The sequence below is a fragment of the Bos mutus genome, chromosome 16 (assembly GCF_027580195.1).
Source record: "Bos mutus isolate GX-2022 chromosome 16, NWIPB_WYAK_1.1, whole genome shotgun sequence".
Taxonomy (NCBI): domain Eukaryota; kingdom Metazoa; phylum Chordata; class Mammalia; order Artiodactyla; family Bovidae; genus Bos; species Bos mutus.
Window position 1 is genome coordinate 14,828,646 of NC_091632.1, and position 143,541 is coordinate 14,972,186.

Consider the following 143,541-nt stretch of genomic DNA (forward strand, 5'->3'; position numbering starts at 1 on the left):
AAAATAATGAAAGAATGAATGCATGCTACTGGTACTGCTAAGTCGCTTCAGTCGTGTCCGACTCTGTGCGACCCCATAGACGGCAGCCCACCAGGCTCTGCGGTCCCTGGGACTCTCCAGGCAAGAACACTGGAGTAGGTTGCCATTTCCTTCTTCAATGCATGAAAGGGAAAAGTGAAAGTGAAGTCGCTCAGTCGTGTCTGACTCTTAGCGACCCCATGGACTGCAGCCTACCAGGCTCCTCTGTCCATGGGATTTTCCAGGCAAGAGTACTGGAGTGGGTTGCCATTGCCTTCTCCGAATGAATGCATAGATATGAATAAATCTGTATGAACTTTGGAAGCTTCACTGATGTATAGAGCAGTGGTTTTCAAACTTCTTCAGTGATGTGTGCTCAGTTGCTCAGTCGTGTCCAACTCTGCAATTCCATGAACTGTAGCCCGCCAGGCTCCGCTGTCCATGGAATTTTCCTGGCAAGAATATTGGAGCAGATTGCCATTTCCTACTCCATCTTCAGTGTTGAAATACCTGTAACTCATGTAGCTTTTGGTAGAGCCTCTAAAAATGTTAATTTATTAAATCTTAAGAGAGTAAACTGATTCTATCTCTAGAAGCACATAAAAGAATCTGATAGCATTGATCGCCTCCCAGGAAGAGAATTTTACATAATTTAAATGTACTTAAATAAGAAGGAATGGCATATTAAAATTAATGTTTTATGATGCTATCTTGACTTAGATTCAAGTACAGTAGTGCAGTTGTAAGAATCAAAATTCTAAGAAAGATACAAGGGAAAAATCTTAATTTATTTTGTTTCTGTAAATTGGGAAAAGATCACTACTATTTGATTTTCAGATAAAGCATATTTGTTTGGTGTTCTATAGGAGTACCATTTGGGAATCATGGTTCTTAAGGAAAGAGAAATGTTGGCAGCCAAAACTTTGCTTGGACATGCTGTAGAGAATTTCACAGTGATGTGAACATAATACTGTCTCTGATGCACTCTTTAAAAAAATTTCTTCTAGTATTCTTGAAATTTAAAGCATAAATAATATGCTTAGCCATCAGAGTTGCTGGAATGTTTTTTCCTCTGATGCACACCTTAAACCATTAAAAGACCATGATTTTGCTATTGTAGGTATTGTCATCTTACTCAGTTCAGTCGCTCAGTCATGTCCGACTGTTTGCAACCCCATGGACTGCAGCACAGCAAGTTTTCCTGTCCATCACCAACTCCCAGAGCTTGCTCAAACTCATGTCCATCGAGTCGGTGCTGCCATCCAACCATCTCATCCTCTGTCATCCCCTTCTCCTCCTGCCTTCAATCTTCCACCATCAAGGTCTTTTCCAGTGAGTCAGTTCTTTGCATCAGGTAACCAAAGTATTGGAGCTTCAGCTTCAGCCTCAGTCCTTCCAATGAATATTCAGGACTGATTTCCTTTAGGATTGACTGGTTTGATCTCCTTGCTAATTTTCCCCAGCAAGCTAGTCATTGTGAATAAAATAATGAAATCAGTAAAGAAATCAAGTCATGTGAGGATAAAGTAAAGAGAAGAATTTGACAGGGATGAAGTCTTGGCCTCTGACTTTTATATGGGTCTTCACATCTGGGAAAAAACAGGAATTCTACAGCATGGAATCATCACTGACACTCATCCTTCTCAGGGGTACAAACAGTTCAGCACTGAGATTGTGGTTTTCTGTTAGATGATTCTTAGTGATCAAATCTGTTTATGACTCAGATACCTTATTCACTTAAAACAGTCCATGGAAAAGAAATGATTAATATCATGCACGTGATAATTTTTTGGACATACATATATTCATAAAATTATCAAGTGCATGATATTCACTTTTCCAAGTGTTTGTTTTATGTATCATATTTAAAACTCATGCCAATATTGTAAAGAAGTCTGGTTATTTTTTTTTTTTTTCTGATATACAAATGTGGAAACCAAGCCTCTGAGAGGGTAAGTGACTTGATGGGACCTACTATAATTAATAAAGTCAGGCCTTTTGAGTCTTTGGCTATAGCCCTTTCCATCCCACCCAAAATGTTTGGTAACTTGAATCTAGAATGCCATCTTGCTCTCTTCTTCGATTTTGACTCACACTTTCTTTAAAATATTTCTCAAAATTCTTCTCCAAGAGGCTGTTTCAGAAAACCCAGACAGTTTTGCTGGTTCCAAGCCTCCCGAGAATTTGTTTCCAGTATCTATTTTCTATCTGTTCTATTCAGCCTCTATTTTCCATTATTTATTACGTCATATTCCAGTATGAATTTTACCTTTGTTGGTGTGCTTTCTGCTATTTATTTCCCCTTCTTAGCCTATGCAAATTCTCTTTATTACAAATTCTGGACATTTAAGATCTATTTTAAACAACATCCAGGTGACTGGAGAATAAAGTTTCAAATATTCATGTGCATAAGAATGACCTAGGGAACTTATTAAAAAATATATTTCTCAGGGGACTTCCTTGGCAGTCCAGTAGTTAAGACTCTGTGCTTCCAATGCAGGGCGCGCAGGTTCAATCTCTGCTTGGGGAACTAAGATCCCACATGCTATGCCATGTGGCAAAAAAAGATATTTTAGTGCTTTTGCCATTGGTTCTGATTCTGTGTGTCTGGGAGAATTCTGTGTGTCAGGCCCAGCAATCTGCATTTTACACAAACACCCCAGAGGATTCTTATGCAGGTAATCCAATGACTATACTTTTAGAAACCCTGTTCTTGAGAATTAAAAATTAGATTGGTACATACTGCATATTTATACTTTGTTCAGTAAGAGATACAAAGGTATAACTGAGTCCTTACTCTTTTTTTATTAATTTCTTTTTGGCTGTGCTGGGTCTTCATTGCTGCACGCAGGCTTCCGCTAGCTACAGAAAGTGGGGCTACTCTCTAGTTGCAGTGCTTGGGCTTCTTACTGAGGTGGCTTCTCTTGTGGCAGAGCACAGGCTCTAGGCTCGTGGTCTCAGTTATAGTGGTATCCAGGCTTAGTTGCTGTAGGATCTTCCTGGACCAGGGGTCGAACCTATGTCCCCTGCACTGGCAGGCAGATTGTTTACCAGTGGACCACCAGCAGGTCCCTTACTCTTTCGATGTTTACAAACAGCCGGAGAAGAAAGAGCATAGCACCTGCAATCTCTGACCTTATATGAGGGCAGACTCTGTGAGTGGTGTAGGTGATAAATGCTCTGTGCTTAGTTGCTCAGTCACGTTCGACTCTTTGCGACCCCATGGACTGTAGCCCACCAGGCTCCTCTGTTCATGGGGATTCTCCAAGCATGACTACTGGAGTGGGTGGCCATGTTCTCCTCCAGGGCATCTTCCTAACCCAGGGATCGAACCCAGGTCCATCGAAGGCTGTTCTTTACCATCTGAGTCACCAGGGAAGCCCCAATAAATGCTTTACGAATTCAAAGAAGAAAGGCATCACTTTGAGCCAGATTATCATGAAAGGCTTCAGGAAAGATAGGGGTTGAGCTGATTTGAAGAAAAGATGGGCCTAAAAAATATGGGAGGTGGGGAGGGGATTATTTCAAGATGTTAGAGCTAGTGATGGTCAAGGAAGCTGCTTCTAGGATATCAGTATGTGGAATGAGGCGTCTAAATTGAAAAAAGAATTTGTGTAGAGACATGGCACAATTTATGCCTGGAAAGACATCCACAAGTTAGAATGAAGAGAACCTAGAATTGGGACTTTATTCCATAGGTACTGAATGGTTCTTCACACATGCCAATAAATTAAATGCGGCATTTAAAAAGACTTATCTGGCAGTGAGTTTGAAAGCCCTGAACTACATTTGGGGATCGGTTAAGCAAATTGTAAGGAAAGCTTGGTTTGAACGTTTGTTAATGTAGATTCAACACAGTCTGGAGATTGATTGGATGAGAAAGAGAAAGATGTCTAAGATACTGCTGAAGTTTGAACCTCCTTGACTAGGACGCTTGTGTACAATTTCACTACTCAGTGAATATAAGGAGGGAAATATTTTAAGGTAGCATTTGATTCTAGATCTAGAATTCAACTTCCTACCACCTTCTTTACCTATGGATCAGGTAATGTTGCTTAAATATATGGCAGCTATTTTTAGCATGTCAAAAAGAAAAGATCTGGGGCTCCTCGAAGAGAAACAGAGATTGGGGTCCACTAAGCCAAAGACGGTTACTCTTTGGAAGAAAAGTTATGACCAACCTAGACAGTATATTGAAAAGCAGAGACATTTCTTTGCCAACAAAGGTCCGCCTAGTCAAGGCTATGGTTTTTCCAGTGGTCATGTATGGATGTGAGAGTTGGACTGTGAAGAAAGCTGAGCGCTGTAGAATTGATGCTTTTGAACTGTGGTGTTGGAGAAGACTCTTGAGAGTCCCTTAGACTGCAAGGAGATCCAACCAGTCCATTCTGAAGGAGATCAGTCCTGGGATTTCTTTGGAAGGAATGATGCTAAAGCTGAAACTCCAGTACTTTGGCCACCTCATGCGAAGAGCTGACTCATTGGAAAAGACTCTGATGCTGGGAGGGATTGGGGGCAGGAAGAGAAGGGGACAACAGAAGATGAGATGGCTGGATGGCATCACTGACTCGATGGACATGAGTCTGAGTGAACTCCGGGAGTTGGTGATGGACAGGGAGGCCTGGCGTGCTGCGATTCATGGGGTCGCAAAGAGTCGGACACGACTGAGCGACCGAACTGACTGACTGACTGAAGCCAAAGACAAGACAAGCTGTGCAGTTTACTTATTTTTATTAGGCATCATTATACAGAAAGCACCGGACAAAAAACTAAGATGACCAGCATTTCCGGTCTTTAAGAAGTTTAAAATCTGAATGGAACCTGTAAGAGATCCTAGTAAGAGTAAACGGCCAGTCCTCAAATCTACAAACTTCTGATCAGCGAATTCATACCCGTCCTGTGGAAGCAGTTCAAGGTCTCCAGCTGAAAAAGGGAAAATTAATAGGATGTTAAATTGGGAATGAGAAACCTCTTCTTGGAGGATGTGGATTTGGGAAAGGCTTTCAAGTAGTAGGCACCAGACAGTCCGAACTCGCGGTAAAACAGCTCTCAGGAACGCGTTGCCAGAACCTTCAGAGAACTGTAAATTTATCCGGTAACTTCCAGTTCAGTTCAGTTCAGTCGCTCAGTCGTGTCCAAGTCCTTGCGACCCCATAAATCGCAGCACGCCAGGCCTCCCTGTCCATCACCAACTCCCGGAGTAACTTCCAAGTGCGCGGCTTAGGGCCAGAGAGGCTCCAAAGCCCGCCCAAGAGTCCAGCATCTCGCTCCCATTGGACAAGCTCATTTCCTCGCCTTCCTCCGCGGGGCGACTTCAGCCATCAATCACACGGCTTGTTGCTCCACCCCTTTCCAGTGACGTAACACTTGGCACGCCTTCTCGCTCCAGCCCTCCAGTTGCTGAAGCGACTCCCCACCAGTCGCTTCAGCTCCTTATTGGCTAGCTGAGAGAGGAGGAAAGGGTACGGGTCTTCTCTTTTGCTCTCTAAACTCCCTCGTCTAGTTTCCCGGTCTCCTCATAGGCTGTCCACGAACCCATAGTCTTGAGCTGTCGCGCAGGCGTGCACATACGCTCACTGCCCCTCAAGCCTTCGAGAGTTACGCGGTTGTGACGTGAGAGGGGCACTCCGTTAAAGACTTACGATTGGCTGTGGCCGAGGTCCGTCACGTAACCACGCCCCCTCCCTCCGCCCAACCTCCCAATTTGATAAGACCTTGCAGGAGGCCACGCCTCAGCCCGTTGGACCGCTTCGCCCTGCGATTGGCTGAGGGAGCTGGCATGCTTTCCCACCCCCCACCCCGCAACTCCTTACCGAGCTTCCGAGAGGCTGGCCGGACCCCGCGGAAGTTGTCAGTCAATCTCCTCCCTCCCCATCCCCCGCGAGGCCCCGCCCCCGGGCCGCGCGCTCCCAACGCGCGCGCACACGCACTTGGACTCCCCTTGCCGCTGCCCGCCCCTCGCCTCTCCCAGCACCTTCTCAAGTTGTAGCGGCCGCTCGCCAGGGGTTCTCTGTGGGCGGCGGAAGGGCGCGTGGGGGAGGGGGTCCGGACCGCTGGGCGCTTCGAGGAGCGAGTTTGTGTGTGTGTGTGTGTATGCGCGCGCGCGCGCGCGTGCCCAGGGCCGGGGCGGCGGGTCACCGCCCCGGGAGATGAGGGGTCGGCGCTGACAGGGAAGAGCGCCGGCGGTGGAGACAGCGGCTCGGAGGGGCCCAGCGATGGCAGCGCCTCGGGAGGAGGCTCGAGACAGGGCGGGCTGCCCTGGCAGTGGCCACTGAGGTGCTGGCGGGCCGGCCGCCCGGGGACCCGGGCCGTCAGGGACGAGAGGCGCGTTCGACGTCCGCACCATCGCGCCCTCGCCTCAGTTGTCTGAACTTCGGGCTCCTGTCCACCCGCCCTCGGAACTCGGGAGTCAACAACTTCTTCACACACCACCCCCTCTCCGCCCCCGCCAGCCCCGGGGAGCTCGCCGAGCGGCGGGGACCGGGAACCTCCGGCCCTGAGATGTGGCCGTGAGGCGTCGGCGGGCGGCGAGAAGAGAGCTCGGCGGGCGCCCGGGAGCAGGAGGGCGGTGCGGCTGGGGGGCACGGGGCGGAGGGGCGCGAGCTCCTCGGCGCCTCTCCCCCGCCTCCTCCTCCTGGCGCTGCCCGTTCCGTGCAAGCCGCAGCGGGAGCTGCCAAGCGCCAGGGCCGCGGAGATGTCGTCGTCGTCGCCGCCGCCGCCGCCGGCGGGGGCTGCCAGCGCCGCCATCTCGGCCGCCGAGAAGGTGGACGGCTTCACCCGGAAATCGGTGCGCAAGGCGCAGAGGCAGAAGCGCTCGCAGGGCTCGTCGCAGTTCCGCAGCCAGTGCAGCCAGCCAGAGCTGCACCCCTTGCCCCAACTCAAAGGTAGGTAACCTCCGAGGGCGCAGCCCGGGGAAGAACGCGCGGGTTCTCCTCGGCGTCGCCGGAGCCTTTGCTTTCTCGGGCGCGGGGGTGGGGGGTTCCTTCTGCCCACCTGGGGCTCGCGTTCCCCAACTTTCCTTGGCGTCCTCCCACCGTCTTTATGATTCAGACAGGTTTGATGTTAAAAGAGTCTTGCTTTTTCTCCCCCTTCACTTATCTGGGTTCACTTTAGCTCTTCCCTTCTTGGAGGAGGCCAGCACCCCTCCCTCCCCACCTGCGCGCTCGGGTTCCTGCCCTTGGGATTGCAACTCTCCTCCTGAGTCTGGAGGGGTAGACTTTTTCTTATTTCAGTCTTCTTCTTCGAGTCTTGCCCTTCCCCATCTTGTTGTAACAACCTGTCTTACGTTCCGACCTTCACTTTTCTGAGACCTGCCTCCTCTTTTCGGCCTCTCTTAGTTAATCTTTTGCTTTTCCAATTATAAAGCGTCTTTGAGCACATTATAACTTTTACTTCCCTTTGATCTTTCCAAAGAGTCTTAGGACCAGAAATCCTAATGCGTACACCGGTTAAGAGTTACCTGCCTTTACCTGCCTTTAGATTGATTTATAAAGAAAAAGCCTAAAAATCTGACCAGGGTAGTGTCTTACTTACTGGGTCATTAGATTTAAATGTTACTCTTTAGCCCAGAGAATGGAAAGATTTAAAATATTGTCTGAATATTTGCAATGAAACGGGAACTTAGTTCGCCAAGCAGTGATTCCAGGGACTCTGTAGGTTTGTACAGTAATTCAAATTGGTGTCCGTGCCTAACGCCTTACAAGAGAACTTGGCACTCCTTCTGGCTCACTTACTTTTCCCACTAGGTTTAGAGGATTGAAAAAAAAAAAAAAAAGAAATTGGTTCCTGACGTTCTAGTTTATTTTTTGTGTGTGGATTACTACCTTTTAATTTTATAATTTTAATGTCTTTGCTTTTTATGAGATAAGCATTGTCATGGAACAAGATGATAATGGTCCTAAACATTTGATTTTTTTTTTTCTACAAAAGAAACCTGATAGAAATCTAGATCATCTGTTTTGCAAGATCAGGAAATGAAAGTTTCTGTACCGAAATAGATAATGTTCAGGAGGTTTTTCGATCAATTTCAAAGAGCTCCAGCATCCGGTTCAAGGCCAGCCTGGTTCTGATTTGTCTTTAGGCCTAGGAATCCAGTCTTAGTTTGGCCAGGAGTCTAAAGAAAACCCCAGATCAAATCACAGTTGACCTGCAGTAACTTTGGAGCCCCATTCACATCCTACACTACTATCCTGCTTCTTGGGGTTCTTCTAAGCATCCCACCACCAGAATCACACTGGCTTTTGAAAGAAAGTTTTATTTAAGATGAGTAGCCTGTAGTACTGCGTTTTTCATTTGCTCTTTAGTATACAAAAATTGTTCAGACATAGGCATCATAGCCTACAGTAGACCACGAATGGTAGATGTTGCCAAGACTTTAATTCTTGAGTGATGTCATAGCTATAAAACAATATTATCTTACTTGTTAGGACATTGAACTGCTATTCATGAATTTAAAATTTTAAATTTAACTAAAACATTGTAGTTATTTTTACATTATTGGGTTTTTTCCCCATTAAATTGGCAAATTATTTTTGCAGTTTGAAGGTTTGGTGCTAGTGTTAGTGTCTTTCTTTCATATGTCTTTACTTTGCTTTTCAATGAGATATTGTGGTTCTTTATATTGTCTTTTTCATTTTTTATCAATTTTTATTAGAGTATAGTTGCTTTACAATATTGTGTTAGTTTCTACTGTACAATAAAGTGAATCAATTCTACATATATCGTCTGTTTTTTAGATTTCCTTCCCATTTAGATCACCACAAAGTACTAAGTAGAATTCCCTGTGGGTTCTCATTATCTATTTATTTTATACATAGTAGTGCACATATGTCATTCCCAATCTCCCAGTTCATCCCACCACCCTCTTCCCTGCTTGGTGTCCATACGTTTGTTCTCTACATCTGTATCTCTATTTCTGCTTTGCACATAAGTTTATCTTATATTGTCCTTTTATATATAATATTTATTTATATTTAATAAAAGTAATTGAATATTAAACATACATTGATAGTTACTTCAAGCCAGGAGATGCAACTTTAATATATTTTGCTTTTAAAAGCCTAGCAAAAATATACAGTCAGTAATCATCTAAGTTGTATGGTGTATATAGTTCAACAAGTTGAAGGTGCCATTAAATGTTTTGTTTATAATATTTTGCTCACTAGTAGAGAAAAAAAATCTAAATTTTAGATTTAATCTATGTTTTTCACATGAAAATATAGTACTCTTTATAAGGAAGTTTATGTATTCAGGATAAATTTATGTAAATTTAATTGAGGAATAAGATTCTTACTTAGATTACCCACTATTAGGAAAAATGACTTTTACTCCCGATGCCAAAATGCTTGAAAAGTGGCTTTTTAAAAATTCAGTTGCTTCACTTAGAACTCTGGCAGTGTCCTTGATACCACATGTTGTGTGCTTTTTCTGTCAGTAGTAGTTTTTTCCATTTGTGGCCTTAACAAAAACCAGTGGAAAGCCCTGTAATATGTGTATGAAAGAGAATTTTTCTTCCTGCTCTGAAATGCCATCTTACAGTGGAGTGATTCAGATATCTGTGGGCATCCAAGATCTTTTCAGTGTTTATACCAACCTGCTTATGTTACACTTTGTCCACATGGATCTGAGCTGGAAAGGTGCCAGCTGTTTTCCTCAAAGCATACTGTGGGTAAAGATTAACAAAATAATCCCACTTTTTCATCTAAAGAAGTTTATTTGTGCAGAATAAGTAAGTGGGTTGCAGAATTTTAATGGTAAAAATGTTCAGAGAAAATAATGTTTTATTGGAGAAAGTATTTTAAAAACAAGCCTTGTTAAAAGGAGTTTTTAAAAATGAGAAACTGTTATATAGGCCCTCAATCTGCCTTGTATAGCTTAAAAACAATTTTTTTTCCAAAACGCTTGAAATTTGTTACGTTAGTTCTGTACGGTCTTCTGACTAAGTATGAGAAAATAAAAGTAGGGACAGTCTATCAATCATTTCTCTGTATTTATATTTACATTAGTATTGTACTTAATTTTTCTACTTTAAACTTTTCTTCTAGTAACCAACAGTTAGGAAACTTATAACTTAAAAAAAAAATAACCTGTTAATGGGAAGTTTTTCTGTCTGTTTGACCTGTTTTGTGTCTCTGAAAGAATTGGTTTGGTAGAATAATAGATGTTATACAGTTATATAACGGCATTTATAAATTATTTTATACTTTTCTTTACATTTTAAAATTATAAGAACAATATCGATCATAATTGAAATAAGTGAAACAGCCCAGAAAGTTGTGTAATACCTAATCCCGGGTATCTGTTTCTTTTTCGCACCTACTGAGGTAATGTTGTGTGAGAATCCACTACCCTGTATTTTTACAAAAATTGCATATCATTGTGTCATCCCAGCAACTCTGTGCAAGACCAATATTATTCCCAGATGTGACGTTGAGACTTAGAGAGCTTAGTTTCAGGCCTGTGATTATTTCTCTGGGTGGCAGTTGACACTGGTACCCAGGTTAAATGATTAGCGTATATTTGCTGTTAACCTGCTTTATGAACATTTGAGCAGGATGATAATCGAGTTGGGTCATTGGGGTCAGCCCTGGGTCAAAGGTAAAAGTTTAATCTTTCTGAGTTGCTATCCTTATCTGTAAAATGGGGATAAAACCTTCTATCTCCCTAGGATTGTGGGGCTTATGTGAAATAATGTAATTGGTGCCTAAAAATAGACAAAGAATATTAGTTCCCATTCTCTTTGATATTTGAAAATCCAAATTAAAAGTATTTTTTAAATGAAGGGTTCACATAAATAGTAAAACTTTGCTAGTGTAAAGTATAAATTATTTGTAATCAGATCTCAGATATGATCTATGTGCACTGAGGTGAAACATCAGCATAAGTGTGGATATGGAAATAGGGTAGAGTGACTTTTTAAATGTTGAATGCTATAGTTAGAAGTTTTTTTTTATCAAGCAAAGAAATTGAATTAACTAGTAGAATTATATAGGTGTGCGTCTCTCATAGGAGACAGACCGTAAATGGCAAAGAACAGAATGAAACTGGCGTTGAGATTAAAGTCCCCTTCAGATGAGGTAAAGAATTTCCCAAATTTCCTCAGTTTCTTGGTTGTTATATTCTTAGAAGTTGGGTCCTCCTGGAGGTATTGAGGCTTGTAATAGTGGTGTTCATTTGAAGTGTTCCCTTGTCTTTAGGGAACACTTTTTGTTTGTTTGTTTTTCGTGATATATGTAGTCACAAAGAGTCGGACATGACTGAGCAACTGAACTGATGTGGTCTTTTGGGTATCTGGTACAAGAATACTGACGTGATTTGAAATTTCCTAACCAGTGACTTTTTTTGTCCTGGTGAGGAACACTACTCACTCAGCTTTTAAGGTTTATAGATTTTTTTCCCCAAAGTTAATTTCATTCATCTAAACCCAAAACCCATTTTAGTAATTGGGATAGCATTAAAGGAGAGTTGAAATTCCCCTGAATATGTTAAAAGTGTGTTTACAAAGGAATATATAACGTTTTAGTCATTTTACAGCTATCTTCTGGCAGTATTAATAATACCATATTTCTTCTAGTCAACTTATATTTTAATTTTTAAAAACTTTCAGGATATACCTCTAGAGAAATTAATATAGTGTCATTGTTGGCCTTCACATGAAGGAAAAACTTTTCCATTTAAGTCTTAATTTAACATTTTCAGAATTCCTGTTTAGGGTCAGACTTCTTTTTCCCCCAGTTTTATTACCTCCTCTGATTCTTAATTGAACTTTGGATCCTTTTATGAAGTGCCTGTAAAGTAAGACTCAAGTTAAATGTGTTTCAGTAAAATAGTATGATCACTGGGACAGAGTACTGTCCTGTAAATAGACTGAAATTGTCTTCCTGCATTATTGATGAGTCACAATCACTTTGGGCTAGTTGGTTAACCCTTCTAAACTTCAGTTAATCATTTTTACTTGTAAGAATAGTATTTTCCCTTGATACAGTCTTAAAGATGAATTAGTCTTTAGTGAGTTAAAGACTTTGGATGACAAAGACAGGTTTATCAACAAAAATGATACATTTGGAAAATAATAGATTTTTGAATATTCTTTGAATTTTAACTTTTTAAAAATTGTAAAAAGTCGGGGATGGAGACTAGCTTATTTTTATTTGTATGTGTTTAGCAGGGTTGTCAACCCTGGCTGTGCCCTTAGTTTTAAAAAACATCAGTGCCTGGGTCTTACCCTCAAGTGACTCTAAATAAATTGGTCTAATGTAGGTTGCAGGCATTTGTATTTTTGAAAGCTCCCAGAATGATTCTAATGTGCAGCCAGGGTTGAGAATCACTGGTTTGACATTATCTATTGATTTAATTCATTAATTGAGACTTTGTCCTTTTCTCTAGATTCTCATGGCTCATTACCCAGCCTGTTAACATTTCCTGCCCTTACTTCACCTGCTGCTATTTACTTTTCACTCTTAACTTTGCTGCCCCCTATGGCTAATCAGGTACTTTCCTGAAGAGCGAGAATGCTGTTGGATTCTGGAGTTTTAGGCGTGATCTTTTGTATTTTGTTGTAGTTCGCGTAATTAAAACTCCACTGTTATCCTTTGATACAAGGTGATCCGGTTTGTTTTTTTTCTGTAATTTTTGGAGCTGTGGCTGAGCTGTCAAGCAGAAGTGAGAACATAAGAAAGCAGTTTGCCTAGTTTTAATCCCATTATCCAGGGTAACATAATCCCAACCAATCTGGAATGTAAAACTATTTGCTGTATGTTCACAGCATTGTTCCACCTCTTGAAGATTTAGAACTAATATAACTACTGTATAAATTGACTATTAGGTGTTGAACAAATGAGATATTGTTGATCATAACTGTGTTTTTGGTAACGCCTTATATTTATTTAGCATCAAGTAATGTTTTTCTTGTGGTTGCCTTGGCAGCACATATACTAAAATTGGAACTATAGAAGATTAGCATGGCTTCTGCACAAGGATGACACATATTTGTGAAGCATTTCAGAATTTTGCAGAATAAACAGAGCATTTGGGGCTGGGGGAGAGAGAAAGAAAATTTTTCTTCAGAGGGTTTTCACATCTATCCTCTAAATCTTGACCATAGTCTTTAACTGAAGGTAGGGCAGCAATGACCTGGGGCCATTTACATTTTATAACCGTCTCTTGTCGTTGGCCTTTCTGCCAGCCAGTTTGAACAACACCCGTATTTGTTGATTTGTTGTTTTGAGTCAGTTTCAGTCGTTATGTACTCCTCTTTGCAGAATGAGATGGTAAGATTTTTGTGAAAGCAGAAGTCACCTGTGTTTTCATATCCTGTTATAGGACCAAAATACAGTGTTATGTGCATAACAAGTGTGATCATGTAGACAGTCACTGTTTTGATTAAGAAATTACCTGTTAGCCCTCCCTTTACACCTTTATTCAGGGTTTTTTAAAGTAAATTAATTTTGGGTTTTTAATAACATGGTAAATAGGAGATATAGTTTTGAGACAGATGATTGTTTGCTCCTGTATTTGGGGCTTTGCCAGTGACTGGTGTGACATGTAACATTATTGCTAGGGAAGGTATTGTGTAAGATCTGTATGGAAAAGTAATACTGTGTTGACGTCCAGATGTGGACAGCTGTATTTCAGATAAACTGAAATAACTAATTTCCAGTAATTTCTAAATTTAAGGTTCAGTCTTTATTTATAAGGACCTTGAAGGAGATGAAAGGAACAGATTTTAAATATATAATTACTTGTAGTGCATTATTATGTAACAGGTAACCCACGTGATGTACCAAAAGAGTTTTACACGACAGGCTACGTTTACGTGAAATAAGCTGTACTTGTCTGAGCAGGATATTCACTAATAAGCAGTTTCAGACCACTTTTTATGTATATGTTTTTGAACTCTTCCTGAAGAAATTTATTATTATTTTTTTAATTTTAAAATTGTTTATTTTCCAGTTTTTTTTTTTTTTTAATTAAAAAATTTCAGGTATACACGTGCTCCCCATCCTGAACCCTCCTCCCTCCCCCCCCTCCCCATACCATCCCCTGGGCCACAGCAGGATCCTCTATGACCCACCTCCCAGAATATTGGAAATAAAAGCAAAAATAAACAAATGGGACCTAATTAAACTTAAAAGCTTCTGCACATCAAAGGAAACTATTAGCAAGGTGAAAAGACAGCCTTCAGAATGGGAGAAAATAATAGCAAATGAAGCAACCGACAAACAACTAATCTCAAAAATATACAAGCAACTCCTACAGCTCAACTCCAGAAAAATAAATGACCCAATCAAAAAATGGGCCAAAGATCTAAATAGACATTTCTCCAAAGAAGACATACAGATGGCTAACAAACACATGAAAAGATGCTCAACATCACTCCTTATCAGAGAAATGCAAATCAAAACCACTATGAGGTACCATTTCACGCCAGTCAGAATGGCTGCGATCCAAAAGTCTACAAATAATAAATGCTGGAGAGGGTGTGGAGAAAAGGGAACCCTCTTACACTGTTGGTGGGAATGCAAACTAGTACAGCCACTATGGAGAACAGTGTGGAGATTCCTTAAAAACTGGAAATAGAACTGCCTTATGATCCAGCAATCCCACTGCTGGGCATACACACTGAGGAAACCAGAAGGGAAAGAGACACGTGTACCCCAATGTTCATCGCAGCACTGTTTATAATAGCCAGGACATGGAAGCTACCTAGATGTCCATCAGCAGATGAATGGATAAGAAAGCTGTGGTACATATACACAATGGAGTATTACTCAGCCATTAAAAAGAATACATTTGAATCAGTTCTAATGAGGTGGATGAAACTGGAGCCTATTATACAGAGTGAAGTAAGCCAGAAGGAAAAACATAAATACAGTATACTAACGCATATATATGGAATTTAGAAAGATGGTAATGATAACCCTGTATACGAGACAGCAAAAGAGACACTGATGTATGGAGCAGTCTTATGGACTCTGTGGGAGAGGGAAAGGGTGGGAAGATTTGGGAGAATGGCATTGAAACACGTGAAATGTCATGTATGAAACAAGATGCCAGTCCAGGTTCAGTGCACGATGCTGGAAGAAATTTATTCATGTGGGTTTTTGTGTGAGTAATCGTGGATTTTAGAAATCCTGCAGTTTTGATCCATATTTCTTAAAGAAACCTATTAGGATTTTCTGGTAGTTTGCTGAGTATCATAGGTTCACATTATAAAATCCAGAGAACCTATTTCTAACTTGGATACTGAAGGCAAGGGATTCCTTGGGAACTCACTCCTCCTACTGGAATGCTGATGCTAATTGCATTTATCCCTTACTGCGCTGTTGTATCTAGTTGAGCCTTCCAGTGCTGAATGGGACCTCAGGAGTCATTCTGGTTTAGCTTTCATTGGGAAAGAGTTTCACTGTTCTTAAAAAAAAAAAAAAAAAAAAACCTATGCAGGAGACCTGGGTTCGATCCCTGGGTTGGGAAGATCTCCTGGAGGAGGGCATGTCAACCCCCTCCAATATTCTTGCCTGGAGAATTCCCCATGGACAGAGGAGCCTGGTGAGCGACAGTGCATGGGGGTCACAAGACTTGGACACGACTGAGTGACTAAAAACACACGCACACACACAAAATAAATATCTTATTTTCTCACCAGAAAAACCTTCTTTAAGGTAGGGAGAAAAAGTATAGGGTTTTTAAGCTCTTAGGTGCTCCCTCAGAATCTGCTTAGTTAGTGAGTAAACTGCATAGACAATAACTAAAAAAATGTTAGCTGTATGAAACCAGAATTTTTTAAAGACTGGACTTAACTTGTAGTAAAGGAGTATAAAATATTAACTCTAGCTTCAGAAATGATACATTTTCTCTGTTTGATTGGTCTTTGCCTTTGATTCACACTCACTGATAAAGGATGTTCTAGAATTATAATTATTATCAGGAGATGATTGTTTGAACTCATGGTTAATCCAGTGCCTTTAAATTTATAAAGTAAAAATGATGAGACAGTTTTTGTCACAAGCTCTGAATTTTGATTTAGCAAAGAGGGGTGTCTTTAAAACAATTTTCCAAACAGACTTTTCTAAAGATAAACATTTGTTGAAGTCATGCTGCTGCTGTTGCTAAGTCACGTCAGTCGTGTCCGACTCTGTGTGACCCCATAGACGGCAGCCACCAGGCTACCCCATCCCTAGGATTCTCCAGGCAAAAACACTGGAGTGGGTTGCCATTTCCTTCTCCAATGCATGAAAGTGAAAAGTGAAAGTGAAGTCGCTCAGTCGTGTCCGACTCTTCAAGACCCCGTGGACTGCAGCTAACCAGGCCCCTCCGTCCGTGGGATTTTCCAGGCAAAGTACTGGAGTGGGGTGCCATTGCCTTCTCTGGTTGAAGTCATGAGTAAAATAAAATATAACTTCTATAGGAATATATGCTTTTTTTTTCACTTGTAGTACCATTCTTTTAATTAGCCAGAGGAAAAATATTTTGTTTGCCTGCTGTGAAACTGGAAATATGCTTTGCTTTCAAAATCTAGTACAGAAATATTTTTGTCTTTGATGTTCATAGTGCTTAAATTTTAGGTGAACCATTGTAGAGGTTAAAATTTTACTCAGTAAAGGTAATAAAATGATAAATGCTTTTTCTTTTGAAATGTCTTTAGGAGCTTGTGGTCTGGTGGGGTACATCTAGACATGTAAACTGGTGGTTTCAATTAGTGACAAGTGTTGTGATAAGAGTAAGCAGTAAAAGCCTAGGGGAGTGTGTGAGGGACCCAACTCAATTTTGTGTGTGAGGAGAAAGATCAGGGAAATCTCCCTGGAGAAAGTGACAGGTAAGCTGAGACCTGCAAGGCTAGACATGTTAGACCAAGACAGGTGAGTTCTAAGAGGCCTGCCAAGGACAACGTGGCCATCGTTAGGGTAAATAAGTGGCTGTGATTTGCTTCATCTCTTTGCATGCCCATGGGCTGTAGCCATGGGATTCTCCAGGCAAGAATACTGAAGGGGGTTGCCATGCCCTCCTCCAGGGGATCTTCCCCACCCAGGGATTGAACCCTGGTCTCCTGCATTGCAGGTGGGTTCTTTACCATCTGAGCCACCAGGGAAGCCTGTGACTGTGATAAAGAATATTACAATAGGGAACTGGCTAGAGAAGAGATTGGAGCAACATTTAGGGTCTAGGTAACAGCTTTGACGCTATGTCCTGCAGTTATTCCTGACAGTAGTGTGAAGAATGTTTTGGGAGATGAGAATGAAGAATCCTGGTTAATGCTGGCACAGTAATACAAACAAGAGGTAATGGTCTCCTTGTCTAAGTGGGAGTGAGTGATATCACAGCAGGGACTTGGAAAGAAGGAAAAATCAATGATGATACATTGCTGACTTGGGCAACTAGATGTATGATAGCAGTTTACTGAAAGGGAAAAAGTAGATCAGATGTGGGAGAAGATAGTGGTTCTACACGTGGGATGGGTTGAACTACCTGTGGAAATAGAAGTGAAGAGTCAAGTAGGACATTAGATATTTGGGTCTGGAGCTAAGTAGAAAGAGCTGCGCTAGGAATCAGCATTTAGAAACTTTAAAGATGATTCTTGAAGAGATGCAAATAGAAGCAACTGCCTACTGGAAATGTATAGAACAAGAAAAGGGCAAAGAATATCATCATTTAGATGATGATCAGAGGAAAAGGAGCAACAGCTTGAGTGGAAGATAGGAGAGAGTAGGGACAGGAGAGAGTAGGGACAAGGTGGTCAAAGGAAGAAAATGTGTTTTTAAGTAGGGGTGAGGTGGGGCTAGTAGCAGTCAGAAGAGCTGCTGACAGGTCCAATATTTAAGAACTGAGAAGCTTCAGTTTTGGTAGTCTTCAGGCAACACTGGTGACTTCGAGATACATTTCAGAGGGTTGATGATCTTGAAACCAGAGTTCTCTAAGGTGGGGAGTGAATGGAAATGGAGAGCCAAGTCAGTAAGTATTGACATCTCTTTCAAGAAGCTTGACAATTAAAAAAAGTATCACTCGAGCTGCTGGGTGGAGAATGGATTGTAGCAGAACTAGATTTTTAGGAGGAGGACCAGTCAAGAGTTTGTTTTAAAAGGCTAGATGGGAAATGATATGGCTAGGTCTGGATGGTAGCAATAAAGATGGAGAAAAAGAGATGTGTTCACAGTACAGCTAAGCTGGGACCTGTTGATGAATTGTATGGAGGAGATGGACAGACAAAGGTGTAGGAGTCAGAGATATTTCCCAGGTGTTTTAGCTTGGACCGCTAGCTGAGTGCATAGGTCTACCACCACTGAGAAGGAATACGTTAGAAAAAGAACCAATAAAGAGGAAAAATTCAGGGTTGTAATTTAGACATTCTAAGTTTGAGATGTCTTTCGGAAACCTGGGTATAAATATCAAATAGACTTTTGGATATGTGAATCACAGAGTGCCCATTGGTAATTTCTGTAACTTCTAAACATGAATTAAAAGATGTTGAGATTGTTTATTAGAAAATGTTGGTAGTTTGAGATGCTGACCACTATATCTTTTGGCCAAAATGGGATTATCTAGCCCCATTGAGTGCAGTATCTGTATAAGACATCATATAGTGGTAAGATATCCTTGATATATGTGTGTGAGGTGATCACAAAATATGTTGGGACAGGTGCATGAATAGGGTAAGCCACTTAATTGACTGTTTTCTGCCTTTAGACTAGAAGTTAAATACTTTAGGACTTAAGATCCATAACTTCCTTCCCAGTATTCAGGCATTCAGTGCTTGGTTTTAATATTTATTAAGTAAAATAATGAAGCAAATGCTATTAAATTGATTTAAAGAAAAACACCATTTTGTGCCATGCAATAATTTACAATTTTATAATGATTTATAATTGAGTGATAGTTTACATACAGCTCCAAATTGAGCATTTTGTTGATGAAGAAACCAAAACATATAGGTTATATTCTTGTGCAAGTCATTTATAACTTCATCTTCTCAGTTAATTCCTCCTCTTTAATATGAAACTGAAGATATGTATTATCTGCAGTAAAGCAAAATTAGCACTTTATTTTTTATTTTTAGCACTTTGTGTTCTAACAGTGCAAAGGAGAAATAGTTGAGAGCCTTACAAGAAAGATACTGATTTGTTATAGGACCTGGGCAGGTAGGCCAGTACTGAACATAGGTTTTTCTAAGACCCTGTAAAGCAAAAGATCTTTACGTCTTAAAACTAATACAATTATGTAAAGTTTAAAAATAAAATAAAATTTAAAAAAAAGAAGAAAAGAAATATTTTAATGAAAAAAAAAAAAAAGATCTTTACGTCTTACATTCTCCTGGTATAAAAACGCTTTGTTGATCTTCTTTGCAGGTCTTCCTTTTGGCACAGTTCTTCCATTTTTTAAGTAACATAAAATTTTCCTGTAGAAGAAATTGAAGAAGAGTATCTGTTTTATGAATGAGTACTGAGAAGCAAGATGCAGTGAACTTTTAAATCAGTTAGCACATTTGTGTCAGCTAGATTTATAATTTGGTATCTCTACTCAGTTAAAAGTTATAATCTGTAATTAGCAGCTTTGAGGAATTATGGAATTGTTATGGGATATCACAAACTGATTAAATTCTGTCCACTTACTTTTTCCTCTCTGTTCCCCACTACACGTGCTATGTACAAATAGTTTTTGAAAAAAAATTTTTTAACTGTGACCATGTTACATTGTACTTTCTAATCATTATTTCCCAATTCAAGGAAGGAAAATAAATTGGAGCCAGATAACTGAGGCTTAAGTATAGTAAAAGTCAACTGGGCCAATTCATCTTATCACTTGACTGTTATTATTCTCCTGCTAAATTCCCCCCCAAAACTGAAATTAGACAATATGTCATCTCCTTAAGTAGTTATCTACATACATTTGTGCTCCCAGACTAAATTTGAATCAGAAGTGGAAATAAAGTAGCAAATGTAACAATGAAATATTTTTAAGGTGCATTTAATTTTCACAGTTGTATTTTCTTCATAGGAAATTTCTATGATTCATGTAAGAGAGGTTAAAAAAATAACCCAGCTTTTACATACCTACCAGATACCTAGGCACTGATTTTGGTACTTCATATAGTTTGATAATTCTGTTTTTAATTTGTACCACCTGGGTAAGCTTACACATGACGTATTTTAATATTTTGAGAACTGCTTTTAAAAAAACATCTAGAAAAGTAGTTTCTTCTGTGGAATAAGAATGACTATTTTAGGATACAATACTTGCAATGAGTCATGAGTAATCTCAGTTTTCATGGTTTTCTAAAATAAACTCATTTAAAGACTATGCAGTAAGAAATGTCATATTCTTAACTTCCCTATTTCTTGTATAATGGCTTTATTATTTTTGTATAAACTTACAGACTCACTCTTAAAAAACAAGCCAAAAGAGAATCTTAAAAGATAGAAAGTAAAAATCCCCAGCCAGAAGAAACTTCTAAAATTTTGAGCATCTTCTTAGATTTTCCCATTAGTGAGATCATATAATAATGTATGCTGTTCTATAATTCATTACTTTGACTTTAATAAAATATTATAAATAGCACATTTCTTAAACAAAAAATGAAATCTATTTAGAATTGTTTCTGACTATATTATTTTTGGAAATGCTGAGTCAAATAATTTTAAACCTTGATTATGAAAGTTCATTATGTTATCCATAAAAGGAGAGAAAATAATTTCTAAGAGTAGTGGTACTTTATTTTAGGGAGATTATACATGGATCTCTTAGAAAATCTAAAGGAATCCATCATCATCTCAGAAAATACATACAGTATTTTATATATAATTTCAAGGTCCTTGAATTGCACCACCACCACCCTGAAGCCCATCTCTGGTCAGGTAGAGGAGGGGAGTGGGTAGGGTATTTTGTGGACTATCATAGGCCTTGCTCTAGAAACTTCAACAACCTTGTTAAAGTAGGTAATCCTTTTTCTTAACACAATAGCAGGTGTTTCTTAGGGGGTGCAGGTAGGGTTAGCTAAAAGACAAAACTCATCACAGCTATCAGAACCATCTATAAAAACGCTTAATACTTCTTGTTCCCCAAAGGCCCCAAATGAAACAGTTCAGTTCAGTCAGTCGTGTCCGACTCTTTGCCACCCCATGAACCACAGCACGCCAGGCCTCCCGGTCCATCACCAACTCCTGGAGTCCACCCAAACCCATGCCAATTGAGTTGGTGATGCCATCTAACCATCTCATCCTCTGTCGTCCCCTTCTCCTCCTGCCCTCAATCTTTCCCAGCATCAGGGTCTTTTCCAATGAGTCAGCTCTTTGCATCAGGTGGCCAAAGTATTGGAGTTTCAGCTTCAATATCAGTCCTTCCAATGAACATCCAGGACTGATCTCCTTTAGGATGGACTGGTTGAATCTCCTTGCAGTCCAAGGGACTCTTCAACTTCAATTCTTCGGTGCTCAGCTTTCTTTATTTCTTTATAGTCCAACTCTCACATCCATACATGACCACTGGAAAAACCATAGCCTTGACCAGATGGACCTTTGTTGACAAAGTAATGTCTCTGCTTTTTAATACGCTGTCTAGGTTGGTCATAACTTTCCTTCCAAGGAGTAAGCGTCTTTTAATTTCACAGCTGCAGTCACCATCTGCAGTGATTTTGGAGCCCCCAAAAATAAAGTCAGCCACTGTTGCCACTGTTTCCCCATCTATTTGCCATGAAGTGATGGGACTGGATACCATAATCTTAGTTTTCTGAATGTTGAGCTTTAAGCCAACTTTTTCACTCTCCTCTTTCACTTTCATCAACAAGAGTGCTTCTAAAAACCTTTACTGTATTTAATGAACAGTAGGCTTTATAATCAAATTAAGCAGATTGATAGAGAGATTCCATTTATTCTCCTGGGAGCCTGTTTTTCAGTATTATGCTTCTCAAGGTTCTACATTCCAAGAAATCCACGTAACATGCCCCACTAGCTTATCTTCATTTCTTGTTCTTATCTACTTTAAAGTGGTTTTTTAATTAAAAAAAAAACAAAACATAGTGAATTTTTTGAGATAAAGATTGAGCAGTTACTTTAACCCTTCTTTAGTGTAGTAGTTCTGGACATACTCATATTTGAACGGTAGTTGAGTAAGACATGTTAGTATTTATGTTCTTTAAAGTTTTAGATAGTGTTCTAGGGGTTTTCTTAAAATGGTATATACAGTTGTATATTAGAATGCATTATCAGACTGGTAGGGTGCATATATTCAGATTCCTAAAATGTGATATCTACAATTTTCCCAGCATTTTCAATTTTAAGGAAATCATAGATCCTTAACTAAGTCATATTTAGTTACAATGCTATGAATCATTTGTTAATAAACATTTCCGTTGTTACTTTGTAATAGCTTGATCCTCTAAAGTTTCAAATAAAAGCTGATTTTAGACTCCTAGTTATTAATGTTCTAGGGGTATTGCCAAAAAAAGCTACATGTCCTATATTCTGTGCCAGTTTCTTAAATTAGAATCTTGGATTGCATCCTCAGCATGTCACTGTAGTGGTATTGCTGGGTTGCTATGATACGGTGCTTGTTCTATAATTTGTAGCATGAAGCTTATATGAGCGCCTACTTTAGATTTCAAATATGTGAGCAGCAGTAATTGGGAATATGTTACCTTTTTTCTTTTAAGAAAAATTATACCTATAAAACTGTTACTTCTGTTATGACTTCTGATACCTAGACCTTCAAACTGTTCTTAGATGTAAAATAATGAACAACTTGAAATAATTTAGTTATCGCTATGAAGTTTATCACATTAACTTTTATGAAAATGAACAAGAAGAGGAAGATTTTATGATAATGAATATTTTAAGATTTCAATGTTCTCAGTATTTGAGGTCTTGAAAGAAATGAATGTAGACTAGATTTTCTGATAATATTCATTTAAGACAGTACCAATAAAACCATATGACAAGGGAAAACTCCAAGTTATATTACTGTTCTGAATGTAATTATTTTATTCAGTGTACTGTTCTTAAAACCAGCCTTATTAAAACATGGCCATATTAATAAACTATTATTATCATTTCTTTTTAAAAAAATGTTATTGAAGTATAGTTTATTTGTAATGTGTTAATTTCTGCTGCGTGGCAAAGTGATTTAGTTATGTATATGTATATATTAACTTTAATATTATGGTTTAATATTATGGATAATATTATATATTATCATTAATATTATGGGCTGTGGTCAACCTAGACAGCATATTAAAAAGCAGAGATATTACTTTGCCAAAAGAGGTCCGTCTAGTCAAGGCTATGGTTTTTCCAGTAGTCATGTATAGATGTGAGAGTTGGACTATAAAGATAGCTGAGCGTTGAAGAATTGATGCTTTTGAACTGTGGTGTTGGAGAAGACTCTTGAGAATCCCTTGGACTGCAAGGAGATCCAACCAGTCTATCCTAAAGGAAATCAGTCCTGAATATTCATTGGAAGGACTGATGCTGAAGCTGAAACTGCAATACTTTGGCCACCTGATGCAAAGAACTGACTCACTAGGAAAGACTCTGACGCTGGGAAAGATTGAAGACGGGAGAAGAAGGGAATGACTGAGGATGAGATGGTTGGATGGCATCACTGACTCGATGGACATGAGTTTGAGTAAACTCTGGGAGTTGGTGAAGGACAGGGAAGCCTGGCGTGCTGCATTCCATGGAGTCGCAAAGAGTCAGACTCAGCTGAGCGGCTGAACTGAAACTGATTATGGTTTATCAGAATATTGATTATAGTTCTCTGTGCTATAAAATATGACCTTGTAGTTTATCCATCCTATATATAATAGTTTGCATCTGCTAATCTCAAACTCCCAATCCTTCCCCTCCGCACTCTCCTCTTCCCCTTGGCAACTACAAGTCTGTTCTCTATATCTGTAGCCTGTTGCATTTAATATGTCATTTGTGTCATATTCTAGATTCCACATGTGAGTGGTATCATATGATACTTGTCTTTCTCTTTCTAATGTACTTCATTTATTATAATAATCTCTAGGTACATGTTGCTTCAAATGACATTATTTCATTCTTTTTTATGGCTGAATAATAGTCCATTGTTTGTGTGTTGGTGTGTGCGTGCATGTGTGTGTATATATAAAATACTACAGTTTCTTTACCCATTCATCTGTTGATGGGCATTTTGATTGTTTCTATGTCTTGGCTATTGTAAATAATGCTGCTATGAACATAGGTGTGCACGTATCTTTTCAAATTATAGTTTTGTCTGGGTATGTACCCAACAGGGAGATTGCTGGATCATATGGCAGTTCTAGTTTTTTGAGGAAACTCCATACTGTTTTCCATAGCAGCTGCACAACTTACATTCCCATCAACAATGTAAAAGTGGAAAGTGAAGTCGCTTAGTCGTGTCCGACTCTTTGCGACCCCATAGACTGTAGCCTACCAGGCTCCTCTGTCCAAGGGGTTTTCCAGGCACTAGTACTGGAGTGTATTACCATTTCCTTCTCCAGGGGATCGTCCCAACCCAGGGCTCGAACCCGGGTCTCCCGTGTTGTAGACAGATGCTTTACCATCTGAGCCACCAGGGAAGTACTTGTAGACTTTTTGATAATGGCCATTCTGGCCTGTGTGAGGTGGTACCTCATTGTAGTTTTGATTTGCATTTCTCTAATAACTAGTGATGAGGAGCTTCTTTTCATGCGCCTTTAGGCCATCCGTATGTCTTTGGGGAAAAGTCTGTTTAGGTCTTCTGCCCATTTTCCAATTGGGTTGTTTGTTTGTTACTGAATTGTAGAAGCTGTTGGTTTAATATTTGTTTATTTTGGAAATTAAGCCTTTGTTGGTTGCATCATTTGCAAATATTTTCTCCCACTCCATGGGCAGTCTTTTCATTTTGTTTATGGTTTCCTTTGCTGTGCAAAAGCTTATAAGCTTGATTAGGTCCTGTTTGTTTTTGCTTTTATTTCGGTTGCTTTGGGAGACTGACCAATCGCTGATATTTTTTCTGTCAGAAAAGAAAAGAAAATTAGTCGCTCAGTTGTGTCTGACTCTTTGCGATCCTGTAGACTGTAGCCTGCTAGGCTCCTTTGTCCATGGAATTCTCCAGGCAAGAATACTGGAGTGGATTGCCATTTCTTTCTCCAGGGGATCTTCCCAACCCAGGGATCAAACCCCAGTCTCCTGCATTACAGGTAGATTCTTTACAGTTTGAGCCACCAGGGAAGCCCCAGTAAAATTTCTGTCAGAGAATTTTTTTAAAACTTTTTATTTTGTATTGTGGTATGTAGCTGGTTAACAAAGAGTGCTGTGATAGTTGCAAGTGAACAAGGAAGGAACTCAGCCATGCTTAGTATGTATCCATTTTCCCCCAAACTCCCCTCCCATCCAGGCTGCCGCATAATGTTGAGCAGAGTTCCATGTACTATACATAATGTAGGTCTTTGCTGATTATACATTTTAAATGTAGCAGTGTGTACTTGTCCTTCCCAAACTCCCTTACTATCCCATCCCTCCAGCAACCATAAGTTCATTCTCCAAGTCTATAGTCTCTCTCTGTTGTATAAGTTCAACTGTATCATTTCTTTTTAGATTCTACGTATAAGGAATGTCATACAGTATTTCTCTTTATCTATGTCAGAGAATGTTTTGCCTGTGTTCTTATTATTAACTCTTACATGATGGTTTTTAATTTTCATTTACATGTTCCATGAAAATTTCTAATTTAGTATGCTAGATTAGTATAGGCAACATAAAGACAAAACAGGAATATTCTAAGCATCTGTTGTAAACATATACATTTATGGTGGAATGAAGTTTATGTGGTTATTATGTGTATATGATCTTTAAACTGTAATTTATCTTTAAACTTTTACTATCTTTGAATAATATCTTAGGTATTTGACATAAAAGTATTTTAGAGATCAGGACTGGATTAAATTTTTTAAACATCTTTATTTAGATATGATTTATGTACCATAAAGTTAATCTTTTAAAGTATATAATTCAGCGGCTTTTGGTATATTCACAGATAAGTGCTACTATCACTATAGTCAATTTAGAACGTTTTCATTATCTCAAGAAGAAATGTTATACTCTTTATTACCTCCATTATCCCTTCATCCCTGCCATCCCTACACTAAGCAATCACTTATCTATGTTCTGTTTCTACAGATTTCCCTGTTCTAAACATTTTGCATGAATGGAAGCATACAATTATGGCCCCCCCTTTTTTTTGGCATGCTCAGTCGTGTCCGACTCTTTGTGACCCCATGGACCGTAGTCTGCCAGGCTCCTCTGTTCATGAAATTTCCCAAGCAAGAATACTGGAGTGGGTTGCCATTTCCTTCTCCAGGGAAATGGCAGTAGTTGTGACAGGAAAAGAAAGTGAAAGTGAAAGTTGCTCAGTCTGTTGGACTGTTTGCAACTCCGGACTATACACGAATTCTCCAGGCCAGAATACTGGAGTAGGGAACCTTTCCTTTCTCCAGGTGATCTTCCCAACCCAGGGATCCAACCCAGGTCTCCCACATTGCAGGCAGATTCTTTGCCAGCTGAGCCACAAGGGAAGCCCAATAATACTGGAGTAGGTAGTCTATCCCCCAGCAGATCTTCCTGCATTGCAGGTGGATTCTTGACCAACTGAGCGAGGACTTTTTGTCTTTTCCTGACCACAGCCTAACTTTAAATTCCAGTGACTTTCAGCTAACTGCTGTCTTGTTTTCAACAATGCAGTGGAGCATCATTGTTCAGCAATCCAATCAAATTCAGGCTCCTTTGAAGGAATAGTTCTTGATGTTAATGTTCGGTATTTGTTCTGACACCAGGAGGGCTCCTCTAAGCTGCTCCTTTATCTGGTATTGTCTTGGAAACTCTCCAGCATAGAGTTTAGCCTTATATCCTCATTGAATCTACAGATCTCTCTATTACCTTTTACCACAACTGCCACTGTCTTGAGAGATTCAGCTTAAATTTTAGCTTGAACTTTTCATGCTCTGTTGAAAATGAAGCCAGTTCCTTTGGGAAGAGACAAAACAGCCGATTTATGGCTTGTTTCTCCCCCTTCCCCAGGCAAAATCTTGTGAGCCAGAGCTCTGGAGCTGGGAGTGGGGAAAATGGCATGCTTCTCTCTGAGGAACAACCCATTTTAGGAGCTGAATATGAGGTGGAGAGGGGGCAGGCGTCTGAGAGTTTTCTTGGCTTTCATCTTCCAGTATGGAACCACAACCTTACAGTCCAGGACTAAGGTAATTGGAGCCCCAGTGTTCTCAGTGGTTCTGCACCAAGAGTAGAGTCTTTGTCCCATGGATCGAGGTTGGGTAGAAGATCGGACTTCTACTCAGGTAGGAGAAGGACTTCTACCCTTCTTGACAACACTGGCCTGGGAGTTGACCTCAGCAACAGGTAGCTGTGGGCAGAATGAGAACTGCCAGCATTCTGCTCCACACCTGAAGAAAGCTGTCTGACTGGGAGCTGGAGGTAGAGGGATCCTTGGGTGTACCTCCCTGGAGTGGAATTTCTGCCTAGCTGAGCTGATAGGAGAAAGGGAGAAAGCTGTCTTGGTTCAGATACTAAGACTGGCTTTTCGCTTCAGATATTCATAGATGCTCTTGGATAGATGATTCCTTATTTACTTTTCGCCTTAGGATCATTTCCAGAGGCTTTAAAAAGTTATTTTTAAAATGATTTTCATCAGTTTCACTGGAGAGCAGGTCTGTGGAGCTTTTAAGCTTGTCTTGCTAAAAGTTGATCTCCCTGTGGACTAAAAGATTTAGCTTCTTTTATAGTAATAATTTGTACCTTACAATTATCTAGAAATTCATAGCTTGCAGGTATATAATAATGCCAATAAATTTGAAAACTTAGAGGAGAGGAGTTGGGAAAACCCCTTGAAATAAACAAACAGCTTTCTCAAACTGACACAAGAAGAAACAAAAGTCTGAGTAAGTCTTACATCTATTTAACTGAGTTCTAATTAAAAACCCTGGCAAGGACAGTTCAAGAAAAGGTGATTACAGACCAATATCCCTTATGAACATAGATGGAAAAATCTTATACAGAAGATTAGTAAATTGAATTTAGCAGCATATAGATAATACATCATGATTATGTGGGATTTATGCCAGGAAGCTAAGGTTGGTTTACATTCAAAATGATTTGCTGAATAAATATTGATAGAATAAAAATGTCCTATTATTACTTCAGTACAAATAGAAAAGTAGAAAATTCCTTTTCTGTATAGTTAGCTTCTCTCTAGTACTTTTCCATGCAAATTCCAGCCATTCAAGAGGCTTGATCTGCAGTGTCTATTTAGCTCAGTCTATTTGGCTTTTGCTCTTTTGAACCTGTATTGTTTCTTCCTATACTGCAGTTACAGATAGAGCTGTTACAGTTGTGGAACTCACTCTCTTTTCCTTCTCTCAGGAATAGCAGTCCTGTACTACCTGTTTTCCAGCATCTGAAGACAGTTACCTCATGTATTTTGTCCAGTTTTTAGTAGTTTACTATAGGAAGATTGGTCTGCCAGAAACACAAGTCTTGCCCACACTTTTTGTCAACCTTATGCAATAAGTATGAAATGATATATGGCATTTCATACATAAACTCATATATATAGTTTATATATATTTACATTTTTCTCCTTAACTAGTGTGGTTAAAAATCTTTTCTTCTTTATTGGTGCTTTGTGTTTCACGTGCCTTTCTATAGGTTTATTTTCTTTATCTTACTGATTTATAGATTTTTTGTGTTTGTGCGTGCTGGATGCCATTCAGAGTTGGTTAGAAAACTCTAAATACTTTATAATTTTCCTATTCACATTTAGTTTTTTAGTTCTCTTGGAATTAAATGTATAAATAAGTGAGGGAATCTAACTTTTTAATATGAATAGCAAGTTGTCCTTGCATAATTTTGAAATTCCCCACTGACTTTTTAAAAAAAAAAAAAACACCAATTTTATTGTAGATTAATCTTCTGTGTATGTGCACATGTTTGTAGGTGCCTTATTTCCCTGGCCAGTGGTCTTTTTGTCTATTCCTGCACAGTACCATTTAGTTTTAATTACCTTGTGTGATAAGATCACTGTTCCTTTCTTTGTCTTGAAAATCATCTTGGCTATTCTTGGTTGTTTATTTTTCCAGATGAATTGTGAGAGCAACTCTTCAAGTTCTAGCAAAACACCCTGTTGTAATCCAAAATGTATCTCTGTTATTTATGTCTTTGATATATTTCTTCAGAGTTTTATAATTTTTCTCATAAAAGTCATGTTTTGTTCTTTGTTAGATCTATCAAATCACTTGCCCCTGGAACCAAGTCACCATATGATGAGGAAGTTTAAGCCATATGGAGAGGTCACGTATGGGAGTTCTGGCACTAGCCCTAACTAGTCGTTCAGCCAGAGGCCAGAATCAACTATAAGACATATGAGTGATTGAGCCTTCATATGATTGCAGTCCCTAGTTTTCTAGTTTTTTTAGCTTGAGGTCTTAGATATCATAACCAAAGATAAGTTGTCTGAATCTCTGACCCAGTGAAATTGTGAGAGATAATAATTATTATTGTTTTAAGCCTCTAAAGTTTGGGATAATTTGTTTATTAAGCAGTAGAAAATTGGGCTTCCCTGGTGGCTTAGAGGTAAAACGTCTGCCTGCAATGCGGGAGACCTGGGTTCAATCCCTGGTCAGGAAGATCCCCTGAAGAAGGAAATGACAGTCCACTCCAGTATTCTTGCCTGGAGAATCCCATGGATGGAGGAGCCTGGTGGGCTACAGTCCCTGGGGTTGCAAAGAGTCAGACACGACTAAGCGACTTCACTTCTTTCACTTTCAGTAGAAAATTAATACACTGGATACCATTCTGGTTATGATTTGGCTTCTCCTATAAGCAAGAGAGTTCCAGAAAAACATGTACTTCTGCTTTGTTGACTATGCCAAAGCCTTTGACTGTGTGGCTCACAACACTGGAAAATTCTTCAAGAGATGGGAATACCAGACCACCTGACCCACCTCCTGAGAAATCTATGTGCAGGTCAAGAAGCAACAGTTAGAACTGGACATAGAACAACAGACGGGTTCAAAATTGGGAAAGGAGTCCGTCAAAGCTGTATATTGTCACCCTGCTTATTTAACTTACATCAGAGTACATCATGTGAAATGCTGGGCTGGATGAAGCACAGGCTGGAATCAAGATTGCCAGGACCTTTTCATGAAGATGGCGCCGAAGGCGAAGAAGGAAGCCCCTGCTCCTCCTAAAGCTGAAGCCAAAGCAAAGGCTTTGAAGGCCAAGAAAGCAGTGTTGAAAGGTGTCCACAGCCACAAAAAAAAGAAGATCCGGACGTCGCCCACCTTCCGGCGGCCCAAAACACTGCGGCTCAGGAGGCAGCCCAAATACCCTCGGAAGAGCGCCCCTAGGAGAAACAAACTTGACCACTATGCCATCATCAAATTCCCCCTCACCACCGAGTCAGCCATGAAGAAAATAGAAGACAACAACACACTGGTATTCATTGTGGACGTCAAGGCCAACAAGCACCAAATTAAACAGGCTGTGAAGAAGCTCTATGACATTGATGTGGCTAAGGTCAATACTCTGATCAGGCCTGATGGAGAGAAGAAGGCATATGTTCGACTGGCTCCTGACTATGATGCTTTGGATGTTGCCAACAAAATTGGCATCATCTAAACTGAGTCCAGCTGGCTAATTCCAAATATAAAAGTTTTCACTATAAAAAAAAAAAAAAGATTGCCAGGAGAAATATCAATAACCTCAGATATGCAGATGACACCACCCTTACGGCAGAAAGCGAAGAGGAACTAAAGAGCCTCTTGATGAAAGTGAAAGAGGAAAGTGAAAAAGCTGGCTTAAAACTCATTCAAAAAACTAAGATTATGGCATCCAGTCCCATCACTTCATGGCAAATAGATGGGGAAACAATGGAAACAGTGACAGACTTTATTTTTTGGGGCTCCAAAATCACTGCAGACGATGACTGCAGCCATGAAATTAAAAGATGCTTGCTTCTCAGAAGAAAAGTTATGACTAACCTAGACAGCATATTCAAAAGAAGAGACATTACTTTGTCAACAAAGGTCTGCATAGTCAAAGCTATTGTTTTTCCAGTAGTCATGTATGGATGTGAGAGTTGGACCGTAAAGAAAGCTGAGCACTGAAGAATTGATGCTTTTGAAGTGTGGTCTTGAAGAAGACTCTTGAGAGTCCCTTGGACTGCAAGGAGATCCAACCAGTCAATTCTAAAGGAAATCAGTCCTGAATATTCGTTGGAAGGACTGATGCTGAAGCTGAAACTGCAATACTTTAGCCACTTGATGTGAAGAACTGACTCATTAGGAAAAACCCTGATGCTGGGAAAGATTGAAGGCAGGAGGAGAAGGGGGTGACAGAGGATGAGATGGTTGTATGGCATCCCCGACTCTATGGACATGAGTTTGAGCAAGCTCCAGGAGTTGGTGATAGACAGGGAAGCCTGGCGTGCTGCAGACCATGGGTTCGCAAAGAGTCAGACATGACTGAATAACTGAACTGAACTGAACCTGATAGGTCTGCTTAAGGTTTAACTGGGCTTCCCTGGTGCCTCAGTGGTAAAGAATCTGCCTGCCAATGCAGGAGACGTGAGTTCAATCCCTGAATTGGGAAGATCCCCTGGAGGAAGAAACTGCCACCCACTCCAGTATTCTTGGCTGGGAAATCCCATGGACAGATACAGTACTTGGAATAATTTCTCATCCTAAGTTAATAAATTAGCATTTGTTACTATGTCATGAGCTTGGCTCATTTGTATTTTATGTGATAAGAAACCATGTATCTGCATGTATAAGGCCGAGGAATAAACTCATTGAAAATTCATCATGAACACCATGTTTCTTGAGAAACTGACCTTCTTCTCTTGAGAATGAATTAACATACCAATGTGGTTGAGATTGGAAGTTTTCATGTATTCCATGATACTTATATAGTCAGATACAACTTGTACTATGTTAAAGAACCTGAACTTGTCTTAAATACCTGTTAATTTGGTGGTACGGTCTTTATAGGTTTCATAAACTGACACCAAAGAATACAGTGTAAAACTTCCTTACATTTTTCTAAAGACTGTAATTTACTTCAAAAACTCCTTAAAAGTTCACTAATATCAAATGAGTCAGGTGATCAGCTAGGTTCTGTACTTAACTACATAGGTGTTACTTTTTTCTCAAATAGTTTATTCTGTGAACCTTGAGATATCTTGTGACTCCAGCAAGAATCCACCTTGGAAGTCATGTTGCATCACTTCCGCAGTATTCACTCTGTTCCCTGGAAGCAAGTCTCTTTAGTCCAGCCCACATTGACGGCAGGAGAAGTAGACTCCACCTTCTGAAGAAAGGAGTATCAAATAATTTGTGGACAAATTTTAGAACTACTGCGCTTGATAGTTTGCAGTAGTTCTAGGCTTCCCTGGTGGCTCAGACGGTAAAGAATCTGCCTGCATTGCAGGAGACTTGAATTCTATCCTGGATCAGGAAGATCCCCTGGAGAAGGAAATGGCATCCCACTCCAGTATTCTTGCCTGGAGAATCCCATAGACAGAGAAGCCTGGTGGGCTATAGTCTGTGGGGTTGTAAGAGTCCAACACAACTGAGAGACTTAACAGTTAACAGTCCACTTGATAAGCTTGAAATTAGTACAAAGGAAGTTTTGTAAATTAATGATATTAGGCTTAACGTATCCTGATTCTCTGTCTCACAGTACAGGGTATAGTTGTGGTTAATGGTCCTGGTAGACTTAAAATCCTTTGACTAAAGTTTTTTACTGCAAGAGGAGAGAGTGGGATGAATTGAGAAAGCAGCACGGACATATATACAGTAACATGTTTAAAATAGGTAAATAGTAGGAAGCTACTGTATAGCACAGGGAGCTCAGCTCAGTGCTTTTTGATGACCTAGAGGGGTGGGAGGGAGGCTCAAGAGGAAGGGGATATATGTATACTTAGAGATGATTCATGCTGTTTGTACAGCAGAAACTAACACAGCCTTGTAAAGCAGTTATCCTCCCAATTAAAAATTTTACAAATAAAGTTTTTTACTCATTGAGTAGTGTTTGCATGGGCACTGTCTTTACTTGCTTCTAAAGAAAATGAAGAAATAATGATGGGAAAGTGCATTCCAGCCAGTACATGTGCAGACGGGCCACCTGGGGAACTTGGAACTGTCAGCATGAATGGAACTTAGGATGTAAAGGGGGAATGATGGGAAGTGAAGTTGGAAAGGTAGTGCCCCTCAGTTTCTCCTTCTCTCCTTTCACCCTCAGCTTTTGTCATCTTTACATTTTTAAGGTTAGTATTTTCTATGGCCATAATTTCTTTTGCATTTCTTTTCCGTGGGGATGGTCTTGATCCCTGTCTCCTGTACAGTGTCATGAACCTCATTCCATAGCTCATCAGGCACTCTATCTATCAGATCTAGGCCCTTAAATCTATTTCTCACTTCCACTGTATAATCATAAGGGATTTGATTTAGGTCATACCTGAATGGTCTACTGGTTTTCCCTACTTTCTTCAATTTAAGTCTGAATTTGGCAATAAGGAGTTCATGGTCTGAGCCACAGTCAGCTCCTGGTCTTGTTTTTGCTGACTGTATAGAGCTTCTCCATCTTTGGCTGCAAAGAATATAATCAATCTGATTTCAGTGTTGACCATCTGGTGATGTCCATGTATAGAGTCTTCTCTTGTGTTGGAAGAGGGTGTTTGTTATGACCAGTGCATTTTCCTGGCAAAACTCTATTAGTCTTTGCCCTGCTTGATTCCGTATTCCAAGGCCAAATCTACCTGTTACTCCAGGTGTTTCTTGACTTCCTACTTTTGCATTCCAGTCCCCTATAATGAAAAGGACATCTTTTTTGGGTGTTAGTTCTAAAAGGTCTTATAGGTCTTCATAGAACCGTTCAACTTCAGCTTCTTCAGCGTTAGTGGTTGGGGCATAGACTTGGATTACTGTGATATTGAATGGTTTGCCTTGGAAACGAACAGAGATCATTCTGTCTTTGAGATTGCATCCAAGTACTGCATTTCGGACTCTTTTGTTGACCATGATGGCTACTCCATTTCTTCTGAGGGATTCCTGCCCACAGTAGTAGATATAATGGTCATCTGAGTTAAATTCACCCATTCCAGTCCATTTTAGTTCGCTGATTCCTAGAATGTCGACATTCACTCTTGCCATCTCTTGTTTGACCGCTTCCAATTTGCCTTGATTCATGGACCTGACATTCCAGGTTCCTATGCAATATTGCTCTTTACAGCATCGGACCTTGCTTCTATCACCAGTCACATCCACAACTGGGTATTGTTTTTGCTTTGGCTCCATCCCTTCATTCTTTCTGGAGTTATTTCTCCACTGATCTCTAGTAGCATATTGGGCACCTACTGACCTGGGGAGTTTCTCTTTCAGTATCTTATCATTTTGCCTTTTCCTACTGTTCATGGGGTTCTCAAGGCAAGAATACTGAAGTGGTTTGCCATTCCCTTCTCCAGTGGACCACATTCTGTCAGATCTCTCCACCATGACCCGCCCGTCTTGGGTTGCCCCACGGGCATGGCTTAGTTTCACTGAGTTAGACAAGGCTGTGGTCCTAGTGTGATTAGATTGACTAGTTTTCTGTGAGTGTGGTTTCAGTGTGTGTGCCCTCTGATGCCCTCTTGCAACACCTACCATCATTTTTGGGTTTCTCTTACCCTGGGCGTGGGATATCTCTTCACGGCTGGTCCAGCAAAGCACAGCCATTGCTCCTTATCTTGGACGAGGGGTGTCTCCTCACCGATGGACAGGGAGGCTGGCGTGCTGCGATTCATGGGGTCGCAAAGAGTCGGACATGACTGAGCGACTGATCTGATCTGATCTGATGGCCATAATTAAGTTTTATGTGAATTGTTAATTATAAAAGTTGAAAGCCAGTGGGCAGGGTTTACGTGTGACTGCATAGGCTCCAGAGCTGCATAATATATTTCCTTTCTTGTTTAGTTTTTTTAAGTATTTCCTGGAATTTCTAATTGTCTATTTTTTTCCCACCTTTAACATACTCTCAGTTTTTTCCTCCAAATCTCCATGTGATAAGATACCCTAATTATTCTGCTTTAGAGACCAGTTTCTTAGGGCCTTCTTTCCTCCTGCTCTAAACTGATCCAGTTTTTCTCTAGGTCTGCTTTTCTTGAATTTCCATAATTCTTGGATTCCATTCCTTTCCCTTTCTCCCTATTGCTGCGTCATGTCCTCAGAATTTCCTATAAAAGGTTGTTTGAGGGTGCTAAGTTTTCCAAGTAGTTGCATGTCTGAAAGCACCGTTTTTGAACCTGTATCCTATTTCTGCTTTGTTGACTATGCTAAAGCCTTTGACTGTGTGGATCACAATAAACTGGAAAATTCTGAAAGAGATGGGAATACCAGACCACCTGACCTGCCTCTTGAGAAACCCATATGCAGGTCAGGAAGCAACAGTTAGAACTGGTCATGGGACAACAGACTGGTTCCAAATAGGAAAAGGAGTACGTCAAGACTGTGTGTTGTCACCCTGCTTATTTAACTTATGTGCAGAGTACATCATGAGAAACACTGGGCTGGAAGAAGCACAAGCTGGAATCAAGACTGCCGGGAGAAATATCAATAACCTCAGATATGCAGACGACACCACCCTTATGGCAGAAAGTGAAGAGGAACTCAAAAGCCTCTTGATGAAAGTGAAAGAGGAGAGTGAAAAAGTTAGCCTCAAGCTCAACATTCAGAAAACGAAGATCATGGCATCTGGTCCCATCCCTTCATGGGAAATAGATGGGGAAACAGTGTCAGACTTTATTTTTGGGGGCTCCAAAATCACTGCACATTTTGGAGCAGTGATTGCATCCATGGAATTAAAAGACGCTTACTCCTTGGAAGGAAAGTTATGACCAACCTAGATAGCATATTGAAAAGCAGAGACATTACTTTGCCAACAAAGGTCCATCTAGTCATATGGTTTTTCCAGTGGTCATGTATGGATGTGAGAGTTGGACTGTGAAGAAAGCTGAGCGCCGAAGAATTGATGCTTTTGAACTGTGGTGTTGGAGAAGACCCTTGAGAGTCCCTTGGACTGCAAGATCCAACCAGTCCATCCTAAAGGAGATTGGTCCTGGGTATTCATTGGAAGGACTGATGCTGAAGCTGAAACTCCAGTACTTTGGCCACCTCTTGCAAAGAGTTGACTCATAGGAAAAGACCCTGATGCTGGGAGGGATTGGGGGCAGGAGGAGAAGGAGATGACAGAGGATGAGATGGTTGGATGGCATCACTGACTTGATGGACATGAGTTTGAGTGAAGTCCAGGAGTTGGTGATGGACAGAGAGGCCTGGTGTGCTGCAATTCGTGGGGTCACAAAGAGACGGACACGACTGAGAGACTGAACTGACTGAACCTTGTTATCAATATCAGAGGTATTTTGAAGCGATGATGATAAGTATGAATATATTGGTATTTCAAGTCTGTTACATTGGCCTAGTAAAAATAGCCAAGGAAAAACAATATGTGACCTTACCACCTGAAAGTACTACATTGCCATATTGAAACACCACTGAGTATGCTTCATTTGCAAGCATGCTTGTAATGGGGAAACTGAAGTATAAAGTCGTCAGTGTAGACACTGTCAGTACTTTTTACATTTAGTGAACAAAATTATTATACATTCTTTTTCTCACAAATTACTTTTTATTCATATTTATGAAATACAGCCAAGCTATAGTCTTATTTTTTCAGCTTATTGAAATACATTTTTTGTCTCCTTTTCTTATGAGAATATTCTGAAAATTGATGTTTCAGAAAGATCCCTAAGAGTTAGGCTATATTAAACATCTATTTTATAATTTTTTAATGATGAAACCATTGATCTTTTCTTACTAGGATAACCATTATAAAAACTTGACTGATATAAAAATGTTATGTGTCTTGAACCTAGAAGTAGGCCAACCAATAGTAGATGACAGGAGCATCCTCTCTTCTCTCACTTAACCTTTTACAATCTGATCAACTCTTCCACCATTGTTTTACCTTAGCTTCTAAGAGACTCAACGCAGAGTGCTTAAATACAACAGTCAGATACCCTGTATAGCTTTCCTGCTTTTAATTAATCCTGATTTTATTTTTAATTGTTCTGTTCATATTTAATCTTGTAAGCACTCTCAAATTCTTTTTGACTCCAGGTTATATTTTTTAAGGTTTTGTATCTTGCCTTCTTCAGCGATCAATGCAAAGAAATAGAGGAAAACAACAGAATGGGAAAGACTAGAGATCTCTTCAAGAAAATCAGAGATACCAAAGGAACATTTCATACAAAGATGGGCTCGATAAAGGACAGAAATGGTATGGACCTAACAGAAGCAGAAGGTATTAAGAAGAGATGGCAAGACTACACAGAAGAACTGTACAAAAAAGATCTTCATGACCCAGATAATCACGATGGTGTGATCACTCACCTAGAGCCAGACATCCTGGAATGTGAAGTCAAGTGGGCCTTAGAAAGCATCACTACAAACAAAGCTAGTGGAGGTGATAGAATTCCAGTTGAGCTATTCCAAATCCTGAAAGACGATGGTGTGAAAGTGCTGTGCTCAATATGCCAGCAAATTTGGAAAACTCAGCAGTGGCCACAGGACTGGAAAAGGTCAGTTTTCATTCCAATCCCAAAGAAAGGCAATGCCAAAGAATGCTCAAACTACCGTACAATTGCAGTCATCTCACACGCTAGTCAAGTAATGCTCAAAATTCTCCAAGTCAGGCTTCAGCAATATGCGAACCGTGAACTTCCTGACATTCAAGCTGGTTTTAGAAAAGGCAGAGGAACCAGAGATCAAATTCCCAACATCCGCTGGATCATGGAAAAAGCAAGAGAGTTCCAGAAAAACATCTATTTCTGCTTTATTGACTATGCCAAAGCCTTTGACTGTGTGGATCACAATAAACTGTGGAAAATTCTGAAAGAGATGGGAATACCAGACCACCTGATCTGCCTCTTGAGAAATTTGTATGCAGGTCAGGAAGCAACAGTTAGAACTGGACATGGGACAACAGACTGGTTCCAAATAGGAAAAGGAGTACGTCAAGGCTGTATATTGTAACCCTGCTTATTTAACTTATATGCAGAGTACATCATGAGAAACGCTGGACTGGAAGAAGCACAAGCTGGAATCAAGACTGCCGGGAGAAAAATCAACAACCTCAGATATGCAGATGATGCCACCCTTATGGCAGAAAGTGAAGAGGAACTCAAAAGCCTCTTGATGAAAGTGAAAGAGGAGAGTGAAAAAGTTGGCTTAAAGCTCAACATTCAGAAAACGAAGATCATGGCATCTGGTCCCATCCCTTCATGGGAAATAGATGGGGAAACAGTGGAAACAGTGTCAGACTTTATTTTGGGGGCTCCAAAATCACTGCAGATGGTGATTGCAGCCATGAAATTAAAAGACGCTTACTCCTTGGAAGGAAAGTTATGACCGACCTAGATAGCATATTGAAAAGCAGAGACATTACTTTGCCAGCAAAGGTTCGTCTAGTCAAGGCTATGGTTTTTCCAGTGGTCATGTATGGATGTGAGAGTTGGACTGTGAAGAAGGCTGAGGGCCAAAGAATTGATGCTTTTGAACTGTGGTGTTGGAGAAGACTCTTGAGAGTCCCTTGGACTGCAAGGAGATCCAACCAGTCCATCCTAAAGGAGATCAGCCCTAGGATTTCTTTGGAAGGAATGATGCTAAAGCTGAAACTCCAGTACTTTGGCCATCTCATGCGAAGAGTTGACTCATTGGAAAAGACCCTGATGCTGGGAAAGATTGAGGGCAGGAGGAGAAGGGGACGACAGAGGATGAGATGGTTGGATGGGATCACTGACTCGATGGATGTGAGTCTCAGTGAACTCTAGGAGTTGGTGATGGACAGGGAGGCCTGGCGTGCTCGATTCATGGGGTGGCAAAGAGTCGGACATGACTGAGCGACTGATCTGATCTGATCTGATCTTGCCTTTTCAACTTGCTTCTAAGCTCTTGAAGACAGGAAATCATCTCTAACTTTCAAAACTAGCTTCAATGGACTGTTTTGAAGTTAAATAAATAGACATAGGAAACACTTAGAATTGTATTTGGCATGAAGGAAATGCTAATGTTAGTAGCATTATGTTTTATTATGTTCAGAGTACTTTATAGAACATGTACTTATAGGAGGTATTTAGGTAAGAAAAGATTTTTCTGTTCCTCAATACTTAACAAAAATTTGAGGACTGGACATTTGTGTTTTAACTCAGTGCCAAATGAGTTGAAATGTTAACTGCTTTCTAAATATATCTAATGTTTGGTAAAATCCAAAGGTGACCTCTTCCATCCAAATATTAGGTAATGCTGGGACATAATTCTGGAGGAGAAAGCAACTTGAAAGAAGTCTTTAGGCTAAGTAGCACATTATGGAATTGAGAAGCTATGAAAAACATTAATTTATTCTCAGAGGAGGCTGAAGAGATAGGTGCCCAGAAAAAGAAACTTACTTTTTATATGTAACATGTTCCTGAATCTACTATTTGCTAGTCTTGAAGATCATATTGTGTCTTTGAACATGTTAGCTGTAGGCTACTAGCCTGTCATGTAAGAGAACCCCATGGACTTTAGCCCACTAGGCTCCTCTGTCCATGGAATTTCCCAGGCAGGAATACTGGAGTGTGTTGCCATTTCCTTCTACAGGGGATCTTCCTGACCCAGGGATTCAACTCGAGATTCCTGCATTGGCCAGTGGATTCTTTAGCACTGGGGGAAAAAACCTGGGAAACCCCCTATATATCCCATGTTAGTAGTAAAAGAGATGAAAAGGAAAGCCTGCTCAGTGAATGATCCTTGCCCTTGAGGAACCGTCTCTGAGTTGGGAAGATCCCTTGGAGGAGGGCACTGGTAGGTGGTGGTGGTTGTTTAGTCTCTAAGTCATGTCTGACTCTCTTGCGACCCCATGGACTGTAGCCCGCCAGGCTCTTCTGTCCATGAAATTTTCCAGGCAAGAATACTGGAGTGGGTTGCCATTTCCTACTCCAGGAAATCTTCCCAACCAGGAATTGAACCCATGTCTCTTGAGTCTCCTGTGTTAGCTGGCGGATTCTTTACCACCACATCATGTGGGAAGCCCTAGGATGTCACGGCTGTAGTCTAAATGATCAATGTGTGAGTCATTAAAGTGGCAGAGGGAGTGACAAGAAGAGGATAGATTCCAGATAAAAAATGGAATCAATAATACTTAATGATTGATTATGGTAGTGAGATAGGAGGAAGGTAAAATTTCATTCCTGGCATGAATAATGGGATTATATGGTAAATTTCTCACTAGGCTTTTGAGAGAAATTTTACTTTATGTATGTGAATAGCTTCTGCAAAATAGTAAACATATGAAGGTAACTTCTGAGTAGGTCATTTCTAAGTTTCTCTCTATTTTTATTTATAGATGCCACCTCAAATGAACAGCAAGAGCTTTTCTGTCAGAAGTTGCAGCAGTGTTGCATACTGTTTGATTTCATGGACTCTGTTTCAGACTTGAAGAGCAAAGAAATTAAAAGAGCAACATTGAATGAACTGGTTGAGTATGTTTCAACTAATCGTGGTGTAATTGTTGAATCAGCGTATTCTGATATAGTAAAAATGGTAAGCTTCTAGACTTAAGTTCCTCAGATTTATATAAATTCAAGTAAGATCTGAGGTGTAATTACAATTTAATGAGATTGATTTTTAGTAAATGTACAGTAGTTGATGTACTCAAAAGAATGTTTTTTAAAATAGTCCGTTTGAAAGATTATCCATTCCAGTGATGCTGTCATTGCTTTATGATAGTTTGGGAATTCAGTAGCCACAATGACTGGTGGCTACCACATTGGAGAGTGTGGATCTAGAACTTAGGAGAAAGATGTAAGCTCAAGATTATATGGGTTGGTAGGTAATTAATGTCATGCAGCTGAATAGAGAAAGAATAGCTAAAGGGCGAAGAAAAGACTAATGAAAAAATACGGGGCTCTCCACATCTCAGAAATGGATCAGGGAGTCAAATATAGACCATTCTTATTTAGGACATTTTGATATCATATATGTAGCTTCTATGGCACTGAATTTTAATCAAAACTCAGGACCTTTAAATGATATAAACAAACATTTGAAATATCTGATGTGAAAAAAAAAAAAACTATTGAAGAAAGATTGTTCAGGGTACTGTTTATTAATTATTTAGCCATATTCTTCAAACTGTAGAAATTTGTTTAGGACGTATGATTTTTGTATTTTAGTGCATAACAAAATATAGAAAAATTCATTTGGAATAATTAGAGTCACCAGGCACACAGTTTAAACTTGTGTTGGTTGTGGAAGGTTCCACAGAGTCAGACATGACTGAGCTACTAACACACAGAAAGTTATAGCAAGTATGATCTAAACTAAGTCATACTCTTTGCATTGGTCACTTAAGGCTTTCTTATCTTGCCTTGCTATTCTCTGGAACTCTGCATTCAGTTGGGTATATCTTTCCCTTTCTCCTTTGCCTTTTGCTTCTCTTTTCTCAGCTATTTATTAGGCCTCCTCAGACAGCCACTTTGTCTTCTGGCATTTCTTTTTCTTGGGGATGGTTTTGGTCATCACCTCCTGTACAGTGTTATGAACTTTCATCCATAGTTCTTTGTGCAGTCTGTCTACCAGATCTAGTCCCTTGCATCTATTCGTTACCTCCACTGTATAATCACAAGGGATTTGATTTAGGTCATACCTGAATGGCCTAGTGGTTTTCCTTACTTTCTTCAATTTAAGCCTAAATTTTGCAATAAGGAGCTGAAGATCTGAGCCACAGTCAGCTCCAAGTCTTGTTTTTGCTGACCATATAGAACTTTTCTGTCTTTGTCTGCAAAGAATATAATCAGTCTGATTTCGATACTGGCTATCTGGTGATGTCCATGTGTAGAGTCATCTCTTATGTTGTTGGAAGAGGGTGTTTTGCCAACATATGCTGGGTCATAGAAAAAGTAAGGGAATTCCAAAGAAAAGTCTACTTCTGCTTCATTGACTATGCTGAAGCCTTTGACTATGTGGATCACAACAAACTGTGGAATATTCTTAATGACATGGGAATCCCAGACCATATTACCTGCTTCCAGAGAAACCTGTATGCAGGTCAAGAAGCAGCAGTTAGAACTGGACATGGAACAACGAACTGGTTCAAAATCGGGAAAGGCTGTATGTTGTCACTGTGCTTATTTAACTTACATGCAAAGTATTTCATGTGAAATGCTGGGCTGGATGAATCACAAGCTGGAATCAAGATTGCAGAGATAAATATATCAACAGCTTCAGATATGCAGATAATACCACTTTAATGGCAGAAAGTGAAGAGCAACTAATGAGCCTCCTGATGAAGGTGAAAGAGGAAAGTGAAAAGGCTGGCTTTAAAACTCAACATTCTGAAAACTAAGATTATGGCATCTGCTCCTATCACTTCATGGCAAATAGATGGGGAAACAATGCAAACAGTGACAGACTTTATTTTCTTGGGTTCCAAAATCACTGCAGATGGTGACTGCAGCCTGAAATTAAAGGATGCTTGCTCCTTAGAAGAAAAACTATGACCAACCTAGACAGCATATTGAAAAGCAGAGACATTACTTTGCCAACAAAGGTCCATCTAGTCAAAGCTATGGTTTTTCCAGTAGTCATGTACCGAGGTGAGAGTTGGACCATAAAGAAGGCTGAGTGTCGAAGAATTGACAGTTTTGAACTATGGTGTTGGAGGATCAAACCAGTCAATGCTATAGGAAATCAGCCCTGAATCTGCATTGGAAGGACTGATGCTGAAGTTCCAATACTTTAGCCACCTGATGCGAAGAGCTGACTCGTTGGAAAGGACCCTGATCCTGGGAAAGATTAAGGACAAGAGAAGAAGGGGGTGACAGAGGATGAGATGGTTAGAATGCATCACTAATAGCCATGAGTTTGAGCAAGCTCCAGGAGATGCTGAAGGACAGAGAAGCCTGGTGTGCTGCAGTCTATGGGGGTGCAAAGAGTCAGACATGACTTAGCTACTGGGCAACAACAAAATAAGCTATATGTATATATTTGAGTCAAATTATTCTGTAATTTGCCATATGTTAATAAATTCTGGGATTTAATTCATTTTCCCAAGCAAAAGGTATGTTTTTTGTCTTAAAAAAACTTTTTTTTTTAACTTCTGGGTACTTCATTTCTAGTTAAGAAGCCTACTCACTTAGTTCTTTAAAGCTTTTTGGTGTATTTGGGATACACAGTTAATTTTACTGGTGGCTACAAGTATACTTTTTCTTTTACTACCAACAATAATAAGTATGATTTCAAAGGCAAATTATGCCCTTCTATGGGATATATTCCCTTTTTGAGTTCTAGCTATGACTTTCGGCCACTTGTTGTGAAATTGATATCTATTAAACTATCTATTGGCTCTTCCCCATATATAGGTTTTGAGTTTTAGCAAATCAAATTTTAGATTTTTACTTTCTAAGTCTTATGGGTTGTGCGTGTGTGCATGCTAAGTCAGTTTAGTTGTGTCCAACTCTTTGCAACCTTGTGGACTGTAGCCTGCCAAGCTCCTCTATCCAAGGGATTCTCCAGGCAAGAATACTGGAATGGTTTCCATGCCCCCTCCAGGGTATCTTCCCAACCCAGAGATAGAACCCACATCCCCTGTGTCTACTGCATTGCAGGCATATTCTTTGCTGCCGAGCTACTGGGGAAGCCCCTTATAGTAATTGACAGTTAACAGTTATTTGGCATACCATAAATGCCACTTCATAAGAATGGTTGCGAATTTGCTTATACCACCAAACAACCATAGTTCATCAGATCGAGTTCCTTAAATCAAGACAATCCCCATGGAAAAGAAATGCAAAAAAGCAAAATGGCTGTCTGAGGAGGCCTTACAAATAGCTGTGAAAAGAAGAGAAGCGAAAAGCAAAGGAGAAAAGGAAAGATAAAAGCATCTGAATGCAGAGTTCCAAAGAACAGCAAAGAGAGATAAGAAAGCCTTCCTCAGCGATCAATGCAAAGAAATAGAGGAAAACAACAGAATGGGAAAGACTAAAGATCTCTTCAAGAAAATTAGAGATACCAAGGGAACATTTCATGCAAAGATGGGCACGATGAAGGACAGAAATGGTATGGACCTAACAGAAGCAGAAGATATTAAAAAGAGGTGGCAAGAATACACAGAAGAACTGTACAAAAAAGATCTTCACGACCCAGATAATCACGATGGTGTGATCACTCACCTAGAGCCAGACATCCTGGAATGTGAAGTCAAGTGGGCCTTAGAAAGCATCACTACAAACAAAGCTAGTGGAGGTGATGGAATTCCAGTTGAGCTATTTCAAATCCTGAAAGATGATGCTGTGAAAGTGCTGCACTCAATATGCCAGCAAATTTGGAAAACTCAGCAGTGGCCACAGGACTGGAAAAGGTCAGTTTTCATTCCAATCCCAAAGAAAGGCAATGCCAAAGAATGCTCAAACTACCACACAGTTGTACTCATCTCACACGTGAGTAAAGTAATGTTCAAAATTCTCCAAGCCAGGCTTCAGCAATACGTGAACTGTGAACTTCTGATGTTCAAGCTGGTTTTAGAAAAGGCAGAGGAACCAGAGATCAAATTCCCAACATCCGCTGGATCATGGAAAAAGCAAGAGAGTTCCAGAAAAACATCTATATCTGCTTTATTGACTATGCCAAAGCCTTTGACTGTGTGGATCACAGTAAACTGTGGAAAATTCTGAAAGAGATGGGAATACCAGACCACCTGACCTGCCTCTTGAGAAACCCATATGCAGGTCAGGAAGCAACAGTTAGAACTGGTCATGGGACAACAGACTGGTTCCAGATAGGAAAAGGAGTACATCAAGGCTGTATATTGTCACTCTGCTTATTTAACTTATATGCAGAGTACATCATGAGAAACGCTGGACTGGAAGAAGCACAAGCTGGAATCAAGACTGCCGGGAGAAATATCAATAACCTCAGATACGCAGATGACACCACCCTTATGGCAGAAAGTGAAGAGGAACTCAGAAGCCTCTTGATGAAAGTGAAAGAGGAGAGTGAAAAAGTTGGCTTAAAGCTCAACATTCAGAAAACGAAGATCATGGCATCTGGTCCCATCCCTTCATGGGAAATAGATGGGGAAACAGTGGAAACAGTGTCAGACTTTATTTTGGGGGGCTCCAAAATCACTGCAGATGGTGATTGCAGCCATGAAATTAAAAGACGCTTACTCCTTGGAAGGAAAGTTATGACCGACCTAGATAGCATATTCAAAAGCAGAGACATTACTTTGCCAACAAAGGCAAAGTCATATGGTTTTTCCAGTGGTCATGTATGGATGTGAGAGTTGGACTGCGAAGAAAGCTGAGCGCTGAAGAAGTGATGCTTTTGAACTATGGTGCCGGAGAAGATTCTTGAGAGTCCCTTGGACTGCAAGGAGATCCAACCAGTCCATCTTAAAGGAGATCAGTCCTGGGTATTCACTGTAAGGACTGATGCTAAAGCTCCAATGCTTTGGCCACCTCATGCGAAGAGTTGACTCATAGGAAAAGACCCTGATGCTGGGAGGGATTGGGGGCAGGAGGAGAAGGGTACGACAAAGGATGAGATGGCTGGATAGCACCACCGACTCGATGGACATGAGTTTGAGTGAAGTCTGGGAGTTGGTGATGGACAGGGAGGCCTGGCGTGCTGCGGTTCATGGGGTTGCAAAGAGTCGGACATGACTGAGCCACTAAACTGAACTGAACTAAACCAAACAACATTTGTCTCATCCTCTATTCCCCAAGTAATTTATCTTAAATGACCAATGCCTCAAGTGTTAGGGCCTTACGTTACTGAACCATTTGGTCTGTCAGTCTGTTGATCATTCTTCAAACACTTTTGAGTTGGGCTCATAATCTATTCTTTGCTAAAGAAGGACTGTAGTGTACTTTGGTACTAAGACAGTATGAAAGATGAGTTAGAATCTAAAATGAAGAGTCTCAAAGCATACCTTTATTTCAGAGAGATTAGTATTTTTTAAAAGGCTCAGGGTAAATGAAACCAAATTATCTAAATCAAATCATCATCAGTTCAGTTCAGTAGCTCAGTTGTGTCCAATTCTTTGCCACCCCATGAACCGCAGCATGCCAGTCATCCCTGTCCATCACCAACTCCTGGAGTCCACCCAAACCCATATCCATTGAGTCAGTGATGCCATCATGGTGTATTATAAACTATGTCTGTAATGGCCATATACCCCCATCCTCCTCTGCTTTATAAAATGTGGTGTGTGTATAAGACTAGAGATATTTTACCAAACTCTTTTGGGTTATAAGGTAAGTAAAAGTCTGGGTTAAAGTATGGGAGAAGTTGTGGAAAGATGAAAAGAGGAAGTTAGGGATAGGGAGAGTTAGGAACTTTATGCTCCCCTCCCCCAATTTCCTCCCCTCCACTTTTTTTTTTTTTAAGCAAAACTTTGAAAAAAAAAAAATTTGTGATTTAAAGAAGAGGAATCTGGAGGTAGTCTATATGAAATTTGATGTCTGTAGAGGTCAGAGTTATGGGATAGAGAAAATAAAGAAATAAATGGCTGCCTTCATATCTTGAAGAGGTTTATAGGTTTTGAGCTAAACTTATAGTCACAGCTTTTTTCTTAAAGTTATCTTTAAAATATTTCATTTTGCATTTTTAAATTTAACTGAACAACAGAGAAGTCTAAATTTATTTTTCTTTACAGATCAGTGCTAACATCTTCCGAACTCTTCCTCCAAGTGATAATCCAGATTTTGATCCAGAAGAGGATGAACCCACACTTGAGGCCTCTTGGCCTCACATACAAGTATGGAACATAATTTTATTTATGCTGTTCTGCTGAAATCATGGAACTCTGTTTTAGATTTGAGTGTCTATTTAAAGTACTAGATTTTTAATACATTTTCTTAACATTTCCTTTTCCCAAAATATTGCTTTTCATTTTTTTAATAGTAAATTACACTTAACATTTACCTTTTAAACTGTTTCAAAGTATATTCCTTAGCGTTAAGTACATTCGTAATGCTAAGCAGCCATCACTGTTACCTAGTGTAATAGGCACCTTTTCATTACCTTTTCATCATCTACAGTCTTTTCATCACCCCAGATGGAAACACCCTTGTCATTAACAGTCAGTTCCCATTCTTTACCTGCCCCCTACCTCCCAGCCACTGGCAGCTATTAATCTACTCTCTGTGTCTGTGGATTTGCCTTATATGCTTACCATAATATTTTCAGGGTTCATCAATATTGTAACATGTATCAATATGTCATTCCTTTTAATGGCTGAATAATATTCCATTATATGGACATACCACATTTTGTTTATCCATTAATCAGTAGATGGACAGTTAGGTGGTTTCTATTTTTTGGCCTTTGTGACTAGAAGTGGTATGAATGTGTAAGTTTTTGTTTAACATGTTTCCCATAAGTTTTGACATGTTGTGTTTTTATTTTTATTGATTTCAGAGTGTTTTCTAACTTCCTCTGTGACTTATTTGGCCCATTAGTTATTTAAGAATGTGTTTAATTTCTGGGCTTCCCTTGTGGCTCCGCTTGTAAAGAGTCTGCCTGCAAGGCAGGAGACCTGGGTTTGATCCCTTGATTGGGAAGATCTCCTGGAGAAGGGAAGGCTACCCACTCCAGTATTCTGGCCTGGAGAATGCCATGGACTATCGTCCATGGGGTCACAAAGAGTTGGGTACAACTGAGGGACTGGGCTTCCCTAGTAGCTCAGCTGGTAAAGAATCTGCCTGCAATGCAGGAGACCCTGGTTCAATTCCTGGGTCAGGAAGATCCACTGGAGAAGGGATAGGCTACCCATTCCAGTATTCTTGGGCTTCCTTGATGGCTCAGCTGGTAAAGAGTCCACCTGCAATGCCAGAGACCTGGGTTCAATCCCTGTGTTGGGAAGATCCTTTGGAGAAGGGGGGATAGGCTACCCACTCCAGTATTCTGGCCTGGAGAATTCCATGGACTATATAGTCCATGGGGTCACAAAGAGTAGGACAAGACTGAGCAACTTCCACCTGAATTTCTGGCTCCCATATTTCTTTCTGTTACTGATTTATAATTTTATTTCATTGTGGTTGGTGAATATACTTTGAAGTTTTCAATCCTTTTAAATGTATTAGGCCTAGCATATAGTTTATCATGGAGAATGTTTCATGTGTGCTTGAGAAGAATGTGAATACTGTTGTTGCTGGATGGAGTGTTGTGCTGAAATCTCTTAGATCTAGTTGGTTGTTTAAGTTTTCAGTTTCCTTGTTGACCTTCTGTCTAGTTCTCTCCACTATTGAAAATGAAATATTGAAATTTCCTACTGTTACAGTTGAATTGTCTGTTTCTCTTTTCTGTTATGTCAGTTTTTGATTCATGTATTTTGGGGTCTTATAAATCATGTTTATAATCATTTTACAGTTTTTGTGTTAAAATACATTTTGTCTGATATAGTATTCTATAACCACTATTTGAATACTATATATAAATACTAATAAATTTACATATATAAATATTACATAAATTTATAACCACTATATAAATACTATATATAGTATTTTACAGCTACTGTCTGACTCTCTTTTGGTTACTGTTTGCATGATATATCTTTTCTGTACATTGACTTCTTATCTATTTGTTTCTTTGAATCTAAATTTTATCTCTTGGGAATTCCTTGGTGGTCCAGTGGTTAGGACTTTTCAGTTTCACTGCTGAGGGCCTAAGTTCAATCCATGGTCAGGGAACAAAGATCCTGCAAGCCACACAGTGTGGCTAAATAGTGTCTCTTGTAAACAGCATGTAGTTGAAACCTGTTTTTTTTTTTTTAATCAGTTTTGACAGTCTCTGCTTTTGACTAATGTTTAATCCATTTATATTGAATGTAATTGCTGGTAAGGTAGAATTTACGTTTGCTGTTTTGGCCTTCCCTGGTAGCTCAGTGGTAAAGAATCAGCCTGCAATGCAGGAGATGTGGGTTCTATCCTTGGGTTGGGAAGAACCCCTGGAGAAGAAAATGGCAACCCATTCCATTATTCTTGCCTGGGAAATCCCATGGACAGAGGAGCCTGGCAGGCTCCATGGGGTCACAGAATCGAACACAATCTAAACTAAGCAACATTTTGCTGTTCTATGTCTTATGTCTTTCTCATTCCTCTACCCCTCCGTTATTGTGTTTTGTATTAAATACGGATTTTCTGGAGTACCATTTTAATTCTCTTGTTTCTTTAACTATACTTTTTTGAGGTATTTTCTTAGTACTTACCCTAGGGATTACATTTTAAAATGAACTAGTTTGGTTGAATAGTAGTAGTATTCAATTTTAGTAGTATTAGTAATTTTAGTAGTATACAAAACTTTGGTCCAGTATACCTCCATTCCCTCCCCCTTCTTCTGTGCTGTTATTGTCATACAGATTGGATCTTTATGCAGGCATTTTATTGCACTTTACTTCATTGCACTTTGCAGATACTGCATTTTTTTTTTTACAAATTGAAGGTTTGTGGCAACCTTGTGTGAAGCAAGTCTATCAGCACCATTTTCTTACTTCATGTCTCAGTGTCACATTTTGATAATTCTTGTAATATTTTCAACTTTTACATTGTTATATTTTTATGATGATCTGTGATCAGTGATCTTTGATGTTATTATTGCAAAAAGATTACAGCCTGCTGAAGACTCAGATGATGGTTAGCATTTTTAGCAATAAAGTATTTTTAAATTAAGGTATGTACATTGTTTTTATAAAACATAATGTGATTGCATATTTAATAGACTATAATGTAAACATAACTCGAGAAGGCAATGGCACCCCACTCCAGTACTCTTGCCTGGAAAATCCATGGACGGAGGGGCCTGGTAGGCTGCAGTCCATGGGGTCGCTAAGAGTCGGGCATGACTGAGCAACTTCACTTTGACTTTTCACTTTCATGCATTGGAGAAGGAAATGGCAGCCCATTCCAATATTCTTGCCTGGAGAATCCCAGGGACAGCGGAGCCTGATGGGTTGCTGTCTATGGGGTCGCACAGAGTCGGACACGACTGAAGCGACTTAGCAGCCGCCATAAACATAACTTTTATATACTTTGGTAAGCCAGAAAAATTCATGTGACTTGCTTTAGTGCAAAATTCACTTTATTATGGTGGCCTGGAACCAAACCTGCAATATCTCCAGTATGCCTGTACATTGTACATCCATCAACCCAGTTTTATAATTACTGCTTTATGTGGTTGACTTGTAAAACAAAATGAAAGAGTTATAAATAAAAATACATTTACACTCTTTCATATTTACCTATGTAGTTACCTTTACCCATGCTCTTCCTTTCTTCCTATGAACTCAAGTTACATACAGTGTCATTTTGTCTCAGCCTGAAGGATTCCCTTTAATATTTCTTGTAAGGCAAGTCGATTAATCTGGGAATATCTTAATTTTCCCTTCATTTTTGAAGGACAGTTTGGCTGAATATAGAATTCTTGGTTAACTGCCTTTTCCCCTCAACACTTTGAAGGTCTCCTCCCACTGATCCTCTGGTGTCCATGGTTTTCTGTCCAAGTCAGTTATTAATCTTACTAGGATCTGATGTAGGTGATACATTATCTCTTTCCGCTTGGAAAATTTTCTGTTCGTCTTTAACTTTTGTCAGTTTGATTATGTTGTCTCTAGATATGGATCTCTTTGACTTTATTCTAGTTGGAGCTCCACTGAGCTCCAGTTGAGTTCCTTGTATAAATTAATACTTTTCATCAAATTTGAATTGTTTTTAGCCATTTCTTCAACTGTTATTTCTTCCTCTTTCTCCTCTCCTTCTGAGACTCCCATTGTGTGTAGTATGTCGGTATGATTGATGGTATCCCACAAGTCTTTGAAACTCTGTTCATTTTGTGTTCAGTCTTTCTTTTGCACCTCAAAGTAGATAATCTCCACTGACCTGTCTCTCTGCCAACTCAAAGTGTTTTTCATGGTTTTTTTGTGGGAAAGCAAATTTACTGAAGTCCTCACTCTGCCATTGCAGAAGTCCTCTCTGAAGCACATCTTTTTAGTTGAGACTGAGGGAGGAATAGTCTTCCTGCCCTAATGCCACTGTGTGACAACTCACTCCTCATAATTATTGGAAAACTGGTAATAAAAACTTACTTTATGAGAAGGACCAATTCTTCCATTAAACCTTCTCCAGCCAATTCTTTCTAGCCCTAACTTCTTTATTCAAACATTCCCCTCAAATACATGGCTTTAGTATAAGGTCATCTGAGGTTCACCCAGTTAACTGAATCACATTGGTGCTACCAATACTTAAATAACTAGGGCTCTTTAGATAAAGATTCAGAGCAGAACGTATTGTAATTATTATGCTGTATTTAAAAACTGTTACAAAGGTTCCATTATAGCTATGAAATATACTTACGTGTGTTTAGGGTTTCGTCTGCATGCATGCATGGGGGTGTGTGTGTGTGCTCAGTTGCTCAGTCATGTCCAACTCTGCAATCCCATGGACTGTAGCCCCCCAGGCTTCTTTGTCCGTGGAATTTTTCAGGTAAGAACACTGGAGTGGGTTGCCATTTCCTTCTCTAGGGGATCTTCCCAACCCAGGGATCAAACTGGGAAGCCCTTACAGGGTTTCTTTGCGCATGTTTTTATATGGCTAGTCTTTATGATTGTTGGTTTTTTTATTGTATACATTAGGTTTTATTTTTGCTCTCCAGAATGTCTAATTAAAATGCTCTGAGAAGACCCATATGATGCCTTCAGTTTACAGATATTTTCTTACTTGTAAAATAAGCAAAGCTGTGAGGGAGAAAGTAAAAGGTACTCTTGCCTAATACTTCCAACTATAGTGACTTTAATATTTTTTATTGGGGTATAGTTGATTTACAATATTGTATTAGTTCCAGGTGTATAAATAGTGATTCAGTATTTTTTATAAATTGTACTCCATTTGTAGTTATAACATATTGGCTATATTTCCTGTGCTATGTAATATATTCTTGTAGCTTATTTATATTATAAATAGTTGTTTGTACCTTGTAGTCCCCTACCCCTTTCTTTTCTCTTCCTTCGTTCCTTTCCCCAGTGGTAACCACCCGTTTGTTCTTTATATCTGTGAGTCTGCTTCTTTTTTGTTATATTCACTAGTCTGCTTTATTTTTTAGATTTCATGCTTAAGTGATATCATATATTTGTCTTTCTCATTTATTTCGCTTAGCGCAATACTCTCCAGTTTCATCCATGTTTTTGCAAATGGCAAAATTTCATTCTTTTTATAACTGAGTAGTATTCCCTTGTATCTTTTTTATCTGTTCATCTGTTGATGGATACTTAAGTTGCTTCCATTCTATCTTGTATATTGTAAATACTGCTGCTGTGAACATTGGGATGCATGTATCTTTTCAAATTAGTGTTTCTGTTTTCTTGGATATACACCTACGAGTGAAATTGCTGGGTCGTATGGTAATTCTGTTTTTAGTTTTTTTCAGAACCTCCATATTATTCTGCACAGTGACTTTATCAGTTTACATTTCCACCAGTAGTGCACAAGTCTTCCTTTTTTTCCCATATCCTCACCAATATTTGTTGTTTGTGGTCTTTTTGATGATAGCCATTCTGAAAGGATGATTTGTATATTTTTAAGATAGTGTTCAGTCAGTTCAGTTCAGTCGCTCAGTCGTGTCTGACTCTTTGCGACCCCATGAATCACAGCACGCCAGGCCTCCCTGTCCATCACCAACTCCTAGAGTTCACTCAAACTCATGTCCATCGAGTTGGTGATGCCATCCAGCCATCTTATCCTCTGTCGTCCCCTTCTCCTCTTGCCCCCAATCCCTCCCAGTATCAGAGTCTTTTCCAATGAGTCGACTCTTCGCATGAGGTGGCCAAAGTACTGGAGTTTCAGCTTTAGCATCAGTCCTTCCAAAGAAACCCCAGGGCTGATCTCCTTCAGAATGGACTGGTTGGATCTCCTTGCAGTCCAAGGGACTCTCAAGAGTCTTCTCCAACACCACAGTTCAAAAGCATCAATTCTTTGGCCCTCAGCCTTCTTCACAGTCCAACTCTCACATCCATACATGACCACTGGAAAAACCATAGCCTTGACTATAGACGGACCTTTGTTGGCAAAGTAATGTCTCTGCTTTTGAATATTGTATCTAGGTTGGTCATAACTTTCCTTCAAAGGAGTAAGCGTCTTTTAATTGGATGGCTGCAGTCACCATCTGCAGTGATTTTGGAGCCCCCAAAAATAAAGTCTGACACTGTTTCCACTGTTTCCCCATCTATTTCACATGAAAGGATGGGACCAGATGGCATGATCTTTGTTTTCTGAATGTTGAGCTTTAAGCCAACTTTTTCACTCTCCACTTTCACTTTCATCAAGAGGCTTTTGAGTTCCTCTTCACTTTCTGCCATAAGGGTGGTGTCATCTGCATATCTGAGGTTGTTGATTTTTCTCCCGGCAGTCTTGATTCCAGCTTGTATTTCTTCCAGCCCAGCATTTCTCATGATGTACTCTGCATAGAAGTTAAATAAGCAGGGTGACAGTATACAGCCTTGACGTACTCCTTTTCGTATTTGGAACCAGTCTGTTGTTCCATGTCCAGTTCTAACTGTTGCTTCCTGACCTGCATATGGGTTTCTCAAGAGGCAGGTCAGGTGGTCTGGTATTCCCATCTCTTTCAGAATTTTCCACAGTTTATTGTGATCCACACAGTCAAAGGCTTTGGCATAGTCAATAAAGCAGATATAGATGTTTTTCTGGAACTCTCTTGCTTTTTCGATGATCCAGCGGATGTTGGCAATTTGATCTCCGGTTCCTCTGCCTTTTCTGAAACCAGCTAAGATAGTGTTAGTGACCTAAAATCTGCAGGCAAGCACAATGAAGTGTTTTTCTAGAGAATTGAATGTATTTGCCTACATATAACCAATAATATTAGTTTATCAGATGGCTTGCTGATTGTGTTTAGGTAATTATGTATGTCTCTGTGTGTGTGCTCAATCGTGTCCAACTCTTTGCAACCCCATGGACTGTAACCTGCCAGTCTCCTCTGTCCATGGGATTTTTCAGAAAAGAATACTGGAGCAGGTTGTGTAATAATACTATAAAAAGTAGATACTGTTCATTTTTTATGGATAAGATTAAGATTAAGCTAAAATAGATCAAGAATCCTGCCCAAGATTATACAAAAAGTAAGTGGTAGGATAAGGTTTATAGCAAAATATTGCTCCAGTGTCCTTGTTCTGCATTACTAAAAGCTTTACTGCTTCCCCTAGATACCATCTATGGTCCAAGACAGATATATACAAATTCTTATGAAGTTTTAATTCATACCTTTTTAGCTTCATTTAACACCATTAAATAAGGTCTCCCACTAGCTATCACTTTTTTTTTTAAGCCCCTCATAAGTGACTTTTTAAAGGTATAATTATACAGGTACAGATGTGCCTTGGTTAAATGGTACAGAAGTTTATATATACATATTCTAACAAGATACAAGAAAAATATTATTACAAAGTATGGTGAAGTGGAAATGATCCTGGTGACAGACCTCTACTCAAATCTCAGTTTTGTTAACTTACCTATGGAAATGACCTTAATTAAGCTGCTAAATTTCTCTGCATCCTCCTTTACAAAGCTGGCATTAAACAGGGTTGTATAAAAATTGAATGGGATAACACATGCACAAAACATGGCACAATTTTTTTTTAAAACTATAGTACCTGTTTTCTTTGCATTCCCCCTTTTTTAAAAAGATATACTTTTGATATTTAGAAAGAGGTGTATATATACATATATACACACACATATATAATATATATATATATATAATGGTTGCCTTTATGCTGATAACTTTAAGAAATACCCTTGGTGCTTTCTTTTGTAGCTAGTTTATTGATTCTCTAGAGTGAACAGTATTGAAATTAATAAGTAGTCTTTTCTTCCTCCACTTCCTGCCTCTCTAGCATCTAGTGTAAAGTAATACAGTTTTACTCTCACAGTAAATACCTATATGCCCATCACTTGTCATTAGTTCTACAGGAAATATATTTAATATTTACTGTCAGTCCTTATGAAAAATTTTTCTGATCATTTCTTGGTAATTTGAAGCTCATTCTTTAGTAGAAGGTCTCATGTGAACATTGTTTCCTGAGTTCTTGCATGTTTCATAGCAGTTTGTAGCCTTCATGTTTAAAGATCAGCTTGAATTGATATAAAATCCTTGGTTCAGCTTCTTTCCTTAATTTCCTTAAGTACCTTGAATATTCCATTGTCTTCAGTCTGATTTTTTTTTCCTTTCATATTCTTAGTGGTTTTGCTTGGATGCCCAAAAGATATTTTTCCTTTAAAATATCTTTTATTGAGCTATCTGTAAGTCTTGACTTTTCTACATCAATTTTCCCAGTTGAATGGTGTTCTTTCACTGTAAAAAGCCCACTTTTATTTCTGAAACATTTTCTTCAGTAATACTTTTTAGTATTTATTTCATTCTGTCACGTTGTTTTTCTTCTTCTTTCTGCTGTTCATGTTGATTCTGTTCTCTCTCTGTATCTTTTCCCTTGAAATCTTTTTGTTTTTCTCATCTCTTTCTTTATTTTGTTGAATTGTTTTTAATTTCTCTTTTTTCTTTACTCTTTCATGTTTCCATTACTGTAGTTGAAAGGCAGACTGACAGAATGAATATTTAGTTTTTCCTGCTTCGGTAGTAGAGACATATTGGGGGAAGGGAATGGGTGTTATATTGGCTTATCTGTAATGCCTCCCACAGGCTTGAACCATTGGAGACAAGAGTCTATCCTGAATAAAATGAAAAATGATAGCTTTGTTAATGACAATAGGATAGATAATATCAGCATTTTCTACATAGTCCCTGGGAGATAGAGAAGAACCATGCTTTATATATGGGTGCACGGTGTTGCTTCAGATTATATTGTTTGGTTTGGGGAAGGTTGGGTTTTTTCTGGCGGCATCATGTGGCTTGCATGTGGCTCTTAGTTCCTCCTAGGCCCTTGTCGTGAAAGTGCAAAGTCCTAACCACTGGACTGCCAGGGAATTCCCCCAGATTATATTGTTGATTTTTATTTTGCAAGGACTTGAATTTTTTTAGTGACATTTCATTTTATATTTTATTATAAAAGACAAGAGAAAGAAATTTATATTCTTAACTACGTGGGACATTTTAAAGCAATAGTCTGCTTCATTATTTATTTCGTCTGTCTAGCACCTATACTGGAGAAGGCAATGGCACCCTACTCCAGTACTCTTGCCTGGAAAATCCCATGGATGGAGGAGCCTGGAAGGCTGCAGTCCATGGGGTCGCTGAGGGTTGGACACGACTGAGTGACTTCACTTTCACTTTTCACTTTCATGCATTGGGGAGTGAAATGGCAACCCACTCCGGTGTTCTTGCCTGGAGAATCCCAGGGACAGGGAAGGCTGGTGGGCTGCCGTCTATGGGGTCACACAGAGTCGGACACAACTGAAGTGACTTAGCAATAGCAATAGCACCTAAACATCCAAATAGAATGAAAGAGGAATCCTAGGATTAGTGTAAATTGATAAAACTTTTAAGATTTATCAGCACATTAGAGCTTATAGAATAGAAAATCTGAAGTGGTAAACTACTTTTTAGTAGCACTGCACACAGTTCATCTGAAATTTATGCCATGGTTTTTGTAAAACTAGCAATACTGGGTTTAATAATACAGAGGTTTTAAAAGCATGAAATTCTCGTTAGCTGTTAAGTTGTACATATTTTTAATCACATGTAGTTGGATAATCTCAAAAGAATCTCTTCAGTCTTTGAATTTTGAAAAATGGTTTTTCCGTTAAGATATTTTTATATGCCCTTGAGAATTAACTGTAAAATTTCAGCCATACATACAGTGTGCTTTCTGTTTTTCACTGGTATGATTTGAGATTTCACTTAAATTTGCTGAAACTAGTGGTTCTTAAATTTTAGGGGATGGTGAGTTACTTTCAAAATATGATTTTTAAAAATGGGTGTTCTCTGAGACAAATTCACAGAGACACACAAGAAATATTATACATCCATAGTCTTCTGATTAAAAGGCTCTGGTCTGTATATATGTGTTTATAGTTTAAAATATTTCTAGTAATTAAATTTGGTATACAGTTTTTAAATCTGGCAGTCGATGGCCTGGTAAATTGAAGTGAACTGATTGGTAGGATTTGTTACTATTTAGTCATCATATTTTCTCTACAGTAAAATGTTAAAGCTGTTCTGATGAATGAAATTATAGTGTAGCACTGAGGAAATTTGCTCAATTAAAATTTCTGTCCTGTTTGTTAATATTATTTGAATCAATTCACCTGAAATTTTTTGTTTGGTACTAAGTTTGCATTTTATTAATACATTTAGCTTATTGGATCTTTGCTGCTAGAAATTAACTTGTTAGGGTGAAAAATAAAGATTAAATTTAGTCAGTGAGGGGAATAATCTCAAATAATTTCAAAACCTTTCAAAATTTTGTTTCTTCAACCTTTTCATGAGTTTTCTTAAAGTGTGCTAATTTACAATTTCTTTTTACTTTTTTTTCACACTGTAATGGAAATACTAATGAACAATGGAATAAAGAAACACAGAAGAAAAGAACAAAAGAAAGGCCATTTCAGTACTAGGGGATTGGTGGATTGGTCATATCTTTTAATTTACTAAATATTATATGATAATTATTAATATAAAACAGTTATGTTATTTAAAAATTTTTTTTGTCCTAAATATTATTGCTTTATATTTATTGAAGACCAAAAAGATAGTAATTTTCTATGTACCTAGTTTTAGATAATTAGAGAGGCATGACTGCTCTACTAGCCTGGAATACAGGCAGATTATGTAGTATTTTTGTTTTCTTTTATCAATTTTCTTTTTGGCACAGATAATTAAGATGCAGTTATGTAGGATACTGAATAGAACATAGACCTTATTAAGATAACTTGGCTTTAGGGACTAGAGGCTCTTCTTTATGATCTGTATAAGTAGAAATTTAAACTGGGGACATATATATTTTATAATGTACACCTTCGTGTTCAAATACTTCTTGACCAGATACTGTATTTTAAATATTTGCATGTTCTAAGAATCTAAAATTAAAGGGACCATAGCTTAATGCACTAACACTTATACACAGAAATAGAAAAGAAACATCTTTTATCCTTATTTAAGATTGATAAACATTTTTATTACTTTAACCTTTTTATCATAGTTGTTATTAATTATCTTTTTAATTATTATAGTTAAAAAAGAGCAGGAGGGAAAACAGGTTGATCCTATATAAGCTATTCAGGGTTCACGCAGAATATGTCTTATTTTTAAAAGGATTACAGAGGGGAGAAAAAGATTCTTACACAACTAAGATTTTGTTAGTGTTTGCTATGTCCCAGGCAGTAGGTGGCACTAGAGGTAAGGAACCTGCCTGCCAGTGCAGGAGACGTAAGAGATGTGGGTTTGATCCCTGGGTCAGGAAGATCCCCTGGGTTGCATGGCAGCCCACTCCAGTATTCTTGCCTGGAGAATCCCATGGACAGAGAAGCCTTGTGGGCTACAGTCCATAGAGTTGCACAGAATTGGACATGACTGAAGCGACTTAGCATGCATGCAGGCAATGTTCTAGGCCCTTACTATCTCTCATTTAGCTTAGTATATGTTAATTCTTATATAAATTCTTTCAAAGATTAGATGAATTTTTAAAACTCCATTTAAGTTAGCTTCCTCTTAATAGAGGTTGGAAAACATTCAGTCAACATATTCCTTGAAAAAGAGCCTTTTGTGTATTTGTAAATCATTAAAGTTGCTTTTAAATCTTTACCTTTCTAGGTCTAACATTTCTAGTTCCTTTGGCTTTTGGTATAGGTCTTATTTTCAAATACAGTAATACATTACAAATACATTAATAATCTTTGCTGTTTTATATTGTACCTTCTAAAATCTTTTATTGATAAAGACCAGAATTTTATGTATTTTACCTACCATAGGAAAGACACAGTCAGTACTGAGTAGAAAGGAAAGATTATCCTTCATTCCTTATAGTTTTTAGTTATCTTAGTTATCATTTTTAGGGTGCTTTTTGGCTTACAGGAATAGGAAGACCAGCCATAACACCACTCGTGCATGAAGTTTGCCATTTTATTAGAGAATTAAACTCACTGCTGAAAGTATCTGTTGTTCTTTGCAGCATGGTTTCTGAGGTTCTTGGGGCAAATCAATTTTTCATGTGGAAGAAGATAGAGAAACTTTAATACAGAAATACAATTTCTCAACAACTATGATATTTCATTCAGCAAATATTTATTGGGCATCTGTTGTCTTTAGGCATTATTCTAAATATTGGGGGTTAAGTATTGAACTAATAAGCAAACTGTCTTACATTCTTGGGGGAAAGAATAACACACAATAACAGGGTGTGATACATACAATGAAAAAAACAATAGCACAGGATAAAGGGTGTAGAGAGAGTGACTGGAGACAGGACGCAATTTTATAGAAATGCAGTCTTAGTTGTGCCACATTGAAGATTTTTAGCTCTGTAGATCACTCGTGTTTATTCTGCCCCTATTTGGGATTATTCAACATGTGTTTAACTTTTTGTCATCATCTCTTCAGTGGTGCTAAGTTGGTAGCATAAAAGCAATTCGCTGCTAATCCTGACTGGTCACTTAATTAATGTTCATTGTGTCAGGTAAACAGTGCTGATGAAAGCTCTGTAAGAAATAACATGTCATATCTGTGATAGGTGCAGGTGTCATCTGGCTATGTGATTTAGAGGGTGCATTTTGATCTGGAGCTTGATGTCATGTAAGTTTCCCAGAAGACATGCTATTGCTGTTAAAATTAATAAGCCTTAAGCCCTCCATTTCTGATGCACATCTCAAGAGGTAAAGTGTATAGGTTAATGCATGCCATACTTGACTCAGGGTTGACTTGGTCCCACCTTACCACGGCTTTTAACTCGGAATCTGCGTAAGGATTCTGCGTTTCTGATTCCATACCCACCAGCTTCTACCCTACGCTGTCTTCTTCTTGAGACAGTTCTACTTATCTTATAAAAGCCCTCCTCTTTCTTCTTGTCCAAAATTAAATCTAATGCAGGGCTCAAATTGTGTGTCCTCCTTAAAACTTGCCCTGTTGACCTTATCCCACAGTGATACAGCCCTTTTCTAAATGTCTCCTGCACTCATAGTTTTGTCATATGGTTCTTGTGTATATACCATTTTACATGTTTTTATTTTTGTCTTACTTCCCCAATAAGTGAATGCGCTTTACAGTGCCTACTATCTGTTCATACTAAATGTAGCTAAAGGAAGACTTGTATTTTCTACCCCCAACATTGGTGAGCTAAATCGCTTCAGTCGTGTCCGACTCTTTGTGACCACATGGACTGCAGCCTACCAGGCTTCTCCGTCCAAGGGATTCTCCAGGCGAGAACACTGGAGTGGGTTGCCATTTCCTTCTCCAGTGCATGAAAGTGGAAAGTGAAAGTGAAGTCTCTCAGTCGTGTCCGACTCTTAGCGACCCCATGGACTGCAGCCCACCAGGCTCCTCCATCCATGGGATTTTCCAGGCAGGAGTATTGGAGTGGGGTGCCATTGCCTTCTCCATACCCCCAACATTTCTGATGCCAAATACATAGATTTTCTACACCAAGAAATTCTCCAATTCTCACTGTGTGTCCTACAGTTTATTTGTTCTGACACTAACTAACTACCCACAGTTAGCAAGGACCTCTAGGGTGAAGGGCTCAGTCCATCAAAACTGTTCCTCACTGCAGATGATAGTCATAAATATGGGGTTACCATGACATACTTTTTCAGTTCAGTAATTTGTTATAAGAGCTCACAGAACTCAAGGAATCACTTTACTTACTGTTACCAGTTGATTATAAAGGATAAACTCAGAAACAGCCAAATAGAAGACAGGCATGCGGTAAGGTGCAGCAAAGGGCTTGGGTTTTGTGTGCCACCCTCTTAGCACTTTGATGTGTTCACCAGCCCAGAAGTTCTTCAAACCCCTTTGCTTAGGGTTTCTAACGGTCCCATCAGGTGGTGGTGATTGTTGTTCAGTCGCTAAGTTGTGTCCCACTCTACCTCTGTTACCAAGTTGACTGTCACGGCATTGCAGTACTGGTCTTCAAGTAACCCTGATTTGGGGCTAAAGAATGCACCTGCCAATGCAGGAGTTTGATCCCAGGCTTGGAAAGATCCCCTGGAGAAGGAAGCGGCAACCCACTCTAATATTCTTGCCTGGGAAATCCCATGGACAGAGGAGCTTGGCAGGCTACAGTCCATGGGTCGCAAAAGAGCTGGACACAACTTAGCGACTAAACAGCAACAACCTTTAGGGATGCCAGAGAGAAGCTGTGAAGTGCTTTAAGGAAAAGGTAAAAGTTTTCAACTGGATAAGGAAAGAAAAAAAGCATATGCTGACGTTGCGATCTGTGGTAATAAATCTTCTATCTGTGAAATTCTGAGGAAGGAAAAAAAAATCACGCTGGTTTTGCTGTTACACCTCAGACTACAAAAGCTGTGGCCACAGTGCGTGGTAAGTGCTCGGTTAAGCTGGAAAAGGCATTAAATTTGTGGATGGAAACCATGAACAGAAAAGGGTCCAGTGCCATTCAGTCATGGGGAGGTGGTGCTTAGAACTTAGCACTCGAGGGTAAGAGGGCAGTACTGTATTTGTAAGATGCTTAGCACTTTTTAAGTAGAGGTTTATTAGGGCTTTTAGTTTATTCACTGTGGTGCACAGACATTTATTTCTGAGCCCTGCACTTGTACGATTTGGTTAATTATTTCTAAAGTGTGGATAAGATATCCTGATTTCAATTTAGTTACTTTTTTTCCACTGTAGTTTTATAGAAGGACTTGAAGTTTTTCTCTTTTTTAAAACTGATACTGATATACTGTCCCTTACAATTCAGTTTATTCTTATCTGGAGGTTTCTGATCCTGCATTTAGGGAACTCTGGAAATTAAGATGAGGTAGTTTAGCAGACCACTGAAGAAAGGTTCCCAGTGAGTATGGAATGCAAAGTCTTGTAACTTAAATATTTTATAGGCATTGTCTTTGTTTTCTGGCTCCTGTAAGGTAATATTTTCAATGAATGATGCAAAGCAGTAAATCCAAAATGTACCAACTTGGGAGACCAAATTGTGCGTATATATTTAGTTCTGAAAAAAATGTTACCAATTCACATTTTATAATGAGATCTGAAATCTCATTACTAAGTTGTTAAGGGAGGTATGTTTTTGATATGAATTTCACATAGGGTAAAATTTTATAGGCTTCATCTTGGCTGTTATTTCATTTTGTCTTACAGTTGGTGTATGAATTCTTCTTGAGATTTTTGGAGAGCCCTGATTTCCAGCCTAGCATTGCAAAGCGATACATTGATCAGAAATTTGTACAACAGGTAAGGAATTTTTCTGTCTTAAATTTCCTTATATTCGTTTCAGCAATGATTTATTAACTTGTGATTAAAATAGTCTTTCAAAAGTTTAAGGATTTCTTTTTAACAGTACCTGATATTCTTGCCAGATGATGAGAACTAAAAGTAAAGTAGCTTTGAGAATACAGGAGTATTTTTAATCAAAGTTTGCCTTCTGTTATATCAATTAAATTATCTTGTCTAAATCCTAAGTTTTCATAGTTGTTTTATAAAGACCAGAAAAGCAAGCCTTGTTGGAATATCTAACTTAGAAAATTTGGTATAACTAAGGAGAGACCATTTTAAAAATTTTTAAGTCTTTGAGCTTGAACTTGACATATAGTTCTAAGCACTGTGACAGAGAGGGGGAAATAAATAAGGAATTATTTTTAGAAGTTTGGGCTTTATGTCACTACCTTTTCTCCCCTACTCCTTCCCACCTTATGAATTCTAGCCACCCAGTTCCTAAACCACAGATAAAATATTGAAGAAGGAAAGGAGCTAAATATATGTGATACCTTCTTTTTATAAGTTGATTGTTAGCTGGGGATTTTTTATTTTGGAATCTAATACTTAAAATTAGTTTCTTAGAATGTGTTCATTTTTATTTTCAAAATCTTTTCAATAAGTTAAAGGCATCTTTCAAATACAGAGGACTTTACTGGCCCTAGACAAGATTGTGAAGTAGACCAAACCTCTGGGTCCATTTTCTCTTTTGAAGTACTTGGCTGTGAGTTAGGTCTCATTAGGAATTTGATACTCTCCTTTTCTAAAGTAATTAGCATTTTAAAGAAAGGCAGAGGATGAGTGGAAGGGTAGTAATGAAGTGCTGAGGCCAGGATTAAAGATCATTACAAGGACCTTTGCTGCCTTCTTCCCACCATTATGTGCCCCTAGGATAAAGCTCATGATCTCCACATATTGGAGTTAATTTCTGGTCATCTGCTGTAGCTACCACGTAAAGTATTTTCACTAGTGCTGTGAAGTATTGATAAGAACATTGTCATTGTCCTTTAACCTTTCAAGTAGTTCTTCATAAACTATGACGAAATACTAGGTGTGTGTTAACTGTAAAATGTTAATTTCATTTTAATACCAAGTTAGAAGCAGTCATTAAATGGAGCTGTATTATTTTGGCATTAGAGATGAATGCATGTTTCCTTCTGTAGCTCTCGTGTGCTATAGAAGAAATACAGTGTATTAAGGAACTTTAGTAATGCTGTGTTAAATTGTATTTAAGATAATAGCAGGTTGAGTGGAACAGTTACTGTAGGGCTTCTTCACCCTGGAGTCTGAGGTATTTTGGCTGCTGGATTATTCATTGGGTTTGGGGGGAGCAGGAAGAATACTGGTAGGATAGGACCCATTTTCTGCCGTCTACTCTAAATGCCTGAACTGTCCGAGAAGCCACGGCCCCATAATTTGTTTCTAGCAGTTTACATCACTGTGCTTTCACAGATCACTACTCTGAGGTATTCTTAGTGTGTTGCTTCAATAAATACCATTGAAAAGCTGACATTTCTCAGCTTTTGTATTTTGAAATTATTTAATTAGGTGGTAAGTTTAAGACGTAGAAGTACAGGAGAATAATCTGAAGTATAAATTTGGACGTTTGTTACTGCAAGAGAAGAAAACAAGTATATAATTACAGGTTGTGCTCAAATCATTTCCTGAAGGAGGAAGCTAAGAATTATTTAGTGCTTTTTATGTGCCAGGCACTGTCCTTATCTGCTGTTACATAAAGAGCTAGATCATGTCCAAATTTACAGAGCTAGAAGATGGCACAGTCAGGATTTAATTATATAAAAATAGATTATAAATGTGATTATATAAAACAAATTATTTTATTTAGATTATAATATTTCAAAATATTTACTTAAATAGATTTTCTACTTAGCTAACAACTGTTTAATATTTCACATTGACCCCGAGGATCAACTTGTATTACATTATATTTGTTCTTGAATTAGACATAGTGACCTGAACAATTAAGGATTGCTTTTATTAATTTCAAAGCATATCTTCCAAGTAAACTCAACATCAGAAACTTGTATTTGAGTGTCTTAAGTGAATAGTTTAGCTATTTTAATTAGAATAATTTGAAGTGACTTAATTAGGTATAATAATACAAATTCTCATGCTTTATGGATATTTTTAGCTGGAGCCTCATGCAGTACTTAATAATCTGGCAAATACCAAATGCAGACAATAAGCAAGATACTTTAGGATTATAACTGAAGTCATCACTATTCTCAAAGAATACCCACTCTTGTAGAAGAGATACACAAATTAGCAATTACATATAATTCAAGACAGAATGGAAAAAAAACTTTAAGGTTCAGAGCTTGCTATCGTGACAGTAATTATTAGATTGATGAAAAAGTAATTGCAGTTTTGGACCATGAATTTTAAATCATTACAACTATGCTTAAACACATATTTATTAATAAAATAGGAACCATTACAATCAACACATTTTTGCTGAGATACATGTTTGTTTATTCCTGTAAAAATCCATGCTTCAGATTCAACCAAGTCTTGAAAAGCATTTTCTGCCTCCTGCTAGTTGTGGAAGCATTTTCCCTGAAAGAAATTGTCGAGATGCTTGAAGAAATGGTAGTGTGTTGGCAGGGGGTCAGGTGAATATGGAGGATGCGGCAAAACTTTGTAACCCAGTTCATTAAACTTTTGAAGCATTGATTTTGGGACTTGCAGTCAGGCGTTGTCGTGGAGAATTGGGCCGTTTCTGTTCCAATGCTGACTGCAGATACTGCAGTTTTTGGTGATCTCATTGATTTGCTGAGCATACTTTTCAGTGAAATGGTTTCACTGGGAATCAGAAAGCTGTGGTGGGTCAGACCAAACAGTGACCATGACCTTTTTATGGTGCAATTTTGGCTTTGGGAAATGCTTTGGAGCTTTTTTTTGGTCCACCCACTGAGCTGGTCATCAGTGGTTGTCGTTTAAATCCACTTTTCGTCACACGTCAACAATCCAATCGAGAAATGGTTCGTTGACGTATTATAGAATAAGGGAAGACAACATTTCAAAATGATGATCTTTTTGATTGTGGTCGGCTTATGAGGCACCCACTTACCGGGCTTTTTCACCTTTCCAATTTCCTTCAAATGCCAAATAACTATATGATGGTCAATGTTGAGTTCTTCAGCAGTTTCTCATGTGATTGTAAAAGGATCCATTTCAATATTGCTCTCAACTGGTCATTGTCAGTTTCCAGTGGCCAGCCACTGTCTTTGTCATCTTCAAGGCTATCATCTCCTTTGTGAAACTTCTTGAACCACCATGGCCTGTACATTTGTTAGCAGTTCCTGGGCCAAATGCATTGTTGGTGTTGTGAGTTGTCTCTGCTGCTTTACGACCCATTTTGAACTCAAGTAGAAAAATCGCTCGAGTTTGCTTTTTGTCTAACGTCATTTACATAGTCTGAAATAAATATGAAATAAACAGCAAGTAATAAGTCATTGGGCTTTTATTAGCAAAAAACGTAAAGCGAGAAACACACATTAAAATGATGTATAGCATAACCACATTTACTTAAAAATGTATTCCAATATCAAACAGCAGGTTTCAACAGTGCAAAACAACAATTACTTTTGCACCAATCTAATAACAATCCCAAAGTACAGAACGTGAAATTCCTTGATGACATCATAGGTAATTGTATTTTATAAATAGATTTATATTTTCTCCTAAGAAAATCCAACTTTTTATTTAAAACACAGTAATATAAACTTATTTATTTAACAATTTGCAATCTACAAGCTTAAGATTCTAAAAGCATTAAAAAAAATCTCAGATTTCAACAGTTTAAAATTATAAGCTATGTTTAGTAGTCAAGAGTAGGACAGAATTTTAAAATGAATGGGAAGGCAAAAAAAAAAAACACACTTTTTTTTTGAAGTGTTTATTTGATTTATTGTGCATTCTTTTTCAAAATGAAATAAAAGAAATACTCCTTAAGCTTTAGCGCCACTCTTTAGTGCCACTTCTTTAGTGCCATTATTTAGCAATAATAAAGTCAATCTGATAAGGCGCAGAGTCTTTTTTAACAATTTAAAGATTTTGTGGGTTATCTTAAAATCAAAATTAGAGTGAAGTGTTAGCTCGATTATTTTTAAAAAGTAATTTCTCAGATTTTTTTTAAAGCTCCTGGAGCTTTTTGATAGTGAAGATCCCAGAGAACGTGACTTCCTGAAGACTGTTCTGCATCGAATTTATGGGAAATTTCTTGGATTAAGAGCATTCATCAGAAAACAAATTAACAACATTTTCCTCAGGTAAATTATTTGTATATTCATGTATAGCACTTTTTTCCCTTCCATATTTTTTTATTCCAATTTCTTTAGTTTTTAATGTCTGAAACTTATGAACTTAACTGATAGTGAAGTGAAGTGAAGTGGAAGTCGCTCAGTCATGTCCGACTCTTTGCGACCCCATGGACTGTAGCCTACCAGGCTCTTCAGTCTATGGAATTTTCCAGGCAAGAGTCTTGGAGTCCTGGACTGGGTTGCCATTTCCTTCTCCAGGGGATAGAGGTTGAGTCATTTCTAGCCAATTTTGTGGATATCATTTGATTGCATCTAACTTTTTCTTGTAACTTCTCATCTAAGTGGATAGTACTAATGACAGTTTTTAATAGATAATACACATGTTATTCATAGTTAAATTTTATTGAGAGAAGAATTTGTCTGTTTGAGCACTTGTTTTAAAAAATCCTGTATAAATACTGTTTAAATCAATAGCTCTTAAAGTATTTTCAGTTGATGTTCTGACAAAGCTAATTAAATGTATGTGGGCCCTATCTTGACTACTTTATAAATGAAATCATTAAGTAGGTTTCACATTAGGGGGTTTTGCTTTAATCTTTGTACCTTCCTGCATCTTTCATTCAGTTTAGTTTTCTGATGTTTTTCCATCTTTGTTTTAAATTCAGGTTTATATATGAAACAGAACATTTCAATGGTGTTGCTGAACTCCTTGAAATTTTAGGAAGGTAAGTCAGTTTTTTGTTCTTTTTAAGAATTAAGTAACTTTGAATGTTTTATGTATTAAAATATTAGCTGGGATTAGAGAAATTATTTCATATTTTAGAATTTGAATATACAGTATAAGGCATAGTTTCTCAACTGAGTTCTTACTGTAGCTTTTTAGGGGGTCAGCATATTAAAGTAGTGCCACACAGAGCATCTGTTTCAGAGTGGACTTCCTGCTTTTGAAACTGTGGCATATTTTATGCCTAATCTTGCTAGACCGCCTCGGAAATTTACAGGATCTGACTGGTAAGGGATGAAATAAGCTATAGTGAATCTTTGATGAAGTTACAGGAGTTCTTGTTCCAGTGTTGATGGACCGTTCCCATACATCTGTTCTTTTTAGAAGAGTCTATAACCTTCGATTTTAGTTCTGTGATCTTTGTTGCCTTCTTGTTCATCACATAGCAGTATTAACCTGAGAGTTTAGACCCTGTATTTAAAGAATGGTTTTAGTCTCCTCTGTTAATATTTAGGGCATGATTATAGAGAGAACTGTTCTTAATTTCAGAACTTTCAAAGTAAGAGAAACTACCCATTTACTTCAGGATATATTGAAAATTCTAACAATATTGTGATACTGACTCTCCTGTACTTTAGAGAAGAAAAATAAAGGCATCAATAAGTGATAGGCTTTATAGAAAACGTAAAATTTCTTAGTGGGACATTGAATTGGCAGTTCTTATTTTCTTTGGGACCATTGCATGACTTAGAGGAACAGGCTTCCTAGTGACAGTCTGTCTAATTTAGGTTGCAGATAAGTAAGTCATTCAACACCAGGCCTGAAGCAGAGCAGTTCCTATGTACTTGGGGATGTAATAACTTAGAAATAAAGTAGTAACTACGTAACCCTTCCCCTGCCTTTTTTTCCCCCTCCAGTATTATCAATGGCTTTGCATTGCCACTGAAAGCAGAACATAAACAATTTCTAATGAAGGTTCTTATTCCTATGCATACTGCAAAAGGATTAGCTTTGTTTCATGCTCAGGTAAGTAGCAGATTTCAGGTGAAATGAACATTGTTTCAAAAACCAATATAAAGGCAGAGAAACTGAGAAATACTGAGGTGGCAATTTTAAGTATACTTAAGCAATTTGCTTTGTAAGTTGCCCAAAGCAAATTTTTAATTATATCATAATTTTTAAAGCATGATGATATTTAGTACTCGTAAATAAGCTCAATGCACTTTAAGTATAGATATAGGAAAAATCAGGTTCTTTTCTAGTCCAGGCCTTGACCTAATTAACTGTGTGACTTTGAATACATCCCACATATTTTCAGAATGTTCTGTCTAGCCTGCATGACCTAGTTAGACAATGATTTTGGTTTCTTCTATTAACATTCAGAGAATATCATATCAGCACAGGCATACATGTTAGAAACATGCTAAAAAACTAAAATGTTAGCGCTAGTCTTATTTCACTCAGATTTATTTATCTATCTGTTTATTTAGTGGGCTGTGGTTACATTTCTGATTTATAAGACAAAGATAGTTAATTTTAATTCCCCAAAGAACTGGTCTACCGCCTCAATGATATCGAAAGATTGATATGCCCAACTACATTTTATTTAATATTTCAGTTAACTTAATATTCAGAAGTTAATACTGAAAAAAGGACATCTTTTTTAAGTAGAAGTTATTTACATAATTATGGGTATATTTATTTTTAATATATTGCCATAAACTGAAGTTTATTAAAATGAAGTCGTTTTGTTAGCTAAATATAAAAATCCTGCATTACTAAATGTTATTTCATTCAGTAATATTTATAAACTGTCCCTTGCATTTTAGCTAGCCTACTGTGTTGTACAGTTCCTGGAGAAAGATACAACACTAACAGAACCTGTAAGTGTTTTACTTATTTTTATGTTTTTGGTCTACATCATAGCATTTTATTTTAGCTTCCTTTATACTCTTAGAGCTCTACCAAACAGTCGTAGTAATATATTTTAAATTAAAATCATTTGGAAGAAGAAAAGTGAGGTTAATCTGTATTTAAAGAATAAGAATGGGATGGCAAATTCTCATGAATTGTGTATCTTAAATAACTTAAATATAGGTTAAAATTAATATATAGTAGTTAAGATGTGTGGTGACAGGCTCAAATGACTACAGTGAAATCATTTATACATTTATTATCTTCAATGGTAGTCTTTTTCATCTTCATTCACCTTTTAAAATTAAAACATTAAAACATACTGTAAGGATTCCAAAACTATTTCCTTGAATTTTGTTTTATCTTTAGGAATAGGATTTTCCCTCTTATTTATGATAAACCATGTGATAGGGATTGAAAACATTTCCTTGTCTTTGGTGACTGAGCTATAATCTTGGAGTAAAGATAATTTACTTTATGAATCAGCATAGCAATTCAGTCTTAGAATTCTCCTGCTTACTAATTATCTATTAATACAAAGATTCGAGAGAATAAAAATATTACCATGAAAATTGACTGAAGATTGAAGAAAAACAAAAGATAAGTTTAGGGAGAAACAGAAAAGGATAAACACTTAGAAAACAATGTTTTAACCTTGGTGAAATAAGTATTCTGAGAGAGTGTTTTCTAGGTATTCTAAATCTAAATAGTTAAAGAGTTCTTGACAAATAGCACAGGGTTTGAAGGATTTAAATTATATGATTTTCTTCATATTAGAACTTTCTGAGGCTAGGGGCACTTGCAAAAATTACATACTTGGTCTTCCTTTGACTTGAGTTTTGTGTGTGTAAAGGAACAAAAGGTATTTTTCCACTCGCTGATATTTAGAGCTTTAGACTTTTTAGATTTGCTGTTCTTTCTGAAATAGCTAAAAACAGTTTTTAAAGACAAATAGAATTAGAAGCCCAGTACTTACATGAAACCACATTAACCTCTAAAGTGGATTAAAACTTAATAGAAATCCATGATAACATATTAGAATTTAGAGAAAGAAAGCCCATAATATGGTTTATGCATGGTGGCTAATAAACAGATATGCATTAAATATGGTTAAGTTAATATGGAGTGGATTTGGGAGATAGCTGATTTCTTTTTAAAGAGTGAAAGGTTAGGGAGAGGGATGAGGGCCAGGCATTTGAGTTAGGTGAGTTGAGTTAATAGCAATAGGAGCTGCATGAGGAGGTAAAATGTCCAAGTTAACAAAGGAGAATATTTTTCAATTCATTAAGATCTGCAGATAATAGAGATCTTGGAATTACTATTCTAGGCCATCCTAGCACCAAAATTATGGCCATAGTACTTGGGTTTGAGCCCTAATAATCATTTTCTAGAAGCCTGGCATTCATATCAAAGCTTCCTACAGATTGTAAATAAGTCAGAGGTTTGGCTGGTTTGTTACATTCTTCATGTTCTTAGATCTTGTATTGAAATTATTTTATTTTCCAAAATGGAAATGACTTTATTGTTATATCCATTTATCAAAGGAGTGTATTAATTTGATTCACATAAGACAAAACCATAAAGCGTAATGTGAAGGAATTCCTTGAAATTCCCCTAAAGATAACCATAAACCATACAAATTGGTGAATACATTTCTGTAAATTTTGCATGTATATTTTTGTGTAAAGTTAAACAGTGGGAAATGCTGACTGGGTTTTTTCACCTCAGTATAACATGGATATCTTGCCATATTACTCTGCTTCATATTTTCATTGGTAGCATCAAATTCCATTGTATGGATTGACATAACATATTTAACTCATCCTTAATTCATGGACACTTGAGTTATTGGAGTTTTTGTTGTTATTAACATGTTGCCGGGTTATGGGGATGTTTTAGTGTGTTGGAATTATTCTTTGTCCTGTCTATAGTGTTGCTTACCAAATATATCTTAATGTATGTATTAAATTAGCCTCAGAACTGCACACCAAAAAAAGATAAGGTTTACTGTACGTAACATTTTTAATAAGCCAAGTTACTGAAATTAAAACCTGTTTCTGGGTCAGAGTACAATGTGTCATGGTGCCTGTTTCCCCACATCAGCCGGTACTGAATATTTTAAAATTTTGCTAGTCCGATAGGTATGAAATATATTAATTGGATTTTTAAAATTATCACAGCCATTCTCTTATAAAGTTATTGGTCATTTATATTTCTGTGTCCTTTCCCTACTTTTCAGACTTTGCCTATTGTGTTTTGCAAGTATTTTTTTTAACCATTTGGAGTTTTCCTTTTAACTTTGAATATACTGTTTTTAATATTTGCCTTTTTAAAGAACTAAAAAAAAATTTTAATGTTGGGAAATCTATTCATCATTATAGCTTCTGGCTTTGGTGTCATGCTAAGTAAAATCCTTCTACCTTTTGAGATTATAAAAACACTCTCTAGTATCATGTTCTAGTTATTTAACGGATTTAGTTTTTACATGTAAAAACTTTATTCCATCTATAATGTTTTTCTAGAGCTGCCATGACAAATTACCACTATCTTGGTGGTTTAAAATGACAGAAATGTGTTCTCTCACAGTTCTGAAGGCCAGAGTCCAAAATCAAGGTGTCATCAGGGCTGCACTCCCTCTAGGTGCTCTAGGGGTGATTCGGTTCCTTGCCTCTTCCAGTTTCTGGTGTCTCCAGGCATTCCTGGTTTGTGGCTGCATCTCTCCAGTATCACATTGCTGCCCCTTCTTCTGTCTCTCCTCCAATGTTATCTCTTATAAGAATACTTGTCATTTTGGATTTAGGTCCCATCCAGATAACCCAGAATGATTTCACCTTGAGATCCTTAATTATATCTGTAAAGATCCATTTTCCAAATAAGTCACATTCATAGATTTCATAGAAATTAGGACATGAACATATCTGATTGCAGGCCACCATTCAACCCACCACACTGTTGGAAACTGAAATTTTCATGTGACAAGGGTAAGAAATTGTATTTGTCTTCTATTACTGCATAACAAATTGTCACAAAGTTTAGTGGCTTGAAACAACAAGCATTTATTATTGGATAGTATCTGTGAGTCAGGAATCCAGGCACGACTTAGCTGGATCCTCTGCCTCAGGGTCTCTCATTAAGACTGCAGTCAAGGTGTTGGCCGGGTAAAATCTCAGATGAGGGAGGAGCTGCTTCTGAGTTCACGTGATGGTTGGTGGTAGCATCCAGTTCTTCACATGCTGTTGGACTGCTGTTCCTAACTGGAAGTTGGCGAGCAGCCACCCTCCGTTCCTTGGTACTTGGGCCTGTCTGGCTTCCCAGGTGGCATTAGTGGTAAAGAACATGCCTGCCAGTGCAGCCGATGTAAGAGACATGGGTTTGATCTCTGGGTTGGGAAGATCCCCTGGAGAAGGTCAGCACAACCCACTCCAGTATCCTTGCCTGGAGAATCCCGTGGACAGAGGAGCCTGGCTGGCTACAGTCCGTGGGGTCGCACAGAGTCGGACATGACTGAAGCAACTTAGCATGATGGGCCTCTCCAGCATAGCAAACTTGCTCTATCAAAGCTGCAAGACAAGAAGGCCCAGGAGCATCTGTTCATAAAATGGAAGTCACAGTCTTTTGTAACTTTCCCATGGAAATGACATTCTGTCCCTTTTGCCACATTCTGTTGGTTAGAAGCAAGTCCCCAGGCCAGTGCACACTTAAGGGAAGGGCTCGACTACACAAGAGGGTGAGTTCAGGAAATCAGGACCATAGAAGATTCTTTCAGGCATCTGCCTCCCACAGGAGCTACATTTTTTTTCTAATTGGTGACCCACCAGTTCAATTGATTGACTACTTTAGCTGTTTTCCAGAACTGAAATGCCACCTTTGTCATATATTAAGCCTTGTTTATACTTAAGTCTGTCTAGACACTCCTCTATGTCATATCTTTTCTGTCAGTTTCCATGCTAATACCTTACTGTTTTAATTATCTGATTATTATAACTGATATTTTGTTTTAAAGGTATTGATTTTTATATATTTATTTTTTTATCTAACCACATACTGAATTTTCCTATTCATTTTAGTACTTTTTCAGTTCTTTTAATATTTATACACTTAGGCAAGTAAGTATAATTCTGGTATTCCTTTCCAACATTATTTATCAAATTCTTCTTACTGGATCGGCTCCAGAACAGTGTTCTTCCTCAGTTTTAATTTGAATGAGTGTTCATTACTGGACGAGACCAATAACTATAAACTTACTTAAAAGGCTGTCAAAGATTTACCTCTACCAAAGCACCCAAATGGTTTACTGCCTGTTTCCAGGAATCATAAGTTGATTGCTGATGGTTTCTGATAAATTCTTAGTTTAAGCTTACAAAATTGTTATCAAAATATATAGTCAATCAAACAACTGTTCAAAATCTTTTGAGATGATCGTATAGTCTTGGGGGTTTTTTTCATCCCTTTTAACCTATAATGAGTTGAATCATTCTGGAATTTCTGGAATAACTTATGGGGTAGATAGTATTATTCTGTTAATATACTGTTCAGTCACTCAGTCGTGTCTGACTCTTTGGGACCCCATGAACCGCAGCACGCCAGACCTCCCTGTCCATCACCAACTCCCGGAGTCTACCCAAACTCATGACCATTGAGTCAGTGATGCCAACCAACCAGCTCATCCTCTGTTGTCCCCTTCTCCTCCTGCCCTCAATCTTTCCCAGCATCAGGGTCTTTTCAAATGAGTCAGCTCTTCGCATCAGGTGGCCAAAATATTGGAGTTTCACCTTCAATATCAGTCCTTCCAATGAACACCCAGGACTGATTTCCTTTAGGATGGACGGGTTGGATCTCCTTGCAGTCCAAGGGACTCTCAAGAGTCTTCTCTAACACCACAGTTCAAAAGTATCAATTCTTTATAGACCAACTCTCACATCCATACACGACTACTGAAAAACCATAGCCTTGACTAGACGGACCTTTGTTGACAAATTAATGTCTCTGCTTTTTAATACGCTGTCTAGGTTGGTCATAACTTTCCTTCCAAGGAGTAAGCATCTATTAATTTAATAGCTGCAAATCACCATCTGCAGTGATTTTGGAGCCCCAAAAAATAAAGTCAGCCACTGTTTCCCCATCTATTTGCCATGAAGTGATGGGACTGGATGCCATGATCTTCGTTTTCTGAATGTTGTGCTTTAAGCCAACTTTTTCACTCTCCTCTTTCACTTTCAAGAGGCTCTTTAGTTCTTCTTCACTTTCTGCCTTAAGGGTGGTGTCATCTGCATATCTGAGGTTATTGATATTTCTCCTGGCAATCTTGATTCCAGCTTGTGCTTCTTCCAGCCCAGCATTTCTAATAATGTACTCTGCATATAGTTAAATAAGCAAGGTGACAATACTCTTTTTCCTATATACTGTTATATTCAGTTTAATACAGATTTTTACAACTGTGTTTACTTGAATTCATGACCTCTTGTCTCACTGTATTTGGCTTATCAGAACTGTGCTAGCCCTGAAATAAATTTGGAAGCTTTCTGGCTTTTGGGGGGTGCTTCATGATGGTTTAAAAAACAGGAATTATCTGTTCCTTAGTTTTTCCATAAAATAACCTCCCTTCCTCACCCCACCAAGTCATTATCTCATACTTAGTAGGAAGTAGCCCTTACTACTATTAAAATTACTTTATTTATAAGTTTAATTGCTAACTATGTCAGTCTTCCTGCTTCATGAAAATCAGGGACCATCTTCGTCTTGTTCATCAGTGTGTCCCTGATCTAGAGCAGTATCTGGTACAAAGGCACTCAACAAGTATCTGTTGAATGGGCAAAAGCCTAAATAAAGCTGAGCAGAGTAAGGGGAGATGCAGAGGTATTGAATAATACTTTCTTCTACTTCAGAATGAATATTGATATTATCACGGTTATTTAAAATTTCCTGAGGTTAGCCAGCTTCATTGCTTAATTCATGCCAAATTTTTCCCTTTTTTGCAGGTGATCAGAGGATTGCTGAAATTTTGGCCAAAAACATGCAGTCAGAAAGAGGTGAGTTTTAACAAAAACAGTGCATTTTATTAGAACTTTTCAATCTCAGGGCTATAAACCGTGCTTCCTTGGGTTGCGGGTATCACCACCACTACCTACCAAGTGGACACTGTTCTGTGGGGTTTAGAGAAACTTGGTGGAAGAGCTGTCCATTATGGTAAGTGGCATGTACTGTCAAGGTATTTTTCGTCCACTGTTAACCTTCTCATTTGTGTTTTCTGTATTAACATCATATAATTTGTCATGTTTCTTAAAAGAAAATTTTTTTAACCTAGGTGATGTTTTTAGGAGAAATTGAAGAAATCTTAGATGTCATTGAACCTACACAATTCAAAAAAATTGAAGAGCCTCTTTTTAAGCAGATATCCAAGTGTGTATCCAGTTCTCATTTTCAGGTATGGTGTTTTCAGTGAAGCCATTTTTATTTTACACTATTACTTTTCTTAGTTTTGATGTTTCTGAATGTCTTTTTTAGGTTGCAGAAAGGGCACTGTACTTCTGGAACAATGAATATATTCTTAGTTTGATTGAGGAGAATATTGATAAAATTCTGCCAATTATGTTTGGCAGTTTGTACAAAATCTCCAAAGAACACTGGAATCCGTAAGTGTCTTTTATGTTGATTGTGTCATTTTTGTTTTTCTAACATCTTTGTCATTTGATCTCATAACTCATACATAGGAAACCTATACAGATTTGGAACTCCCAAGGTTAACATCACATGGTTCTATTCCGCAGTGAGTTTTATGAAGTTGTACATATATGTGGGTCTGTATGTTTGTTTGTAGCAGAGAAAGGTTTATTGCAGGGCCAAATGAAAAGAATGGGGTGGCTTATCCTTAAAAACTCTGAACTCCTGCATGTTCTTAATTTCAGTTTAGAATTGCAAATCTAGGGACTGTTTGGTATGACATTCTGCCAGTATCCAGGCTCACATCTCAGCTGGCTTAGCCCAGGGAGAAGCGTCAGTGCTCAGGGTCACGTCAGTGATGTTTAGATTGCTTATGTTCTAAATTCTGTAACATCCTTATCCTGTTGTCTACTTTTCTTTCTTCTAACAAGTCATAGTAATTGCATCTTTTTCAGCTGCTTTTAATACTATTATTCAGGAGTTGTGATAGTAGACTCTAGAGTAGTCCCTGTGTTCCCTCATAGCTCAGTTGGTAAAGAATCTGCCTGCAGTGCAGGAGACCTGTGTTCGATTCCTGGGTTGGGAAGATACCTTGGAGAAGGAAATGGCAACCCACTCCAGTACTCTTGCCTGGAGAATCCCATGGAGAGAGGAGCCTGGCAGGCTATAGTCCATGGGGTCGCAAGAGTCGGACACGACTTGGTGACTAAATCATCAAATCAGACTCTAGAGCAGACAGGAAGCTGGCCATAACATTTTTAGGGTTTAACCCAAGCATGACACAGTGAGAAAAATGTGAATTTTGGAACCAGATAGACCATCTCTGCTACCACTGGCTTGGTGACCTTGAACAAATTACTGAACTTCTTGAGCTTCAGTTTATCCTCACTAGTGGATTGACTGAGTCAGTGTCAAAGCCATTTCAGAGATGATAGTGATACATTTCCCATCTGGTAGTAGCATCAGTAACCCAGCACTGGCTTGTTTTCCTTTTAGGACCATTGTAGCACTGGTGTACAATGTGCTGAAAACCCTCATGGAGATGAACGGCAAGCTTTTCGATGACCTTACTAGCTCATACAAAGCTGAAAGACAAAGGTATTTGACATTTTTAATTACAAAGTTAACTGTACATTTTAGGTTACTTGAATGTGATTCAGTCCAGTAAGGTATTCTAGGTTAAAATTATGTTTAAAAAGCCAATTACATCAGCCATTACAATTTGAACATCTCAGGTGGTGTTATGGTTTAGAAACTGCCCACCAATGCAGGAGACGCAAGAGACACGGGTTCAAGCCCTGGGTCAGGAAGATCCCCTGGAGGAGGAAATGGCAACCCACTCCAGTATTCTTGCCTGGAGAGAATCCCATGGACAGAGGAGCCTGGTGCACTACAGTCCGTAGGGTCACAAAGAGTCGGACATGACTGAAGCGGCTTAGCATAATAAACACTTTATGGGCTTCCCCGGTGGCTCAGGGTAAAGATTCCGCCTGCCAATGCGTATGAACAGAGGAGCCTGGCAGTCCAGGGGGTTGCAGAGTTGGACTTAGAGATTAAACAACAACAACAATAATAATAAATACTTTAAAGTCATATGCAGGTAAACTCCTAATGGTAAGATGGTTTTAATGTGGATCATAAATTCTGATCTCATTGTGAGCCTTAGACTTCATCAGTCTTGGTAACATCTACATTGTGAAATACATTTTATATTAAATTTTAAATACTGTCTTACTCAGTTTGTTTTACATTTATGAGAATTGCTTTGTCCTCGTGGGCGTCCATAGTGAGCTTATTCTTCAAGCTGCTCCTTGCACAATATTTAAACTTAAGGTGGACAATAACTGAGGTACCTGAGCCCATATATTTTTAATAATTGTATCACCTATTATGTTTGGAAAAACCGATCTACTTTGACTGTAAGTTCCTAGTCCTGGTTTTCTGGTGTCAAGTAGAGAAAGGATCTCTCTCCTTCAAGGTCATCCTAGTCCATCAATAACTAACTCAATGCGTTATTTCTTTTAAATAGCACCTTTCAGGCAGGAATACAAATTAGGAGCCCCGGAAGCAATAGGAAGAAGGAAGAGATGACTGGGATCATATGAAACTTACATTGAAAAATGCGTATTTCACATAAGACTGACCCTTGTATCTCACTATCTGCATAAATCAGCACTTTTGTCCCCTTAAAGCATATGTAACTGTGGAACTGTAAGCCTGTGGGTTTTTCACACATTTATATAGCCCTTCAGAATAGTTTGATCCACATTATTCAAAAATGTTCTCTTTAGAACTGAAATTAAGTATTAATAGTTGAAGCAACATGTTTTGAGTTTTGTGGGGTTAAGAGATTATTCAGAGTTTAAAGTTTCCATCTGACATGCAAGAGACAAGAGATTGTAAGACACAGACTGGTCGGTAACTTAGAGATGGGATTCGGAAGGATGCGGGTCCACCAGGAAACGGCCCCAGACCGACTCGCGGCCAGCCTGTCAGTCTGTTGGCAAAAGAGCAATTGTGACGATACAACCACTGCACGGGGTTTACGTGACTGAGTTCACGTTGAGTGGTTTGTCAACCATGAAGCACTAACACAGTGGCCGTGGCGATGCTGATACATTTCAGTTGGTGCAGGAGACGGACGGACTTGGTTAATTACACTGAGGACGGTAATGGCAAATAATGCAGTACCCTAGGTAAACCTGTCAAATGCTTTAGGTGGAGGGGTTTAAGTGAAATGTGAGTCAATAAGTCTATTTTCCAGGAAACTGCCAAACAGCATGTTTCTTCAAGCTATGAAACAAGTTTCTAACTACAAAATTCCTGCTCTGTTTACAGGGAGAAAAAGAAGGAATTGGAGCGAGAAGAATTATGGAAAAAATTGGAGGAGCTAAAGCTGAAGAAAGCTCTAGAAAAGCAGAACAGTGCTTACAACATGCACAGTATTCTCAGCAATACAAATGATGGATAAAAAAAAAAGCCTGCCACCTCTGTTGGCTAGGCAGTTTTGTACACTTTTTTGAAATATGTAAAAATTATGAAACAAACCTCATCAGTATAATATAATTAAAAGGCCAATTTTTTTCCTGGCAACTGTAAATGAAAAAATATATGGACTAAACATAGCCCTGTGCTGTATCATGGCCACAGTATATTGTAACCCTTGTCTAATCATTGATTTGTGTCACTTCTGAAGTTTCACAGAAATGAACGAACTTTCTCATCGATGTGATGAGTGAGATAATTACGGGAGTGGTAGGAATCGTGGCTGGAATCCTGGTTTGGGTTGTGTTGCACACAGGTGTAGCCGTCTGCTCTGTGTATTTTTCCCTTTGATAACGTGCTTTTCACATCGCTGCAGACCTTAGTTACATCCTAGGAAAAAGACTATTTCCTAAACTAAAACTAAGGTGTAATTCTTATCCTTTCCTTCATCTCTTCCAGAAGTATGATGGAGGGAACTACTTGCCCTAAGCCTTCCTTTTGATATATTACTGTACTCTGGAATTTGAGCAAAAACTTAATTTCCAGGCTTTTAAAAGCACAAATTATAAATGCTGGGAAAGTAAACCAGATTTCAGATCAATCCTTATGCACCTCCTCCTTCATCTGCAACTCCCCAGGGTGATGAGCACAGACGGGTGGAGGCAGCACGGAAAACACAGCCTGCCTCTCAGTTCATTCCTCCTCTTCCTCCCAAAGGCTGAAGGCAGGGCCTTCCCAGTCCTCACAGCCTGCCCTTCTCCGGCCCCTCCCGACAGGGATGGAGGCTTTGATTCCCACGGTGTGGTGGTGCAGAGCGCGCGTTGTCACTGCCTGGCTTTACGTAAAGGAAATGCAGTAGGCTTCCTCTGTAGGGTTCTGAAAAGGCGGCCTGTAGGAAGTCATGTATGTTTTTACTTGGTCAAGTTATTTCTCACGTTTTATTATCAGAGTACCATTCCAGTCTCTTAACTTGCAGTTGTGTGGAAAACTGTTTTGTAATGAAAGATCTTTATTGGGGGATTGAGCAGCATTTAATAAAGTCTATGTTTGTATTTTGCCTTATGTCACCTTTGCTTTTTTCAGCACTGAGTTGAGACGTCCAGAAGCCCGCCCCCTCCATTCATTCATATATATGTACATACGTGTATACAGAGAAAACCTGTAAGGCAAACTGCAGGTTGTGCGCCAGTTAAATAGGAAGACTGTGTGCCAGAGTCGAGTGTTCCAGCCATTTACCAGTGTTCTATTTTATAGAATTTGTACATAAAATTCTAAATTTGAGGACATCTCTCCATCTTCTTTCATGTCCCTTTATGTTCACAGGATGGGTTTAACTTAGCTTAAATGTGTACAAATACACAGACAGTGTTAATTAAAACAGACCCAGGAGCAAAATCTCAAAATCTGTAAGTAATGGCACTGTTTTTTATGGGGGCAGGCAGGGAGATTGTGGCAGAATCAGAAATTGTTACCAGGCTTTCAACTACTGATACCTGCTTCTGCTCTTTCACAACCATAAAAAACTCTAGCAAAAATTCTAGCACACTATTCCTAGGTCACTACGAAAGCAGCTCATTCCACTCACTGTGGCCCCAGGAGAAACTTCCTTTTGGAATACGGCTCATACTTTACAGTTTCCAAGTGGCAGCCTTACCACAACCGTCCAGACCCAGTGTTCTTGCCCAACGCTCCACGCTAACCTGAGGCCAGCTGGGATTACTGACAGCTGGGGGCAGCAAACGCAGAAGAAAAGGGATCCTACTGCTGAACACCGCAAAAGGCAAACCCAGCCCCCTAGAGGGAAGGCTGGGTCTAAATGCCTTATCTTGTCAGTCTAAACATATATCCTTTACTAAGAGCAGCTAGAGCAGGTTTTGACAGGCTGCAGTTAATAGCTAGAAACGCTCACTTCCGACCTAGGTACTCACTCTAAAGCATATTCAAGAGGCCTCTCAACTTCCTAAAATAACAGGAAGTGCAGTTGCAGTATGTTCATTGGAGCCAATTTTGTGAGATACTTGGTACGAAAATGGTGTGTCAACTTTAGAAATCCTTTAAAAACACACACACTTGTTTTTTAGTACTGTTAATGTAAGCTTCTATACCAGACTCTGCACTTGCCTTCCAGAAAGGTGCTACAAGACCTCAGTTAAAGTTTGTGTGCCTGCTTCAGTGCCACAGAAAAACAGCACAGAATATTTCCTTACACAAGTTCACTTTTAATAATTCAACCAAAAACCACAGTTTCTTGCTAAGTTAGACATGAGATTAAAATTGGCCCCCTCATACATTGGAGTTTTTCTCTTTGAATTACCTAAATCTAAATTATGAAATTGAAGTGCTACCCACAAAACTGAAGAAATGCTACCCAAGTCCTCTCTGGATGCAAAGGTCATGTAAACAGTTTAGAACTCCCCAAAATAATTTCCAAAACCTTAAGTCAGTCAATGGCTACCATGTGAAAAATGCCCAGACGGTACTCCGTTCAGGCTAGGCTGAAAGCTCTGAGGGTCCATGCTGAGGGTGCCTTTCTCAGATGGGCGGGCTGCAGGACAGAAGAGTTAACACAGCTTATTCACGGAGCTTCACCGCCACTTCCTGCCCACCCTGCCCTTCCCTGCACGTGCTTGTGACATACCTTGGGAGTCCAGGCTCACACCCCCTTTTATTTGGAGGTCACGGGATAAAAGCATACCAGTGCCTACTGATGTAGCAGATGCGCACACCAGCTCACTGATTGTTTCTATATTAACCTAACTTTTATTCACCTGTTAATGAAATCAGAACACACTGAGGAGGGACCTACTCTGCACACATATCCTAGCGCTTCTGCATGTTAATCACACCAAACTCATAACATCCATCAGTCAATATTCTAGCCAGACAGGTAGGTAGGTGGCTGCTCAGTCCACAAGCGATCTAATTACTATAGTTTCCACAGTAGTTTTAAAAAACAGTCTCATTTAATATTTAACACATGAGTGAGTGCATCAGAGACTCGCACATGGCACCAGAGATGTGATGGGTTTTGTTTCTCATGAATAACACACTGGTTCCACACTGTGACCTCCACCACCGGAGAGTCACCAGTGGGGGAGAAGAAAGTCACACACACTTTTGTTCATTTAAAAAAAATCTCAAGGAGAAAACCTACGATCAGAACCTTAATCATCCTGTTAGACCTTAACTATACACCAAACCAAGGAGAAAGGAAGACGGCTTCCACAAACCTTCAGAAAACTGGATTCTATCTGAGTCCATCTTCCATTTGACATATTCATGTCATATGTCAAAAAACGTTCATTAATAATTTAAATACTTAAATAACGTTAAGGTCATCCACTGGATCTGTTCCACCGGGCTCTAAGACAGTCTCGTTGGGGGGCCAGGTTAGAAGCTGCAGTGTGACAGGCTAGGCCCCCGGCAAAGCCCATTTTCTTCAAGTGAGGACTGGATCGTTGGCACCTTGGTTTACCAAAGTGGAAGATGAGAACTTCCATCAACTCGGGCAGTTTCTACGAAGAACACTGGCAACTTCAGCTTATGTGGTTTGTTGCCTGACCTCTTTTCTTAAGGTATCGTCTCCGAATTTTCATCATCCATTTCACACTCAGTTTGGCAAATTCTGCAGCTTTAAATAATGCCAAGAAGGCCCCACAGAGAAGAGCAATTGTGTTCCAAGGATTGGCGGTGATTATCTGTGAAATGGAAACAAACATAAGTTTCTCAGTTGGCTTCCATTTTTGATTCTCAGGATTATTGTCAAAGAGCCCCCCAGATTACTGGCACAACAAGAAAAACAACTGGATTTTAAGACCGCCATAACTTGGGGCTTTCTGGCTGTCCAGTGGTTAGGACTCCGTGCTTCCCCAGCAGGGTGCGCGGGTTCGGTCTCTGGTCAGGAAACTAAGATTCGGCATGCCACCTGGTGCAGCCAAAAAATTATTAAATTGCCATAACTCTATACTTGGTTCATAGCTCCAGTTTGAGGAGAAAAATATTAGTCCCTCTTGATAATAAAGCGATCCTGAAAGAAGAAGAAAAAAGAATTTTTCAAAAAAGCTCTGCACAAATAAGATAATCAGTGCTGAGTTTTAAATTTCTGGCCTAATTCACAATGCGACCTTGCTTCCAAACAACACTGATGGCCTGCAGGCCAGGTCCCCCGACTCACCTGCCCTGACCGCTTCCCCGAGTCACTGATCCTTCCAGGCCCTTCACAGCTCCCGCTGACCACTAAGCCAAACCCTCTCAATGTGAGCAGAGAGATTTCTTCCACAACCTCCCCTGGCAGTTCCTCACGGTCTGCAATTACTTCCTTTATGGCTTAGGCGGTCCTCTGACCCACTGAAACTCCTTCAAGGCCGAGGTCACAGCTTGTACGTCTGAGTTCCCTGCTTGGTCAACACATAGCACTTCTAAGTTCCCGGTTCAGCAGAGGGACCTCGGGCTCATCCATGAAAGGGGTTTCTCTACCACCACCATTCAGGATGGCTGTGAACGTGATGGATGACTTAAGTCAAGGGACCTTGAGCTCAGGGCTTTACGTGGCCCGGGATAGGACTTAAAACACTGAGCACAGCAGGTTAGAAAATGCCTGATCACACACTTGCCCTGTGGAACTAAAGGCGTTCATTCTTCTACGTGGCGTCTTTTATTCAGGGGGTCCGCACACACTTAATGTGTGCACGGCCCAGCCAGGCCCACAGCTAACAGGGTGGTGGGATCACGCACCACATCACAGAGACCCTCCGGGTTTGAGCCTCAGCTCTGCGATGTCTTCCCCCAGCCCACAACCGCATCAAGATACTTTATGATGATCTTAAAACAAAAATTGCTTATCAGATACGGGACTAGCTCTGGTGGATGGCGTCTCAGGAATGTTCTGGCAAAGCTGTCCCATTATTCCTCCCCTTCTGAGATGGTGAGTATAGAATCTGACATTAATTGATGCTCTCTTTAATTTCTGATTAGTACCTTTCTTTTTTCTCTTTGGCCCCACACCACAGGGCAGGTGGGATTGTAGTTCCCCGACCAGGGATCAAACCGGCGCCCCTTACATTGGAAGCATGGAGTCTTAACTACACTGGACTGCCAGGGAAGTCCCCTGAAAAGTACCTTTCTACTTCGACTTATGACAAATTAAAGATTCTTATTCTACAGAGAAGCAATTAAAAAAAAAAACAAAAAAACAACGGCTTTCAGCAGCAGTAACTAGATGATTAACTTTGTGCTTTCTACTCCACTCACTCACTACCACTGCTGAGTGGCTACTCTGGACTAAGCACCGTGCTGGACACCACTTAAACGGTAAACAAAGACGAAGCCCCCATGTTCACAGGGAAGACAGTCTAGCGCTGAAGACGAGATTAAACACAAATGAGAGAGAACAAGCATGTCATAAATACAAGCGGCAGATCAGCGCTACGGAAGGAGATGAGGGCGGCCCGCGAGGATTAAAGCCTAAATGGCTCAGGTAGGAAGCTCATGGTCAAGACCTTAGGTGATACTCACATCCTGGACTTTCTGGATGAAAGGATCTTTCCATTCAAAGACCACAAAAAACAACTGAGCACTTTTCTCGGCAGCAGGTCTCTGGTCAATGTAGTTAACCACACTGGTCTAGGTACAGAGGAGAGAGAGCAGTGTTACTGCCTGTGTGCCGCCCTGGCCAGGGCTGCAGGGGAGGAAAGGGCAGTTTAGGGGATCTGACACCCCGGCTCCCCTCGCTCCATCTTTTGGAGGCAGAGAGACAAAAACCTCCTCTACACGACGTCCTGAGATTGGTCCCAGAGCCCAGGCTTCAGCCTGGTTCCCAAAGGACCTGGAGCACACAGTGGGTGTTTTGGACTATCACCAAAACCTGTCACTAGGTACCTGTGCACGCTAAGTCACTTCCATTGTGTCCGACTCTGTGCGACCCCATGGACCATAGCCCACCCAGCCTCCTCTGTCCATGGGATTCTCCAGGTAAGAATACTGGAGTGGGTTGCCATGCCCTCCTCTAGGGGATCTTCCCAACCCAGGGATTGAACCTGTGTCTCTTATGTCTCTGGCACTGGCGCCTCTTGGGAAGCCAGATATCTGTACTCCTGATTAAATCATTTTCAAAGTAATGTTTAAGACTCAACTCACAACATAAAAATCTCACATTTCAAAATACTTGACCTGAAGAGCTGATTCTTACAACCCTTCCAGTCTTCCACGCCTGTAAACAGTTAGCAGGCGTGCTTGGAGAGGCCTGGTTACAGCTACTGCAGAGGCTGGGAGGTGAGATGGAGAGCAGACAGGTCCCAGGGGCAGAAGCCTGGCTGTGCCATCATCTGCTCTGAGCCTCTCCTTTGCACTCATCAGTTCAGTTCAGTTCAGTTGCTCAGTCGTGTCTGACTCTTTGCGACCCCATGGACTGCAGCACGCCAGGCTTCCCTGTCCATCACCAACTCCCGGAGTTTACTCAAACTCATGTCCACTGAGTTGGTGATGCTACCCAACCATCTCATCCTCTGCCGTCCCCTTCTCCTCCCGCCTTCAATCTTTTCCAGCATCAGGATCTTTTCAAATGAGTCAGCTCTCCTCTGCACTCATAAACAGGACAAAACGCCCATCTCACTGAGCTGTAGCGAGGCTCTCGTAAAACAACACAAAGGAAAAGCATTTTGAACTTTACAACATGATATAAAAACATTTAGCCCATTTTCACCCTTAAGAAAATAATTTTTAAAACATTTTTGTTCAAAGGAGTGTTCACATTCCCTGCCAAAGACTTCCCATTGTCTGACTTTCAGCAGACAATGCTGAAAGGCACGCGTGCCTTCCACAGCTCGTGGGTGAGGGGGCTGGCCCCCTGGTTCCAGATCACTGCTGGAGCTCCCAGGGGAGCCAGGGAGGCCTGTGAAGATCTAACTGTAAGGTGGACACGCCGAGTCTCCTTTCTCAGCTGATTTGGGGCCAGATAAAAAAGAACTTGTGGAGTTCTTGGCAGAAAAGCATGGTGTAAAAACCCAGGCGATGACAACTATCTTGCAAAAGAGAAATATTTTAAGGACCTAGTGCCAGGGGGTCATCACCACCTATGACAGGAAAAAAAAAAAGCCTCTCTCTTAAAGAAAACTGGCTTCACGCCTTTCCCAAAGGCCTCCCACCTGGAGAAGTCCTAGGAGCATGGTTCGGGCAGGGGCAGACCCAGAGGAGGCCCTGAGTGCCTGGCTTCCGTCAGCCCGTCTGTCAGCTGGAGTGGGTCCTCCTACTTCAACCCAGCCCCTTCCTAATGCTGCCCTTAAAGCCCAGCCCAAATGGAACTCCTTCCACGGGGGAGCAGAGGATTCGAGAACAGAGCCGCCTCCTGCACGGCCCTGCAGGCCCCCAGCCACTGACACACAGCACGTGGGTGGTCGGGGCCTGGGCGTGCGTGCCGGCGGGAGGACTGAGCCCCGCAGGCGCTGAACCGAGGCAACCCCAGGGTCCCCTCCCTCCACCCCGGCTCCACGCCTGTTTCCAAGAGCCTCTCACTCTCCTGCCTGGGTCACGGCATACTTCCTGGCCTCAGGTCCGAGGGCTGAAAGCTTTCGTATCACACTTCCCATTAGCAAAGTGTTCTGAGCATGTACCCAACACATTGATCACTCTCTTACAAGTGACATTATTTACTATTACTATCCTGACGGTACCTGCGTTTTAAAACACTCAAAAAGACAAAAAGAATGAGATTTTTTTTTTTTTGAAAACCAAACAGATTAGAATGAGATTTTAAAAATATAAAAAGATATTTTCCTCCTGTGTCCCAGTTGGTCATCATGCACCTAACACTTCAGAGGCCATCCCTGCATCTAACCTCTGCCCTGTGAATAGTCTTTTTTTTCAAATGCAGCTGCCAGCTGCGTGGGAGGGAGTGGAGCAGAGCTACAAACCAGCTCAGATCCAGCTGGACCAGGCACCGCTCTGTAAAACGCTCCACCGTGTGCGCTCTGGGAGCCGCTGGGACAAAAGCAAAGGATCTGGGGCAGGCCGGGCCTGCAGAAGAAATGCGCGCGGCGAACCCCCCAGCGGCGGGCCCACTCGCTTCCTGTCGGACATCCACTCACCCTTAAGAGCCCGGGGCGAAGCTGACCCCTCCGAGAGGCTCCCTGCACCTGGACTCGAGGGTGGACCCAGGGAAGGTGCGAGGCGAGCCCAGCGCCACCTACCTCCTGCCGGAACTCCACTGCCTCCCGCCCATCCTCCTCCTTGGTCTCCACCAGGGACATCTTGACCCAGGTGCGGAAGCCCCCGGAGAACTTCCAGCTGGAATAGGCGCTCTCACAGGCCTGCATGAAGCCAGCTCTGTCTGGGCTTGGAGGGCAGAGAAGGAAGGTCTGTGTTATCAGGCAGGGCTCGAACTTAGCCAGACTCAAACTCCAGCCCCTACGGCCAGCATTTCCTCTGCTAGTACTGGCAGGACCCAGCCCACCCCCTCCTTCCTCATGGCTGGAGGGGAAGCTGTCACCTGCCTCAAGGCCGAAGCGTGGTCCCTGGAGCTCCCAGCAGAAGCCCCCCACACCACCCCCTCCCTGTCTTCTCCACCACCTGCTCCCAGCAAAGAGGCCTGCAGACTGGGCTGGGCCCCACAGCACCCTGGAGAACTCAGCTTCAGCAGCCCTGGGGTGCCCTCACTGGCCATCAGCCTCTCTAAAGGCCCGGAGAGGGGAGGAGGGTTCCCTTGGGAGCTCTTGGCCAGAAAAGGCATCCGCAGCACGCGCCCAAGGGTCACAAAGCACCCACGGCCAAGAGGAAACCACAGTGCAGCGCTGAGAACGCTCAGAGGGGCACAGGGACGCGGCCCGTGTCTGCAGGGAAGGGAGGGGAACTCCAGCTGGAAGAAGGGGCAGAAGAGGCGGAGGCCCCGAGCCCCAGGATGGGGCCACGGGTGTGACCGGCGGAGGCGGCTCACAGCCACGTCAGCCCAGGGGTTGGGGGGGCGGCCTCCCTTCAGCCTCAGCTGCCGACCTGCTTCCTTGAAACAGAGCCACTGGACCCGGAGGACCTGAATCACCGCCCCCTCAGGCCCCCCTGCAGGACACGCTCCTGCCACCCACAACCACTCTGGGCCCCAGAGATGGTGCAACAGGGGTGTCCCAAGATGAACAGGAACTTGCACCCTCCTACTAGAAACGGGTGGCAAGCGGGCACCGGGACCTCCCTTAGGGCCACCGCAGTCCCTGGACACCGGGGGAACACAGTCCAGAGCAGAGGCTGGACGCCTGGGGCCTCACAGAACCCGGGCAGCTCCAGCCTGTCCTCCGCAGCGCCGTCAGGGAGTGGGGGACCCAAACGCCCACCCTCAGGGGCACAGCCAGCTCTGCGTGCGGGGTCAGAACACCCCCCAGGCTGCCCGGACTGTCTCAGGGGGCCCTCCGTCTGCCCGGCAGCTGCCTAGCATCCCGATTCCCCGCACCTGCCCCCGCCCCCAGCCCAGGGATGCACACGGCTAGAGTGAGATCCCGGGGTCAAGCAGGCTCTGAAGGGTACCTCTGCAGGAACTCCTGGAAGGACGAGAAGAGCAGGTAATCGATGGCGCTGAAATCCTCGCTGCTCTGGTTCAGGCGGAACTGGAGGAAGACCAGCTCCCGCTTCTGGACCTCCCGCGGCCCCCGCACAATCAGGGCGGATTTCTACGGAGACAGAGAGACCAGAGTGCCAGCCTGGGGAGCCGGGCACACGTGCCTGCCCACCGAGGTGGGCCTCCCAGTGGACCAGGCCCGGGAGACCCAGGACGCAGGAGTCTCCGCCAAGGGGCGGCCCCCACCCCACCTCGACCTTCCCCCGGGGCCGAGGCAGGACACACCTCACAGGTCCGACCCCGGGGAGCTCCACCGCGGCCTCTGCTCCTTCTGCTCTGCCTGGTGCGGGGAGGGATGCGGGGCCTGGGGACCAGGTGCCTCCTCTCTAGTCCACATCCGTGGACGGCAAGGAGCCACCTCAGGCTGAAGGCAGTAACTGCAGTCAGCTTCCGTCTGCACAGAAACTACTCTCCTTTTGAGCCCTCATTTCATCAATTTCTATGATACTCAGTTAAACTCTAACTATTATAACAAATCCAACCGGCCTGGACAGGTGTGGACCACAGTGACTCCTGGTAAGCGTCCCACTCAGAGGGGAGCCAAGAGCTCCCTGAAGGCCAGGGAGCCTGTATCTGCAGCGCCATCTAAGTAGACACGGGCTGGTACCCAGAGAACTAAGAGAGCAGGGCATCCGGACGGTGTCTGCACTGTACTATCCAGCTCCTCGTTCAAATTTCTTACGGTTCTTTTCATTTAAATTAGCTTCCATTTCCTGGAGTCAATTCTGTCAGTTCCTCTCCAGCCTTTTGTGCTGTTGGTCTCCCGGCGACCCTGAATTCTCCATTCCGAGTGTGGGGTCGGGCTGACTAGCGCGGGTCTGGGGTGTGGGCTTCCTGCTAAGCGGGGCTCTTGCAGGCTCGCCCCAGCCTGGGGCTGACGGGGAGGACGCCCCAAGGCAGTGGGCCTTGCGTGCCCGCTCCATGTCCTCATCTCCCATGAAGAGTCCTTTCCCCCAGGGCTCCCCTCCTTCCGCCGCGGATGTCCCGTCTCGAGTTCTGCTGTTCCTCTCCATTGGCCCAGTGCCCAGGCAGGGACCCCCCACCCCGAGCTTATGCAGAGAAGGGCCCCAGGGCCTTCCTCCAGAGAAAACACCGTCCCAGCAGCCCATGGGGGCTGCAAGCCAGGCCGCCAGGCCTGGAGCCAGGATCCCAACTTGCCCAACAGGCAGCCTGGCTCTTCGTGATGAAACAGAGCTAGGAGTGGGAGGAAAGCCTTCACCACAACAGCAGGGACTCTGGGGCACCTGTTTTCGGGCACAGACTTTCCCTGGCCCTGCTCCATTGATCTGATCCAACGGGCTGTTTATACTTTACACCAGTTCCTCAAAATCTCTGGTCCTCCTATCCGTTCTTGGTTGGCAGGGTTATTATCGATATTGTACCTTACTCTATCGTGTGCAGGAGTGGGAATCATTTCAGCAGGATTTCAGGAGGAGGTCTAGAATACATATTAACAAAAAGTCTCAGAGGAATTCTTTCATCTCAAGGTCCACCTGGGGCCTCCCTATCACCCAAGGGGCAGGTCCTGCTCTGTACTCGACACACGAGCTTCCTCGTCCAGCCAGCCCTTCTGTCCACAGCTTCACCATCTGCTGCCCTTTGGGGGCCCCTGGCTCTCCAGAGACACCCACCTGTGCAATTTTGCTCAGAGGCAGAAACAAGCATGCCGCTGCCTCCCTTTATGTTTTGGTGCAGAGTTCCTCTGCCTAGAAACCCTTTCCTTCCTTGTTTTGAGCTGGAAAACTTAACGCAGCCCTGTCCTTTTGGAAACAAGGATACGGGAAGCAAAGGAGAAGATGTAAATATACACAGAATTCCTTCCTTGTCTCCAGAACCCTCGTCGTCCACTCCCCTGCTGAGCAGAGCCTCCGTGACGGCCAGGGCCGGGGTCCTTGTTCCCGGACCAGCGCTCCTTCTCACACTGGCCCCCATTACTCCAGAACACGGATTCCCAGGCCCCGACCCCAGGAACCACGATTCCGGTGGGCCCAAGTGGGACCTGGAATCTGTATTAACAGAAACAATCCTGGCAGTTCTGTCGAGCACTCGGGTATGGGGCCCGCCTGGCAAATTCACACCAGCTCCACTCTGCAGCCCTGTCTCCTTCCATCCAGGACCAGGTGTCTCATCACACTGCCGGGAATCACAGAGGGTTACTCAGAGAAGGCCGAGGCCCACTGCCGCCCTGGATGCAGGCGAGCCAGCCACGGCCAGACCCCAGAGGACAGCCTCACGTTTGCTGTGGGTGAGGGCCTACACCAAGGGCAAGGGAGGCTAGCTGGCAGAAAGAAGACAGGGGCCCTCGGGTGCGCACTGCCCAGCCCCAGCCCGGGAGACGAGCGTTACCAGGGTCTGATTGGAGAAGGGGTCCGTGTAGTTGATCCTCTGGGTGGTGCAGTTCACGTCTCCGGGCTGCCCGGGGCTCCTCAGAGGCGGGATCACCTCGTAATAGTGCTTACAGCTGAGCAGCTGGGCCTGACCGGGGTACAGGGCGATGCCTGGAGGGGGAACAGAGAGAAGTGAACACACCCCTAAAACCATGTCATGAGTATTTTTTTCACACTCATCAATCACCTAAGTCCAGGACTCCCGGGGTGACTGCAGAGGAAGAAAAGGGCTGTTTACAGGGGGTGGGGAGCCCCGTGCCCTGCCCTCAGAAAGCCCCACTCTCATGGAGGCAGCCAGGGCCTTCTCATAGCCCCTCTCCTGGCCGGGGACGCAGCCTCCCCGGTGCCTACAGCAATACCCACCCCATTCAGAGCCCTGCTCCACGTGCTCCCAGGGGGTACCCGAGACCGAGCTGGGAGGCCAGGCCCCCGGGACCGCCACCCACCTGCAGGCTCACCAGGTGGCCCTTGGTGGTGGGACTCCCGGACTGGGAGCTCCACGTGTGCAAGTCACATCTCCAAAGTCCCTCCCCTTCCCCAGCCAAGGCGCCGCGCTCCAAGCTGCAAGGATGGCAGCTGTTCTAACTACACTGAAAGCTGCACGTGGACCTGGGATACTGGCAACGTCAGAGAGGCAAAGGGACCAGATACAGAGAGTAAAACCCACAGAGAGAAAGACCACAGCGGACACAGAGAGGAGGGACAATCACGAAACGGGCGAAGACACTGGGACCAGTACACGTTGTCAAGAACCCCCCGGGAGGGAGGACCCGAGACTCCGGCTCTGCGCTGTAAGGGTCACTCGGGGTGTCTTGTGGGCACAGCAGGGGGGTGCTTAGGCCGGGCGGGCAGAGCTCAAGCCCCCAGACCTCATGCCGCCCCCCAACCCCCACTGTTCACACCACGCTACCACAGCCCAGCACCAGCACAGCCACCCTGGAGCGGACAGTCCCCTCCTCGGCAGAGATGGCTCCCGGTGGGTGATGTGGCCTGGGGGTCCCCACTCCAGGCAGGCCCCAGCCACCTCTGGATGGCCACGCCTCCCCTGGCCCCCAGAACTTCCACTTCCCCTGGTCACTGGCCGCCAGCTCCAGCCAGGCCAGACTCATCTCCCCAGAGAAGCCCTGTCTCCCTAAGTTCATCTCTGCTCCTACAGACCCACCTCCCAGAGAAACTCTTCCATCTGCCAAAGCCCAGCTCAAATCCTGCTGTGAACGAAGCCTTCGGTGCCCACTCCAGCCCTGCAGCCAGCAAGCACTCCAGGCTCGGTCTGCCTCCCTCCTCGGCACACAACCCTCTGGCTGGGTACCAAGGGCAGCTTGTGGGGTGGGGCACCCCACACCCAGACTGTCTCAGATTCCCCTGCCCTGCCCGTAGTGCCTGACACCATGCCAGGAATGCAATGGTGGCTCAGGGGGTATTTAGAAGTCGCTGCCTGGGACCCAATGCTTGTCCCGGGGCAGACGCTACCTGGGGCGTCGTAGCGATCCACCTCCTTGTAAGACACCGACATGACAGGGTGCTTGAGCTTCTCGCGGAAGTCCATGATGGTCTGGTAGACCAGGAAGACGGCCACGGCCATGAGCAGCAAGTAGATGAAGATGAGCAGGACTGAGAAGACGTTCTTCAGGCAGGCCTTGCTGAAACGGATGCTGCTGGAGGCCGACTCGCTGTCCAGGGCTGAGCGACAACAACACACACATGACCCAGAGGGCGTCTCCAGGCCCTTGACCTGCTTCACCCCAGAGGCGAGGCTGTCTGCACACCTAACCCCCCAAAGCCCAACACCTGGCACCCGTCAACACACACCACACTCCTGCTCTGCCAGGACGGGGACCCAAGCTGGAGGAGACTCCCTGGGACGCTTTCAACCCAGCATGGGCGCTGCCCACCCCTGAGCAGCCCTATCAGTGCGCCCTCCTCTGCCCCGAAGCCCCTCTCACCCCAAGCCTGGCCTGAAGCACTGTTCTCCCAACGGCTGCCTCCTAACTCATCCTTCAGGTTTCAGTTTAGAAAGGCATGTCCTCAAGGAAGCCTCCCCTGACCCCATAACTTGACTGGCACCCCATCCTCAGTGCTCCCAGGACACCCTAAGGTCCTTGTCATCACTCTGCAATGTCACCGTCTACATGTCTTTTTATCCCCCAGGCTGTGAGCTCCACGTGGGTGGATACTGAGCCATTCTTGTCCACACTGCACCCCCAGCCCTTCAGGCGGTGCCTGAAATACAGTGGGCCTAAATGGTGTGTCCTGAGGCCATCCCCTCCCCAAAAGCCCTAAGGTGAAGACTTAAGACAGGATGACAGTGTCTGGAGCAGGGCAGTCAAGGAGCTAAGGAAGTTAAAGAAGGTCATAAGGATGGGCCCTAATCCAATAGCACAAATGTCTATAAAGAAGAGCAAGAGCCCAGTGGCATTTTTCACAGAAATAGAACAAAACATTTTCAATTTGTATGGACACACAAAACACCCTGAACTGTCAAAACAATCTTGAGAAAGAAGAACAGAGTTGAAGGAATCACACCCCCTGACTTGAGACTATCAGTTCAGTTCAGTATCTGACTCTTTGCGATCCCATGGACTGCGGCACGCCAGGCCTCCCTGTCCATCACCAACTCCTGGAGTTTACTCAAACTCATGCCCATCGAGTTGGCAATGCCATCCAACCATCTCATCCTCTGTCGTCCCCTTCTCCTCCCTTTTTCCACCTTTCCTAGCAACTTGAGACTATGCTACAAGGTAATCAAAACAGTATGGTATGGGCACAAATGCAGAAACACAAGGCAAAAGAACAGAATATCAAGCCCAGAAATAAATCCACATACTCGTGGCTAATTAATCCATGACGAAGGAGGCAAGAACATGCAAGAAAAAAGAAAGTCTCTCCAGTAAGCGCTGTTGGAAAACGGGACAGCTACGTGTGAAAGAATAAAATTAGAACATTCTCTAACAACATACACAAAAATAAACTCAAAATGGATAAAAGACCTAAACGTAAGACCAAATACTATAAATCTTACAGAGGAAAACATAGGCAGAACACTCTTTGATATAAATCACAGCAGTATTTTTTTAAATCCACCTTCTAAAGTAATGGAAATAAAAACAAAAGTAAACAATTGGGACTGAATTAAATTTAAGAGCTTAAAAACGAAAAGACAATCTTATGGTCTCGGAGAAAATATTTTCAAACTACAAGACTGACAAGGGATTAATTGCCAAAACATAGAAATAGCTCATATAGTTTAATATCAAAAAAAACAGAAAACAATCCAATCCAAAAACGGGCAAAAGACCTAAACAGACATTTTTCCAAAGAAGACATACAGACAGATGGCCAAAAGGCACATGGAAAGATGCTCAACATCGCTAACTATTAGAAAAACACAGATCAAACCACAACGACATCATCACCTCTCACCTGTAGAGAATGAGCATCATTTTAAGAGGTCTACAGATAATAAACGCTGGAGAGAGTGTGGAGAAAAGGGAGGGCCTACACTTCTGGTAGGAATGTAAACTGGTACAGCCACCATGGAGATCGCTACGGAGGGTCCTCAGAAAACTAAACACAGAATTCTACACGATCTGCAATCCTACTCCTGGGCCCATATCTGGAGAAAACACTGATTTGAAAAGATAACATGCACCCCAGTGCTCACTGCAGTGCTGTTTATAACAGCCAAGACATGGAAGCAACCTAAGTCTACCAACAGGTGAATGCATAAAGAAGATGTGGTACACATCCACAGTGGAACACTGCTCATCCATTAAACAGGATGAAATACTGCCATTTCCAGCAACATGGATGAACACACAGATGGTCATATTAAGTGAAATCAGTCAGAGAAAGACAATCATCATTAATACGTGGAATCTAAAAAAAATGATACAAATGAACTTATTCACAAATATTCACAATAGACTCACACACTTAGAAAACAAATTTATACCAAAGGAGATAGCAGGAGGGGGTGTGGGGAGAGAGAAATTAGGGTGTGGGATGAAATATACACGCTACTATATAAAAACAGGTAAACAGCAAGGACCTGCTGCGTAGCACACGGAACTGTACTCGGCATCACGGAATAACCTATACTGGAAAAGAACCTGAGAAAGAACATATGTGCATAACTGATGCATTTGCTGTATGCTTGAAACTAACAAAACACGGTAAATTGACCATACTTTGAAGAGGGAGAGACACAAGGGTGCAGACACTCAGAGAAAAAGTCACACATGAGAACACACGGACTGAAAGCCAAAGGAGAGGGGCCTCGGGAGACTCCAAACCTGCCGACACCGGGACCCTGAACTTACAGCCTCCGTAACTGAGAAAAACATTTCTGTTGCTTCAGCCACCAGCCTGAGGTACTTGGTTAGGACAGGCCTAGCTGAGACACTCCCACAGTGCTCTTGGAGGGTCTCTGCTCCTGAAACCATGGGCTCCCTGAGGAAAAGCCTGTCTCCTCCCCAGCAGCTGAGCACAACGCTGAGGAGGAAGCGGGGTAGGAATGGAAGCCCCAAAAGGTACGTGCTTGGCTTCTGGCTTCCAACAGTGACAAGGCTGCGTGGTCACACCACCCTTCTACAGAACACAATTACAAACTTGGATGAAATAATTTAAAATTATTTGAAGGCACTGGAAAATGATCAAAAGCAAGCTGAAACCAAAAGAGAATCTACCCCTTTTGAAAAAAAAAAACAAACTGCATCTGGTGAGATTTGTAAACTTGCAGCTTTTTGCCTGAGGGCTCTGAACAGTCTCTCTAAGGTGTGGTGCAGGGAGACAGTGGACAAAGTCCAAGGCTGGGGAAGCAGCTGGAAAGTTAGGGGGAAACTCTGAAACGGAAGGAGCCACAAGGGGGAATGAACTCGCAAATCTGCAAACAAAACATGCTCCAGTTCTTGCTGAAGACTCCAGGAGGACCAGGAAAAAACAGCAGCTGGAAACCGCAAGATTGAGAAGAGATCAGCTGCTCTTCATGCAAGGAATATAGGCGATTAGAACTTGAGTCTTGCTATTTTATCTACTTGCTAAAAAAAATTTTTCACAGGATTGTAAGAGAATTCAGAACCTCTACAATGTGTCACTAAAAATGTCTGCTGCTGCCGCTGCTAAGTCGCTTCAGTCGTGTCCGACTCTGTGCGACCCCAGAGACGGCAGCCCACCAGGCTCCCCTGTCCCTGGGATTCTCCGGGGAAGAACACTGGAGTGGGATGCCATTTCCTTCTCCAATGCATGAAAGTGAAAAGTGAAAGTGAAGTCGCTCAGTCATGTCCGACTCTTCGTGACCCCATGGAAAATGTCTAGTGTTCAATAAAATAAATCATTAGACATGCAAAGAAACATGAAAATGTGACCCACACTTGAGGAAAAAAGTAGTACATGCAAACAGCACTAAGATGACCCCAAATGTTGCAATTAGCAGACGGGAATTTTACAGCACCAAAAGGACTTACAAGAAAATGTACGGATAAGGAATGAACAGAGGAGAAATACAGAAACCAATGGGAATTCTAGAATGAACAGAGGAGAAATACAGAAACCAATGGGAATTCTAGAGCTGAAAAGAAAAATAAATAAATGAAAAACTCACTGCGAGTCTTTAACAGCAAAAGATGGCAGGAAAACAAAAAAACAGTGTAGCTGAAGTTAAATGAACAGAAATTATCCAATCTAAAAAAAGAAAGATTGAAGAAAAATCTAACAGAGCCTAGATAACTGTGGGACAATATCTAGCAGTCTAACAAAAGGTAATTGGAGAGAAAATAGATGCAAAAAATATTTGAAAAAAGAATGGCCCAAACTTCCCAAAAACTGGAGAAAAAAATATCAATTTATAGATTCAAGAAGCCCAATACATGCCAAGCAGGATAAGTAATAAACCAATTCTAGGCAAATCATCCTGAAACTGCCAATGCAAAGATAAAAAAAATCTTGAAGGCACCCAGGAAAAAAAAGGAGGGGGGAGCATATTACATACAGGAAATTAAATCTAACAACAGGTTAATGTTTGATCAGAAGTAATGAAGGCTGAAAGACAATGGGGGCTTCCTGCAGCTCAGATGGTAAAGAATCTGCCTGCAATGCAGGAGACCCGGGTTCGATCCCCAGGCTAGGAAGATCCCCTGGACAAGGAAATGGCAACCCACTCCAGTACTCTTGCCTGGAGAATCCCATGGACAGAGGAGCCTGGTGGGCTACAGTCCACAAGGTCGCAGAGTCAGACACAACTGAGCGACTAACACTACTGCTACAAGGCAACGGAACATCTTTAAAGCATTGAAAGAAAAAAAAATTCCATCAACTCAAGAATTTTTAAATTCCAGCAAACTAACCTTTAAAAATGAAGGGGACAAAAAGGCATTTTCAAACACAAAAGCAGAGAGAATTCACTACCAACAGATCTGCACTAGAATGCATGCTAAAGAAAACTCTGAAATGACACCAGATGGTAACTCTCAGATGTATACGAAGGAATAAAGATCCCTGGAAATGTTAAATATGTGGGTAAATATAAAAAGCCATTTATATAATTTTAAAAATTTAAGGCTATCTAACGCAAAAATTATACAACAATACTGCAAATTTTCTAACTTTCAGGAAAGAAGAGACAGAGAAACAACAAACATATGAGACAGAGAACAATAAAATGGTAGAACCAAATGCAACCGCATCAACACTTGCAGTAAACAGACTAAACACCAATGCAAAGGCAGAGATATCAGTCTGGATTAAACACAAGACCCAACCAAATGCTGCAATTAAGAGACGGACTTTAAATACAAAGACACAAGAGTATTTGCTCATAACTATCTCTTTTTCTTTTATTTAGAAAGCACAAAAGCAAGAGGAGCACAGAACTATAAAGGGTCCTAGGTGGTCAGAAAGAAGGAAATCATTCACTTTACATCTACAAACAAACATCGAGCACCAACTCAACATGTAACACTGTGCGACGTGCTTCAGGGAGATATCGAGAGAGGATCCCGAGAGAGGAGGACTGATGGTTTGTGCTACAAGCGCTGCAGAACTCTGAAGGCTGTGAGATGGAAACTGTGAGATTTCCTTTCCTCAGAGGGCTGGAGGGGAGTCAGGGAGCCGGGCAGAGGTCAGCAGAGGCTTTGTGGAGAAGGCTGCGTTAGCTCTGGGACTAGCGCACCGGGGGGATTCTGAGGAAGACATCATCTGGTGCTCAGTAGTCACGTGTTGGTGAACTGAAGACCAGATCTCTAGCCCAGAGGCACAGCGGGAGCATGGGCTGCACACCAGCTCTGCTGCGGACTCTGACTACTCTGTGGCCCACAGCAAGCTATCTGGCGCTCCTAGGGCCCACTTGCTGCATGTGAAAAGGAAATCATTTCAGTTTTCTAGCATTTCTGAGAGAAGCAAATGACAAATCTGCTTCAAATGCATGACAGAGTACCTGCCCAATGAATTACTGTCATTGGAGAGACAGACTGTACCCTCTAGCCCTCAAAAAATGAAGCCCTCAGCAATGAAGATAACAAAGATGAAGACCATCAAACAACCATCTCATAATTAATGAGAAAAAATACATGAAGATAAAATGGAGGTGGGACAGAACAGTCTTTCACATAGTAGGCATGTAATGTTCTCATGTCTGTTAAATGGATGAACAGCCCAAAAAACAGATGAACTAAGCTGTGCAATGCCAACTTAGCTACCTCTCAATTGGTCAGTACATTTCAGGCACATAAAACTATAAACCAATTGATGTGCCTTATTATTAATAGCAAAGTTTAAAAAATTCTTCCTTTATAGGAATGCCAATTCGCAGAAGTGTTTGTGTGGTTCCTTCAGGTCGTGAAGAGCAGGGTACGCTAGACAATGGATGTTTAACAGGAAGCAGGAAACCCCAAGGAAACCCCTTGGGTAGCTGAGAGAGAAGCCAAGGTACAGAGCAGCTCCAGTTCTGCAAAAGGAATTAACGCAACTCATGTTTTCAACTTCCGTTGTCTCTGATTCTACTTCTGCTGCTTATTGTTACGAGGGACTGTGTCAATTTCTCCTCCTTCACAGCTTTGCCACCTGCCTTCTCCCCGTGTCTCTCTCATAACTCTGCTCCATTTTACTCTCAAAGTCTTTCTCTAGTCTCGCATTCAGACTTTCTCCTGGAGAGTATCCTGTATAGGATAGGGTTCCCCATTAGGCATGTCACAGACATGGCCCTTCTGCACACTCAACTGCAGATGCCTTCCTTTCGCTCAGGTGCTGATCTCTGATCGGTCACCGAAATTACGATGGTCTGTGCACAGGGGCCTGCCCGCAGCCGTTTTGCTGGGAAGGCACTCCCAGCCCCTACGGCCCACGTGGGACCACAGGTTCACTTCAGCACGAGGCAGGCAAAAGCACGCTCACTGAGTGGCTCGGAACTGCAGTGGCAACAGGCGTCAGGGTGCTGCATCCTAAGATCCCAAGATGAGAGGGAAGGAACTCTGAATGACTGAATTGGTGCACAACATCTGAATAGAATCTTCTAAGAGTTGTTAGGGACCCAAAAGGCCATCTGGTCCAACTCCATACCTTGTGCAGCGATGCTGGCCCCACAGTCAACAATGGACATCAAATGAGGGTCCTGGAATACTGACTCCTAGACCCCAAATTTAACTTCTTTACAGGGCTTTCAGTTCAGTTCAGTTCAGTCGCTCAGTTGTGTCTGACTCTTTGCAACCCCATGAATCGCAGCACGCCAGGCCTCCCTGTCCATCACCAACTCCCGGAGTTCACTCAGATGCACGTGCATCGAGTCAGTGATGCCATCCACCCATCTCATCCTCTGTAGTCCCCTTCTCCTCCTGCCCCCAATCCCTCCCAGCATCAGAGTCTTTTCCAATGAGTCAACTCTTCGCATGAGGTGGCCAAAGTGCTGGAGTTTCAGCTTTAGCATCATTCCTTCCAAAGAAATCCCAGGGCCGATCTCCTGCAGAATGGACTGGTTGGATCTCCTTGCAGTCCAAGGGACTCTCAAGAGTCTTCTCCAACACCACAGTTCAAAAGCATCAATTCTTTGGCACTCAGCTTTCTTCACAGTCCAACTCTCACATCCATACATGACCACTGGAAAAACCACAGCCTTGACTAGATGGACCTTTGTAGGCAAAGTAATAGCTCTGCTTTTCAATATGCAATCTAGGTTGGTCATAACTTTTCTTCCAAGGAGTAAGCGTCTTTTAATTTCATGGCTGCAGTCGTGATTTTGGAGCCCAAAAAAATAAAGTCTGACACTGTTTCCACTGTTTCCCCATCTACTTCCCATGAAGTGGTGGGACCAGATGCCATGATCTTCATTATCTGAATGTTAACTTTTAAGCCAACTTTTTCACTCTCCTCTTTCACCTTCATCAAGAGGCTTCTTATTTCCTCTTCACTTTCTGCCATAAGGGTGGTATCATCTGCATATATTTCTGAGGTCATTGATATTTCTCCCAGCAATCTTGATTGCAGCTTGTGTTTCTTCCAGCCCAGCGTTTCTCATGATGTACTCTGCATAGAAGTTAAATAAACAGGGTGACAATATACAGCCTTGACGTACTCCTTTTCCTATTTGGAACCAGTCTGTTGTTCCATGTCCAGTTCTTACTGTTGCTTCCTGACCTGCATACAAATTTCTCAAGAGGCAGGTCAGGTGGTCTGGTATTCCCATCTCTTTCAGAATTTTCCACAGTTTATTGTGATCCACACAGTCAAAGGCTTTGGCATAGTCAATAAAGCAGAAATAGATGTTTTTCTGGAACTCTCTTGCTTTTTCCATGATCCAGCGGATGTTGGCAATTTGGTCTCTGGTTCCTCTGCCTTTTCTAAAACTAGCTTGAACATCTGGAAGTTCACGGTTCACATATTGCTGAAGCCTGGCTTGGAGAATTTTGAGCATTACTTTACTAGCATGTGAGATGAGTGCAATTGTGCGGTAGTTTGAGCATTCTTTGGCATTGCCTTTCTTTGGGATTGGAATGAAAACAGTCCTGTGGCCACCGTTGAGTTTTCCAAATTTGCTGGCATATTGAGTGCAGCACTTTCACACCATCATCTTTCAGGATTTGAAATAGCTCAACTGGAATTCCATCACCTCCACTAGCTTTGTTTGTAGTGATGCTTCCTAAGGCCCACTTGACTTCACATTCCGGGATGTCTGGCTCTAGGTCAGTGATCACACCATCGTGATTATCTGCATCGTGAAGATCTTTTTTGTACAGTTCTTCTATGTATTCTTGCCATCTCTTCTTAATATCTTCTGCTTCTATCAAGCCCATCTTTGCATGAAATGTTCCCTTGATATCTCTAATTTTCTTGAAGAGATCTCTAGTCTTACCCATTCTGTTGTTTTCCTCTATTTCTTTGCATTGATCACGGATGAAGGCTTTCTTATCTCTCCTTGCTATTCTTTGGAACTCTGCATTCAGATGCTTATATCTTTCCTTTTCTCCTTCGCTTTTCACTTCTCTTCTTTTCACAGCTATTTGTAAGGCCTCCCCAGACAGCCATTTTGCTTTTTTGCATTTCTTTTCCATGGGGATGGTCTTGATCCCTGTCTCCTGTACAATGTCAGGAACCTCAGTCCATAGTTCATCAGGCACTCTATCAGATCTAGGCTCTTAATAAATCTATTTCTCACTTCCACTGTATAATCATAAGGGATTTGATTTAGGTCATACCTGAATGGTCTACTGGTTTTCCCTACTTTCTTCAATTTAAGTCTGAATTTGGCAATAAGGAGTTCATGATCTGAGCCACAGTCAGCTCCTGATCTTGTTTTTGTTGACTGTATAGAGCTTCTCCATCTTTGGCTGCAAAGAATATAATCAATCTGATTTCGGTGTTGACCATCTGGTGATGTTCATGTGTAGAGTTTTCTCTTGTGTTGTTTGTTGGAAGAGGGTGTTTGCTATGACCAGTGCATTTTCTTGGCAAAACTCTATTAGTCTTTGCCCTGCTTCACTCTGTATTCCAAGGCCAAATTTGCCTGTTACCCCAGATGTTTCTTGACTTCCTACTTTTGCATTCCAGTCCCCTATAATGAAAAGGACATCTTTTTTGGGTGTTAGTTCTAAAAGGTCTTGTAGTTCTTCATAGAACCATTCAACTTCAGCTTCTTCAGCGTTACTGGTTGGGGCATAGACTTGGATTACTGTGATATTGCATGGTTTGTCTTGGAAACGAACAGAGATCATTCTGTCGTTTTTGAGACTGCATCCAAGTACTGCATTTTGAACTCCTTTGTTGACCATGATGGCCACTCCATTTCTTCTGAGGGATTCCTGCCCGCAGTAGTAGATATAATGGTCATCTGAGTTAAATTCACCCATTCCAGTCCATTTCAGTTTGCTGATTCCTAGAATGTCGACATTCACTCTTGCCATCTCTTTTTTGACCGCTTCCAATTTGCCTTGATTCATGGACCTGACATTCCAGGTTCCTATGCAATACTGCTCTTTACAGCATCGGACCTTGCTTCTATCACCAGTCACATCCACAGCTGGGTATTGTTTTTGCTTTGGCTCCATCCCTTCATTCCTTCTAGAGTTATTTCTCCACTGATCTCCAGTAGCATATTGGGCACCTACTGACCTGGGGAGTTTCTCTTTCAGTATCCTATCATTTTGCCTTTTCATACTGTTCATGGGGTTCTCAAGGCAAGAATACTGAAGTGGTTTGCCATTCCCTTCTCCAGTGGACCACATTCTGTCAGATCTCTCCACCATGACCTGCCCATCTTGGGTTGCCCCATGGGCATGGCTTAGTTTCATTGAGTTACACAAGACTGTGGTCCTAGTGTGATTAGATTAACTAGTTTTCTGTGAGTATGGTTTCAGCGTGTCTGCCCTCTGATGCCCTCTTGCAACACCTACTGTCTTACAGGGCTTTCACTGATCTACAAATTGGCGTGTAATGTAAATAAAAAAACCATAGAACTGTTTATCATCCACACATGCTATATGTGACACTCCAATGCCTCCTGAGAAATCTGTATGCTGGTCAAGAAGCAACAATTAGAACCAGTCATGAAACAAAGGACTGGTTCCAAATTGGGAAAGGAGTACGTCAAGGCTGTATACTGTCACTCTGCATATCATACGAAATGCCAGGCTGGATGAAGCACAAGCTGGAACCAAGATTGCCAGGAAAAATATCAACAACCTCAGATATGCAGATAACACTACCCTTATGGCAGAAAGCGAAGAGGAACTAAAGTTCATCCTGATGAAAGTGATAAAGTAAAAGTGATGAAGTCACTCTTGATGAAAGTGAAAGAGAAGAGTGAAAAAGCTGGCTTAAAACTCAACATTCAAAAAACTAAGATGATAGCATCCAATCTCATCACTTTATGGCAAACAGATGGGAAAACAATGCAAACAGTGACAGACTATTTTCTTGGGCTCCAAAATCACCGCAGATGGTGACTGCAGCTATGAAATTAAAAGACGTTTGCTCCTTGGAAGAAAAGTTATAACCAACCTAGACAGCATATTCAAAAGCAGAGACATTACTTTGCCAGCAAAGGTCCGCATAGTCAAAGCTATTTTCATGGATGTGAGAGTTGGACCATAAAGAAAGCTGAGAGCTGAACAACTGATGCTTCTGAACTGTGGTCTTGGAGAAGACTCTTGAGAGTCCCTTGAACTGCAAGGAGATCAAACCTGTCCATCCAAAAGGAAATCAGTCCTGAATATTCATTGGAAGGACTGATGCTGAAGCTCCAATACTTTGGCCACCTGATGCGAAGAGCTGACTCATTAGAAAAGAGCCTGATGCTGGGAAAGATTGAAGGCAGGAGAAGGGGACGACAGAGCATGAGGTGGTTGGATTGCATCACCAACTCGATGGACAAGAGTCTAAGCAAGCTCTGGGAGTTGGTGATGGACAGGGAAGCTTGGTGTGCTCCAGTCCATGGGGTTGCAAAGAGTCGGACACAACTGAGTGACTGAACTCAATGAATGCTAAAAGTAGACACTGCTACATTTTACCATTATTTTTCAAAAGGTGCTAGATATTTGATAAAATGTCCCGTGTACTTTTCAGTCAGAAAAACCAAACACTGGCTATTCTGTGGCAAGTTGGATGAATGCTTTTCAAAAGTATGTGCGCCTGTGCTAAGTCGCTTCAGTCAGGCCCAACTCTTTGTGATGCTATGGACTGTAGCCTGCCTGGCTCCTCCAGGCAAGAATACTGGAGTGGGTTGCCATGCCCTCCTCCACAGGATCTTCCTGACCCAGGGATTAAAGCCATGCCTCTTAGGTCTCCTGCACTGGCAGGTGGGTTCTTCACCACTAGCAGCACCTGGGAAGCCCGTACAGCCTTTATTTATATGCAGACTCACAGTAGTAGAAAGACAAAAAGAATGCATAAGACTTTCTTGAGAAAAGTAATTTATGAGTTTTGTAAAACCCATAACAGAACTGTTTCAAAAACCAAACGTGGCCCAGAATGTATTGGTAAGTCAGTCCATTAAGAAGATGTGTGATGAACAACTCAATTTCTGAAAACATCGTTGAGACCTTTATTCACAGGAAAGGAAACTGGCTGACTACCATAACCCTGCAAAACTCTACCTTGCAGACAGCACTGGGCTAAGATGCATTCAGATTGCAAGGAAGAAATGAATTCTTGGTTTATCCTTTTCTTCTTTTTAGTGATGTGACGGGTTTGTTGTTTTAATTTCATTTTGGGGTTTTTTAGATATAATTTATATCCATAAAATGGACCTTTATAAAGAGAATATATTTAGTAGTTTTTAAAATATTCACAAAGTGTACAGTCACAACCACTATCTAATTACAGAACATTGTCATTACCCAAAAAGAAACTCTATACCCATTAGCAGTCACTCCATCTTTATCTCAGTCCCTGGCAACCAACAGTCTACTTTCTGTTGCTATGGACTTACCTATTCCAGGCAAGTCTCATAAGTGGAATCATACTATATGTGACCTTTTGTGTGACTTCTTTCACATGACAGAACGTTTTGAAGATTTATCCATGTCGTAACATGTATCAGTTCTTCACTCCTATTTATTGCCTAATAATATTCCATTGTGTGAACACAGCATTTTATTTATCCTTCTTCAGTGAATGGACATTCGTGTTGTTTCTACTTTTTGTCTATTATGATCCTGCTATAAACATTCATTACAAGTTTTTGTGTGGACATACAGTTTTCATTTCCTTTGGATATATAGCTAAGAGTGGAACCACTGGGTCATATGCTAACTCTATATTTAAACCTTTTGAGGAACTGCTGGACTATTTTCCACAGTAGCTGCACCATTGTATTAATACATTTTCATCAGCAATGTCTGGGGTTTCTAATTTATCTACATCCTCACCAAAGCTTGCTTATCACCGTCTTTTTGATTGTAGTCATCCTGGTCGGTATGAAATTACACCTCATTGTGGTTTAGATCTGCATTTCCCTAAAGACTAACAACGCTGAGCATCTATTCATGCGTTTATCTGTCATTTGTATGCCTTCTTTAGAGAAACATTATTCACATTCTTTGTCCACTTTTAATTAGGGTGTCTTTTATTACTGAGTTATAAGAGTTCTTTATAATTGCTAAATACAAGTCCTTTATCAGATATATGATTTGAAAATTTCTCCCATCCTGTGGGCTACCTTTTCACTTTCATGATAATATCCTTTGATGTGCAAGTTTTTCATTTTGATGAGGTTCAATTTACCTTATTTTTTCTTTGGTTGCTTATCTTTGTCTGTTCTATTAATATACAGTTGTTTCCGTGGAGAACTAACTAACCAAATGTTCTCAATTTGATTACATCCCTAATACATAAACTGCTTATTCAATTAGCACGTCCCATCTCATCTTTTCCTTTGAAAAGAATAATAAGCAGTTGTGCTTCCCCTGAGAGAGAGGAAATGAACAGACTGAGGCTTTAACTACATTATGGCATGGAATTACTTCCCTCAGAGAGTAACACTGGGAATACAATCCTGAATGCCAGGTGCTTAACTCGAACCTCCGCTGCTTAACACTCAGCATCCCTGTACTGTCTTCCTGTCTTGCTACCCTGAGCTCCAGCCCACCTCCTCTTCTGGCCTCCAAGTGAGGACCCTTCCCATGCTCATGGCCCTTCCCTGCTTATTCCACATTCTGTGTCCTGGCTTTCTTCCAGGCCCCTAACCCTCCCACTCTGGGTCCAGTCCTCACCTCTCTCCTGTCAAGCCTGTAGCTCTCACTGCCTCTGGGCCAACTCCACCAGACACCACACCCACTGAAGCTCGTCTTTTCGTCCAGCCACTTGCCCCTCTGGACTGTATCTCTGTATGTTAGTCTCCTCCTCACCTGGCTTCAAACCTCAGAATCTTCTTTGATTCTTGCTTCTCCTTCCCCCACATCAAAGCAGCCTATCATATCAGCCTCCAGCCTCTGACATGGCACAGCTGCCTTCAGTTCAGTTCAGCTGCTGGGTCCTGTCTGACCCCATGGACTGCAGCACGCCAGGCTTCCCTATCCATCATCAACTCCCTCAGCTTGCTCAAACTCATGTCCATTGAGTCAGTGATGCCATCCAACCATCTCACCCTCTGTTGTCCCCTTCTCCTCCTGCCTTCAATCTTTCCCAGCATTAGGCTCTTTTCCAAGGAGTCAGTTCTTTACAACAGGTGGCCAAAGTATTGGAGCTTCAGCTTCAGCATCAGTCTTTCCAATGAATATTCAAGGACTAATTTCCTTTAGGATTGACTGGTTTGATATCCTTGAGGCCCAAGTGACTCTTAAGAGTCTTCTTCAATGCCACAGTACAAAAACATCAATTCTCTGGTGCTCAGCTTTCTTTATAGTCCAACTCTCACATCCATAGATGACTACTGGAAAAACCATAGCTTTGACTAGACGGACCTTTGTTGGCAAAGTAATGTCTTGCTTTTTAATATGCTGTCTAGGTTGGTCATAACTTTTCTTCCAAGAAGCAAGCTTTCACGGCTGCCGTCACCATCTGCAGTGATTTTGGAGCCCCCAAAAATAAAGTCTGACACTGTTTCCACTGTTTCCCCATCTATTTGCCATAAAGTGATGGGACCAGATGCCATGATCTTCATTTTCTGAATGTTGAGTTTTAAGCCAACTTTTTCACTCTCCTCTTTCACTTTCATCAAGAGGCTCTTTAGTTCCTCTTTGCTTTTTGCCATAAGGGTGGTGTCATCTGCATATCTGAGGTTATTGATATTTCTCCCAGCCATCTTGATTCCAGCTGTGCTTCGTCCAGCCCAGCATTTCACATGATATACTCTGCATACAAGTTAAATAAGGAGGGCGACAATATTCAGCCTTGTTGGACTCCTTTCCCGATCTTGAGCCAGACTGTTGTTCCATGTCCAGTTCTAACTGTTGCTTCTTGACCTGCATACAGATTTCTCAGGAGGCAGGTAATGTGGTCTGGTATTCCCATTTCCTTAAGAATTTTCCACAGTTGGCTTGCTTCAACTTAATCCAGCCCCACACCCTGCCACACTCACCTTCCTTAAATGCCCGCTTCATTCCTTACTGTTCTGTTCTAATTCCTTTAAATACTGCTGCTCCCTAGAGAAAGCCCAAACCGCCAATGCTGAAACCCCAGCCCCAGTCTGACCTAGCCAGGCTTTCCTACCTCACCTCCCTCTGCTTCTCTCATCAAGCCTGTCCAACCACTGTGCTTCCGACTGATTCTGAAATGTCCTATTTTCATTTCCACCGCTATGTGCTTGCACATGCCACCCCTCCTCCCCGCCAGCCCTTCTTTTCCACCCATACATCACCCTCGGATTAATCCCACTTCCTTCAGCAACTAGCCCTTGCTCATTCATTCCTGAAGCCCCTGTCTCTAGCATTTCTTTGGCCTTCGTTCACTCATTCATTCAAGTTGGCTTAGATACGATGCTTTCCTGCTCTAAATCCCCACCTCCCTCTCCCAGAGCACCTAGAGAGGGCCAGGCTACTAAGCACTGGAATTACAGTGAGAGTAGAGGGGACAAGCCTTCGTGCTTCCCAGAACTCCGGGGCAGGCCCAAGGGGCTGACGCAACTGAAGAATTACAGTCAGTAAATGCGCCCTCTCAGCTGTGCTACATGCTACAAAAGAAAAGTAATGAACACTAGGAAAGCAGGCGACAGGGAGAAACGGACCCCTTTCAGTTGTTCAGGGCAGGCTCTGTAGAAGGAGGGTTATGTCTTCTCGGGGTAACCTGCCTTCTCTCTCCACATGAGCTTCTCTCTCCATGAGCTCTTGGAAGCAGGCCATGTCTCACTCCCCTTCTTTGTGGTTTTGGCATTTGGCGCAAAGATGAAGGAGTCCGTGAGTGACTCTGGCGGATGTCAGGCAGGCGTTTGGGACAAGAAAGCCCCTCATCCAGGAACAACTGAGCCAGAGTCAGAATACATTCAGAGAGACAGGCCTGGGTTCATCGGGAGCCCTGCCATTATTCAGCCGGAGCACGGTACTCCTCTGTGCCCCTGGTTTGTCTATCAACTGGGACTAAACATCTCCCCTAGAAAGTGGCTAGGAGGATTATAAAGTAGTAATAGAGTCTGTAGAGAAAGCCCCACCCAGGCCTGGTACAGGAAAGCACCTAGCCAGCATGGCTGTCGTCATCAGTACCATTAGTTTTACTACCGTGAGGGGACTCAGAGGCACGCCACAAGCTCGGAAAGTTGTACCCCACATCGTCAAAGTCACTACTGAGACCTGCTGAAGGGACTTCTGAGCACCGGACTGTCTACGGTCTAAATAGGACACATATCCAGCAGAGTTCCCCAAAATCAGGGAAGGCTCTTGCTGGCCAACAAACTACCCAAAATCCGTTCTGCCTGGTGGCTGGCTTCCTGCTCTGACTCATCTCAGGCTTTGAGGCCCCAGGAATCTGAGGCAGAAAGAGAGGCTGCTAAGGTTGAAGGTCATCATGGCCATGTCTTCATTTGCCTGGCATTTATCTCTGAAAGGAAGCACAACAGGAAACTTCGTCTTTCCAAGCCTGGCCTCCATCCTCTTCCTGCTGCCTCCATCCATCCTCTTCTGCCTCGGGGCAAGAGGGCCGTTCGGGGTGCAACAGGCAAAATAATGACCCACCACAGGTGTCCACGTCCTCAAGCTTGGAGCCTATAAGTATGTCAATTACAGGGCAAAGGTGGGATTATAGTTGCTGATTATCTGACCTTAAAACGGGGAAATGGGACTCTCCATTCAGGGGCTGAGTCCACCTGCCAATGCAAGGGAAATGGGTTCAATCTCTGGTCCAGGAAGAACCCGCATGCCTTGGAGCAACTGAGCCTGTGCGCCACAACTACTGAAGCCCATGTGCTCTGGGGCCCGCGAGGCACCAACTACGAAAGCTCATGCACCTAGAGCCTGTGCTAAAAAACAGGAGAAGCCACCGCAGAGAAGCCTAAGCCTGTCAGTGCAACAAAGAGTAGCCCCTACTGCCACAATGAGACCAAGTCCACATGCAGCAACAAACACCCAGCACAACCCAAATACACAGATAACCGATTCAAAACAGACAACAACAGGGAAATGATTCTGGATTACCTGGATGGGCCCAGTATAATCACAAGGGCTCTTTAAACATGGAAGGAGGAGGCAGAAGTCAGTGTCAGAACGAGCAGATCTGAGAAAGACCTGAAGGTGGAAGAAGGGACATGAGCTGAGAAAGGCAGGCAGCCTTGAGACGCTGGAAAAGGCACTAAAATAGATTCTTCGCTGGAGCCTCCAGAAAGGAATTGAGGCCTGCTGACACGTTAACTTTAGCCCAGGGAGACTCATTTTGGACTTCTGACCTCCAGGACTGTCAGATAATAAACCTGAGCTGTTTTACATCACTAAGTTTGTGGTAATTTGTTACAGAAAAGTTAGAAACGAATACACAAGGCTTTCAAAACCTTCTCCCTAGGACCTCAGGGCATTGTCTCCCTCGGAGGCAATGTCCATAGTCAGAGTCAGCGCAGTCCTGCCACAACCTTTAGCACATTGGAATTTAATAGAAGGATGCGTAAGCTATTTTTTTAAAAAATCACAGGTGCAGTAGAAAGCATCTGGGGTCAGACAGAGCCTGATGCAGTCAGTCTGCAGGCCAGCTTCAAGATTCTCCCACAATGCACTTAATCTCCCTGAGCCTTAGGGCCTCAAGTGGAATCAAGAGGATGACCGCCTCACAGGGCTGTCATGAGAATTAGATGGGCCGTGGGGATGACAGAGCCTGGCCCAGGGGAAGCAGTCAGTAAATGTTAGCCGCCCTTCCTGCCTCCTTCCTTCTACAAAGTCTTCTCTAAGGATTAGGCACAGTCACAGAATTTCCGATCCCATCCCCACCCCTCCAAATATGGGAGTCTAGAAGAGCAGAACCCCACCTCCCTCAATCCACCCAAGAAGCTGGAGTCAGGCAGGACTCCACTCACTCACTCACTCAGGCATTCATTTGACAAATCCTTATTGCACGGCCAGGGCTGAGTGGGGAAGCAAAAGGGACTGGTCTCTACCTTGGTGGGGTTTATAGTCTAGTAGACTACCCAGACATTAACCCAACAGTCAGGCAAACTCTTACACCATTCCATCAGCGACAGTTGCAAGCCAGAGACGCGAGGCTACCAGTGACAGTGGACATGATCTAGCCAGGCAGTCAGACAAGGCTTTGCAGGAAAAAAAGAGTGAGCTGACAGCTGAAAGATGATTATGCATTAACTAAATGACAGACAGAAGAGAACTCCAGGCAGAGGAATAAAACAACAGAAAAGCCTGGAGCGAGGCCTGAAGAAAAACGCCAGCAGGGTCAAGGGGCAGTGAAAACGGGGAAGCGGGGAAGGAAGGAAAAAAGAATGACTCTCGGGTCCAACTGGGTGGTGATGGCATTGTCCCTGGAAACAGGAAACACTGGGAGAGGGTCAAGCTGGCAGTGGGGAAAACATGAGGTCAATTTTGGACATGTGGAGTTTGGGGGAACTTTAGGACATCCAGGCAGAGCCATCATCTGGGAATCAGGGTACACAGCATATGTAAAAAGGTACCTCTGGGCCAGAGATAAAACCACAGCAGACACGTGTGTGCAAACAATGACTGAAGCAGGGGAGGGGGCCTGGGCGAGGCCACCCACCAGAGACTGAGAGAAGGGGGCCTCTGACAAACAGTTAACACCCAAGAGCGGGAGGGTGACTACAAAAGAGGCTGCAAGGAGTGGTCTGAGAAGTACAGTGTCACGTTATGGAAGCTAAGGGAGCAGAGTGTAGGCAGGAGGAAGAGGTGGTGGAGGTACCAGACGTTGTCACTGCCAGGCCCTGCAGGATGCCACCTTACTGATGGGACCAGCTAGCTGGGCAACAAAACTGGAGAGGCCTCTTGTCGGAGATGTGAGCTTACCAGATAATCTCCCAGAGGGCCCTGGGAAGTGACCCAGGTATCAGAGGCTCAACTGCCGACAGCTTCCCAGGGAAAAAGAAACAGAAAAGCAGAGATGCAAAGTCCCTGCCATTGCATCCAATATGTATGGCCGCAAAATGACGGTGACACTGGAGATCCAACACCGGGCAGGACTACCCCTCTGACACAGGTGTCCGGCTGGACTGGGGCCTGCAGCCGCAGCAATGGCTCAGCACCGGTCACGTCCACCCCCAGTGCTGAATCCACTCACCTGGTAAGATCCCTGGACCATGGACCTTGACCGTCTCCTTGTCCCGCTCGTCCGCCTGCTCTGAGTTCTCAACCACCTGATCCAACTCCTCACTCAGCTAAAGGGAGGAACAAAGAGCACAAAGAAGTCAGCTACATCAGCTTTGCCTTTCTAGACTAAAATAAGAAAGCAGAGGCTGCTTCTCAATTATCACCAAAAAAAAAAAAAATCATACATCGAAGGGTATGTGCATGCGTGCACGTGAAGTCGCTTCAGTCCTGTCTGACTCTTTGCAACCCCATGGACGAGCTCCTCTGTCCATGGGATTTTCCAGGCAAGAATACTGCAGTAGGTTGCCAGGCCCTCCGCTAGGGGACCTTCCCAACCCAGGGATTGAACCGTGTCTCTTTACGTCTCCTGAATACCCAGGAATAGAACCGTGTCTCTTTAGGTCTCCTGAACGGGGCAGGTGGGTTCTTTACCACTAATGCCACCGGGGAAGCCCATGATGCAGGGTATGTTATACCAGCTCTACAGATGAACACAACCAAGTTCAGGAATTTCAAATAACTTCTTATATGTTAGTCTTCCAGGGCTACCGTAACAAAGCACCACAAACTAGCTGGCTGAAAACAACAGGAATTTATCCCCTCATAGTTATGGAGGCTAGCAAGCTGAAGTCAAGGTGACGGCAGGGCTGGTTCCTTCTGAAGGCTGTGACGGAGAACTTCTTCCATGCCTCTCTTCTAGCTCCAGGTAATGCCAGCAATTCCTCGTGCTCCTTGGCTTTTAGACACACCCACTCTCCAAACTGTCTCCATCTTTATATGGAGTCTGTGTCTCCACACAGTCATCCTTCTAATAAGAACACCAAGCAGGCTGAGTTAGGGCCTTTCTCCAGTACAACCTCGTCTTAACTAAGTACATCTGCAATAACCCTCTTTCCAAATAAGGTCATTCTCTGAGGTGCTGGGGGTGAGGACGTCAATGTATCTCTTCAGGGAACACAATTCAACTCACAAGACTTTCCATGGCCACAGAGACAGGAGCCAAATCCAAGTTAGTCTAGTTCCAAAACCCACGCTCTTAATCACTTTCCGGAAGAGGAGGAAATGCAAGCTTAGCGTCTGCTGAGGCACAGGATGGAACAGTGAAGTCGGTATCAGAGCTAAAGTTCACCAACTCAGGCTGCAAATACAGAACAATGTAGGGAGGGCAGGCCACCCCAGAGACAGGTGCTAATTAGCAGCCTAATGCAGGCAACCTCCACCTCACTTCCTCAGTGTTCTCACCTGTCAAATGGGGACAATGATACAGTGATAACCGACAAGGTTCCACAGTATTAAGGAGAAGAGCAAGAAACAGCAAGACCAGAGTGTCTCACTCCAGGTAGCAGCCAGCAATCCCCTGGACTGGAAGGGTGGGGGCAGGGATAGATTGTCGCAGTATTTTCTTAGGTTCCCAGTGTCAACACTCAAGGTCTCAAGATCTTTTCTTTTTTTTTAAAATATTTTTCTCATTTTTTCAAAAATAATTTTACTTCTTTATTTCTGGCTGTGCTGGGACTTCACTGCTGCTCAGGCTTTTTCTGTAGTTGAAACAAGTGGGGGCTACACTCTAGTGGTGCATGGGCTTCTCATCGCAGTGGCTTTTCTTGTTCCAGACCACAGGCTCCAGGCGCACTGGCTCAGCAGTTGCAGCGCGCGGGCTTAGCTGCTCCATGGCATGTGGGATCCTCCCAGACCAAGGATCGAACCTGTGTCTCCTGCATTGGCACGTGAATTCTTAACTTCTGGACCACCAGGGAAGTCCCTCAAGACATTTTCATTAAAAATTCATCTCTAGGAGACTTGAGCTAAAATACAGCTCTTACGTACCTAATACTCTTCCATCTCCTCCTCCATGCCTGCCCTTTTAGAATCAGGGAAAACTTCTAATTTAAAGCCTTCCAAGCCCAAAAGAAAAGGAAAACCAATACGTGAAAGAGGGCTAGAAGCTTAAAGAAGATACCACGAGACCCAGGCCCCCAGTGGGAACACAGACCAAGAGAGCCCCAGGGCTCTTGCTGGCCAAAGGAAAAGGGAGGTACAAGTCCTGGAAAGGCCCAGCACTCTCAGATCCAAGCTTCACAAAGGTTCAGCCTATAACCCTAGCAGGCTCCTAACCCAGCTCCCCTCCTGACTACCTGAAGCCATAATAAACCCACCTTCTTGCCTGGCCCTGGCCAAGTTCTCTAGCATGACCCCTGCAAGAAAGAGTCAGGAGGCCTCCTTCTTCTGAAGGTGAGAGACAGGACCTCCAAAACGGGCCACTGAGGAAGCCAAGGGGAGGGGTCCTTCCAGTGTCTCCCACCATGGGGAACCAGAAACTGAATCCACCCTTGGCCTTGACCCTGCAAGCAGGATAAGTGCCTATGTTTTAGCAAACGTGTCAGAAGCCCTGCTTGAGAAGAGGACGGTGGAGTTTACATGCGGATGATGAGAGACAGGGTCCTGTAAACCAAGACCCCAGTGCTTCCCAGAAGCAGGAGCTGCCCACATCCTGTTAATAAGAACTAGCATTCACTGAGGGGCCACTACTGCCAGGCACTAAGCTAAGCACCCTACATACCAACTCAGCTAATCCTCACAGCCCCATGAGATAAGGACTACCATTACCTTCATTTTACAAATGAACTGGAGGCTCAGAGAAGTGACTTGACAAAAGTCACACAAATGGCAGGAGGCAAGGCAAGGAAAGGAACTCAGACTTTTTGCCTTAAAAGTCCTAGTATTTGGGGATTCCCTGGTGGCTCAGTGGGTGGTGCCAATGCACGGGTACAACCCCTGGTTGGAGAAGATTCCACATGCCAAGGAACAACTAAGCCCGTGCACAACTGCTGAGCCTGTGCTCTAGAGCCCAGGAGCCGCAACCACTGAGCCTACACGGCCTAGAGCCTGTGCTCGGCAATGAGAGGCCCCCGCAATGAGAAGCCTGTGTACTGCAATGAACAGCAGCCCCCACTCACCGCGACTAGAGAAAGCCCGCACAGCAACGACCCGGCAGAAAAGAAATCAAAAAAAAGTTAAAGTCGTGGTATTTATCCATTATGCTCTATTCCCTATAAACCTGAAAACTTGCAGAGTCAGGAAAAGACACAACTTATTCCCCAGGATTCCTCCACTGCCGTGGGTACAGAATCTAGGGGCCACAAAATCCCAAGCACTGGCTAAAATCCAACAGGCTCTTTTGGGATAAAGGAAATGGTAGGAGAAACACAGAAATTTGTCCCCAAAGTCAGATTCTAGCTCGGATCCTGCATTAAAAAATGGCAAACCTCGGGTAAATATATCATCTCTTTTCAACTTGACTTCCCTTTCTACTATAGGGCGAAGCCATCTGCTTTACAGACTCCACACAGTATCATTTACAAAGGGTGAAATGTACATGAGTATTGATCAGTATTGCTCAAGGCAGCAGCCGCTCAAATGAGAGACTGACAGAAACTTCAGACTAGCCTGGAAAGTCAGACCGCATGGAGCACGTGAGATTTGAGATCCCTCCTTGTAAAATAAGGGAATTTTAACCAAAGGACTTGAAGAAGCAGTGTGAGCACAAGCATAGCAGGGGCACATTTTGAAATGGTGTTTCCAGTGTGGTCAGAATCTAGGTGGGTGAGGAGATGATGACAGGATTCGGCTGCAGGGCTGTCAGAGCTTGCTAGGAAGTCTGGACTGTTCTGCGCAGACCAGGGGCAGCATCAGGTGTATGTACAAAGGGATGCTCTGGAATCAGGTTAGTGAAGTGAAAGTCGCTCAGTCGTGTCCGACTCTTTGTGATCCCACGGACCATACAGTCCATGGAATTCTCCAGGCCAGAATACTGGAGTGAGTAGTCGTTCCCTCCCCCAGGGCATCTTCCCAACCCAGGGATCGAACCCAGGTCTCCCACATTGCAGGCAGATTCTTTACCAGCTGAGCCACAAGGGAAGCCCAGGATCAAGGTAGGACCCTGAACAAATGTGTACAGCATGGGAGACACCAAACAGGGAGAGGTGATCAGGGCAGAATTAGGGACTCAAACCTGAGGATGTAAGCTGTCTGAACTTGCCAAGAGATGGGGCACGGTGAGGGGCACAGGGGAGGCGAGAGCACCGGAGATGACCAGGGTTTGGGACCCTCGAGGAGGAACAGGAAAGCTGGAGGAGAAGCTGGTCTGGGGAAAGAGCTGGAACCGCTCGTCGGTAGCTCAGGACAGGCAAGAAAAGAGACAAAGAACTGGAAAGTGAGAGTTGCAGTCGTGGGAGGAGGTGAAACGGGGGAGAGAAACGGAGCGGAGCGAGAAGCAGCTCTGTGGGAGAAAGCACACTTTCAAAGCTTGCTAGCCATCCAGACGGGCTGTGATAATCGCTACCGCTAGCAGCTGAGGGGCCACGAGGCCCTGGGCGTGGAGGTGGGCTGCCGCCCAGCGCGCCTCTACTCCGGCCGGGGAGAAAGAAGGGCGCGGGTGCTTCCACTTGTTGCAAAAGCCCCACGGTCCTCGAGGCGACCCGGGGTGCTGCCCGGCGGGCCGCGCTGCCGCCCGGGTCCGGACGAGGCTTTTAATCAGTCACGGGCTGGTTACGGGTCGCGGCTCCGGAGCCCCGGGGCTCCATCCTTCGGCCCAGCCACGGCCGCGTCCGGAGGAGGCTCCGCGCCCCGCTTCCTTCCTGCTCCGCCGCAGCTCGGCACGCGGGGGGACCCCTCCCCCGACCGCTCCTCGGCGGTGCGCTCTGCCCACCCGGACGCCCCCTACCCCGGGCACCCCAGAAAACGCCCGGACCCCCGAGACCCGCTCCGCCTCGCGGCAAACTGTGCTGTAGCACCCTCCCCGCCACTGCCGTGCGTGTACCTCTTGGTAAGATGTGGAGAGCTCCTGGCGGATCATGGCCCTGACCGGAGCGAAGGCACACCTGAGCCCGCGCGAGTTCGCGAGAGGCAGCTCCCCGAGAACGGCCGCCGCAGCCCCGAGATCCGCCGGCTCTCGGCGGCAACGCGAAACCTGTTCGGAGGGAGGAGCGGCTTCGGGACCAAGGCGGGGGCCGCACTCGGCGCATGCGCCTCGCGCCCCACGGCGCCGGGGCCGCAAAAGGCCTGCTGGAAAATGTAGTTCTGGGCGCGGGACGGTTCCATTCAGTGGCTCAGTCGTGTCCGACTCTTTGCGACCCCATCGACCGCAGCACGCCAGGCCTCCCTGTCCATCACTAGCTCCCAGAGTTTACCCAAACTCATGTCCATTGAGTTGGTGATGCCATCCAACCATCTCATCCTCTGTCGTCCCTTCTCCTCCTGCCTTCAATCTCTCCCAGCTTCAGGGTCTTTTCCAATGAGTCAGCTCTTCGCATCAGGTGGCCAAAGTATTGGAGTTTCAGCTTCAGCATCAGTCCTTCCAATGAATATTCAGGACTGATTTCCTTTAGGATTGACTGGTTTGATTTCCTTGCAGTCCAAGGGACTCTCAAGAGTCTTTCTTCTCCAACACCACAGTTCAAAAGCATCAATTCTTCGGCTCTTAGCTTTCTTTATAATCCAACTCTCACATCCGTACATGACTACTGGAAAAACTATAACTTTGACTAGACGAACCTTTGTTGGCAAAGTAATGTCTCTGCTTTTTAATAAAGCAGGTTGGTCATAACTTTTTTTCCAAGGAGCAAGCGTCTTTTAATTTCCTAGCTGCAGTCACTATCTGGAATGATTTTGGAGCCCCCCAAAATAAAGTCTGTCACTGTTTCCATTGTTTCCCCATCTATTTGCCATGAAGTGATGGAACCAGATGCAGGGACCGCGCTCCACTTTCCTTGGACAGCGAAGCCTGGGGGTTACCCAGAGCCACGTGTTCACCAGGGCGTTAGATGCACGTGCTTTCCTCATCTCTTACTTCCTCTCTTTATTGGAGGGGGAAGGACGGAGAAGATGAGTGTAAAGTGGAAGGAGGGGGCCAAGTCAGAGGGGTAGGAGATCCTAATCTATAATTGCAAGAGGAAGCCTGGCCTGGTGCTTTATAACTGTTGTAAATATCTTCAGAGCAATTTGTTACCGAGCAAGTTCATGGCCATTACACCTTTTATCCCGCGAGGGACCCCATGAGGGCATTTTTCTTTCTGTTTTACAGATGAGGAAACTGAGGTACCTTGTTTCAGAAAGGACTGGGAGAAGGCCATGAACAAATGAAGATTATTTAACCCAGGAACAAGAGACAGAACCCAGTTCTTTCATTATTCCTGGGCCAAACCCTTGGAGTTAGAACCTCTAGATTCTCATCCTGGCTCTCTGCCCCTCTCCCACAGGTCTGAGCTGTCCTCAGTTCGCCTTAGAATGCAACTGCTAAATGCTACCTGCTTCCTAGATCCTTCTTTGAACCAAAGTAGGTCATGCAGCAAAACCCAAAGGTGCTGTTTGCAGCAGCAAAAGCCTCCTGCCCTGAATGTGGTGTAAAATTGGGTGTTTGCCCTGTAGCCGGGCGGACTCACATCTTTCCCTCCTCCCACTGCCAGAACAGCTGTTCTGTGTGGTGCCCTGGGCTGCTCAGTGGTGCAGCAGATAGAGGTTGCTTATGCCTTGGTGAATGCTTGCTCTGTGTTCCGAGCAGCTGCAACTCTACAGACCCCTGCACGCAGCCACTCAGGGCCTCTTCCCTCCTCAGTGGCAACCACCGTAGCACCAGCCACATCAGAGTGCCCTGAATCTCCAGAGTGTTCCTAGTGAGGCCTCCACCACCTCTTCTGACCACTCCACCCCAGGCTAGGCCCTCTCAGTTCAGTTCAGTCGCTCAGTTGTGTCTGACTCTTTGAGACCCATGGACTGCAGCACGCCAGGCTTCCCTGTCTATCACTAATTCCCCTCTCACATCATTAAATGGGACAATATATATAGCACCTAACACATAGTAAGCAATCAGCAAAAATGTGCTAAGTTTATGAATGGAACACTTATTCCAGCCATTTCATTTAACAGTTGCTTACCAAAACAAACAGACAATAATAAACAACTCATTAAATGCCCTATATTACTACAAGGGCGGTTGATAGAACAAGTCATGCAATCATAGAAATTTAGAACTAGAAGGAACCAGAGAAGTCTAGTTCAGCCTTATCATTTCTCTCTACTCTGTTGGTATGACCAAATTGGGAAATGATGGGTTCCTGCATTTGAAGGAGATACTGATTAGTACAATATTTGACATGGTTTAAATACAGTGTGGTCAGCACTGGGATATAGACATGAATAGGGTACTCCAGAGTCCTTGCTCTCCTGGCTCTTCAATGCTAGAGTCGAGAAACAGGCTGTGTGCATGTAAATGGAATTTTCTATCCTTAAATGTCCCTGAGTCCTCTCCTTCCATTTCCATATGAGCACACACCAATCAGGTTTTTATGTTCTCCACTCCGCTGAGAGGGTGCTGTTTAAGGTTTGACCTCTGAATTGTCAAATCAGATGGCCATTTTCCCATCCTCCTCTCTCTTGATCTATCGACTACATTGGCCTAGCTCTTCCTCCCTCCTCCTTGCACACTTTCTTCCTCTGGCTTCAGGACACCACGTACTCCCATTTTGCCTCCCACCTCACTTGCTGCTCCTTCTCCAGACTCCTTTTTGCTGATTTCTCCTCATCCCCTCAACTCTACAGGGTGGCCTTCCTCAAGCTAGGTCTTTGATCTTTCTTCTTACTCCCGAGGAACTAATAAAGTGGTCTCTTGTAGTCTCATGGCTTGAATTACCACCTATATCCTGCAAATTCCTCTTATGGGTTGAATAGCGTTCCCCCAGAAGGTACATGGAAGTCCTAACCCCTGGTATCCCAGAATGTAACCTTACTTGGAAAAAGGATTGTGGCAGATGTCATTAGTCAAGACGAGGTCATGCTGAGCAAGGCAATCCCTTCATCTATTATAACCTGTGACCTTACAAGAAGATGGAAGAGGATATTAAGATACACACACTAGGAGAATGCCTGATGCAGCTATAGTCCATGGTGAGCTGTAATTTACCTGCTGGTGCATGGTTCAGGAGGCCAGGCTCCATCCTTAGCCTGGCAATGGGCAATATTCTGAGGATTGCCAGCCACCACCAGAGGCTAAGAAGAGGCAATTAAGGATTCTATCTAGAGTCTTGGAGGGAGCATGACCTAGCTTACACCTTGATTTTGGACTTCTAGCCTCCAGAAGGAAAAGGCAATGGCACCCCACTCCAGTACTCTTGCCTGGAAAATCCCATGGATGGAGGAGGCTGGCAGACTGCAGTCCATGGGGTCGTGAAGCGTAGGACACGACTGATCGACTTCACTTTCACTTTTCACTTTCGTGCATTGGAGAAGGAAATGGCAACCCACTCCAGTGTTCTTGCCTGGAGAATCCCAGGGACGGGGGAGCCTGGTGGGCTGACATCTGTGGGGTCGAACAGAGTCGGACACGACTGAAGTGACTTAGCAGCAGCAGCAGCAGCCTCCAGAATCGTGATAGGATATATTTCTGTTATTTTAAGCAGCCAAGTCTGTGGCATTTTGATATAGCAGCCTTAGGAATAGAGCACAATTCTAGTGTGAATTTTGTATTCCAAATGAATTCAAATGCATATCTCCAGCTTCCAGCTCTCCCCTGAACCCAGGCTCACCCATCCGGGTGCCTAAGCAACTTCACTGGATATCCACCTGGCAACAGCAGAGGGTAGCTGTGACCAAACTGCCTGGTTCTAAGTCTTGGTTCTGCCACTTACTGAATGGGAACTTTATTTAATCTCTCTGTGCATCCATTACCTGCCATGAAAAATAGGAATATTACTACCTATCCCTACAGCTCTGAGAGGATTAACTGAGTCATCGGTTGTAAAGTGCTTGGAACGCCACCAGGCACACTGTAAGGATCCGGTGTAGTAGTATCAGTGGTTACTGCAGGCTTTAAGTGGAACTACTGGTCTTCCTATCCCAAACCCACTCCCCTCTCAGGCTTCCTCAGTGTCGTAAACTCCATCTTCCCATTTGCTTTGGTGAATTCTGGAGTCATCCTTGTTTGTTTTCTTCCTCTTACACTCCACATCTAAATCAGCAAATCCTGCTGACTCTACTGTATTCAGAATCTGGCCCCTTTTCATCACCTCTATCATCACCATCGTGGTACAAACCACCAGCATTTCTCGTAGGTTACTTTCAGTTGCCTCCTAGCTGGTCCTCTCTATTTCCACCCTGGCTACAACCATGGCCAACTCCCAACACAGCAGTCAGGGAGAGCCTGCTAGACAAAGGCAGATCATGTCACTCCTCTGCTTCGCCTCCTCCAAAGCCAGAGTCCTGACAGGGACCTATCAGGCACTATAGGATCTGTCCTGCAATGCCTACCTTGTCTGTTTTTCCTCCCCTCACTCTCTCTCTCCTTACCTTAACATGCTGAGCATAAGAGACTTGTAGTGGCTGTTCCCTGTTCTGGGACTGCTCTAATCCTGGGAGTTCTATGACTCACTTCCTCACTGCCTTCAGGTCTTTCTCCCAATATCTCCTTACCTATATCAGTATCACCTCCTCTGAGCATCCTGTTAAAACAGCAAACCCCACTGCCAGCTCATCCCCCTACATGGCTTTAAATTTTGCCCTAGTATGTACCACCTTCTGAGTTTCTTATATTGGGTTTGAAAATTTGAATATTTCCTGCTATATCAGTAAACAAGAATGCAAGGATATCATAGTCATCAGCCATTCCAGCTCTCCCAAATGAGCCAGTGAGTCCTAAGGGAACTCAGGAAAGAGAAGAGTGTCTGCCATCTAGCAGCCATCACACTGCAGCCTTTTCCTACGATAAACCTTGAGGAAAGAAAGCATAGGATGTGAGAATACCGAAACTGGCCCCAGATAGCTGAGGAGCATATGAAAGGAATGATTTCAGTGAGCCCAGATCTTGCATCTTCCCATACACAGAAAAGAGCTATATTCCTTAATTGGCTTATCTGGCTTTCTTTAATTAACAATCATCTTTTGATGTTCACTACCTGCCCTTTGTTGCAAAACTTCCACATAACCTGGCTCCTCCCCTCGCCTCCTCAAAGCAGCTATCCCAGAGTCACTTGAGATGCTATCTCCTGGGCTGGAAGTCCTAAAAAGTCCCACTGAATAAAACATAACTCTCAACTTTTAGGTTGTGAGTACTTTTAAGTCGACAGGATTTTTCTGTAGCAGATTCCAGAAAAAAAAAAAAACCCGTACGAACTTTTTGGCCACCAATATTTTCAGCCTCCTTGTACTATTTCAGCTCCTTGAAGATGAGGTGCTTATGTGTTTGGCTCATTTCTGTATCCCAGGGCCTCTGACAAGGATATGATTGGCAGTTGCTGGTACCCAGAGTAGTTGAATAAAGAAATGAACAAAGTAATTTCACATAGTGACCAGACCTCTAAATAAAGGAAAAGAGAATATGGGATAGCATAGCGAGTGCCAGGGCGGCTGTGGGAGGAGGTGCTGATCATGGGGAGTCCAGAAAGGCCTCAAGACGGTAGATTCCTGTGAGTTGAGACTTGAGTGACAAGAGGGTCATGATGACCTGCGCCCCAGGCCCATGAGGACTTGTACCCAAGTACAGAGGCCCAGGCTGGGATCCAAACAGAAGGTGATGTGGCTGGAGGGGGCTGATGGAGGGGCCCTTAGGAGACAGTCAGATGGCTGCAGGAAGGAAGCCGATTCTGACTCTGTGTTGGAAACTGTTTCTTTGACTTGCTTTTCGTTGCTTTTGTTATTATAATTATACTTCCTGGCTTTCCTCCCTGCCCCCCACCCCCCCACCTGGCTTGACTGTAAACTAAAGCGCCTTTGTTCAGCTCCTGGAGTGACGGTTTGTCCCTGCCCACCTGTGAATCGAAGAGATTAACACACCTCTTCCAAAGGCTGGCCATTCCCCTGGAGATGTTTTGCAAGACTGTCGACCCTTTCACTTTACTTCCCCGCTGCCTCTCCCTCTTTGCTCTGCCTTTTGACTTTAGTTCCTCATTGCTTCTTTCTGTTAGGTAGTTAGAATAGAAAACAGGAGTCCAAAACGGCGGTGGCTAAAAGACAAGGAAGGGAAAAGCCTGCAAAAATAGAGCAAAGGAAGGTCAAAGGAAGGTCTGAGGACCTGAGTGAGGACTTCAGGTAGAACAGCACTCCTGGCTAAGCCCAATTTGCATAGTGCAGGCCCAGGAGGAAGAAAATGACATATAAAAAGAGCCAAAGGGCTCTCTCTCTCCCCCTTCCCCCACCGCCCCCCTCCCTCACCCCACGTGCCTGCGCTCTTTCTCTCTCTCTCTCTCTCCTGCGCACTGGGGCATTCTCTTCGCGTCTTTGGATCGACGTGCCCTCACGCCTCAAAGATGGATTTTCCTGCTATTATCTAAATAAAATAGAGATGTAATACAGAGCTGTAACACTGATTTGTCTAAGAGCTATAACACAGTCTGTTCAAGACCTGAGAGCTATAACACGGACTGTCCAAGACCTGAGAGCTGTGACACACCAAGGAGAGCTTTAATGTCCGTCACCCCAAATCTTTGTTGTGACAAGACAGAACCGAGCAGCATACACTAGCCTGACATTTCTCTCTGATCTACAAAAAACCTGGCATCCAGACCCCAATAAGATGGTTATCTTGAGGTGCTAGCCTGCCATCTTCTCGGTCTGCCGGCTCCCTGATTAAAGTCTCTTCCGTGCCTCAACCTCTGGTCTCTCAGATTCACTGGCCTGTCGTGCGGCCAGCCAAGAGAGCTTGGACTTAGTAACAAGATGAGCAGGTAGAAGCCAGGTTGGTGGAGGCTGGGTTGGGCTGATCCTGGGCTTGTTTGCTCTCAGATCCCATTCTTGCCTCTCCTGCTCTGGGTTACAGGGACAGGTCCTGAAGGCTGGGTTTCCATTGGGCTCAGCCAAGAGGAAGCTCTGCTGGAAGCCTGGAGCAGAACTGGGCAAACGGGAAGCCAGGGGTTTTCTCTCCCTTGTGCTCTGCCCCAGCAGCTTCCCTTCCACAGCTCTAGGCCCGATGCAAACGTTGTGTGTGTGTGTGTGTGTGTGTATGTGTGTGGTTCTAGCTTCAATCAGGTGACCCAAGCTCCTAAGCTCTAAAACACTCCCGGATGTTACCGATCTTCCTGTTTTGCTAATCTCTGGGCTCCCTCAGGGTTGCTTCTTAGCCTCTTCCATCACCTATATAACCAACTCCCTACAGTACAGCCGTAGTTTCTGTTTTCCTTGAAGGTAACTGGCTGATTCATTTGGGAAAACAAATCTGGGTTCAAGTAGAAATCTCTTCAATCTGGAAAGAGCAATCAGGAGGATGCCTGGAGAAATCCAAGGGCATGTGAACACGCTATTCCATTATAGACTCACACTCAGCGTCTCTGGGACAGGGAAGCTATATCTGATCAGTAGAAATTATAGTGAGTTCCTTGGGCCCAAAGCAGTTCCTAACAATACAATTATAGGGAGAGAAAAGGGCTCAAGCAGAGATGCTGCACCCTGTATGCCAAGGAACAGGATGCATCAGGAAAGGGGTGATATTCTAGGCTTAGCAGGGCCTCTTCTAACCCGGAGACCTGGTGACACGGTGTAACATGGATATTGCACAGCTTACACAGCTTTTCACATCTGTATCACTTTTAGTTTCAGCACAGTCCTATCTAGGAGGTAGGCTGGTATGTTACTGATGTGGAAATTAAGATTCAGATGGTTTGTGGACAGGTCCTGTTTAGATTGCTCTGTAATCAAAGCCCACTCTTGAAGAAGTACAGGGCTGAGAACTTGGTACAATCATGGAAGGGAAGTATAGACTGGTGGTCAGGGGCAGACTCGGGGACATAGGGCCCGTGCTTGAATCTTGGCTCTTCCACCTACTGTGTGACACTGAGCAAGGCACTTAAGGTCTGTGCAGTTCACTTTCATCATTTGCAAAATGGGTGATAATAACAGCTCTTACTTACTACGTGGAATGGGATTCCCTCGTAGCTCAGTCGGTAAAGAATCTGCCTGCAATGCAGGAAACCCTGGTTTGATTCCTGGATCTGGAAGATGCCCTGGAGAAGAAAATGGCAACCCACTCTAGTATTCTTGCCTGAGAAATCCCATGGACAGTGGAGCCTCACAGAGTTACTGCTGCTGCTGCTGCTGCTAAGTCACTTCAGTCGTGTCCAACTCTGTGTGACTCCATAGACGGCAGCCCACCAGGCTCCCCCATCCCTGGGATTCTCCAGGCAAGAACACTAGAGTGGGTTGCCATTTCCTTCTCCAATGCATGAAAGTGAAAAGTGAAAGTGAAGTCGCTTAGTCGTGTCCGACCCTCAGCGGTCCCATGGACTGCAGCCTTCCAGGCTCCTCCGTCCATGGGATTTTCCAGGCAAGAGTACTGGAGTGGGGTGCCAGGAGCTAATACATGTAAAAGTGCTTAGTACACAGCAAGCCCATCTTTGGTGGCTGGTTCTTCCAACCACAAAATGTTGGCGAGCCTCAAGAACTCAGTCCTCGGTCCTGCCTCCTTTCAATCTACATGCCCTTCCTGATGATCTCATCCGTTTGGTGGCTTTAAATACAAACTAAATGCCAAGGGTTCCAAATTTTCTCTCTCTAGCCTGAGCTCTCCCTCCAATTCCAGACTCATACAGCCAACTGTCTATTTGATACTTCCACCTGGCTGTCTAAGTGTTCTCAGAGTGAACAAGCCTGATCTTGATCTTCACCCAAACCTGCTCCTCCTACTGTCTCTCCTTATCTCAGTAAGTGGAGACTCCATCCTTCAGCTGCTCAGGCCAAAAACCCTCGGGGTCATCCTTGGCTCCTCTCTGTCTCTCAGACCCCATGTCTCAACTGTCAGCAAATCCTGTGAGCCACACATGCAAAACAAATCCGTGATCCACCCACTTCTCATCACCTCCCTTGCTATGGACTGGGGCCAAAGCACCATCATCTCTTGCCTGGATTATAACAGTAGCTCCCACTTCTGTCTCTTCTCCACACAGGAGCCAAAGTCATTCTATGAACATTTTAACTCATTCCTCTGTTCCATTCACTCAGCCTAAAAGCCAAAGTCATTAAAAAAAAAAAAAAAAAAAAGCTGTGAGGCCTCACAAGATCTGCCCCTTGCCTCCAGCCCCCTGAACCCCCTTCCCCCCAACCTCACTGCCTACCATTCTCTCCTTGCTGTACCTCCAACAAGCAGGACACTCTCCTTCCTCAGCATTTCTGCAGTTTTCCCTTTGAAAGGATTGCTCCCTGCACCCCGAAGCTACCTCCCTCATTTCCCATAGTGCCTATGTGTGTTCCTCACTCAGTTGTGTCTGACTCTTTGCAACCCCATGGACTGTAGCCTGCCAGGCTCCTCTGTCCATGGAATTCTCCAGGTAAGAATACTGGAGTGGGTTGCCATTTCCTTGCCAGGGGATTTTCCCCACCCAGGGAACAAACCCGGGTCTCCTGCATTGCAGGCGGATTCATGGCTCAGAAGTTAAAGCGTCTGCCTGCAATGTGGGAGACCAGGGTTGGATCCCTGGGTAGGGAAGATTCCCCTGTTGAAGAAAATGGCAACCCACTCCAGTATTCTTGCCTGGAGAATCCCATGGACGGAGGAGCCTGGTGGGTTACAGTCCACGGGGTCCTAAGGAGTGGGACACGACTGAGCGACTTCACTTTCACTTTCTTTACCATCTGAGCATATTTCCTCTAGACGTTTATACAAATACTGTCTTCCTTGGGGCTTTCCCCCACAGCCTATTCAAAATTCCAGTTCCCAATGCTCCCTGTTCAGTTGCCTATTTTTTCCCTTCTCTAGCATTCATCACCACCTAACTGTACTCCTTTTGTCTATTTCACCCATAGAAGGTAGACTCCGTTGGGCGTGGATCTGCCTTCTTCAGCTATGTGTCTTCAGTGGCCTGGTATGTGGAAACCCCAAAAAGCATTTGCTGAATAAATTAATGAAGACATCCTTGCACAAATGTTAGCTATTATTATTTCAGGGTATGTCTTTGATGTGCCCCACCTTTGCAAAAATCCTTTGGAGACCCGAAATTTAAACACAACTGGGAAGAAAAAAATCAGCCCAAAGTAAAAATGAATTAAGAAAGTCGGGGTCCTAGGTTATAAATACATCTTCCTAGGTGTTGGAATGCTGGGCTGAGTCAACTCTGTAATCTTAACACAAGGGACTGTTGTGACACGTGCCACTCTTTGGCGAAATTTTCAGTCTGTAGTTTGTAGACCCCATTAACCCAGCTCCAAATTTCAGGTCTCCGGGTCGGGGTGGGCGAGCGCGGGACGCCGCGCGCTGGAGGCACGTTGTCCGGCTCTCGGCTCCTGGCTCGCGGGCCTCCCGGCGCTGGGCCGGCGCGCGCGGGGCGGGGCTCCGGGGCCGCGGGGCGGGCGCGCTCGGGCTCCGCCGCCCAGGCCGCCCCTGGCCCGGCTCGGCGTGCTCACCATGGCGGGCCCCGCGCCCGGGCGGCGGCTGGTCGCGCTGGCCCTGATCGTGGCGCTGGCCGTGGGGCTCCCCACAGCCGGGGCCGGGCAGGCGCCGCGTCCCGCCGAGCGGGGTCCCCCGGTGCGGCTCTTCACGGAGGAGGAGCTGGCCCGCTACGGCGGGGAGGAGGTGAGCGCGGGCCCGGGGACTGGGCAGAGTCCGGCCAAGCGGAGATGGGGGCGGAGACCCCCGGGAGGCCGCGGCGCGCGGGAGAGATTTCCGGGTGCAAGGGAGCAGGCGCAGGCCTCGGGGGGCGCCCCCTCCCGGAGTCCTGGCCCCGAGCCGGGCGCGAGGCCTGCCCAGCCCTCTGTCCAGGCCTGATCGCCGCCTGGGGGCACGGGGAGGTCCCCAGCCGGCGGGGCGCCCATCTCCCCGCTTCCTGGGCCGAAACACCCACCCCGAGCCTCTCCCTCTCTCTTCCCTGGAGCTGTTTCCTTGAGACGCGTTTTGACTCGCAGTCAGTACAGGAAACGGAGAAACTTTTTTGTTTTCAGTGTGAGCATCAGTTGGGGACAGACACTTCTGCCTCCTCCGGGGAAGGGAGAGAGGGCAGCAAGGCCTATTCCCTGGGCTAGGCGGGCGTGGGGGCAGGCCCAGGGGTGCTCCAGTGTCTCCCTGCTCTTCTGTCTTCTGGCCTCCGTATCCCTGGACTCCTCAAACTGGTTTTTAGTACCTGTGCTCTTGGGGCTAGACCAGAACTGGGGGAGCCGGCAGAGGGGGAGATCGGAGGTTAGAAATAGAGATATCCCACCCTCCTCAGCCGGTCAGCACTCCAGGATACCGCTCACAGTCACCTGACCATTCTGGTTGGTGGGGCCCAGTGTGATGGTTGTGGAGCCTGGGAACAGAGTCCAACTCTGCCAAATTCTGAGTCCTTCTAATGAATCTCCAAATCTAGGGGTAATCCTAGGGACCCCCAGCACAGAACCCAAGGGAAGAAAGAGTTCTAAGTGGCGGTCATATCCGGCAGCCATGCCTAGGCTGCAAGATAAAGACCCTTGGTTTTTCATGCAGGTATTATTGATGGGTGCTCAGCTGCGGGAAGGAGAGAGGGAAACTTGAGATGGAAGCAGGTTAAGGGAAAAATTGTTTCCAGGTGTGGAGCCCAGAGGATGTCTGTAATAAGAGGGAAAAGAGGCAGTTCAGTGCAGCTGGTTTTAACTGCCTTGTGCTGAGGTTTGCCCTGGGTGGTTCTGGTTTATGTCTGTTGTCCCGGGATAATTATTAATAGCATCCCCTTTCACTCTCAGAAGTGTTAACTGTTTGTATAATGCTCATTAGAGCATTAGGCATTTGAATCATATCTGGGTTTGAGTCCCTTTGAGCAAATATCGAAAATCTCAATTTTTTTTTTTTAATCTGTGATACTTGTTATCAGTCAGGGTTCCACCAGAAACAGAACCAGTTAAAAAATTATATATATATGTATGTGTGTGTGTATATATATATATACTGGCTGCACCACGTGGCATGCATGATCTTAGTTCCCCAACCAGGGAGCAAATCCATGCCCCCTGCAGTGGAAGCTTGGATTCTTAACCACTGGACCACCAGGGAAATCCCTATATATATATTTATATATTTTAATTGCAAGAATTGGTTTATGTGATTGTGCAGGCTGGCTAGGTAAGTCTGAATTGAGTAGGTCAGGCTGTCAGAAAGGGCTGGCGAGAAACCTCTGGGCAGGAACAGATCCTGCAGTCCACTGGTGGTATATTTCTTCCTCCTCAGGGAAAACTCAAAGGCTCTTAAGGCCTTTCAACTGATAGCATCAGGCTCACCTCGATTATCCAGGATAATCTTCTGTACACAAAGCCAACAGTTGTAGATATTAATCGCATCTACATTAATACCTCTGTACAATACCTAGATAAGTGCTGAATAAGGCTACTGTCACCAATCCAAATTGACACATAAAACTGGCCATCATACTGGCTATAATAAGAGTTTCTACTCTGTGTGGGGGTTTTGTGAGAATTAAATGAGATGGTGGTGTGCAAACTGCTTAGCTGAAGCCTGGAGTAGTCTTCACGCAGTAAACCTTAGACAATCTTAGCTGCTATTAATATTATTTTTATTAGTTTATTATTAAAGATACAAACAAGAGGCAGTGTAACAGACCCGTAATCCTCTTACGCAGTTCAGAAATCGAAGAAAAGAAGCTTTGAAAAGCAGAAGGTTTTTTTTAATATCATTTGACAGCAAAACCCTGCCTGATCTGAACGCTTTGGTAACGGAACCTTGTTGGAGCTACGCAAGTTTAGTTATAGACTTTATTTATCCTACCTACGGCGCGGGAGACCTGGCTTCAATCCCTGGGTCAGGAAGATCCTCTGGAGAAGGAAATGGCAACCCACTCCAGTACTCTTGCCTGGAAAATCCCATGGACGGAGGAGCGTAGTAGGCTACAGTCCACGGGGTCACAAAGAGTCGGATGCGACTGAGAGACTTCACTTCACTTCACCTAGTATGACTGTTCGCCTTTATGCTTTACTGTGAAATACTGATATCCTTGATGACGGGGTGCTTCCTCAGACCCCCGTAGGTGTTCTGGTATGTGCCTCATGACACCTTTCTAAATCTGACAAGTTCTGAATTGCAAAACACATCTGATCCCCAAGAGTTTCTGCTGTGGGATTGTGGACCTTGTAAACAAGTCGCTCTGAAACACCTAGCGATGAGGTCTCATTTGTATGATAATCATTTTGGATGAACGCCAGGGCAGACCCTCCTGTCCCAGACTCTGCAGTGCACTTTGTGCTGAGAGCTCGGACCCCCAGCAGGGAGCTGCACAGAATCTTCGGTGGACGCTTCAGATTGGAGATCACAAAAGACAGGGGTCCCGGCTGCTGGGGTCTTTCACAGAACCTACTGTGTTCTAGGGGCTTCCCAAGTGGCGCTAGTGGTAAAGAACTGGCCTGCCAACGCAGGAAACACAAGAGATGTGGGTTCGATCCCTGGGTCAGAAAGATCCCCTGGAGGAGGACATACCACCCTCTCCAGTATTCTTGCCTGCAGAATCCTCATGGACAGAGGAGCCTGGTGGGCTACAGTTCAAAGGGATGCAGAGTCGGACACGACTGAAAAGACTTAGCATGTTCCATTTTTCTAGATTCCACACATATGTGTTAATATACAATATCTGTTTTTAACTTAAAATTCCTCCAGAGTCCTTACCTGTCACTTAGGAACTACATTTTATTTTCTGTCCTTCCTTTTGAATACCCACAAATATAGCAAAATGTAAAATGTAAAACCCATGGTTACAGCTGCGAGGAAACGGCATTGCTTGTATATTTCTAGCACCATAGATGGCTTTTTGAAGGACAAACTGGTAAAATATAAAAAGTGATTATGTTGTTCATCTACTTGGGCCCCAGAATTCGATATAGTGAAATAGGCCTCCAGGAAATAGCTCAACACATTAGAAAGTAACTTGAAAGGTATTCGTAATGCTGCCATTATGGTTCTAAGGAGTTGGAAACCATCCAGATAAGCCAAAATAGGAGAATAGTAAACAGATACAGCATAACTAAAATACGACAGAGCTGTTTAAGCGACAGCTGTTTTGGTTATTTCAACACATGACAATGTTTGTATGAACTAATATTACCTATAAGAAGCAAAACATATCATAGATCATTTGCACTGATTACAGCCACGTGGGGTGAAAATGAAAGGAAATTTAAACCGATTTAAGTAACTTCAATATTCTTTTGAATTTTTATCTGAATTGAGCTGCTTTAGCTCCTGATTTCTTTAAAAGAAAGGTATTGCCGCAGACTTGTCATGAAGCTTCGTAACTTTTCCCAGGTTTTGTGAGTAGGCATGATTCTGCAGGTAGGGTCATGTGCTGGCTGAGGACTGACTGACAGCGGCTGCTTTGTACCTTCACCCACCGCCCCCTGCACTGCCCTTGATGGGAAGAGATGTTACTAACTTGAGCCAAAAGAGCAGGGCTCTCTGCTTCCTCCTCACACCTTCCCTTTTGTTTTCTAGGAAGATCAGCCCATCTACATGGCAGTCAAGGGGGTGGTATTCGATGTCACTTCTGGAAAGGGTAAGTGGCTTGCTTTCATGTACCCTTACCTCTGGGGGGTGTGGTGGCCAAAGTGGGCGTTCTAGGAGTGAGGGAGCAGACGGAACACAGGCAAGTCCTTTCCCTCCAGAGTGAGTTCATAATTTTTTTTTTTTCTTTTTGGCTGTGCTGTGTGGCCTGCAAAATCTCAAATCCCCGACCAGGGATCAGACCCTGGCTAGACTGCCCGGGAAGTCCCTGAGCTCATTGTCTTTGTCGGTGCTGTACTTCAGCAGTGTTTTTCTAATAATATCATGCTCCTGCTCAAAAGTCTTCTATGGCTCCCTGTTGCCTATAGAGTCAGAGTCAAAATGGATGATTTGCCTTAGTAAAAAAACCCTTTACTTAGCAAAGGGTTGAGATCATAGAACACTGTAGAACGTTTTAATGCCCTTTTGTGTTTTCTGTAATGGAAACTGTAGCTGATATCATGGAAGCTGTCTTGTAATGGTTCGTTGTTTATTTAATACCAAACCAAAGACGTATGGAAATAGCCTTGGCTTCCATGAGCATTTAGGCAGACAGGACATTCCTCTTGTTTACATTTTAGATATTTTTAAGAGATTGTTTTCATCTTATATTCTTAAAAAAAGTCACCTGTTGGCCCAGCATGTATGACTTATTCCATATTCTGAACTGTGGATCTCAAGCAGATGGCTGGGGTGGCTTGTTGGACTTCCCCTCCTCACTGCCGACCCTCCCCTCAGGCCAGAGTCTCTCCAGAACTTGGGGGGGGTTCTCAGAAGCCCCCCACACCCGCTCCTAGCTGCTCTGTGCACACCTGCTCATATCCTCTTCCGTCCTCCCCACTGCAGAGTTTTATGGACGAGGAGCCCCCTACAACGCCCTGACCGGGAAGGACTCCACCAGAGGGGTGGCCAAGATGTCCCTGGACCCTGCAGACCTCACCCATGACACCGTGAGCCAGATTTTGAGCCTCTGTCAGAGTGCCCCACCTCCTTGGCCATGGCCTTCCCCCTGACACACACACCCCTGGGCAATAGCAAAGCTTCCTAACTAGTCTGTTTACATTCCAGTCCATTCCATGTGATAGCTGGTTGTTTTCTTAAAGTAGAGATCTCACTGTTAACACTCCTGCTCAAAAATCCTCCATGGCTCCCCACTGCCTGCAGAGTCAAGGCCAGACTCTTGGGCACTTGTGATCAAGCTCAGTGGTCCTCACAGTCTGGCTCCCGCCTGCCTTGGCAGTGCCATCCCCCTTACAGTCTGCCCCCCGCCACCCTAAGCCCCTGGGTGCTTTGCTCTTCGTTTCTGAGACCTACTTCCCAAGCCACTCCTGGTTGCTCAGGGGATGAAGCAGAGGCTCCCCCATGCTCATATTTCTGTGAAGGAGACAACAGCCCTAACAAAGACCATTTCAGGGTCATCTCAGTCATCCTAACAGAAAGGCTGGCATTCATTCCAGTGTCACTCAGATGAGTCAAACTCTGGAGTGACAACATTACAGAAACAAATTAAGAAATTGTGGAGTGGGGAGGGTGTGCAGATCTGTAATGGGGGGAGGGTAGAGAGCAGTGGGAGTCATTCCGGGGAGGAGGTAGCTGCAGACCACACAGGGCGCCCCCCACACCACCTGGGAGCTCTCTGGACCCTTTCATCCCCACGTCAACCAAACCCCGAAACCTGATGTGGCCCCTGCTTCCCCCATCTCCTCCCCCCAACACTCCTGAGCACACAGGTTGGCCTCTTCAAAAGTCAGCTGTCCGCGATTTGATTTTCGAGAGATTTTTTTTCTCTTGCCTGAAGGATATGGGGAGAATAAAGCAGGGAGGAGGCGTGAGAGGCCAGGGCCAAGTCCAGTTCATTCATTCCCAACCCTGGGTTTCTCGGGCTTTTCTCCCCAAGACGGGCCTCACGGCCGAGGAGCTGGAATCCCTGGACGACGTCTTCACCAGAGTGTACAAAGCCAAATACCCGATTGTCGGCTACACAGCCCGAAGAATCCTCAATGAGGACGGCAGCCCCAACCTGGACTTCAAGCCTGAAGACCAGCCCCACTTTGACATAAAGGACGAGTTCTGATCGTCAGGAGCTTGGCCCTGGGAAGGCAAGGCAGGGAGACCCTCCAACGCAAGATCTCCTGCAAAACAGGCATCCAGAGCCTCTGGTCACCACCGGCTCTGAACAGAGCACGCGACTCACCTGGAACGCTGAATGGCTCTTGTCACCCTCGGTCAAGTGTTCTGTTCACCCGGGTGTCCTGCCTGCACGCCAGCGGGGAGGTCATGGTGGCCAAGGGGGGACGCCTCCTAGGTGTCAGCAGGGGCTTCGTGGGCAGTGGAATTACAAGTGGCCTTTATATCTTCTTTATATTGTTCTATACTTGTCAGGTTTTCTACTGTGGCCGTGTGTACTTTAAGCACCAAAATAAACTTCCTGTTTTTGCGAAAGGAGAATTCTTCCCCACAGGGCATTTCTTGGAGCCTCATAGCGCCACTTGTCTCTGCTGGCCTGCTTTCTGTCTGCCTGGCAAGCAAGGGGGCCAGGTGGCAGAGGCGTCCATGAGATGTGGCAGAAAGGGGGTGCATCAGGTGGAAGGATGGAGAAGGGGAAGCTGAAACTGTTAGTTGCTCACTGGTGTCCAACTCTTTGCGACCCCACGGACTTGTCCCGCCAAGTTCCTCTGTCCATGGGATATTCCAGGCAAGAACCCTGGAGTGGATTGCCGTGCCCTTCTCCAGGGGATCTTCCCGACCCAGGGACTGAACCCAGGTCTCCCACATTGCAGACGTATACCTTATCATCTGAGCCACCAGGGAGCAAGCCACAAGGGAGAAGGGGAAAGGGAGCTATTAAAGGGCCTGGCTCCTCGCCACAACCAGGAGAGCGATGATGTGAACTGGCTTTAGCCCCACCTGCAGCTGGAAAGTGGTGAGGAGGGCGGGGGTTCCGCGTGTGCAGGGCCTGGCCTGGAGGTGATTCCAACAGCGGTGAAGAACATGCAACACACTGAACTCAGCTCAGATTTCATAAGGAAAGACTCTTGAGGGCAGGATTTTTCCCTTAAGGGACTTTTGGCAGTGTCTGGAGCTGTTTTGAAATGTTTGGTTGTTACAACTGTAGGATGCTATTGGTATCTAGTGTGTGGGGATGTTTTTAAACATCCTCAATGCACAGGACAGTGCCCAGAACAAAGCATTGTCTGGTCCAAAATGCCAGTTGTGCCCAGGTTGAGCAATTCTGCGTTAGACTCATCCTGGAAATTTTATAGCAGAGACGAATTTCTTTGACACAAAACTTTGTCTTTTATTAAAATAAATAGCACTTACCCCTCAAGAGAGAATATTATACTAAGCAGAATACTCTCCGAGGGTGACTGTTGAAGATGCTGATTCCTGTATCCTACCCCCAAGGCTTAGCATTTAGTATTTCTGGGATGCCGCCTGGGAACTGCATTTGTAATGCGCTCCCTTAGAGACTGTGATACACTTGGGCCCAGATGGACTTTCAGGAGCACTACCTCACCAGTCACCTTGGGGAGGACTCATCTCCATCCTTACTAAGGTCCAGGTTTGACCTTTGCTTTACTCTTTGGTGTGTCCAGACTAACAGCGGACTCCTGGGTCCAGCCAAGAAGCTGGGAGCTCACTGGCCATCCGAGAGGAGTGGGTCTAGACCTTATCAGGCAGGACTCTGTGGCCTGGAATTCAAGAAGTTGTTCATGTTGCCAAGGCGGTCTCTACTGGAACATTTTGCCTTGAAACAGATGATGTGTGAATGAATAATAATGGTTACAAGTCCTTGGGGACCCCCGAGAGATGACTTTCCTTTATGTGCCACCAACTGCCAACATCACCGAGCAAAGGAAGGGTTAGGATTCCGTTTCTTAGAGCCCCATCTCTGCAGGGTGAGCGAGGTCTCCAAGCCCAATCCCTGGGGACTTTTCAGGACTCCTGTTTCCCCCACTTCTCTCTTCTCCCCTCGCCTCCATCACAGCACAGTTTCCCATCAGGGTCTTAGGATCCCCACTGCTGGGGCAGTTCTGCCTCTTGCCCTGCTCTGCACTTCAAAGACCGCCTCCCACACCCCAGCAAGGGTCTTCTCTGAATAAGACTCTCTCATCACCAGATTCCAAGTAAGCCTCTGTCAGGGCTGGGCACACAGAAATCTGGGCACCTCAGATGCGCTCTGCTGGAGGTGGGGGCTGGCGGGAGAGGTGCAGGCGGGGAGGGGATACAGCCTGGCCTGAGGATTTGTACCACTGGCCTCTATAGGACACACACATCCCTGGAGCCCAAAGCCTGCTGCCCCATTTATCCCTTCTCCCACATTTGCTTATCATGTCTTCTTCACTTTAAAGGTTTATATCCTCTTACAAGACTCAGCCGGGATGCACCTCTGCCAAGAAGCCTTCCCTTCTGGGGTCCCGTAGAGCTTAGCGCACACCTTATAACTGCCAGGTTTTTAAAAACATTTTTATGGTACTTATTTGGCTGCACCAAGTCTTAGTTGGGGCATGCAGGATCTTTGATCTCCGATCTCCGTTGTGGCACTAAGGATCCTTCACTTGTGGTATGTGGCATCTAGTTGCCCGACCAGGGATTGAACCTGCAACCCTCTCCCCTCCCCTTGCCCCCACTGTGCATTGGGAACTCAGTCTGAGTCTTCTGCTGGACCACCAGGGAAGCCCCTGTAACTGCCTTTTGATGAGATTGTCTCCTCCAAACATGAAAACATCGAGGGTGGCCAAACTTGCCGGACTTCTTGGGTTTTACACTGAAACTCTCACATCCCAGGAAACCCCTCAGTCCTAAGTAGACCTGGGGGACAGAGTTGCACCAGCCTCTGAGGCGAGAACCCCTTCCAGCAGAGGACCCCAGGTCTAGTGGGGAGGTCACGCATCACCCTGGAATGAAGCAGGAGGAAAGGACCCATGACCTATACCCAGGAGTGTGAAAGTGAAAAGTGTTAGCCGCTCAGTCGTCTCTGACTTTTTGTGACCCCATGGACTGTAGCCCACCGGGCCCCTCTGTCCATGGGATTCTACAGGCAATAATACTAGAGTGGGTTGCCATTCCCTTCTCCAGGGATCTTCCCAACCCAGGAGCTGAAACGGGTCTCCCATATAAGCAAGCCTTAGGAGAAGTGAAGGTAAAGGAAAAGTGATGGGAGGTGGATGGGGGCTGGGTTCTTAAGCACACAGGTTCAAGTTCAACCTCTGAGAGGGGACACTCAGCTCCTGGCCTATGCTAGGTGGTGGTGGTGTAATTCATGAAGTCCTTCCCCAGATCTAAGTTCCCCAGCGAGCAGCAGCCCCTCCACACTCCCCCATGGGGAGCACAGTCAGGTCCTCCTCCCTCCGCGTGCTCCCGGCTGCCCAGGCCTCCCCTGCAGGTGGTGCTGAGCGGCTCCTGGCCCATAACCGGGACGAAGAGGCTTAAGGCTGGACAGGCCAGAAGCAAGGCCCTGGAGCGGGAACCTCATTCTCCATTTGGAAGACTATTAAGTATTGAATGTCCCATAACAGAGATCAGTGGAGCTGACCAGCCCACAGAGGAGCTGGTGGAGGGGTGTGACCAGCAAGCCAGCTCCAAGAGGTGGGGTCGTGCAGAGGGCACCCTGCCTGGGTCCCAGCCTGGACAGATGACCCCCAGACTCACACCCCGTGTCCTTCAGGCTTCTACTCACCACCTCATAAGCTTCCTGGAGAAAAACTAAGGGTCTGAATAAAGCAGTCTCACCCTCTACACTGACTTCCTTCAAAAGGCCGCTCCTCAAAGCCCCAGGCTCTGGCAAGCATGGCCTGCTGGGGCTCTGTCAGCAGACAGAGGCTTCTGGGGGACAGCGGCTTCCAGGCCTCGCGCGGGCCTGCAGCTGCACAGGCGAGCAGGCTGCCCCACGGCCGTGGGGAAGCCGTCCAGGCAGGGGTTGGTCCTGCTGGCCTCCGTCCGGGGCAGCGGAGGTAGTCGCTGCCTTGAGGCTGCAGTGTGCTGTTCACTTCTCACGCTTCGCTTCCCAGTCTGTCAGCTCAGCACACGTGGTGTCAGCTCTCGGTGCGGACTCAGCCCTCTCCCCTCAGCTCTCGGCCAGGCAAGCTGCTCCGAGCCATTCCCAACAGCGGGTGCAAGGACTTAGCATCCAGGGGGCAGCCCTCCACCAGCAGGGCTGACACCAGTAGACCAATCCCGCCCGCTGAGGCCCGTCCTTCAGGGCTCCTAGGAGGTGCTGAGCCCAGCTGTGCACAGTGGGGATCCACTCCATAGCACTTTTTTTTTTTTTTTTTTTTCTGCCGCGCTGTGAAGCATTCCGGACCTTAGTTCCCTGACTAGGGATCAAACCCATGCTTCCACTGCCGGAAGTCCAGTCTTAACCGCTGGACCGCTATGGAAGTCCCCCATAACACATCCTTGAACTGTGCGAGCCCAGGATCATTTCCAAAATGTGGGTCCCTGCACACAAGCCCCTGCTCTGTTTTTGCTTTTGGGGGAGAACCCTCGTTAAGACAAAATTGACTTCCTAAGACGTTGACACAATCCCCTTATGCCAAACTTAGGTTTACTAACTACATCTGACCATTGTATAGCACTTTACAGTTTATGAACCTCTCATTCCAGTGACCGTGGCTTACAAATCACTCCCAGAACTTAGTGGCACCAACCGGCTATTTTTGGTGCTCAGAGATTGTGTGTGAGGAACTCTGACAGAGCACAGTGGGAACCACAGGGGCCGTGGTGTGAACCAGCTATTCTTAGTGCTCAGAGATTGAGTGTGAGGAACCCTGAGAGGGCGCAGTGGGAACCACAGGGCCTGTGGTGAGCCTGGCTGCCGGCAGGAGCTCCAGTCCTCTCCACATGTAACTTCTCACAGCGCGGTGGCCGGGTTGAGCCTCCTTTTATTACCCAGCCTCAGCACCAGGCGGCGTGACTTCTACTTGCCAAGGCAGACACAGAGTTCCACCCTGGCTCAAGGGGGCAATGGGCCATTTTGGGAAAATACAATCTGCGATCATTCCTCCCATGTGATCTCATTAGATTCTCGGAGATGAGATGGTATCTGCATTTTGGTTTGCAGTACTTAGCTTGGTGCCTGGCAAGCAGCTGTAAGTTCCATTGTAGAGTAAATCATCTCGTGGGGAGATAGGGTTTAGCATCAGACTGACCCGGTTTGAATCCTGATTTCATGACTTCCTACCTGTATGATCCTGGAGGAGTTATTCAGCTTCTCTGAGCCTCCGTTTCCTAACCTTTAAAATGGGGGTGGGGGTGGGGTCCAGTATACCTGTTTCACAAGGCTTCTAGGATTAGGCTTGGTCGCATACGTGCATGAGGTGCGCACGTACGTGAGAGTGCACTCCTGACACTGGGTGGTATCACTTTGTCTCCCCGTGTCCATCCCCTTCTACCCCCACCTTAAGGACGATGGCCTCTTGGACTTTCTGGAAGGATCATGGACCGAGGTGGGAGCAACCTTTAACTGTGTGTCTGGGGTCTTGGGAACAGGCTCGGGTTGAAGAAGTCAGGCTGACCAGCTATGGCACTTTCTGTCTCTCTGTCTCCCCTCTCCAGGGACACTAGGTGCTCAGCTATGGCACTTTCTGTCTCTCTGTCTCCCCTCTCCCGGGACACTAGGTGCTCAGCTCAGAACTGTGAGCAGCAACCCAGCTCCACTGATGGAGTCTGCCTCCAAGAGCTCAGACTCTGTGGCTCCCCGGAAGCCCTGGAGATTCTCCCAGAGTCCCAAGGGCAAGGGGGAGTCGTGCCCCTCCCTACCCACTCCTGCCAGGGCATTGTGTGGACTCCAGGCATGCTGCCAGAGGCCTGATGTCAGGTGTGCCTGGGGGTACCTGCTGTGGTGCAGCTGTCCCACCCCACCTCCACCTGATGCCCTGGGGCCCTGCCCAGCTTCCTCCCTCGCCCCACTGCCGAAGTTAAGTGACTTCAGTTCTCGAGGGTGCCTCACTCACAGTCTCCCCTGGCCCCTTGCCCATGCTGGTCCCTCTGCCTGGAATGCTCTTACGCCTTGTCCACGTCGCCTGCAAAGCCTTATCCTGGCTGAGATGTCCTCTCATCAAGGGAGTTTTCCTGGATCCCTCTCTGCCAAGATGGTACCCATGGTACCCTGTGGAAGCATCTGTGTTTAGTTTGTTCATCTCTCCACCAGGCTGGCTCACCCCATTCTCAGCTCTCTCCCCCACCTGGCCCACCACACAGCACCTTCTGTGTTTGATGAAATGAATGGGTGAGTGAATGGATTGGTGTTCCCACACCTGGGGCACCCCTCCCCTTGGTATGCCCCGCCCCAGGGATGTAGATCTGAATCCTGGACCCACTCCTGAGGCCTCACGACAGCTCCTACCTCCCATCAAGGTCTCCAGAGCCCACTGGGCATTGCTGCTTCCCAGGTCCCTCCTTGACCCACCACGCCTGTGCCTGTCCACAGGCTTGTCATGTGGGAACATGTAAAAATAGTCAGTGGTTCCCCTGGCAACCACCACAGCAGATGGAAACCAGCGTGGACAGTCTCAGAAAGCCTGAGGGTGGAGGAAAGAAGCCGGGCCCTGAGTGTTGGTGTCCAGTGCGGGCTGGGCAGGGCCCATCGAGCTGCCCCTCCTCTCAGAATTCCTGAGGACCACCCGCTCTGATGCCCAAAGGGAAGAAATGCATGAAGGAGCTGCCCCTCTGCCCAGACTACCCACCTCTGTCCGTCCCCACACGGCTGCCCTGTCCCCCCCCATGGGTCACTGGGGGTCCTCCATCGCCACGCCCTCTCATGGGGGACTGCCCGCAGGAGACCCAGTCCTGCTGCCGGAGGCCTAAAATCACATGAGCCCATCATGTGCTGAGCTCACCCCAGGCCTCACCCGCACTGTCCGGGTCTCTGCCCAGGACTTCAGAGCCCACCCTCCAGCCAGGTCCGCGACCTTGTTCCTGCCAAAACCTCCTCTCTGCTCCGTCTAGGCCATGCCTGTGACCCCACCGCTCTCGAGTGGCCCCTCCAGGGGGACTAGAGGACTTGGGGCTCCTGCCGACTTGAGGTTCTGGAAGCCCCTGGAGTGTGGGAGGCAGAGGCAGGAGCTGCAGAGGGTGCTGGGAAAGATCTGGAAAAGCATGGCGAAGGGTGAAGCAGCGTGTGCGGCAGAGCGACTGAGGGAAGCTGGGCTGCGGTGGAACCAAGAGAGGGAAGAAGAGGGGCAGCTGAGAGGGGAGGGTGAGAGGCAGAGCCTGGAGAGTAGCCGGAGGTGGGAAAGCGGATGCTCTCAGCCCGGGAGGTGCGCTAGGGTGTGTGGCCTGTCAATCACGCTGCTCCCCTTCTCCCCACTCCTGAGCATGACTCCCCCACCCCCCTTTCCTCTCTCTCCTGGGGTACTGAGTTTGTGGAGGTGACCACAAACTTTGGTCACCTCCACGAAGACAAGCCCACCCTGTGCATGCCCCTCCCGGCTGGACCTGGCCTCGAACCTCCTCTGCACACTCACCCCGTTGGTCACTGATGCTGGGGCCCCACGCACCTCTTGTTCACTGCTGTCGGTGACAATCGTGAGTGGCACTTCACTGAGCCAGGCGTGAGCTATGCGCTGGGTATTCGCCTCTTCGTCTGATCCTCTGCAAGGAGGTAGTAACATGTCCTGGGTGATGAACTGGGTCTCAGGAAGGCTAAGGAAACTGTCAGGGAAACCACACCTCTGACAGTCAACTAACGGGTGGAGAACTGGGATTCCAATGCAAGTCCTATTTCCACCCTATGCTCTTTCCACGCAGCCTCATTCTACCTGAAAATAAGTCTTCTAGAGGAGGCTGACCTCCGGGCAGGTAGAATTAGAATGCAAAATGCTAGGCTGGGGGCTTCCCAGGTGGCTCAGTAGGTAAAGAATCCGCCTGCAATGCAGGAGATGATGGTTCATCTCTGGGTCAGGAAGCTCCCCTGGAGGAGGGCATGGCAACCCACTCCAGTATTCTTACCTGGAGAATCCTGTGGACAGAGAAGCCTGGCGGGCTACTGTCCATAGGGTCACAAAGAGTCAGACATGACTGAGTGACTTAGCATGCACACACATGATTGGCTACAGGCAGAGATTCTCAAATCCTTGAGGGTCTCTTGAATGCGACTTGTGGACTACTGACATGTGTTACAGGTTCAGGGTGCTGAGCCCTGGGGCTTCACCCAGAGGAGGCAGCGGGGGCCAGGCCACGCGGGAGCTCCCAGCCTGATGGTGGCTGCTACAAACCACTCCAAAGACAGGAGAGGCTACCGATGGTCATGGGGCCAGTGGTGCCCACCTGGAGGTCAGCTAAGTGGTTCTGGGCTGCTTGAGTTCATCACCCCCGAATCCTGGTGCTGCTGCCCGGGGCTCTGAGGTAAGGATTCGAGCTGGATTCTCTCACTATCGATAATGAGGATTCTCTCATTATGGGGATCTCTGAGCTACCTCTGATGATTCCTCGCCTAAGCCTTCTACCCTGTTTTCCCAAATAGCCATGACCCTCCCTCTAACCATCAGCCATAACCCTCTCTCTGATCCATATCACTCCACACTCTCACCATTCCCACAGGGCATAGGCAGTTTCCTTTCCACAATTTATTAATGACACTGGACTTCACACATCCATCTACCAACCAACAGTTCAGTTCAGTTCAGTCGCTCAGTTGTGTCCAACTCTTTGTGATCCCATGGACTGCAGCACACCAGGCCTCCCTGTCCATCACCAACTCCTGGAGTTCACCCAAACTCATGTCCATCGAGTCGGTGATGCCATCCAACCATCTCATCCTCTGTCATTCCCTTCTCATCCCTCCTTCAAACTTTCCCAGCATCAGGGTCTTTTCAAATGAGTCAGTTCTTCACATCAGGTGGTGAAACACACGCCTGCTATGTGTCCAGGGCTGTGGTAGGCCTGGGGATAGGCTGGGGGCAGGATGAGGTGAAGGAAAGAAGCCAGGAAAACAGGCAAGACCCTGCTCTTACAGGTCCCTGAGGAGGAGAGAGGTGGGCTGAGTTGCAAAGAGGACCAGGAATGTGTGATCTTCAGGACGCTAGCCACCGCGTCCTGAACAGGACAGGCTGGGGCATGAGGTTGTGCTGAGGTGTTGGGCTTTTTATGCTCCAGTTCTGGCCCAACCGCCCACCACTTGCATGGGATGGTAGTGCCCCCTGGCGGTTGATTCGTGAAACTCTCCAGCAGCTGTTTTGCAAAGCCCTGAGGATTAAGCTCCCCTCAAGAACATCTATTTTTGGTTCCCAATTTTTCCATAATGAAATGCTAACAGGAGCAGCCAAAGGGCTTCTCAAAGGACTCAGAGGCTGCTTGCTGAAGCCCCACATTCTCCGACTGCCTGCTCCCCGGGGGTCAGAGCTGTCCTTCATTCCCAGGTCCAGTTTCTCCCTTCCATTCAGTTTGACTCAAGGGTCCTGGGGCAGCGGCCATAGGTCCACTTTGCCGAGTGTGAGCCTGGCCTCAGGGGGAAGACCGTGTGCACATTCAGAGTGACGTGTTGGAAAGAACACTGGATCCGGGATCAGAAGGCTTGGATGCTCGCCCCACGTCAGTCGCTAACTAATGATGAGATAATCAAGACAATAATAGCTATGTTTATTCAGTATTTACTGAGTCAGGTGTCGCACCAAGAGCTTTATGTACGTTTCTGACTGATCCGTACAGCAAACCTCTGAGGTTGGGATTATTACTATTTCCATTTTACAAGTGAATAAATCACGGCACAGAGAGGTTAATTAACTTCCCCAAGCTCACAGAGTGTGCGGCAGAGTCAGGACTTAAGTTCTTGGCAGGATCCACAAATTGGTCTTTTTATTTTATTTACTTTTTTTTTTAATTTTTTTTTTTTTAACTGATATTTTTGATGTGGGCCATTTTTAGTCTTTATTGGATTTGTTATAATACTGCTTCTGTTTTATGTTCTGGTTTTTTGGCCATGAGGCATGTGGGATCTTAGTTCCCCGACCAGGGATTGAACCTGGAGCCCCTGCGTTGGAAGGTGATGTCTTAACTTCAGGACCAGCAGGGCAGGTCTCAGAGTGGTGTTCTTAAATGTCCCCCAGGTAGTTGTGTTGTGGAGCCGTCTTCGGAATCTATGGGGTCCCATCAGTTCTCACATTCAAGCAGTCCAATGCCTTTGGAGGGTCAGGAGGTGAGGCGGTGATGCGGAAGAAGCCTAGGCTCGGCCCTCATCCCCCTGCGCGTACAGGTGTACCACAAGCCTGGCAGAAACACCGCAGAGGGCAGGACAGTCCTCGGCCCACCGTGCTCTCAATCTGGAAATGGTCTGTGGGACAGGAGAGGAACTGCCTCTCTCAACATTCTTCTCGGAATTGGCGATGCCACCCACGCCGCTAATTCATAGATCCGTCATCCATCAGTTCATCGCG

General features: G+C 43.6%; 4 protein-coding genes and 1 pseudogene across 6 annotated transcripts; 4 read left to right on the forward strand and 1 right to left on the reverse strand.

Annotated features, from left to right (window-relative positions):
* The first annotated feature begins 5,955 nt into the window (after positions 1-5,955).
* On the forward strand, positions 5,956-80,122 carry PPP2R5A (protein phosphatase 2 regulatory subunit B'alpha). The gene is made up of 13 exons (XM_005888556.3): positions 5,956-6,902; positions 40,455-40,651; positions 46,767-46,868; positions 62,381-62,473; positions 66,656-66,786; positions 67,443-67,502; positions 68,419-68,527; positions 69,331-69,384; positions 75,394-75,444; positions 75,720-75,839; positions 75,920-76,047; positions 77,072-77,173; positions 78,914-80,122. Exons 1-13 carry the CDS (start codon positions 6,713-6,715, stop codon positions 79,044-79,046), a joined length of 1,470 nt encoding a protein of 489 aa, XP_005888618.2. The 5' UTR covers positions 5,956-6,712; the 3' UTR covers positions 79,047-80,122.
* LOC138991332 (U6 spliceosomal RNA) lies at positions 12,927-13,027 on the forward strand (annotated as a pseudogene).
* Positions 30,161-30,702, forward strand: LOC102287861 (large ribosomal subunit protein uL23). The gene has a single exon (XM_070384741.1). The coding sequence runs from the start codon at positions 30,177-30,179 to the stop codon at positions 30,651-30,653; it is 477 nt and encodes a 158-aa protein (XP_070240842.1). The 5' UTR covers positions 30,161-30,176; the 3' UTR covers positions 30,654-30,702.
* A 1,878-nt stretch (positions 80,123-82,000) lies between the features above and the next one.
* Positions 82,001-116,724, reverse strand: PACC1 (proton activated chloride channel 1). 3 transcript variants are annotated; one of them, XM_005888554.2, is made up of 8 exons: positions 116,525-116,716; positions 111,677-111,773; positions 92,513-92,722; positions 91,002-91,153; positions 88,565-88,707; positions 87,244-87,388; positions 84,575-84,682; positions 82,001-82,758 (listed from the first exon to the last, which is right to left on the reverse strand). In XM_005888554.2, exons 1-8 carry the CDS (start codon positions 116,558-116,560, stop codon positions 82,597-82,599), a joined length of 1,053 nt encoding a protein of 350 aa, XP_005888616.1. In that variant the 5' UTR covers positions 116,561-116,716; the 3' UTR covers positions 82,001-82,596. The 3 variants fall into 3 exon arrangements, with proteins under 3 accessions (XP_005888616.1, XP_070240843.1, XP_070240844.1); XM_070384742.1 differs by lacking the exons at positions 111,677-111,773; positions 116,525-116,716 and adding an exon at positions 109,585-109,674; XM_070384743.1 differs by lacking the exons at positions 82,001-82,758; positions 87,244-87,388 and having other exon boundaries at positions 84,571-84,682; positions 116,525-116,724.
* A 10,271-nt stretch (positions 116,725-126,995) lies between these two features.
* NENF (neudesin neurotrophic factor) lies at positions 126,996-133,615 on the forward strand. Its single transcript, XM_070384744.1, has 4 exons — positions 126,996-127,249; positions 131,120-131,180; positions 132,014-132,117; positions 133,065-133,615. The coding sequence occupies exons 1-4, from the start codon at positions 127,082-127,084 to the stop codon at positions 133,239-133,241; spliced, it is 510 nt and encodes a 169-aa protein (XP_070240845.1). The 5' UTR covers positions 126,996-127,081; the 3' UTR covers positions 133,242-133,615.
* Positions 133,616-143,541: the final 9,926 nt, after the last annotated feature.

What these genes read in the sequence shown, in the direction of transcription:
- NENF (XM_070384744.1), top strand. Translation starts at nt 127,082, where the DNA reads ATGGCGGGCCCCGCGCCCGGGCGGCGGCTGGTCGCGCTGGCCCTGATC. An exon ending in CGATGTCACTTCTGGAAAGG is followed by an intron (nt 131,181 to 132,013) that starts GTAAGTGGCTTG and finishes TCCCCACTGCAG; the next exon opens with AGTTTTATGGACGAGGAGCC. An exon ending in CAGACCTCACCCATGACACC is followed by an intron (nt 132,118 to 133,064) that starts GTGAGCCAGATT and finishes TTTCTCCCCAAG; the next exon opens with ACGGGCCTCACGGCCGAGGA.
- PPP2R5A (XM_005888556.3), top strand. Translation starts at nt 6,713, where the DNA reads ATGTCGTCGTCGTCGCCGCCGCCGCCGCCGGCGGGGGCTGCCAGCGCC. An exon ending in ATCAGAAATTTGTACAACAG is followed by an intron (nt 62,474 to 66,655) that starts GTAAGGAATTTT and finishes TTTTTTTTAAAG; the next exon opens with CTCCTGGAGCTTTTTGATAG. An exon ending in TCCAAAGAACACTGGAATCC is followed by an intron (nt 76,048 to 77,071) that starts GTAAGTGTCTTT and finishes TTTTCCTTTTAG; the next exon opens with GACCATTGTAGCACTGGTGT.
- PACC1 (XM_005888554.2), bottom strand. Translation starts at nt 116,560, where the DNA reads ATGATCCGCCAGGAGCTCTCCACATCTTACCAAGAG. An exon ending in TTCCAGGAGTTCCTGCAGAG is followed by an intron (nt 87,389 to 88,564) that starts GTACCCTTCAGA and finishes CTGCCCTCCAAG; the next exon opens with CCCAGACAGAGCTGGCTTCA. An exon ending in TCATCCAGAAAGTCCAGGAT is followed by an intron (nt 82,759 to 84,574) that starts GTGAGTATCACC and finishes TCCATTTCACAG; the next exon opens with ATAATCACCGCCAATCCTTG.
- LOC102287861 (XM_070384741.1), top strand. Translation starts at nt 30,177, where the DNA reads ATGAAGATGGCGCCGAAGGCGAAGAAGGAAGCCCCTGCTCCTCCTAAA.